This window comes from Centroberyx affinis, unplaced genomic scaffold, assembly GCF_046629955.1.
Source record: "Centroberyx affinis isolate AG114_WGS23_722 - 3 ecotype Tasmania unplaced genomic scaffold, CSIRO-AGI_Caff_v1 ptg001232l_1, whole genome shotgun sequence".
Lineage (NCBI taxonomy): Eukaryota > Metazoa > Chordata > Actinopteri > Beryciformes > Berycidae > Centroberyx > Centroberyx affinis.
Window position 1 is genome coordinate 122226 of NW_027279745.1, and position 127714 is coordinate 249939.

Genomic DNA, 127714 nt, shown 5'->3' on the forward strand with positions numbered 1-127714 from the left:
GATAGCTCTATATAATAATATAATCTCGAGTAATTGAGAAAAAGAAATCACTTAGCAACTCATCCACTAAATCACAAATAAAAGAGTAATATTTTGCCCTCCCAGTACCTGTCACACAGGTTCTAATTAGCTTCAGCTCATCAGTATCTTCCCATGGACTTGTTGATTCCACTGTATAAATCGCCTTGCTCTATCTTTTTCTGTCTGGTCAGCCTATTCTTTTATTCATCAGACAGACTAGTACTGTCTCTGCATGCTGTTGCCTCATCAGTTACAAGCATTTCTAAATACTGAGTTCACTTTTTCAATCAGTTAATGCAGTTAGCACAGCAGAATGGACCAAACTGTGAATGACTGATGTAACAACCGTGACGGCAATTTGCATAGAGATGACGCCACATAAACACACACAGAGAAAAACGACGCAAATGAATGACACAAAAAGGTCAAAGTTTAAACACATCAATCAAACGTTATTCGGACTTGCTAGAATGAAAGAGCTTTCCATTAAAAATTCACGGTGACTAGGTTAGGATTAGGGATCACATTACTCATCTTTTCAATGATGTAGTTAGAATAGCGTGTTGCAAATGGGTGCCTCACTGTTGGGAAAGCATTATTTAGGCTCCCTCATTGTTTTTTCATCGATCAAAGTAGAATACCCTTGCTGCATCTTGGGGTCACTCCATTTTAACCCTGGTGAGAAAGCATTATTTAACCCTCCTATCATGTTTGGGGTCAATTTGACACATTTATCATGCTCTTATCTGACAGATTTGACTTCAACTATGTTTGCAGACAGAATAAGGTGAGAATAAGGTTTGAAGAATAACAGTATTCTTCAAAGTACACAATAACTGGATCATGTTTCTTGTTTTATATAAAAACATTTATTCAAAAAATGTAGAAAAATATGAAAAAACAGTATGAAGTTATAAAGATTTGCAACTGACATATATAGTCTACACACTTTCAGGTTGTTCCCTTCGCAGCTACATTCCCTTAGTATAACAAGTTTAGATTTTGAATAAAATATTTATTCAATTGTTTACTCAACATGGTGAGATTTAATAGTTCTTAAAGTGGAGGAATTGAATGCCAAGAATTTACAGACAGGTAAACCACTGACGAATTTAAATGAGTAAAACTGAAGAGGACAAAATAATAGTCCTAAATAGAAATGTTTCAAATGAAGCATAGGCTAATAATATACAATTTTCATGGGAAACAAGAAAAGAAATATCTGACATAACTGTTTCTCTCGCCAAAAAAACCCTGTCAGTCATATTATTGATCCATGGATGGCTCTGTCTTCTCCATGTATTTCTTCTGAAACTTGTGGAAGAGGCTGGGGGAAATGTTTGGCCGAGGTAGAGGAGAGTACTTCTTCTCAGGATGTGGGGTCCATGCACCTAGAGTGTTGTTCATAGTAATTAGTAAATACCGTCGCTACCCCCCCCTCTCAAAATAACAAAAAAAACAAGAAAAAAAAAATAGAAAAACATAATGCATATACAGTATATACACATACATACATTCATACATACACGCACTCACTAACAAAATAGGCTACAGTAAATACAGTTTTTTTTAGAGGATTTCAAGCACTTTAAGAATGAGTTGTCAGTTTTGTCCAGCAATTTACTTCCAAAAAGAGGGAAAAAAAATTCAAGAACGTCAAAAACCAGTCAGGTACTACTGTCAATCCTTTAGTGTCTTGATAATTGAATTTAATTTGCAATCAACAAACACCTCATTATATCAGTGGTTCCAAAAAAATCAAAGAGCCCAAAAAACAAAAGCTAAAAGTGTATTTTATCCATCAGGGTTGGGTTCAAGTCATGAATGAGCTCATCAATTCCAATTCAACTGAGGAATTGGAATTGGAATTTGAAAAAACAGAAACAGAATTGGAATTTCAGAAAATTGAATTTAATTAAATGAAATTCCATGTTTTTTTAGGTTTTTATCTTACCACATAGTGTTATATTATCAATACTGAATATCATAAAAAGTGGAACCTGCTATAAGCGATTTCAGACCCTATCCTGAAACTAATGTGTGCTATGTGGAGATTTTCTTGAGACGTATGATATAAACCAATATCCACACATGCAGGCCAGCTGTGTTGCTGTTTTCACCTCTTTTCTAAAGCGTGTTGTCAAAACCCGGCCTGACTCAAAGCTCCTCCCGGCCCATTCAGTAGCTTTTCATTTTTTTACTTTTTTTTTTTTTTAAACTGGCTTGTCTCCTCCCTCGCTGTTTAAAAGCGGCACTCACCCCTCCCATTCCTGTAAAATAAATCTCGTAATGGCAGAATCGATGAAGGGAGGGAATAAACTTGTTCAACTAGTAAACTTGCTACCTACCTCTTCACTTGTCATTGTGGGACATGCAACCTTCAGTGGGAGAAAAATCTGGCAAAGCGAGACTAGTAACCAGCAACACTTCTCTGTAGGTGCGGTTAGCTTAACTCTTTGCCTTTATGTGTGGTTTGTCCTTTGGGGCCGCTATAGTTTAGTATGTTTGCTGTGCTTTATTCATGGAAGGGTGTAGCATGGGCCAAGGAAAACCCATTAAATTTTGGAGCGGATCCGGATGCGACTCACAAACAAGCAATAATAGTACGAACCTTGGCGGAGGTCTGCGCTCTCCGAGTGCCTTTCTAGTTTACAAATGTGTTGCGGTTTCTGTTACCCTCTAGTGGTCGGAAAATCGCTTGGCGCAGCTTTAAAAAGGTACCTGTCAGGTGGTATTTGATGCATAACATGTAATCATAATGCATACATTATGATTGAATGTATTTAATTTGGTTAACTGTCTTTTATTTGATTCATGTTTGATTATAATGTTTAGCAAGTCAAAACAACCTCTCCTAGAAGTGGAATTTCATGGAATTTCATGGAATTCAATTATGTTTCCTGTCATTCTCAATTCAATTCATGAATGGCCCCAACACTGGTATCTATAAATGGAAAGATCTCCATTTGTAGTGACTAATTGACCAAAGACATATTTAAAGTGGTATTGTGTTATATTTTATATTTTTCCCAGGAAAAACCTACCCAACACTGGGTGTTATATCAATTGGTGATAGAGAGTAGCAAAACAGACATTTATATGAAAATGTTGGTGATTATTTCTTTAAAAATCAGCTGTAAGGCATCCCTCAGTGCTTTACACTTAATTTTTTGCATTACCAGGTATCATAACCTTCTCTGATGACATGGTTTCAGCTTTACTTTTATCTCACAGACTGAACAATGTAGGTTTCAACAAAACTTTTGAAAGTTAAATGCAGCAGACATCCTACAGAGTTGATACAATCCCATTAGAGAGTTCTATTTGTTACCTCTTGGTGTCTTGACAGTAATCTGTGAATCCTTTACTTCAGCAAGGTCAGTCTTATCTGAAAAAAGGGAGTGTTTTTCATCAATATACCATTTTTTCTGGCAACAAATTCCAAAGGCAAAGTTAAAAGCATAAGTAAATAACTCAACATAATACAGCACCTCATTTACCTGAACCCCTCAAGAATGGAGGTTGTATGGGGGAATACAGTGTCTGAGACACTGAAATATAGGTCTACTGAAATTTAAGCTATTTTCAAATTGTTAAAATTTTTTATTATTGTATTAGTTTGGTTACTGGTCAATAAAGAAGTCTGAGATTTGGATACACATAGCTCCACTATACCTACTATGTTTCCTTTTTTTTTTGAGTGGGCGTAACAAATCAATTTAATTAGTTGGTCTGATAATGATTTACATTCACACACCATTTCATTTCAGTCTGTCATGGACATTGACAGATAAACTAGACATTATGGTATGACTTACCTAGTACAGAATCTGTGGCTTCATTTCCATCTTTGAAGTTGAAGGTATTGGGTAGCACACTGAACTTCAAGACATTGTTCTCCTGAAGAGGCATGACAGCGTGGTCCCCAATTTCAGCTTTACTTTTCATATCATCAGCAGGTTGTTTGGGTGTCACCACATCCTCCTTCGACTTCTGTATTTTAAGTTTGAGTCCATTTACAATGGTCTTCCAATTAAAGGACCGTTTGGTTAGTTTGGTTCCTGCCAATGGCTTTCTTGCAGTGTTGTTGCCAACTGATTTAGGTCTCTTGTAGCAAACATCAGTCACAGAGTCTAAAGCATACTTCGGTATAAAGAATTTGCGTCCGTGTTTCATTTTTGTTGGCACAAAACTCTGCCTCCATTCTTCATAAATGCATTGTTTGGCTGAACGTTCCAGCGCAGGGGCAGTTTCTGGGGGCCTTCTCTGCCAGGAGTTGACATTCACAGTGAGAGTTTCGGGAGGCATTGGTACTTGATTTGACGCATTCTCTGGAGATGTCATATGTTTCATACCGCAGCCAAGTGAAACATACTTTCTCTGTGACGATGAGCCAAACAGGGACAGTTTTACAGACCTAACATTTGTGGCAACAGGTTCAAAATCATTAGGGTCAAAAACAATCTTCATATGTTTTGAGATGTCTTCAAGAGCAGTCTGCAAATCAGCATCCACAGGGCCTTTACATTTCCTTCTCTTTTTCAGGGATGGAGAAATTCTATCAGGACATTTCAGTCTCTTGTGCTTTCTTCCATCAATTTTATGTTTACTCTCAAGGCTGAAAGTTGTTTTCAGGACAGGACTGTGGAGATTCTCTTGTCCCAAGGAGGAGGACACAAAAAACCTAACTTCATCCGTCTTATCAGTTGATGTCTGCTTTGACTCAAAAGACTCTGCTGGGCCTGTAGGTTTCATCTGAGCTTGTCCATAATCCTCTTCAAGGTCTGACGTCCGGATGACGATTTCACTTTCACTGCTGGAAAGATTCTTTTCACTAATCACTGAACTGCTTGACTGACTACTATCAGTTGGTTTTAGTTGAGCTCGTTCACAGTCCTCTTCAAGGCCTGACAACTGGATGGCAATTTCACTTTCACTGCTGGAGAGACTTTGAATTTCCTTTTCACTAATGACCGAACTGCTTGAGTGACTACTATCAGTAGGTTTTAGCTGAGCTCGTTCACAGTCCTCTTCAAGGTCTGACAAGTGGATGGTGATTTCACTTTTACTGCTGGAGAGATTTTCACTTTGTTTTTCACTAATGACTGAGCTATTTGACGGACAACTACCTACACTTGGCAGAGAAATGTTCTTTGGTTCTATATTGGCATATGAGTGAGGTATATTATCATCATCTTCAGTTAAGTCAATGATTTCACTGGTTGTGGTGCATTGCTCAGGCCTCCTAAATGTCAGTATTTGATTGTCCATGGTTTTACCAGCATTTGCCTTTTTCTTGCTTTCCATGGTGGGGTTGCATTCACTATCTGACCTGATCACACACAGTTTCACCTTTTGTAGTGTCTTTTCTGCCTCATCAAGGCTCTTCACAGTAAAATCTTTGGGACTTGGCTCTTGCTTGCACTGGCATTTACTCTGTGAGAGGTTGTCAGATCCACAAATCATTTCCATCCACTTTGTGATACAACAAAACTCTTCTATGGGGGATTCTTCCCTGTTGTCCAATTTCACCTTGCTTGATTTGACATCTATCACCTCTGGTAATTCATCCTCCACAGAGCCAGTCATGAATTTATCCGTCTGAATGTCAGTCTTTTCACTTTTTAACATATCACTTTGCACTTGATCAAAAATGATCTTGGCCTCATCTGGAGGCAAAACCTGGATCTCAAATGAATACGGGTCACTGGAATCAGTTGTTGCTGTGTTTTTGGGAAAGGAGGTTTGTGTAAAGGTGTCTGCAACACCTGAGGCTTGTTTTTCATCATCCGATTCAGATGTTTTAAGCTCAGTTTGAGGCAAGGCTTCATTTTGCATCTCGCTCACAATTTCTGAAGGAATGCCATTGACTGTCCCAATCAGTTTTGGCTGGCTGTCACTCTCAAGTTTGTGTAGACAATACTTCAATGGCCAAGGGAAGCCAAACTCTTTATCAATGTCATCTAGCTGCTCATTGATATTCAACCATGATGACATGTATGGTACTTTGGGATGGACATAATCGTGTTTGAGGACATGGCAACTTTTGAGTTCACAGGATCTGCGCTGAATATGGGAGAGTATGACGGAGTCTGCTTTTGCATGTTTGCTGCAGAATTTTTCAACCTCGGCCATTAAACTATTGTAGCCCTTGCTGAGCAGACACAATTTTTTACCATCATCTTCCCAAAAACTGCTTAATAATTTCTTTGTAATATCAATCACTGGAAAATCTTCAGACTGCATCTGGACTTTGCTGCACTCCTCTACCAACATAGTTAATTTGTCAAGTGTCCATGGGATTATTGGAACTGAGGACAACATTGAAACACTGGCATTTGGATCTTTTGGCGTCTCACATTTGCTCATTTCACTATTTTGGCTTACAGGCACTTTGGTGGTTTGTGATTGTTGAGCAGTTGGTGTGACACATTGTTCACTTTGCATTTTATTAGACCATTGAGATTCTGTGTCATATGAATGATTTTGGGATGAATCTTCAGGCTCAGCTGAATCTGAAGATGTTCCACCACTGGATGGTCCTGAATCCCTGTTCAAAGATGCGTTGGATATTGTTTCATTAGAGACTTCTGGGTGAACCCTATAATCATCTTTTAAAGAGGTAGATCCATCTGTCAAATCTATAGACTTATTGTGTTTTGCAAATTCTTTTGAAATAAAGAACTTCTCAGGGTTACCAACAAATTCATCTCTTGCAGTGCGTTTGCACTGATGGTTGCTCTTTTCAGAAAAGGCTTGCTTGTGGGAAGCTTGGTAGTGTTCCTGGGACAGTGGTTGTACAACAGCAACAGCTTTATGGCCTGCACGACCAGGAGATGTGTGATTGCTGCTGTCATTTCGCTTGACTGAGGAGACTGGCATTTCGGGTAGTTCAGCATTGTTTGCTAGAGATGATTGGGTCTCATTTCTCTGCAGTGAAATTCTCTCAGGTAATTGCTGCAGTTGTGATGCATCATTTGATATAGATGCTTGCAAAGCTGCCTTCAGGACTGTGTTATCCATTTTATCTCCAAGAAAAACTATACTGTCTGCCTTGAATCCATTTCCGCTTCCATCTTCAGTTACTGTGACGTAGAAGCCCTTTGGTACAGAGCAAGGTTGAGGTTGGGCCTCCAAGTTGTGCTGTGTTGATGACACAGCACCATGTGTGGGTTTCGGCAACGCCTGTATTGAGGAATGGGAGGTGTTTGAGTTACAACTTTCAATGACAGATGATGCCACAGGCCGCACGGTTTGACTAGACTCTGCCATCCTGTCCCTGCAGATGAACTGCAAAATTTTCCCAGACTGCGTAGTATTATTATTATTATTATTATTATTATTATTATTCGCTAGATGATGATGATCTGAACCTGCTGTCTGAGACTGACATAGACTGTCTGCATTTCCTGGCATCATTTGCCAGTTGAGAATATGTTGTCCTGTATCCACAGCAGAATTTATGGGGCACCCGTTTGTTTTTTTAGTAAAGTAGAGGCCAGCTTCATATTGGGAGGTATGTGGATTTGATTGAGAGTTACTAGAGAGAGTGGCCTCTCTTCCATTGTTTTCAGTTTTCTGACCCATGTCTGATTGTCCACTTGATGAGTTTGTTGTAATGCCATGGCTGTTGTTCCTGAAAGGTTGAGAGAGAGATATCTGACTTGGCGGGGTGGTGTGCAAAGATAATCCATGTTGAGTGCTATTTAGTCTGCACCCACTGCTACGGTTCTGGTTATGAGCAGTAGTTGTGTTGTAGGTGGTGGCAGACATTGATGTGCTGGTGCAAGGCATCTGCACATGCTGAAGCGAGGAAGCTGTTGAAAGAGGTTGAACCGATTCCCTGTTTGCACTTTGAAATAAGGTTTTCTGAACCCTACCATGTTGGAGACCATCAACCCCAAAGTTAGTATCTTGTCTCACCATTGATTGTTTCCCATACATTGGATTTTGTTGATTCTGATTTGATGGAATGATTTGCCAAAGGAAAGGAGCATTTGCTTGCATCATGTTAGGTGAGCTCTGCTTTGGCGAATTCTGAGAGTTCTGATGAAAAACTTCCTGAGTGGCGACTTGGGGTACATAGTTTACCACCCTAGGCACGGGAGGTTTACCACTTTGTGCATTAATACATGCGGTTTGATTAGTTGCATTTCTAAATTTTACGTTCCACAGAAGATAATTTCTATACGTCCTTCCGGTTGGTGCCTGCTGAGAAGAGACTGCCTGCCGAGGAACTGTTGAGGCCTGCCGATTAGATGTCTGTCCATTAGAGTAAGCTCCATTACAAGAGGTGAAATAAACACTTTGTGGCTGTGGAACACTTGCTCTCACGGGTGTATACTGAGATGAGTTATTTGAACTCGCAGCTTTCTGATTTGTCATTGTGTTGTGGATGAGTTGATAAGTAACTCCTGAGGTTTGTGAAGGTTGTCCAACCTGGGGGTGGTACTGTCCATTCATCCAGGCAGAGGAATGCATTTTTCTTCGACTTTCTTATAGTCTTCCCTTAAGCCTGGTGGTAAGTTGAAGAGGAATCCTTCCTGAAAGAAAGATAAAATAATTGAAAACACTCAATTTCATGTAAATTAATATTTGAAGCTAACCTGTTAAAGAGTCACGTCTGGTGTTTCATGTATTTCATGTACGCATTAAGTGAAAGAAAAACAACAAACAACTGTGCCACATCCATCCCTATCTGTCCCTTTGTTATCCTAACTTACAGACACAGATGGAATGTACAGACACTGCTGTACATGGTCATGGGCAATGCAGGTTAAATGGCGACATTTTGTAATTGTATTGTCTCTCTTTGGTGCATTCATGTCTGACAACTGCCACCTCACTGCAAGTCTCCACTTGGACACCTACATTTCCTTGGGTCCCTCAACCTTTTAATACACTGGCGCTCTTCCACACAGAGCTTGTGCAGAATCTCATTTTGACACAACAGGGTCACAGGAATGGTAGATGAGATTACACAGTAGGGCTGCACGATATTGGGAAAATATATATTGCGATATGGAAAAATACAGGAATTTTCAGCAAATGACTTGAATAGCTCTATCAAGCCATGCCCCTTTAAGAAGGTGGCCTTGTGGGTAACCTGCGTGGGTGACGTAGTAGGAAGTGAGTGTGTTTTTACCGCAGCCAGAGTGAGTTGCAGGATGCTAAGTAAAGTTACCATAGTTAGCGGGAAAAGAGCATAGAACGTCACCGAGAGGCTGTGCATTATGTTCGCTGCTGTAACGAAATAAAGTGCCAGTTCTCCACTGCAGAGTTGGTCCCTGGACTCTTAGTAAAAAGCTTGTTACCAGCTACGAGCCAGGCTAAGCTAAAATAGGCTAGCACAACACCAAAGGCTTCCCAACTACGGTTTGGAGCCGCGAAAGCTGGAAAGGTAACATACGCTACTCTTACAACAAACCGTTAAATCGGAGTAAATTATGTTATATCAGACAGACTTCTCTTGTAGATTAGTCATGGAAAATGAGAACCGTGCGAGTTTTCCCTTTGTATCAAGCAGCAAAAAAGTTGTAGCATGATGTGTTTGAGTTAATTTGCCTTACTTGACATCGTACGTCCTGCGATGTGACTATTGCGCATGCGCACAACGCGACGACGATGCTGAAACGATATATCGTGCAGCCCTATTTGTGACATAGACCAGACTATCTGTATCATAGTACAGAACCCTGTCTTGCAACAGCTCCATAAAACTGTACAGCTTGAGACGCCCGTAGGCGGTGGTGAAAGCCACTATAAATACGTTATTCACCTTGCCTGGGGGCGCGATACAGCGATCACTGTGACACCACTGAAGCAGAGGCATTTGGTCGTTGAGGAAGGAGAAGTACTTGACTTTGTATTTTTCTGAAAACATAAACTTGAAAAATTCTTCAGGCTCAGTGATTAGTTCAGTTTGGGTCAGATTACTTCTCTGCGCAAACTTTCCCCAAAAGCTGTTGAGACATAGTTTACACACTTGTCTTTTGGCAGGGTTTGATGTGATTTTAGAAGCATCTAACAAAATGCCCTGATTTGTATGATAGTCCCTTGTGTATTTTTCTCTGCTTTCTTGATCTACTAATGCTTCAAGGGGGTAGCCTGAAGCTTCTGGCTTTCCCTTGAGAAAAGTGTGAATGTAATTGATAAATATAGATTCGCCTTTTCTGTCAAAGTGCCACACCTCTGCGATCTCAGCGACCCTATAACCCATCTCCAAGGCCTTGTTAAATTCAGGAGTGACCCAGACCCCCGTCAACACTCTGGCCTCATCATTATGTGCACAAGGACCCTCTTGAAAATTCAATTCAGCGCACGTACGACAGAGTAAACACTAGTTTACCTTTTCCTGTTTTGTAAGGTAACTGGGAAAATAATCCTCTGTGAGGGTAGACAACGGCCCTGATCAACCCGTAGTAAGTCTGAGGCTCTTTGAAATCTTCGTAGATTATTTCGGGGTGTCCTAGAGCAGTGGTTCTCAACAGGGGGTCCGGGGACCACCAGGGGTCCTTGAAGGAGTTCCGGGGGGTCCACAGCAAATTGATGAAGCATTAAACTTCACCAGTAATTCATTTACAAGAAGTTAACACAATTAGAGAATGTAGAAGAATGACTGTTTTGAGCATAGTACAATGCAGATAGTCTTGGAATTCTGGACAAAATCATATCTGACAATAAAAATATTCTCAGATTTGGGTCCAAGAGACAAAATCTCATCAAATGGGGGTCTGTGGCCCCAATGTGCACTAAATTAGGGGTCCTTGATATGAAAAAGGTTGAGAATCACTACTAGAGGATACTTACAGTTTACATAGGGATAGAAAGAAGTCACGTCTACGAACTGTATAGTTTCATCAGAAGCGGCTGTGTACCTGAGCTGTACAGCCCACGTCCTACCTCCGTACAAAGCATCTCGGGGTGAGAGAGGCTGAGGAGCGTTGTATTGTTTTAGAAAATCCTGCAATCCCTGATGTGATTTTTTCATCTCTGTCCAGACGTGTTCTCTCATCACTACCACTTTTACACCGTGCACAGATTGTAGCTTTTGTAATTTGTCCTCACATGCCACGTGCAAATCTTCATAGGTATTATTTGTCAGAGGACAGGTGTCACAGGGCTGCCAACTCTCACGCATTGACCGTGAGACTCACGCAATTGACACTGTTCACAAGCTCTCACGCCACAAGTCCATTTTCTCACGCAGTGAAAAACAAATGCATAACTGATAACATTGCGGCACGAAAAGAGACACTGACAGCGCAGCACAGCGCAACAGCAGCGAGTTATTTAGACCATCGGGGGAAAGCGAGAAATATACACAAATCTATTATATTGTAATTTATTCCCATGCATGTTGCTCAGAGTAATCTCACTCAGCGGCTCTTCTGGCAGTAGCACAGTGTCTCTCCCTCTCCTCTCACGCCATGCGCACACAGGCAGGAGTGAGAGTGAGTTGCTACGGTTACGGGGACGCTGTGTCTCTGTCGCTCTGAAACTTTCTCACGATTCCCAATAATAGGTTTTTAGGTTAGTATGCCTATGCAAAATCATGAATGTAAGCACCTCAATGCTGAAATCTAGTAATATAACATCATTTTACATTTTTGGTTAACATTATACAGGGTTGCTGTTTCTTGACTTAATCCAAGAGGTTAGGTGGTGTAGAAATGCAGGAAATTTGATTTAAATTACTATTTTTTTCAGGGGGGTCCAGGGAGGGGGCGGAGAGACGCAGCGTTTGGGTCCTACACAAATACATGACACGTTTCTTAGGAGCGCACCACAACGGCGATTCTTGAAACGTAGTTACAGGTACTTCACAGATGAACCCCGCCATGTTAGCTCTCTTTGCCATTCTTGAACTGATGAGCCTTAAATGCGGTGAGCTGAAACCCAGGGAGAAGGAGAGGGTGGGGGGAGAAGGAGAGGAGAAGGAGAGGGTGGGGGGAGAAGGAGAGCCTTTGACCTAGTTCTCAAGGGGGGAGGGGGTTCCTTTGACCTTTGACCTAGAGCTGTCACATTAATATTCTGATGAAAGGTAGTCTTTATATCTCTCTTCAGTGTTACAAATCATCAACCTCCTTGGGACTTGCCTTTACTGGTAAATGGGAAAAATTATCAGTTATAAAGGCATGGGACTTTGAGTTTTGATATGTCCTGTTTTTGTATTCTTCTGTTCCTGTTTTCCACTTATGTTTTTATTTATTTAGCCTATTTATTTATTTATTTATTTATTTATTTTTTGCCTTGTGTGATGGTTTTATTTATAAAACTGTAATATATAATATTATATTATGTTGTTCTTTATATAATTTTATATGTTTTATTTATATACAAGCCTATATGACTATACCTGCTTTTGTTTATATCAGTTAGACTTTCTCTACCTCCATTCTCTCTAGTTAATATATTTTGTTTTACATTTGTTATGTTTACAGTGTTTTTCTTTGTGTTTTATGTTGTATTGTTATTTTTGTTAAGTAAATAAAAAAAAATAAAAAAAATCATCAACCTCCTCAACAAAGCATATATAACAAAGAAGTGACAAAGAAAGGAGTGGAGACGGTCCACTTATATAGACCTGAGTAAACAACATAAATCTGACATAGTGTCAAAACACATCTGGAAAGTATAAGCATCTCTAGGTACGAGAGTCACCAATCTTCCAGACTCTCTGGCACCTAGCACAGTCATAGATGCACTCATAACAGCTATATGACTTCTTCATGTGATCAGGATTCAGGGCAAAGGACACAGTGTTCTATTTTATTTCTTACAAAATATTTAACACCATTCCTTTCTCTTGAGAAAACACTTGTTAGCCACAAGACAGTTAATGTGCAGCGTTTCCCCTATATGCTTTCAACGCAGCGCCTCTGCTAAATGATGAACGCCACTGCTGAAATTTCACATTACATACATGTACATAATAATCACGACGAATTCAAACCAAACGCACTTTCTCTGGGGTAAAACATGCCCTCTCTGCAGCTCTTTGGGGTTTTCTCTGCCATCGACACTTAAAGATAAACTGGTCAACCTAAATAGGAGACTGATTGCTCAGCAATTCATTGCGGCTAAGGAGAGGCGCAGAAACACGTGCTTCACTTCACTCATGGCCATGAATATTATGCTCAACAAATAAGACGGGCTGTAGACTTAAGTTTGTGTATATGAATAGGCCTATAATACTGTGAGTTATTTGAAATTTGTTGATTTAAGTTTGTGAAAATCGAATGGGAGAGGATCTTTCAATAAATCATTCAATAAAATTAATCTTACTCCTGAACAATCTGTCCCCCTCACTTCTGAAATTATGGCTACGCCCCTGCTCATGAGAAACTGAGATCAAGCTTGTTTGTGATCTTATCTGAAACCAATCAGGCTATATATTTATTAAGCACATTTTCACCACGATTATTTCCTTGTGCAGTGGGGGGAAAACAACACACACCGAGGACAAAACGAGGACACGCCGCCAGCGAGGCACAGTTTTCGGGGATACAACTTTTGGCACAACACCGGTTGATGGGCAGAAACAGAAAGACCCAAACAAACACGGACACGCTGTCTGGATTTGGCCACAGTGCTACTAGCTAGGTAGTTTAGTGTTGTTAGCTCTGCTACGTGCCGACGTTAGTTATGAAGTTTATTTAACATACATAAATTTAGCAAGGATTGACCTTCGTCTGTATCTTAATTCGTGCGGGAACTGTGTGTTAATTTGGGTAACGTGTCATTCCCTTGTATGAATTAACCTTAGTTAAAGAGCAGTAACGTTAGGCTTTTAGAGCAATAAAAGTTTCTAAAAATGTCACCTCACACTATCTTAGCCAACGTGCTAGAGGGCAAAATAACCATCATCAGGGCAATTAAAGTTGATATTGTATTATAATACATGCTGCAAGGTAGACAATGTATGCCCAGTTTACCAGTTGATCTCAAACTATTCGACATGCTGCCTTAGCCTAATTGTCTACGAGTCAAAGTAGTGATATGATGTTACCAGGATAGCGAGATAGGCAAATAACGTGACTAGTTAACGTTACGGTTAGCGTTAAAAACGGTCCACATGTGGACGGGATTCTTGTAAGAAACAAATTAACTGACAAGAATACTCACATCTTTTCCCGACGAGGACTGAAACCACGGTCATATCCAGAGTGCTGTCCTTGTGAAAAGTCTTGAAGCTGTTCTTTCTTATTCTCCCTCTCCTCGACGAGGTTTAAACACAACACGAAGAGCCTCTTCCTCTTGCAGGTGACTAACGATCCGTTGTACTTTCCTCTAAGTTTAAGGAGCATAACGTCATCTGCTGCGGAGTGCGGATCAGTGCGGCAGGTCAGCAAGATTATGCAGGGAAACAAAGACACCAAAAGGACCATACAAATGCTTGCCACGCCCCTAAAGACTTGAATTTGAGGGGATAGAGTGGATAGTCCTAGTGGTTGCAAAGTGACACTTACAGGTGTGAATGGTGTGCATTACTATTTCAATTTTCCGGAGTCAGGGGCTGCCCTTTTTGTCCTGTAGGTGCCCTTTTCAGATGAATAGAATGGCTAGAATATCTATAGGGACCTGATGGGGCCAAAGCTGACTGATTACCTGAGGAACTGTGTGCTGAAAGGGTCATTTCACCTGTCTGAAGTGCATTTATATGCAGATTACTCAACCCTGCCCCCTCCTTGTCACATCAATGCAAATTTAAAGCATAAAGCCTGCCATAATACTTTATCAGTAGGCCTAGTGGACTGCCATTGCAATCTACTTCAGAAAATGCATGTAATATGTATATTTTTAGATTGTATTGTGCATTAAGATGAAACTTTTGTAGGATAATAGCTAGTTGTTGTGTGTGTTGTGGGTGAAAAACCTTCAGTTGGGCCGGATGTCTTCAGGTCCTCAGCCACACTTCTCAATTACCGATATCGAATAATTCAAACAAGTGCAATAGAGTTCAATATGATAAAGGTTTACTGAAAAATCAAACAGAAACAAGTAAACCCGAGCTGGTCCATGGAGCAACTGAAGTGGTTTCTCTTACGCATCCTTTTATATACTTTTACATGCTCCACCTTTTGTGGAGCTTAACGACAGAATTTCCCTAACTTTCTTTCATTCTAATACACCATTGTTTTCACCTGACCACTACTTCTCCTTTTTAGGTAACTAATGGTGTCAGCGCAACCCTGGATGCTGATAAAAACATTTAATAGGAGAGATATGCACACAGTCATTTCAATGAGTAAATATGAACATATGCTTATTTCACTATGAACACTAACGTCCCTATATGCTGGGTATCATACTGATTATACATTCATGCAGGCCCATGCAGGCCTTCAGGTGAGTCAAAATTTCCCACAGTGTCCGGAGACAAATGGCCCCAAGCAGATACATGCTGTAAAGTCATCTGTCCCTAAGGCCTAAACTGGGTCGACCAACACATGTACTGTTGTTACCGTGGATAATTAAAAGCGGCCTAGAAAGAATATATCTATGCTTCACATTTTACCAGTGTGTGAACTCTCATTCGACCATATTTAAACACCCATATCCAATTCCACACAATAATATCTGTGTTTATGGGAATATGGGAGTATGGGAATGTTGGCCTAGCCAGTACTAGCACATGCCTTACTTATCTTTAAGAGCTTACATCAAGGCTGCTTGAATGTTTTCATCCTCTCAATAAAATGAGGACTCACTTACCTCCTTATCTTATCCAGTGTGTGCAGGAAAAAAATGTCAAGCTCCTTCGGATGAAAAAAATCCCCAAATTGTGAGAGATGCCATGCTGCGGCAAGAAGCAACTATTACGGCTGGTATGTACTGTAAACACAGCTCAACTTTTAACCTAGACCTACATCTGTTTCACTTGTCTAATTTTCACACCATAATCTGTATGCAGAGATGGGCATTATTTCTGTTACTTACTTGTATTTGAAATATGTATTTCAATTACTTCTGAGTATTTTGCAATTTATATTTGACAGGGCTGAAAAAATTCAAATTTAATTTGTAACAAGATCATTTAGAGTGGAGTAATTTTGTATTTTCAAAATACTCAAAATACTTTCTCCATGATTCACAAAACATAAAAAAAATCATGTAAATACATCTTAAAATGAAGAACAATACACTTAGACACACTCACACACAGTGATTTTGTAAGCCCACACTACTCACAGTATTTCCATAATCAAGTTCATCTTCTGTGAAGTCCCCCCCCCCCCCCCCCCCAAGCAAGCCAGCACATGCTTCCTGCCTTAACCAGTGCAGTGGACTGTCCGTCAAGGTAAACATTTTATCTGAACTGCAATAACTATATAAAATATATCTTACTTTTTAGAATGTACACATGTTGAACTGATCAAGCTAATTTTTGCTCGATTTAACACAACTGTGAAAGTAAAGTAAGTCAAATATCTAGTTTTATCATTTATTAATTTTGCTCTGATTTAACTCTCAATTATATTGTGAAACAAAGAGACTCTTGTAGAGACATTTAAGTGGAACCAGATGTTGAGGCCCTGTTTTGAAGGTTTCCAATAACATGACTCATTGCTTTGTGCCAGTTGGTTGAAAGTATTTAAGAAAATATGCATTGACCAACCACAGATCATTTCTTGTCTCTTAGAAAACTATATAAGATCAAGTTTTCTGTTTTTGAGATGGGTTCCGAGATTGTACTGATGTAAGCTTTGGGTGTGAGTTTATGTCTCCTTATTACTGATCAATAATAATCTCATCAATCTTCAAATTCGTCAGTGCCTGTGCCTTTATTTTGTGTGTGTCCAGTGTTTTGACAGATTTCCACGACACAACCCTCCCCTCTTCAGCTCCGGTTGAGAGACTGTTCTCATTTGCAGGAATAATATTCCATCCGCACAGGAGGCGGTTAACACCAGAAATATTTGAAAAGTTAGTTGTTCTTAAAGGCAACTAAATAGGCTACTAATTGAAGTGGTTGGGTCTCAACTGCCATGTCTTTGAATTGGACAGAGAGCAAGTTTCTACATATTGTACAAGACATACTATTTTCAGTATTTTCTTTTTTGTTGTTGTTGTTTTTTTTACAGTTTTGCTTAGATACAGGGCCTTGTTATACAGAGGGCAGAGATGTGCTGTGGTTTCTGAGTATTCTCTCTACAGTGTGATTTGTGCCTATCCTTTTTACCCACAGGTTTTACACTGTGCATGTTTGATTGTTAAATGACAGAAGATTAAGTAAACAATGAAGCAGGCAGTTGGCAAAAAAGCTCTGTTGAAGCATTTAATCCAAGTATTCGAACACAGCTTCTTGTTATTTCTAGTGATTTCTTCATTTCAAGTCCAAGAAGAAAGAAGAAAGGTTGAACAGTAAAGTGAAATCTGTCTGGCATTTTGGGGATATACTGTGTGAAAATGGTGTGAGTGTTCTTGTGTGCACGCGTGGATATGTATGCAAGTGTGTTTATGCCTGGGTAAAATATGTACATACACAGTACAGGCATATGCATATACAGTAGCATTCTACTTCCTGTTCTTCCTTCCTGTATGGTTCAAACTCTCACCAGAGCCTTGTGTACATTATAAAAATCTGAATGTTCTGCCATTTTGTACAAATTCTGAATGTCCAATGTTACAAATGTATTTTCCTGTATTTTGAAAATACATAATATATGTATTTTATCTTGATACATTTTCTGGCTCCAGTATTTTGTATTTTATTTCGATACATTCATTTGAGGGGTATTTTGTATTTTGTAACAAGATACATTTTGATGTATCTTTGCCCATCTCTGTCTGTATGATTACTTTTACTCAGAATATCTGCCGTGTGTTTATAATAGCATGCCAAACTATCAATAAAGTGATTCTCTAAATGCCACTTCACTTCCAGCAGCCTTGAGCAGTTTCACTTTGAATTCTTAAGGGCCTCAAAAAGAGTTGTGCATTGACTCTTATTGATGGAACAGTGCAACCATTACATTTTTAGAATTCCACTTACCGATACTAGCTATCTTGTATAAACCAAGTGACATAATCCAGAAATGTTAATATGCCTACTGATTGAGCACATGCTTATCTTGTAGAAATCTGTTTTTTCTTAGTGACTGGAGAATGAAAATTGAAGAGTATAACTGAAATAAAAACTATTTTTCCACCGCTCGATTCAGTGTTCTCTTTAATGATGCACACAGCATGGAGAGAAGGACACAGCAGAAGGAATAGTGCAGTTCTCTGAGAGGGAGACACTAACAAAGCTTATTATGCACAAGGCCAAACACTTACAAGGCTAAACATTTACTAGACAAAGCAGCGTGTCATGATCTCAGGAAATGTAGCCCAGAGCGTCTCTTATCAGCACTTTATTATTACCATGCCTCCTCTCTGTAAGTGGCTTCACGTTATCACCTGAGGACACATGATGGACACACTGAGCAATATTCTACACTTATGCTAAGCCTAAAGCAAAGACAGACAATGGCACTTTTCTCCACAGAAATGGAACCTAGTTTGCTAAACAAAGACACTTTTTTGGTCAGGTCGTATTTGTCGTATTATTTAAACCTGTAAACAAACACTTATGGATTGCATAAAACCATTACATGAAACATGATTAGACAATACAACTGTCACTGTTCAAACTTTGCTGTGAACTGAGTTGTTTTAGCAGAATAGCCTAGACACATACTTTATAATCTTAATATTTAAATCACGAATACGTAAATTTGGTGGTTGATATAGGGAAACAATGAAATATAACATAATTATCGATGTGGGGGCCAAGAATGGGTAAATATAATCAGACCGTAGGTAGCAGTAGCAGGGAATAACTGGGTCCAACTATTGGGAGGATAATTAAAACACTTAAGCCTATATGATTAACCAATTTAGTATATAATTCACACTATTCTAAAAACTCATTGGAGACATTAGGAAATACAAAGTAGAGAAGAGGACTAAATCAAGAATGAAAAGAATTTATGGATTTACGACTTTTATGGCTCTATCCAGAAAGGTTCCTACAGAACTAAAAAGAGAAGGGAGAAAGTAATTCCTGATCCTTTTGGTAACATGATACAAAATGTATTTAATTATCTAATGTGACTAATTGTCCAACATCAGTTCAATAGAACTCAGTCTTCTGGTCCAGATAAAAAGAAATCTTCTTATTTTAATTTGTGTGAGTCTGTGTGTGTGAGGGAGATCCTGGTCTGCAGTCTGATGTGGCTTGTAGATAAAACTTGTAAATTTCAGAAGAGTTGTCTGATTGGTGGAGGAGATCCCCCCTTAGTCTTGGTCAGCGTCAAGGTGACACTTTTGTAGCTTTAAAGGTGAAGGGTCATTTTTGTTCCTGGGAAAGAATGTTACTCAAGGGTCCATTTTGAGCTGTGGAGACCTGGTTCTGCTACAACAAGGCTGCACACACTTAAAAGTCCAACACTCTCCAAACGTAGGTGCATAGATCCCAGGAACCATGCTGGTTGAACTGATCCCATCAGTTCAACCAGCATGGAGAGAATCCGCACGCTAGGCTACTTTAAAAAAGAGGATAAAAGTCCTTCTCACTGAGGCATCCAAAATAATATTATATTTTATTACATGATGCTCATAAGAAAATAAAGTGCTCAAGTGCTGTACAAAGCTGTGTCAAACATTTCAATCACATCTTCCTCAGTGGAAACGTTTATAGATATATACATTTTATATTATATAATAGATATTTTTGGATACCTCAGTGAAAAGGACTTTTTTCCTCTTGTTAAGTAATGTGCGGCTTCTCTTCATGCTGGTTGAAATGACAAGGATAAGACAGCTGCTCTGAGGACTGGTGCGTCAAATAACTTTCTACAGTAATCACAGACCCGGGGTCCTGCTGAGTGGAAAAACATTGTAAAAAACAGTAGAAGATAACCCGGATTATAGCCTACTCAGAATGTAAACAACGGATGTACTCAGACAACTGGTGTTGTATTATTGCCTTTGATATATTTCTTTGTTGTTCAGACGTAATTTCAAAAGGGTGAACAGATGGGTAATTTAGAGTAATAAAAAAAACAAAGTTGGATATAATAAGGAGAGAGAGAGGAGAGTTAGATCAGAGTGCATCCCTAAGTGCGCTGTTCTACTTTGTTCGTTTTTTTCTTAATTTTCTTTCCATCTTTTTAATTTTTACCTTTTTGCCTTGTTTTCTTTTGATTTGTTCTTTTTAATGCACCTCACCTTATATACTGTCAGATGCTCATTAAATTTATGGAAAAGATCATTCTGATCAATGGCCTCACGTCCTTTTTTTTCGGTAAGTGTCCAACCTGTTTTCAGATGCCCTCCTCCTTCTCAACTGAGAGTACGAATTAAGACAAGCATTGACGATTATGTCAAGCTAGGGGTGGTTTGTTTGAGCTTAGGTCTAGTCAAAGCACAAGCAAACTGGTAATAACAAGGACTAGATGCCTGCATTGTTACCCTCAATTCAAAACCACTGTGTCTAGAGACAGGATCCATCTGCAGAGGTGTGATAGTGTGAATGGGTGTGAAGTGGGGCCCTCCCCCAACACTACAACGCCGCTGTTATACTGGGTTTGACGTATTTACACATACGTATTTACCGGCCGTATTGATGTACCAAAATAGTGGCAAAAAGCTTTGGCTCATAGCTTGTGTAGAGATAACATGGATTACCTTGATGCAGAGGCAATGGAGGAGGGAGTCGACAAGGTGAATGCTCTCACTTTCATATCAACAGTAACAAGTTGGAGGTGGATAGCTGCTTCAGGATGATGCATGATGATTTTTTCCTTGCTTAGTTACCACACAGAGAGTGACATAAGCTCTTTGAAGAGAAAGCACCCAAAGCAAGTTGTTATCTGTAGTTGGGTGTTTCTACTTTCCATGTATGTGGTTTGTATTCAGTAAATTAAAAGTTGAACTTTAACCTGTGTCACTGTAATCTTTGTCGTCTATTCATAGTATTCCCATGATGTCACATGCATTTCCTACCAATATCCTTTACACGGTTCATTGGCATTTGATCTTTAGGAGCAGAGCCTTTTGTTAATTCTGGACAGATGTTTATCTTGTTATCACAATGCATTCTATAAAGATTTTGTTATCTAACCATAAACTGTCTTTTATTTTGCAAGACTTTACATGTACGTTGTTTGTGTTTAGTAAAATATGGTTTGATCATTGGCCTGTCTCAGTACTTTTTATAAAACCAGCCTCACAGTAATTTTTTGTAGTATCTTCAGTGTACACTGACCTTTAATTCATCACACAGTATTTCTATGAGGTGCCATATAGGATATAATCCAAACTTTGGCTTGCACATACAACTACTTTACCTCTCACATGCATGTATTGTGAGATACTCTCATTTAACCTGCTGAAACACTCACACACACCATTAAAATGTTTTTAATTTCAACAGATCTATTCTTTCAAACTGCCAATGAAAAACCGCTGCACGAACGTTTCAAACTTTAGCCCCGCCCACAAAGGCACTGATTGGTTCGATTGTTCCTCTGAGCGAGAACAAACCACAAGGGAAACACCAGACTCTCTGAAAAGTGGGTGATAATTCAGGAGTCTGGAACCAGGCTAATGTGACGTGGTTTTCAGCAGCGCATGTGTGTCCAAAGCTTTCTCATACTGACGTTTTACTCTTTTAATAGGTGCCACCCAATTTGAAGGGATTCCTCATCAGTCCTCACTTAAACTAGTCTGTGCATCTGTATTTGGCAAAATATTGATGATTGTGTAAACTGTTTTTTTTACACAGCCACAGTTGCCTTGCTCATCCCTGCAGGCCCACACTGACATGAGGCTGGATGACTTGGCCGGTGTGTTGACAGCATTGCCTTTCATGCCTCTGACGACCGGTTTCTCCAGTGGCCAGTGGCACTGTTTCTTCATTGATGCTTTTTCCTTAGCTGCACTCATGCTCCCCTTCTCCTTCATCATGTCTGCCTCTTTGCAGAAGGCCTCCCTCTTCTTCTGTGTCTCTGCCTGTTCTTTCAAGACCTTTCTCATCTTGGCCATTGTTGAAGGAAACTATGTTATCTTCATAATCAATTCGTAATCTATACTTAATCAATATAATCAAGGAGAATATATTAACACATTCCTTTGATCAGACAGCACACATACTGTACATGTACTCATGCGCTATGCACAGTGAGGAGAGAGTAGAGAGAAAGAGGTCATTGTTACCAGCTCATGCCAGTAAGTTTCTCACAAACAAGCAAGATTAATGGGATTATTGCCAGAAAGAGAGGCTGTAGTCAAACTATTGTACGCAGAGAGCACTCGTATCAGGGAAAGCATGATACAGGAAGGAAGACTCCTACTTTCGACCTTGAGGTACAAAACAACAGGTGCTTTCCTTCAGCAATAGCTGGATTGACGCACTGGCCACATTCCAACAGTTAGACCAATTAGAGAGCTGTAGTAGGTAAAGAACTGAGAATAGACTATCCCTCTAGGTGGAGCATGGTGTGTGTGTGTGTGTGTGTGTGTGCGTGGGTTAGGGTTAGGGTTTTTGATGGATCACATAGTGGGAAATCTGTATGTTGCAACTCATTCATAGATCTCCAATGCCATAATGTGACACAGAGCCAGCATCGTTGGCCAGAGCGACTTTTTGCTTCAGCTTCTTCATCTTTCTTTTCAGTGCCTCCTTTTGCTGGAGCACAGAAAGTGCATCTGTCTTCATCTGGAAGCACAAAAACACAATTACAGCATTAAAGCCATAGACACACTGGGATCAAATTTTAAGAATGGAGAATGCCTATTTATAATTAGGTGGCAGGCGACCTCACTGATAAAAAATGAATTTAATACAGCTTAAGACAGTATCAACTAAAGAAGGGAATGATTTTCTTGTGATATGTCCAGGGTTCGAGTTATGTGGGAGCCAGTGGGAGCTGAGCTCCCATGAGGAGGGGTCTGAGCTCCCATAAAATCATGCATCTGTGGGGGTTGCTAATACATTACCAACAACCATAATTTTAATCACAAATAATGCATTTTTCAATGTAATGAGTATTATTTACGTTAAATAAAGATAAAGATAAATAGGCTGAAAGAAATATGTTTTCCAAAAGAACTACGCACCATATTCTCTCGTGAATGACAGTATGGCTGCACTTCACCACCAAGCGTGCGCCACATGCGATATGATAAAAAAGTGGGCTGCTGTGTGTGTGTCTGTCTGTGTGTGTGTCTGTCTCTCTCTCTCTCTCTCTCTCTCTCTCTCTCTCCCTCCCTCCCTCACAGAAAGCGCACCCGTTAGACTATTATTACCTCCGCCAAGGAGGTTATGTTTTCGGTGCCGTTTGTTTGTCTGTTTGTTAGCAGGATTACAGAAAAACTACTGGCCCGATTTTCATGAAACTTCGTGGAAGGGTGTAGGGCCAAGGAAGAACCCGCTACATTTTGCAGCGGATCCGGATCCAACTGACGAACAAGCAATAATAGCACGAACCTTGGCGGAGGTCTGCGCTCTCCGAGTGCCCTTCTAGTTTATTTATTCATTTATTTATCTCCGCCCCTAACGTTAGTTATTTTAGAGACCCCCACAAAGCTCAGATTATAACTCGAACCCTGGATATGTCTCTCTCAAACCAGCAGATCAGGTTTCAGGAATATGTGACCGAGCCACAAAGTCAACAAGTGCTTTGAGTACTTTGATACTTTACAGAATCAATAATGATGTTTCTTCTGTTCACATTTTCTTCTTTCTTGTCATTACTTTTCACAGTTAAGTGTGAGGTTTGACATAAGGGCTCCAGTGACCTTAATCAGTCAGGGTTAAGGTCAGGGTTCAGTCAACGCCTAAATAAAACTTCTGACATTGTTCTGGTGATGTTACTTGCCATATACTTTACTCTTTGGTGTTTAATCTAGAGTTATGGTTCTTCTTACCCTGGAATCCTCTAATAACAAGACACAATGGCCCTCATTTATGAAACAAACGTACGACAGAAAACTGGGTGTACGGTGATTTCTGACTGGCATCTAAGCATATGCAGCCACATATTCATCACTTAAAAATATGTAGCCTATGGCAAAATATTATATTTTGTAAAGGCCTAGATCGACTGTGTGTCATATAGCCTATCCCTAACATAAATAGGTATTTTCAAATTGTTTGCAATTAACGGGGTTAACAGTTTTCTGGTGTAAGATTAATTTCTCTTTCATTTTGAGATACTACTTGTTTGAGGTCTGACCATTTTTTCTTCACCTAAATGTAAAGAATTGCGATACAAGCTTTATATTAGGCTACTATTATATATATAGGCTATACATATCAAGGATGTATAAATTAAATATTCAAACCTCAGCTGGAATGTCGACAGCAACGCTGTTGACCGCAGCAGTGATTTCTTTCCATACTGCATTTTTCCGACTTCCTCTGATGCCACTTTTCAGGCTGCCAAATAGGTTCAATTGGACTTGGCGACGTTAGAGTTTCTATTTCGAAGTTGGAGAAGTTTCTCTTCTTGGACGTATTACGCCTCTCCATGTCGTAAACTCTGGGGGCGAGGCCTCTAAACCGAGAATATTTAGGGGCGTGATATTTAAATGACGATTGTTTTCAGCCTCCACATTTATCAACGCCCGATCATTCTTACGCTGTGATTGGCGAGATACGAACGTTTCATGAATCACACGTGAACCCTGTCGTAAGATGATTTCTGCGCTCGGATCTGCGCTGGTTTCTACATTAGATTGATAAATGAGGGCCAATATGTTGTTTATGATGTTTATATGAGTGGTTAATAAGGAAGAGGACTGTCTAAACATTAACAGGCAAACTGCTGTACAATATGTGTGATCTTCTGTTTGTTGAATACATTAACTAATTGAATCACTTTTTGAATAGAAAGAAAACACAAAAAGTACTTACCTTTTAAAGATGGGTCGTGCGAAAGTTCCAGCTGAAATATTTCATAGTTATTTTAGTTCATATTTGTTCTTGTTTTACAGATTTTTGCCTGTATATTGCTGCTTATTCGCGCTGTGTGTGGTGGACTGAAGTGGCTCTGCTGTGCACAGGTCTGACATGCTCAGAGTTCTATTCCGCATCACAATGCTAACTAGCAGGTCACTCGGAGAGCGCAGACCTCCGCCAAGGTTTGTGTATTTATTGCTTGTTCGTGAGTCTGATCCCGATCCCCTCCAAAATTTAATGGGTTCTTCCTTGACCCATGCTACACCCTTCCAAGAAGTTTCATGAAAATCGGGCCAGTAGTTTTTCCGTAATCCTGCTAACAGACAAACAAACCGACAAACAAACAAACAAACGGCACCGAAAACATAACCTCCTTGGCGGAGGTAACAATGGCCTTCTAATTCCACAGCTCCTATTGTAAATACACAGACAAACAATATCTGAAATCAACCCAGACTTTGTTAGATTATAAAATTTTACCTCTTACATATACTACTGAAATTTAACCTCACACACTACTGAAAATTAACTTCTTACATACACCACTGAAAACCACCTCACACATATACTACTGAAATTGAATTTAAATTTTTTATTTCAACAAATCTTCTTCTGAAATGCCAATGAAAAACGAACAATTCAAACTTTAGCCACGCCCACAAAGGCACTGATTGGCTCGATTGTTCCTCTGAGCGAGAACAACCCATTGACAAGGGAAACACCAGACTCTCTGAAAAGTAGGTGATAATTCAGGTGTTTGGCTAGTGTGAGGTGGTTTTCAGTAGTGTATGTAAGAGGTTAAATTTCACTAGTATATGTGTGAGGTTACATTTCAGTAGTGTATAAAAGGTTAAATTTCAGTATTGTATATAAGAGGTTAAATTTCAGTATTGTATGTTAGAGGTTTATCTCACTGGTGTATGTGTGAGCATTTCAATAGTGTATATATGAGAATTTTTAAGTAGTATGTATGAGTATATTATATTTCAGTCATGTTTATGAGAATATTTCAGTGGTGAATGTGAAAGGTCTTACTGGTGTGTGTGTGTGAACATTTTCAATTTCAATAGCATATATGAGAGTGGTTTAGCGAATGTGAGAGGTTCTCTGTAAAGTGAATGAGAGTATCTCACAATACATGCATGTGAAAGGTAAAGTAGTCGTATGTGCAAGCCAAAGTTTGGATTATGTCCTATACAGTTGTACCTACAAAGTACTGTGTGGCCTTCCCTAGAAGTCCTCAATCCCTCCAGACCCTGTTCCAATTTCCCCACAGGGATCATTCTAATCTTATCTAAACTCGTTTTATCCAGGTTAATCTTAACGGTGCCTGCGGTGCACTGTGGCCTTCTCTACAAGTCTTTGATCCCTCAACACCTTCTCCACAGTGCCTGAAGGGTACTCAGACCCTCAGGATTTATGGGTCTCTCCATACATGGTCTTTGAAGATCGATTCTTGTCACTTTCAAAAAGCAGCCACCCCAACTTAGATCAATACTTGCTTTGAAGTTTTGGCAGAGAGTTCAACAGATCGTCTGAATACTTTTTATCATGGCAATGAGGAACTGTTTGTTATAATTTGTTTTATAGCGTTAGAGTTTGTGCTGTAACCTGACAGATTGCCAAATTACCATGACAACCAGGTTGGAACATAACTAACTTTTTTTGCCCGGCTGGTGGAAGCGAACAGACAAAGTGACTGATTATGTGACTGTGACCGGACTAACCGGCCAAAATATTTTCTTACTGTTTTCACACTGTATGCATTGTGGCACTCATGCATACATGACACCTATGTATATGTCTTGTCCTGTCTCTGGGGCCGGTGCCACTGTCGTAGATTTGTTGTTCCCCAGAGTGACAGAAGTAGAGTCCTCAGACACGTGAATCAGCCTTTAAAGATCTTTATTAAAGTAATAAGACCTGAGTGGTTCTGCAGAAGAACTGAACTCATGGTCAAAGCATAATACTTTTATACAGTTTTCAGTTTGATTCAACCTTCTGGCATAATCCCTCCTATTCTGGTTCTTCTACCAGTAGAATCTGTCTTTGTGTTGTCACCGATGAATACTCCTACTTTTCCAGAGGTGGGGGCCGAGAGTTAAAACATACTGGTGGAGAGGATTTCTCTCCCATGGCCTCTCTCCCATGACCTACTAGATGCAGGTGAGGCATATCATCTCTCCCATGGCCTCTCTCCCATGGCCTACTAGATGCAGGTGAGGCATATCATCTTCTTGACACATTAATTACTTAGTTTACCAGGCAGGATATCTAACTCCCTTAATTCTGGCATGTTCATCCTGCAACTGCAGCTATTCTCATGAATCTGAAGGCTGTTTAGGGAAATGTTCAGGCAAGTCAAACTAATTACATGTTCAACTATAGGCACAGTATATTTCCACTACACCACTCTTGGCTGAGCCTGGTCTGAGTGGAGGACAGACACTGTTTTCACTTTTCACTGTTTAGCTAAACCCAGTGGGGGGTTTAGCTAAACGGATTTTAAATTATTGCAACATTTAGAAGTAAACATGCTTTATGACCTACTGTCATGATGAAGGATGGATAGTATAGGGACGTGTGATTACTAAACTTGTTATATGCTGTGAAATGTATCTGTGTGTTAGAACAATGGAAAACTATACTGAGAGGAAGACCTCTGGATGAAATGTGTGTCTGTCCCATCTGGGGTGCGATCAACAAGTGCTTATCTCAGCAGAATATAGTGTGCTTACTTCTGATGGAAAGAGGAAGCTCTAACCAACAAAAGAAGAGACATTGTTATAGATCCTGTGCTGATGAGAAAGGTTATCTTGCAACACCCACACATGCCCTTAGAATGAAGAATAAAGATTGATTCATCACATCTGAACAGAGTACAAATTTTCTGAGATTTAGCAACTCTCTTACAAGTGGAAGGATTTCCTTCACAACCCCTTAACTGTCATGCTCCTGCCCGCCCAGCACTACACAGGCAAACTGACCCTTTTGAGACGTACCGTCAATGAGGAACCGCTGCCAAGAGGACACCTAGTTCTCTGTTTTAAGGCACGTGAGGAGGGCTTATCATTTTTCTTTTAGGGCATCGATCCACTGTGCAGGGTTCTTCATGAGCTGGAGTCCTCTGCTGGGAAGACATGGACTCAACTCTTTCTACTTGATGAAGGAGGTGGGGGGACCCAGACATAGAAGTTCTGTGTCGATCGAGAGTTGGTTTACGTTGTTTTTGCAAAGAACGCTCCCAGAAGAATGGCTTATTGAAGGAGTGCCATATTTGCGGTGAGATCTCTGTAGAAGTCTGTGTAAATACGCTAAAACCACTTGGGGACTGAGAGAGGTAGATGGGGCAGATGTTTGAAATTAGTGTGAATCACTCATATGAAGAAAGGGACAGTTTGACTTAACCACACTGTAGGATGTTAGGCTACTGGATACCATTGGAATTGTGGTAGAAAATGAACCGCTGGAACAGGTCTCCTCTAGCGGATACAAAGCTATATTTGAGCATATGCAAGGAAGAAGTAATTCTCTCAGAAAAGAGTGTACAGAGCTTTTATGCTCTACATATGGGATGCCTATGGGGTGATCGTCTTCCATAAAATAAGTACATGACAGTCAGTATGATTGCTAGATGACTAACAAAGAAAACAATGGTGTTCTTTCATAAGTGTATTCTAGCAGTACAAGACTCTGCCTCTTTATGTATCTTCCAAGGACGTACAGAATGTGCTGACATCAAGATAGTACACAAAAGAAGAGTATAAGTTACACATGTTATGTCTTAACTTAGAGTCTCCATGGACAAAACCTCTGGCATAGTAAGTTATGGCACAAGGGTTACAGTGAGGTGACCATACATCATGAAGCCTTACATTCCCTGAAGTGACCCGAGTTCAGCTGTTAGTACATATGTTAAGTTTTCTTCCACAGTTGTTTAGGGTAGGGACTACGGCTGTAAGTAACATGATCCTGATAGACCCTATATGCTTCTCAGATGGTTCTCATGTGATCGATGTCTGAGAGCGCCACACACACACTTACTGCCCTCCATCTGCTGCTGCAGCTCATTGATCAGGCCTCGTCCTCTCACCCCTGAGGGGATTCATTGGTTGACGCTATCATCGGCATCCATATGTACTATTCCTAAACAGCCTGATCTACTGCATGATGCTTATTTGATTAAAACTGAGCTCTTGCTACAGGTGAACCAGTGCCTTGTTGACTGTGGTGGAAGGCTGAAGTCTCTGACAGTGATAGATGAAAACCAAAAATGGAAAGTGGCTGTAGTAAAGGCCAGTTCACTGTCACATCTACAGACAGACACATTAACACTGCTATAGTGAGACAAATGACAAATGACAGGCATTTTGTGAGGCTATTGCTTGGTGTATGTAGCCCAGTTATGTGGTTTGTTACATGCTGTATGTGTAAACTAGTGATGAAACACTCTCCTAAACATGTTTGTGTCACATGTTGTGAAACCGGCACCAAGACTAACTGAGGAAACTGATTTCATGCCCTGTCTAAGATTGAAGTGTGTAGCGTATGTTTATTTTTTATCTTAATTTTATTCACTCTCATATTTTACCCTTTTTTTAATTTACTGTTTTCATTATTATTGTACTTTATTGTATAAGTCATGTTATTCTCTCCCACACCCCCTAACATGATCCCATGGATCGTTTTTGTAATGGAAAAACACAGCAAAAGCATAATTATAATGGAGGAATACAACAAGAAACCTTGTCCCTTTCCTGACCCTGTCTTAGATCCAGTCAGTTCAAAGGGGCTTTAATTGAGTCAAAGGGTCTTTTATCTGATTACTCATTAAATGTACAATAATGACCCAAGATGACCCCATATGTAACAAGCAAACCTTGCTCTGTCTTGATCCTGTCTTTCTGTGATCTATTCCTGCGATAGACCATATTTCATACTTATGTCATATTTAGCTTTATTGCATGTCTGACCGTGTCTTGAACTCTCCATATGAATAGAGTTGTTTGTTTTATGAATAGAGTTGTTTGTTTCTCTGAAGATATAATAGGTGTGGAGATGTATAAAAGGCAACTGAGAGAAGAGGAAGTTGCTCATTCAGCCTGAAACTTTGTTGAAGGTTGTCTGTGCCCGCTTGCATGTGTAACGTACGAATAAACCAGAAAGGAAAGTCTCTTTCTTGTTTCTCAAGTCTCTTTTATTTCAGAAACTTAAACCACAGTTTTACTCATATGAGGGGGGGGTTTCTGGAGGTGTTTATCTTACTAACTTTTTTTTCAGGATAGTGTAGGTAAGCCTATGGATCTTTTACCTCTCCCTAGCTATATTAATGAATTAAGAATCTACTTTTCAGTGGGACCTGGCCTGGAAAACATAAACTTCTCAAAAAGTAAAAGGTCTGAGGACAAAATTAAAACTGGAATAATTCTCAAACAAGTTCAAGAAGAATACCTGTAATATATAACAATGACATATTTTTATGTAACATTTTCATGGACATGTTAGTCAAACTCACAACTTTTTCAGATAGCCTAAGAAAAAACGACAGTAGGCTTTTTGGTCATTTTGCTGATAGGGTTCATGTTGTAGACAATATTCTGCTGTAGGTTTGGATCAAGGAAATCACTCAATAGTTATCAATGACAGGCTGAGTCACAGTTTCTTGTTGTTGAGTAGCGTTTATTGTGTGAGACAATACAGTTCATCATAGCATGAGTGATTTCTCTTTTTGTACAGTGATACAAACAAGTTGATGCAAATGAGCTAAATAGAGAAGTGATTATTTGAATCATGCACTGTCTGGTTCTGACCGATTTCCAAGAACTGCTGACCTTTAGAATATACCTTGTTAGCAGAAAAAATACTAATATAGGGACAGTTACAACTGTGTCAGCAAAAAGGTTTTGGAGCAGTTAAAACAGTGTCAGTAGAAAGGTCACTTATGGAGCAGACAGCCTATTTCATTGAGTGTCATCAAAATATTAGATGTTAGTAAACATCTACAGCAATATATATATGTACAGTATATACAGCGATTTTCTCTAACAGAACAATAAGTAGTTTAATATGCTGTATCACTGTTAATTTAATCATTTTAGACCACATCACCACAACATTTTTGTATTCTTTTACATCAGTTACGTTGTAACAAATACAATCAATTTTAACTGTAATAATAATAATAATATGGATATGTAGCACCTTCTTATCAAAGTGACAAAATGCTGTATAAAAAAAGAAAAACAGGAATAAAAACAGGCAAACCTTAACACCTCACCTTCAAAACAAGGGCAAGTGCTGGACAAATTTGCTGGACAATATATTTTTTTACAGTATAATATAATATTCAAGCATTGAAACTAAGTGCCGCCTGGTTCCCCAATGCACCAGAGTAGGAGAAAGGCTAGAGAGAGGAGAGCCGTCCCTAACAGGTCTCCCAGAGCGGTGAGGTAGGGGATAGCGTAACTGTCAGGATCCTTACCCCTCCGCCACAGGCAGTGGACCAGCCAGTCCGCTATACAGAGCAGGGAAAAGACCTGAGAGAGGGAGAGAGGGGGAGAGAGACAGAGAGAGAGAGAGAGAGAGAGAGAGAGAGAGACAGAGGGAGGGAGAGAGAGAGACAGAGACAGAGGGAGGGAGAGAGAGACAGAGGGAGGGAGAGAGAGAAACAGAGAGAGAGACAGAGGGAGGGAGAGAGAGACAGAGGGAGGGTGGGAGAGAGAAAGAGAGAGAGACAGAGGGAGGGAGAGAGAGCGAGAGAAACAGAGAGACAGAGAGAGATGGCAGTTGTGGAACAGCGATGAAAACTCCAGAGAAAAAACATTACCATAAGCCTGACTTACTTGAATCAGGGCAGCAGACAAGAAGGTGACAGTGAAGAGAGAAGAGGGCAACGTGTGACTTCCTTTCATCAGGTGAATGGTGAGTAAGAAGACGAGCTGACCGGGGATGACCAGCAGGAGCAGAACCTGGGCAGACCGATGGTTTGCTCCTGCCGTGAAAAAAGCTGAACATCAGGGGCAGGAAAGTACACAGCGACAGGCTCCTTCCTCTACATCTGCATATAAATGGAATGCCTCTGTCCTAACCACTGTACTCTGTCTTTACCTGAGCCACAGAAAGTACGGAAAGGGCTGTAGCAGCTTTTACGATCCTCAGGAACCTCCCCCGGTGAGCAGTTCAAATGCAAATCGGTGGCAATACGACTAGACTGGATGGATACAAGGTTTCCTCCAATACCTGTGATTAGGAGAGAGAGATGGGGGAGGGGGGAGGGTGTTAAAACTACAAGAAGAGAGAGGCCAACCTGCTTATATTTAGGTGTGAACTGTGATTCATCATTTTCATATGACTGAAATCACTGACTTGTTCCAAAGATGACAACTCACCATTTATGACCGGAGCATAAATTATGATTCCTGCCAAGTTTGGATCTGACATAGTTTTGTCAAGAATAAGTCCTCCAAGACTAAAAAGAAAGACAACCAAAAACATGTTTTTTAAGAGCTGCATAAATTCTGCATTCATTGTCTAACACCATGTAGCATTTGACTAGACTCAGTAAAAATAATCTTTTGTCTATTTCTGCAATACAAGATTTTGAAAGGAGTTTGATGCCACACGGCAAGACCCTTAAAATGGATCCTTGACATCCTAACTGTATTGTGTGTCACTTCACTAGGTCTTAATGGGATTTAATGGGATTTTAGAGTGGAGGTGTAGGGTGGAGTCAAGCACAGTATGTGAATATGGTTCATTAATGGATGACATTAGAGAGAGTTAGAGTCCAGTTTTTGAGGTTTAAAAGAAAATATAAAGCATCTCCTTCCGATCACTAAAGTCAAAATAGAGAAGATGCAGTTTCAGTGTTTTTTCCAGTCCAGATTTTACGATAGAAGTCTAAAAATTAGACAGAAAAAAATCATATTTCACTACAGCAAAGTGAAATAGGGATTTATTTTTCTTTTAAACCAGGACTCAGAACAGAAATCCTCAATACAGAGATAACTTACTAGCACAACAAAATGTGCAAAAAGTAAAGGAGTCTGAATACTTTCACAAAGACCTAAGGAACAGTCATTTCTGAAGCTGAGTGGAGCACCTGCTGATGACCATTGCTGTAACGATTGGTTCCCATCCTGTGCGGAGGAGGATGCTGCTGGCTGGGTGTTTGGAGGAGATGGCCACCCAAAGAGGGATCAGGGACAAAAATAACAGATCCACCAAGTACAACACATAGGGATACACTTCTGTAAAGAGAGAAGACAATCATTAATACATACATTTTCAACCAGGACTCACTCTGAAACTAGACAACAATGAGTCAAGTCTCAGATCTTCATGAATGGGTCTGATCTTTTTGAAAACTTCATGCAAAGCTGTTTCCTTGCTGCAAAAATGGTCACAAGTGCCATCTGTTGGCCGAAAGTGAAAATGACAAAGCCTGTCCTTCTTTACCTATGAATGTGTAGAACCACTGACTGAAGCAGGCCAGGAAGGCGAGAGTGATGAGGTCCCCGAAGCTGGCCGCCATGGGCGTGGCCACATTGTCGGGGTTGATTCCCATCTTCTTGGAGCCAATGATCACTCCAACCATAATGACACCTAGAGAGGGTAAAAGCCCAAGTAAAAGTTTTTGATCTATGAAGTGAAATGGGACTGGTCCTGAAGGGGTTCATTCTCTGGGGACATGAGAGATGTGTCCCAAAACATTTCGCCCCTTCTTCCCTGGCCTCTCACACTATACTACATGCCTTCTACCAGGATGTAGCTTGTAGCAGACAAAGGGAAGAGAGGAAATGAGAGACAGGGACTGGGACAGCATCATAAATGAGAGTAAATGCTCTGTAAAATAACATATTATTTCAGTATGTATTAAGACATAATTGCCATCAACTTTCAAGTAATTGAATCTTGACGGTTTCTGCTTTTTGTCAGTATTCTAAAAGCAGAGTTTGTCCTCATTGATGATTCAGTCTTCTCACACAACTGGCACAATCATCTCACACTGAAGCACAGGATGCAGTTTTCTGCTGGGTCATGTAATTTATTCCCTGGAGAAGGATAGCTACACTCGGGCATCGTCTGCCAAAGGAGGATTATGTTGATGTTTTAAGAAGCTTTTCTGCTCTCCTCTGCTATTGAGACAAGAGGCAACAGGCAGGCATGAGCGCTGGATTTCAGGACAAGGAGCAAAGCAGGAGGGAGGGAGCAGGGGAAGGGATGAGTTATTTTTGGACTTTTGGGAGGGAGCCCTGATATGGGAGAATCAAAGACATATGGCTACAGGTGACTTGAGATATTGTTGGTTTTGCGTATCTCTCTTAGTCATATCAAATAGAAAGAGGTTCTGGGATTTTGTGGGTTGATCAGCAGAAACTGCATCCAAAAATTATTAACCCAGTGCCTAATTGATTTGAATGTCCTAAATCAGTTGCTGCCTCAGAGCAGTGCCAAGGTCCCACAGACAGAAACAGAAACAAAATGATTTGTACCATGGAGAACAGTTGACCAAAGCAACATTGTTTTAAGAAAGGCTGTCATGTCCATTATTTTCCAGGTATATAGGAGTCTTTGCTCAGAAAATATCCCAAACAATGACCACAGGGGGGCACGGTTCATGGAAAAAGAATAAATGAGCGGCCTCATACAGAGATGGTGGGGGTGGAAATGAACTGGAGCGAAATGAATAGTTGATTTCTCAGAAGTGCGGGGATCAGTTCCAGTAAATGTATAATGTATTACAGCCAATGAAGCCATCTGAGGGTTCACAAGGTCCATGCCAGTGAGAAGGATGCAACTAATTGAGATGAAAGTGGGAGGGAGAAAAGTGGACTGTCAAAAGGTTTGAACAGTTGTAATGGTGATGAGTAGGTGTGTGTGTGTGTGTGTGTGTGTGCTTTTTGAACTCAAGTAAATGTCAAGGACAGGGGGTGGAGGTGAGGACAGTTTGTGTCCTTACCTTGCAGTAATGAGGCCATGAAGGCAGTGGCAACACTGGTGGAACACAGGAGCACTGCGTGATTAAAGAGCATCCCTCCTTCCACCATGCAGCCTAATGCAGCTGCCATCAGCGCAGCCAGCAGGCCCAGCACTGTGGCCTGCAGCTGGAAATGGACAGTTGAATTGAAAATATCCATAATGTTTGGTAGATTACAGTAAAATGTAGTATAGAGAGTTAATAATGCAGGGATGGTTCGTGAGAGGCAGCCGTTCACATAACACACTTCAACTTGATCATAGATTTTCTTGTCACAATTTGACACAGTCTACCTGCTTGAGAGCCAGGTTCCCAGTGATCAAACTCCACTTTTCTCTTGCAGACTCCATTTTGCCGGCATTCACCTGACAACATCAGAGAAACATTTTCCATATCATAAAAACAGGCCAGGTGTCATGTGTATGAGTGTGAGATGAAGTCTTGCCTTTTTGAGTTAAATTGAGTGTTGCCCCATGTTTTCTTGGATTTTTTGAAAAAAAAAAAGTAATCTTTGTAGTGCCACCGATACTTTTCATATATATCTGGTAATAAATCCAGTAAATAAAGTGCTAATTCATGTGACAATAGAGTCTTTATTTTAGCAATCCATTTGATGTTATTCCAAGAGAGAAGGTGTGAAGGTGGCAGTCGCCTGAAAGATCATGGTCAATTACATTCAGAGCAAGAATTCATTCCAATGATGTTTTTGTTATGCAAAACATTACACATGTTTTTGTTGTTATTGCATTACAATTTGCTTCAATAAAAACAACCTGATACATTAACTTTGGGCTATGAAAAACAAGAAGATGGTGACTTGTGGTGACTTGCACTAGGTGTTGTGTGTAATGCTAGTCTATGAAGTGAGTCAATGCAACACAAATTGCTGACAGTAGCCTTTACTGACTATTATTGGAATTGTAGCAGCTTAAATTATTTGACAATCAGTTCAAACAAGTACAAACATGATCACAGACTGACAAAAAAAATCACACACTACCTTGGAGCAAAGAATAAAACATGACATGAAAGGGCAAATCAAACTGACTTAGAAAGTAAGTAAGTAACTAAGGTTTTAACATTAGAGATGTCTATTATCTTTTTACAGGAATAGACACACACTCAGATATTTTACTGCAAGTTGAGCCACTGCTGTGGCCTTCACAGGCCGGTGAGGATTTTCACACCAGGACACAAAACCCATTATGCAAGAAGGAAAAAATATAATACTGAGAATGAGGCCATAGTTATCCAACTGATCCATTGTATTGATTTTATTTGCATTATTCAGACTCTCACTCAAACTCTCTTGCACATCTCACTTAAGTGTCCATGAGAATGACAGAGTCCATCTTTTACATTTTAACGTTTTGAGGCATTTTAACGATTGTGTAACTGTGTAAACAAGTACTGACAAGAAGTCAGTTTTCTTGTACATGATGGTAAGGGTGATTCTGATTCGATTAAATCAATCTATAATTATGTATACATGTCTGCATGTGGTTGTGTCTGTGTGTGTGTGTGTGTATGTGTGTGTGTGTGTGTGTGCGTGTGTGTGTGTGTGTGTGTGTGTGTGTGTGTGCGTGTGTGTGTGTGTGTGTGTGTGTACTCACAGCAGTTGACAGTCTGGAGGCCAGGGTCATTTCCAGGTTCCCCTTCAGGCCTAACACAGCAGGAACCAGAATGAAGATTTCTGTGATCTCCTCGAAGACTTCCCAGTGCTGCCATGGAAACACACACAGGGCAAAACACTTAAACACACAATAAATGATCAGATTTTTTTGAGTTAAGAACTTAAAGATTGACAGGCCTAAACCTGTTTTGAAATTCAAACCTAGATTTGCTTTTTTTTCATTGTATTCTGCCCTTACTTACACCCCCCTTTCTCCCAATATCACTATATTCTTGTCTCGTTTCCCCCTTTTCCTCTTTAACTGAACTCGGTACAGCAGAATTTCCGAACCTTTCTTACATCCATTCTCCCTTTCTCCGTCTGTCCTTTACTCCCTTGTCTCTTGACCCCTGATTTTTTCATTTCATCCTACTCCCTCTGTCTGTTTTTTCAACCCTCTGCACATTGTTTCAGTGTTCCCCTCTTTTTAACCCTTCACTTCTGGGCAAAAACTGATCATGTAATAATCTAATTCACTAGAAAAGACTGGTAATGGAGACATCCCCTGGGAGATGATCTAAATCAAATATATTCCTACATTTTTCCCCCTACTTCTGTGTCGTCCCTTGCTTTTCCCTCTTTGTCTCTTCTCACCTGAACCACATCAAGCAGCATCCCAGCAGAGACTGTCCCAAGCCCAGCCAGCAGAAAGGGCACCAGGATTTGCAGCACCATGGAGCAGACTGACTCAGCGGGAGCGTCCCGGGCGCCGCAGCCATCCGGGTCCTTTGCTGCCGTGGTTCCACTGAACTTTGACCCATTGTAGTGTCCATTGGGGAGCAGAGGGTCTGACTCAGTATACGGACGCAGCTCGTAGGTGAGACTGGCGTTTAATGGTGAGATATTCCCATCAGGGAATATCTCACCAATATGTGGACCTCCAGGGAGTTGAGGTGTGGACTGGTTGGATCTGTGCAGGTGGCTGCTGCCTTTTCCCAAAGAGTCACTTAGGCCGACTTGTTGATCCCGTGACCCGGAGACACCCATGATGCTTTGCACTCCTGCTGCTGCTGCTGCTGCACCTAGACTGGTCACACAGACTGAAACAGCTGGGCTAAAAGAAAATTAGTAAGACCGACAATGATTTCTTTGGACTCTGTAAGTGAACAGAGCATTCACAAGGTGGGCCAGGAGCACTACATGAGATACAATAATGGTACAGACAGCACCAACTGCACAGAAGTGGAAATAAAACAATAAAGGATGGGTAAATGGACAATAAAATCACATTTGCTAATCATTGTGACAGTGGCACAGTAAAAAAAACCTTAGCATGTGGTGATACAATTTTGTAAGAGACATACAGGAACTGTGATAGATGACTAAAGATCTGTGTTTGTCCTTCCAAACACATTTCAGTCCCATGAACAGCCAGGTTTGCAGCGCAGGCTGAAACGTAGCTGTAGCATGACAAGGTTGTGTCACAGTCATCTGATGGCACAAATGGCTCGCATTATCATTCTGCATGCCTACGGTTCCCATAAGCAACTCTGAGGCTACTTTGTTTGACAGAGACAATGCACTTCATTTTAAATTTCAAAAAAAAAAAAAAAAGGGCAAATACTTAACAGTTGAGGTTACCAGTTTGGAAAGGTTGTGAGAGAGTTACTATTGTGCAAAATCAGTTACTTTGGAATTTGCAAATTACACAGCCTGAAGAAGTTGACAACACAATCTGTCGTTCTCAATATTATATGTATAGACACATTAAGTCAATTGATAATCACCTGATAAAGCAGAACTATAATATACCAACACTGGTGTCACTTTTGTTTTCATTTGCTTGTATTGTACATATTCTGAGTAAAATCAAGACTACAGTACGGAAAGAGTGGTAGAGGAGAAGAATATGAAAGTACCTTACCTTTAATGTGAAACCACAGGAGAAAAAGAGGAAAAGATACAGATACTCCACATGTATTCTCCCAGTCCTCTCCTGTCCATAACTCTTCCTCCCGGCCTCTAACTTTCTCCTCCTAACTTTCTCCCCCCCCTTCACCTCCCTCCACTTATCTATCTCTGTCTTTCACTCCCTCTCTCATGCCTAGTTGCTTGCATATTCAAACACAGTGGCAGATACATAGCCTGCACAAGAGATAGGAGGACAGGCGGACAGACAGACACACCTCTTTGACAGTCCGTTGTAAATGAGGGGCCTATTTTATTGGTTTGGCCAGTGAGGGTTGTCCTGTGTCTGTATTATAGCCAGCATGTTGCTTCAGTGGTCAGGAACTCTTAAATTTCAATATCATGAGCTTTATTGGTATGAATATATGAAACAATCAATGTAAATCACGAGTCTCTCTCTGTTTCTCTCTCTCTCTCTCTCTCTCTCTCTCTCTCTCTCTCTCTCTCTCTCTCTCTCTCTCTCTCTCTCTCTCTCTCTCTCTCCTTAACCATAGACCCCTCTAAACTCCATTTCCCATGACCACTAGCGAGTATTCACGAAGTCATGAGGCAAATCATGGGACCGTGTAGCTTCTGTTTTTCCCAGGCGTAACATCATTGTTTGGGCAAACTAGCTGTCAGTATGGCGGTAGAAACCATTGCACCTGACTGGGAATTTGATCGTTTTGACGATGGGTCACAGAGTAAGTACTGCGTCCAATACTTACCCAAAGTTAAAACTAGCTAAAGTTACATGGCAGTGCTAGCTTGCTCGCGTAGCAAGATGTTTTGCTTGTGGACACCGTCTATTTGCTGGAATTAATCAAACCCTAGTGTTATTAGCTACTATTTGGAAGCACACGCTCGTTAAGTTTCCTTTACGACCACTATTATCTCACATAGTAGTTATTTTAATTGCGCATGCACGTTGTCCAGGCCAGTTGACGCAACATTATAACTGGTAAAGCGTGAAATTAACTGGTGGTAACACTACTAGCAATAGTCAGCGCCATCCAACAGCTGAGTTTGACAGCCGTTGCCTCGGCCGCTTTGACAGAGGTTAGCTTGCCCAAGATAACAGCGGCTCAAGGTAAAAGACTGAGCAAATGGTGGTGTGTAGTATCGTTTAGCGATGAAAGTAGAGAACAAACAGAAACATAACGTCAGGTCTCCCACTCCATACTAGTGTCAGCAGTAAACAGAGGTCGCCTGCAGCCTGTCTCATCTTGTCTGGCATTATGTGCTCCCATTCCCTGACTCCTAGCATTAACAAATTCAGGGCCCTATAAACATTCAATTATATAAATAATCATCACTATTTTCATTATGTAAATGCTGGACTTACAGCTCGTTTACTAGCTGTTAAGTTAGCTAACTGCAGGTTACATTATTTTAGCCTAAGACACTTTTCTCTTCCTCATTTTGGATTTTACAAGGGAGACTGTCTATCAACAACCAGAGGACCAGGTTCAAGTCTCTGTGTCAGCAAGCATTCACCCTGCTGAAGTGTCCTTGAGTAAGGCACTGGATCCCTACCACCTGCAGGGCTGTAGCTGACCTCTGACCTCTCTGTAGAGTGGGGGAAAGTGAAGAGAATTTCCCCATAGATCTACTACAACTATCTAGGCCTGTAGAAACTCACAATCTTGAAAAACATACTCTAAACAAAAAACGTTTCCATCCTTCAGAAATACACACAGAGGTTCAGCTGAAGAACTATGATAAGTTTCTGGTGGAGTACACCTCCCAGCTGAAGGGCATCGAGGAGGCTCTGGACGATTCCATAGGAGATGTCTGGGATTTCACTCTAGACCCTATTGCCCTGAAGGTAAACTGCTGGAAAGCAATGACAATACATCCACTTAACAGTGCTGACATTTTCAGAAAGATTAGTGTTTTTCACAGTTCAACATAGTGTAATTTCCTTCCTGATACGTTCTCTTTTCAGCTCCTCCCATATGAGCAGTCTTCCTTATTGGAATTAATTAAAACAGATAACAAGGTAAGTTAGACAAAGGAAAAGGAAACCTCCACCTGAACTGATCGCTTGTTACATTTCCAACTATACTGTGTCTGTTAACTATTTAAGTGCCATGATGTGTTTGCAATCTGATTCTGTTGCTTTCAGGTTGTATTTTATGACAGTCATTATTATTTTGTGGTGTCTGCAGGTTCTGAACAAAGTCATCACAGTATTTGCCGCTCTCTGCAGTGAAGTGAAGAAGCTAAAGTATGAGGTAAGCATGGTCAAACCGGGGTGAATGCTTAGTTACTCTCCAATGTTAAGAGGTTTATTTGTGTCCATTGTTTTACATCATATCTGCCTAATCTTGCTTAATCAATATGCTCTAGAGATCTTGTCCCTAGTCAGTGTTGTGCCATCTTCTGTTGTGCCAAAAGGTCTGAAGAAAATTGAATTGATGTTTAATATTTACCTTCCCTTGTAGGCAGAAACCAAGTTCTACAATGGCTTATTGTACTATGGAGAGGGAGGTAATGTCACAGGAATCATCATTTGCTTTTATCCTGGGTTTGCCTTTAGTGATTCATGTTGCTCCTGGATGAATTGATTCAAATTTAACTCTGCATGTGTGTCCGTGTGTGTGCATGTGCGTGCGTGTGTGTGTGTGTGTGTGTGCATGTGTGTGTGTTACATATCAGTTTCCGACACCAGTGTTGTTGAAGGAGAGTCCCAGATTCAGATGGGAAGATTTATCTCCTTCCTTCAGGTAGGCCATGCATAATGGCTGTCATAATACTGTTTATTGAAGTCCAAACAAGTGTTTTCTAACTTTTCTCTTTGTGCTGTCTCTTGATAGGAGCTGTCCTGTTTTGTGTCCAGATGTTTTGAGGTGGTGGTCAACATGGTTCATCAGCTGGCGGCCCTCTACAACAGCAGCAAGTAAGATTCATGAACAGAAGCGGATAATATTACATTGTGCACATACTGTACATACATACTTTGTGCATTAGCTCATATCTGCATTCTGGAAAGAGCCTGTATGCACCTTACATGCAGACAAAAACGTGGCATACATTTACAATTCAGTACATTTGTTTTGACTAGTTCCTCAGGAAATAAAAGTTATAAAAGCATTTCTCCTTTCATATTCTAGGGGTGCGACAAAAATCATTGAGTCATCAGGAGTCCATTTCCAGGTAAATTATTGTGATCACAACTTAGATGAGTTTTTTTGTGTTGAGTCTCTGTTCTATAAATATTTCTTATCATGTCTATTTTGCGTTCTCTGTGCAGATAGTGTACGAACACCTTGGGGAGTTGTTAGTGGTACTGCTCACGCTGGATGAGATTATGGAGAATCATGGCACACTAAAAGACCACTGGAAGATGTACAAAAGGTAAACGCACACATAAATACTGCAACCAGTGAGAAAAAGGAAAAGCTTAAGGAAAATACTTCCTTAATCCATATTTGTCCGTGGTGGAAATTCAGAATTTCCTTTGGTACACTGATGTAGGTATCCCACATTCTCAAAGTTTTTACAAAAGCAAATTTGTCAGAAAGAAGAAGAAAAACTGGCAAAAATGTAACACCTTGTGATTAATTACTGAAAATCATATGATTAAAAATGGATGTATTTCTCTTGGGAGTCAAATTTTTTTAATATGTACTTCCATTTCACCCAGCTATTACTATCATTAGAACAGTTATTACATAATTATTACATGTTTTCTTTTTGGTTTGTTTTCAACTTTTACCGAAGTACATTCCATACATAAGTGCAATCAAGTAAGAAACTGAATATTTAGTACGATTTACTGACTGCTCTCACACTTTTCAAGCCATACAGTAAAGGGACTTTGTGATCTTATTCAACATACTTAAGTGTGTGGTTAATCATCAATAGTTTTCTATAACTGTATCCTCTTGCTATAGGTTACTGAAATCTGTGCATCATAACCCTGGGAAATTTGCCATTCCCGAAGAGAAGCTGAAACCGTTTGAGAAGCTCCTGCTCAAGCTGGAGGGACAGCTGCTGGACGGCATGATATTGCAGGTAACTTTATTTCTTCCATGACTTCATCATGTTGTAGCTTGTAGAATTTTGGTTGATATATTGATGTTTTTAGTATTTAATATGCAAACAGAGAATTTCCCACGGTTGTAAAATATAGACCAATTTAATATTGAATACTTGAGTAAATACTTTCTGTTTACGTCTTCTGAGCGCTCACCTGATGTCTGTGACTGTGTGACAGGCCTGTGTGGAGCAGCGGTTTGATGATCCTGGGGAGGGAGTAGCTGTTGCCAAAAACAGTGCCTTCGCCGAGGAGTTCGCCTTCAACATACGCACCATATTCGCTAATGTCGAGTCCAAGATAGGTCAGTTTCTCTCCTCAGGATAGATTAATTTTACATGTGGTCGCTCTGTTTTTGCAGCTTCAAAATCGTTCACATCTGTGCGTCTGAATGTGTTTCAGGTGAACCTTCAGAGATTGACCAGAGGGATAAGTATGCTGGTGTGTGTGGTCTCTTTGTGCTTCACTTTCACATCTTCAGGGCTGTCGACAAGAAGCTCTACAAAGCTCTGCTAGACGTCTGTAAAAAGGTAGTTTTGTTTTTCTTGTCCTACCTCCCTTCTTTTCTTGTATGACAACCCTAATCTTTATCTGTAATTGATCTGAAGGCAGTGGAAGCGTCTTGCTCATCTGTGTTTGTTTGTGTCTGTCCGTCCCTCCAGGTTCCAGCTGTGACTCTGACTGCTAACATCATCTGGTTTCCCGACACCTTCCTCACCGCTAAGGTCCCGGCTGCAGCCAAACTAATGGATAAGAAGAGTCTGCAGGGCATCAGAGCACAGAGAGATGCCTACCTGCAGCAAAAAGCACAGACCCTAACCAAGTCAGTTGGTCAACAAATCAGTCACGGTTATTTTATGTAATTCAGAAATGTGAAAAACCACCTGCAGAACCAGAAACAGTTTATTACAAACCAATAAATTATATCCTTAATATTTGTGTTGTCCCTCCTCTTCAGGGATGTCCAGTCCTACTACGTGTTTGTGACTTCCTGGATGATGAAGATGGAGGCCATCTTGTCCAAGGAGCACAGAAGTGACAAGTTGGCAGAAGACCTTAGTAGCCGGTGTAATGTATTTGTACAGGTAAAGACTTTCTTTGATACGTCAAGATGTCAAAAATGTATTGTCAGGATACGGAGTAGAGCTTTCAGCCTTTAAGGACATAAATATTAGGAGAGGAAATGATGTGCGCATCAGTCTATGCTTTATGTGGGAAAGATTTCAATTTTAATGTGTATAGCGTAGGCATACTTCAATGTCAGGTGTAAACGTAATCCAGGTAAATCTTATATAGAATTTCAACAATCTGACTGGTAATATATTCAGTCAAAGTCAGCTGAACGGTAAGGCTTTTGGTAGCAACAGACTCAGCTGCCTTAAATGTTATTAGATATGGTTATGGTCTAATTTGATTATAGTTAGCCCCCTCAAAAAGACAAGTGAAGTGTTACCTTTACTTATTATTGTTCTTTGCAGATCTTGAACGGCTTGATATAAGTGTCAGTTCATGATAAACTCTGTCTTCTGTCCCTCACAGGGAATCCTATATGCCTACAGCATCAGCACCATCATCAAGACCACCATGAACATGTACATGTCGATGCAGCGGCCCATGACCAAGACCTCTGTCAAAGCCCTCTGTCGACTGGTGGAGTTGCTCAAGGTGTGTTGTGTGTTTGTGTGTGTGTCCACGCTTGCTATTAGTGCATTCTTCCCTGTGTTATCCTTTGTGTATATCTTTGTGATTGCTTATAGTGAGGTTGTTTGCAGGATCCAAAGTCCAGTGAACAGCTGTGTATATCAAACTCAAAAAAGCTCAGAGAGTGACATGTGATGCCACTCTCCCCTCAGGCTGTGGAACACACATTCCACCGGCGCTCGATAGTCGTAGCCGACTCGGTTTCTCACATCACGCAGCAGCTCCAGTCGCAGGCCCTCAACGCCATTGGCAACGCCAAGGTAGACACAAACACACTATATAGTATTATATGTACTATATAATTGATATGCTCATAGTTTTCTAATGAGATCTGACTCCATGTCTGACCAGCACTCAAATACATAATCTTGATTGATTTATGATTTATTAGGTCAGTAGTGTCTACGGACATTTTGGCTAATACTAACTGCCCTAATAAATCATTAAGATCATGTATTTGGGTGCTGTTTTTTTTTTTAAACGAGCACCTAATAGCCTAAGTAATTTGCTGTGATTGAGCGCACCATCTTCGCTTTTGTTAATTGACACCATTTTATGTCATGTTATGGTTTTCTTTTTCCCGGCAGAAAAGGGTGATCTCTGACAAGAAGTACAGCGAGCAGCGGCTGGACGTGCTGTCGTCTTTGGTGATGGCAGAAAATGCCCTCAACGGACCCAGCACTAAGGAGCGTCGCCTAGTGGTGTCTCTGGCTCTGAGCGTCGGCACTCAGATGGTACGCTGGGAAAAGTTTTGAATAATACACGATACTAGTGTTTTTGTTTCCTTTCTTTTTTCATTTGCCTTTTAACCTTGACCTTGGAATCAATCTCTTGCTACCTTCTAGAAAACTTTCAAAGATGAGGAGCTTCTGCCACTACAGCTTGTGCTGAAGAAGCTGGACCTGATTAGTGAGCTCAGAGAGAGGTGAGGCCATGTTTTCTCGTGTAACAGAATTTATGTGGCAGGGTGGCTGTAATTAAGGATATGTGTCTGATCCAGTGTCTCAAATTGTACCTGCCAAGGGCTGGTAAAATAAACAAAATTAAAAAAGAAGACCTGCCAAGAACAATTTTTAGCAGCCAAAATAATTAGTATATATTTTTTATTGAAATGAGTCATCGCACACCCGCTTTCAATGCTGTTCACATATAGAATCAGGCAAAACTTGCTCACTCACTTATACAGTGAATCAAGTTTGTAATTCATCATGAAGTGGAGCAGAATTTTAATTAGAATTCAAATTAGAGAGCATTTTGAAGCATACCACCCCCAACACACACACACACACACAGATGTTTTTACACTTTGATATTAATCCTCTAGTAACTAATTAGGCTAATTAACCATCCAGTCAGTGGAAAGTTTAGATGCTGCTGCTTTGTGTAGAGCCAACATAACAGGGCGGATAATTAACAGCCTGTTTAATACAGAGGCATTGTTTTGCAGCAGGGACAAAGTTTAAGAACAGGAAAAGACCAATGACTGTAAATAATCAACGCATACAACGTTATCATCTCAAAAAGCTTCTTTCCAGTGTGATAGATTACCCTTATTGATTTATCCGCCAAAGACAAATTTTAGTCTTTGCATTGTTTTAGATACTTTGAGATTCCTTGTACACATTTTCCCCTTCTCCTCAGGGTCAAGCTTCAGTGTGACTGCAGTTTCCTGTACTGGCACAGAGCCGTGTTTCCCATCTACCTGGATGATGTGTATGACAACGCCGTGGACGCAGCACGACTACATGTAAGCAGACTGGCTCCTGTTGTATCACACACACGCTTTCCTGCTTCCACTTCTCCTGTTTCAAGGCCACAGCCTCCTCGATTTCATCCGAATCTGTTAATCCCAACATTTAGTCCTACACTGTTTGTCGGAGGTTAAGTTGTTTTTCTCCCTAGTGTGTACCATAGTGTTTTTCTAGCTGTGGGGGTGGGGAGAAATTTAAGTTGCAAATCCACTAACTCTTTTACATTTCCAGAAGTAGCTGCAGTTCCAAAACACTCCATATTTACATGCTTATATGAACATGTGAGGGGCTATTTTAAGCATTGAGCTTATAAAGATCTTCTGATTTCTGTAGTTATAATTGTACTTATAACTTATAATATAAGTGTCATCTGTTCATTTTACTTTGGTTCTCACTGGTTCCTGTTCTTTTTCCTGCATGTCTCGATTGGCTGTTCCGGTGCTGTGCCATCCCGGATGATGCCTGTGATTGGCTGGAGCAGTACATGTTCAGTGCGTTGAGAGACAGCGTGCCCACCATGTTGCACGCCAAACACATGGAGTCATGTGACCAGCTACTGGAGAGCTACGACAAAGAGATCATGGATGTGTTCAACGAGGTGAGGAACGGGTGGCCAAGGTCATGAGGAAATCAGAGGATAGAGTAAGGGAGAAAAACAAGGGAGAAAAAATATGGTATACAAGTATGGGGACTCAGTTTTAGAGGTTCCTGTGATGCATGCATACATTTGCAAACCCTGTCTTTCTTTTCTCTTTTGCTCTCTTTCCTTCTGCCGTCTAATTCCTGTAGCACCTGCTGGACAAGCTGTGTAAGGAGATTGAGAAGGACCTGCGCCTTTCTGTTCACACGCACCTGAAGCTGGACGACAGGAACCCCTTCAAGGTCGGCATGAAGGACCTGGCTCACTTCTTCTCCCTCAAACCCATCCGCTTCTTCAACCGCTTCATACATATCAAAGGTATGTCTTTATTGGTCCTCATGAGAGTTTGTGTTCGTTTTGTGTGTGTATGTGTGTGGATCTGCACTTAACTGCGGTATCTCAACACTGTATATGAAATGGGTTAAAGTAGTCTGGTCAGAAATTATGGGAACATCTGAATTCAAACATGATTTTAAATCTGAATTCAAACATGAATTCTACACTCTTCAAAACATGTACTGTGTAATACCGCCACCTGCTGGAAAAAAGACTGAGTGAGATGGTGTTGAGCTTGTCACTAACATTTTGTGTTTTATGTTTTTTGTCTCTTTGCAGCCTACGTGACTCATTACCTGGACAAGACCTTCTACAACCTGACCACCGTGGCGCTGCATGACTGGGCCACCTACAGTGAGATGAGGAACCTCGCCACACAGCGCTACGGACTCACCATGACGGAGGCTCACCTGCCGAGCCAGACCCTGGAGCAGGTGTGTTTGGTTGCACCTTACGTATTACGACAGAGCTGGAGTCTTTCATTAATCAAGTTTCAATGATGAACAGCAGATTAACTGTAGGCCCTGTGTATTCTCATAAGGGTTTGGATGTTTTAGAGATCATGAGGAACATTCACGTCTTTGTCTCACGCTACCTCTACAACCTCAACAACCAGGTAAGACTTCTAGCCTCTTTATTCACCTTTCCTCCCTTGAACCAAGCAGTATTGTTGGGATACCGTATGCCTGCACACTATATGCGATCTACACTGAAATAATTGCTTTGCTGCAGATCTTTATAGAGAAGGCGAGTAACAACAAGCACTTGAACACCATCAACATCCGCCACATCGCCAACTCCATCCGGACCCACGGCACAGGCATTATGAACACCACAGTGAGTTGACAGCAGCGGTGGCGTGTGTCTCTGTGTCTCTGTGTGTGCTCATTCCCTTAGTTGTGGCCATATCAAAACTCTTTGTCTGTCTCACCTGTTCTACATCTCTCATCGTCTCCCCTCTCCCTTCATCAGGTGAATTTCACCTACCAGTTCCTGCGTAAGAAGTTCTACATCTTCAGTCAGTTTATGTACGACGAACACATCAAGTCCAGACTCATCAAAGACATCCGCTTCTTCAGAGAAACAAAAGACCAGTCTGATCAGAAGGTAAGAATAGGCTCTCAGCCTCTCCACATTCATTCATTTTGTCACATCAATAAGTAACACAAAGCAAAACGGGCAGCCTGTGAATACCATCATAAAACGGATAATTATGGTCCTCAGTTCTGATTGGCTGAGTTAAGTTACAAACACACACCTGTGATCGTAAAACAATTAATTTAAATATTAATTTGCTGAACAAAAATGACCACTCATACTAGTAGTAGGACTATATTGCTTGGTGGAAGAATAACAATTAATTTTTATGATTTAATTAACAATATAAGATTTATTGAACATTTGCCTACTTTCTTTTGTAATACAATGGTGTGCCATCCCTGTTTTATAAAGCAATAAGCCATTTGATGTTAGAACAGCCAAGAGCAAGTCGTTGGACTTGATACCTCAGTGATTGAAGTACAACTTCAGGCAGCTTATTGCTCTTATGAAATTAAATGTAATGAAAGAAAAAGCAAATGTTCAATACATTTTTCTTTTGTAATCAATAATTATGAAGTAATAATGATAATTATAATTAATTGCTTCTCTTCTGCCATGCAATATAGCTCTTGAACAGTAGCAGTAGCGTAACATAGTGGTTGCTAAGCGACACATTGTAACTGTTGTTGTTGTTGTTGTCCGGTCACAGGTGTAAGTTTATCTGGTATTTTATAATGGCTTCAAATGTGACTCAGCCAGCGACAGCTGAGGATCAGGACTACTGTTATAAAAAGCTGCTGTCTCATGCCACCAGGCACAGCTGCCTAGCTCCCTGCCTCCTGGTGTTAAGCTGTAGTTGTCCCTGTCTGTGGTGTAGTATCCATTTGAGCGAGCGGAGAAGTTTAACCGTGGCATCAGGAAGCTGGGCATCACTCCTGATGGACAGAGCTACCTGGACCAGTTCAGACAGCTGATTAGCCAGATTGGTGAGTCATGCACATACAGACACACTGTTTTGTTAAGAGTATAGTTCAGTTCTTGTGGAAATACAGTCCACACAGCTGTATGCTCTTAATGTTTGATTTAATATCAGTTTGCAAAGCGTTAATAAAAAAGAATGAGAAAAAAGCATATATTGTAGGTTACCAAGTGTGCGAACTGTACATTTCACTGAAGGAAAATATCTTAATGTATGTTGGATGTTGTCAATCTGTTCTTGTCCTTACTGTAATCTTAGATAATCCTTTGGGTATCCAGCCAAATATGAGCCAACACCTCTCATACTGTTTTCTTCCCAGGTAATGCCATGGGCTATGTGCGTATGATCCGCTCTGGAGGACTGCACTGCTGCAGCAGTGCCATCAGGTAGAGGAAACAGCTATCATAGTGCATTTTCACATAAAATTACTCTAACCATTTCCATGACAAGGGATTATATTTAGATTTGGTATGCTGTGGTATAGGTTTGTGCTCCCTGGCATTGTAATATGAAGGTCTCTGGGCTTTTGGGTGGGCTGAGTCTTTGTGCTCCGAGAAAGCCTCTGAAATGCCAGAAATGCCCCCCCCCCCCCCCCCGATTGTCTAAATTTGTGCGTGACAGTGTAATTGGAGTTAAATCTGATCAAAATCGTGATTGTCCAGCATCCAGTAGGAGAATGTGTGTTAGTTAATGAAGTCCTTACTGTAGAAGGTCTAACCAGTGTGTGTTGCTGTGTGTTGTCTCCAGGTTTGTCCCCGACCTGGAGGATATAGTCAACTTTGAGGAGCTGGTGAAGGAGGAGGGGCTGTCGGAGGAGACGCAGAAAGCTGCCAGGTAGAGCTGATGATATAAGGACAATTGTACTGGAAATGCAATAATAATTGTGTAGTTGTTTTTGAATGGGCTGAGCAATAAGTTGAGGTGATGCATTTTCAGTGCATTACATTTTTCTAGCTGTAGGTAGCTACCACAGCTAGACGAATGTAAAACACTGCCTGTTGTTTACTAAGCAGCGTTTCTCCTGTGTCTCTCCCAGTGTGCTAGACTCAGTGTTGGGGGATCTGACTAGCAACTCTGCTGAGGGGACTGAATACTTCAAGATGCTGGTGGGAGTGTTCGCGCCCGAGTTTCGCAGTGCCAAGAACATGCACTTGAGGAACTTCTATATGATTGTGCCCCCACTGGTCAGTCCCATGCTTTTTCATTTTGTGTCCAAGCTCCTTTACAGCACTCCATGTTCCTTTCTCTTAATGTGTTTGTGTTTACCCATATTGTCTGCAATGTTTCTGTGACTTTTCTCCACCATAAGACTATACAACACTTGACATACGTAACTGTCCCTCAGACGGTGAATTTTGTGGAGCATTCCATCAGCTGTAAAGAGAAACTCAACAAGAAGAACAAAGGTGGAGCAGCTTTCACAGATGATGGCTTCGCTATGGGTGAGAGGGCAGCAGTGACAAATCACACTTAACAGAGTGGCTTTTTAAGTACAGTATGTACACCACCATCCACTCAATCCTCCACACTTTTACTTACCCTTTCCTGCTTGTCTCTTTACTCTCCCCCATCCTCTTTCCTTCTACCACTATTGTATCTCTTCTGACCACACTCTCTCTCTCTCAGGCGTGGCATATATTCTGAAGCTGCTGGACCAGTATCTGGAGTTTGACTCCCTGCACTGGTTCCAGGCCGTCAGAGAAAAGTACATGAAAGAGATGAATGCCGTGGTGAAGGAGCAGAGCGTCCAGTCCACCAGCCAGGATGAAAAGCTGCTGCAAACTATGAACCTCACTCAGAAGAGACTGGACATCTACCTCCAGGTACAGAGTAGTAACGTTTCAGGGTCACGGTACAGAGCAGCCCTGATGTCTGATTCCCCAGCAGCTTCCTCCGGCTCCTTCTGGGGGATCCCCAGGCGCTCCCGGGCATGCTGGGAGATGTAGTCCCTCCAGTGTGTCCTGGGTCTGCCCCAGAGTCTCTCCCAGTAGGTCGTGTCCTCATGAATCACTGTTTATCTGGCTCCTCGCCTGAGACCAGTTTGCTTCAGGTGTCCCTGCCAGGAGAACAAGGTGCCCCACATCAAAGGTCCCAGTGTCACTGCGGCACACAAACCCTTTCACAATAAGGTTGCAATTCCAACCCTCCATTTGGTAACCGGTGTCGTCATGTGGAGCGGTGGTGAACAGCGATATCTGACTCTGAACTCTTCCTTCCACTGCAGGAGTTTGAGCTGCTCCACTTCTCCTTAAGCAGCGCCCGGATCTTCTTCAGAGCGGACAAGACGGCAGCTGAGGAGACTCAGGAGAAGAAAGATAAAGGTACTGTGTTCTGATGATTATGGGAGTCTTTCATCCTGTAAAACCATGGAGCCACCCACCCTGATATAAAGGCTGTTTGTAGATTTTTTATTTTTTTTTTTGCTCCACAAATAACATTTATACCATTTTTCTCCACCAGAAGAAGCTGGCAAAACTGCAGACGGGGCCACCCCCACTGAACCTGCCTCAAAGTGACCTTCACTGTGAGGCCACTGGATCAGTGTTCATGTTAGTGACAACACTGAGAGTAAAAGACAGGGGAACGCACCTGGAAAGACCACTGTGGAAGACAGAAGAGTGAAGAAGAGAGAAATGTTCAAGCAGCAGTCTGCACTGAAACTGTCTAGTCCAGGGATAAAAGACTGGATTTTTGAATAGACAAATCTGGATAAGGAAGGATGTAATTTTTTTGGTAAGGCTATTCCTCAATGTCCTATAACAAGCAATCATCTTGGTTGGAGAGAGAATGTGTACTGAAAGCACTATTGCAAAAAAAAAAAAACGTTTGAAGTTTGAGTGATTTTCTCTCTGCTCCCATTCTAGAGAAACATCAGTGTAACACCCCATGGCTGTCTAACGTCTATCAGCTTCTAATAAAATCAGCTGTGTGAATTTGTAGCATTAAGATAGCAGAACTCCACTGCGTTCAGTTTTAAAATCAGGTGGCATAATGCGTGTAAGGCAAAGTTGAATCCTTTCTTCTGCCACACAGACTGCTAGTGATATAGCCTTTTGAAATACTTTTTACACTCAGTCTGAATAGACTGGATTATTTTTCTACAATAGAGCCGTCGGCTATGTGTACGTTCTCCAATGATCGGGGAAATGAGGTAAATCAATGATTAATTTGTATCTGCTTGCTGTTTTACTCTGATTTTAATGCTGGCTGTTTATTTGTCATTTTTGCAATTCTTTGCTATATCTTTTCCATTCCAGTGTCCAATGTATTGATCATGATAACAGAATGATTGTTCATGACCCTTAATGGCAGCTCTGCTCTTACAGTAATGCCTCTGTAGAAGACAGCAGACTTTTGACATGACTTGTTGAATGTTTTCAAAGTGCATAATCATCTTATGCTTGAGTGCCATATTTGTGTACTTAAAGTTCAGGGTGTGCTTACAATTATTTTGTTTTGTCCATTGCCATTTCGTACCTTCTATGAATTTATCTCAAGGTGTATGTGCCTTTTTCAGCTGTTGATCTTTGTGTGTTCTGTTCTGTGTAACTGGCCTAATGAATTTAAGAGAAATAACCGGTCTCAGCACACACTGAGTGTTGTACAGGACTTCACAAAGGTTTCAATATTTTTCCAGAACATGGGTGTTAGAGGTGTATCATTACATTTTTATTACGTTTCCCATGTGGTATTCGGGACGTAATTCGGTCACGAATTCCATTCTGTCAATTAACTGTTGCCTGAAAAAAAAAGCTCTGTCAAGTCTAATAAAACATGCACTTTCAATATAGAACTGGCTCTCAATTTGTATTTACTTGCTAATGTCAAACCTGTGTCCTTTAGACCTGTTCTGGAAACCAGAAGGAAGGCTAAAGTGATATTGACAAAATCCCTTACAGATTACATCTATGTTCTATTAATGCTTGCTATGGCTTTTAATAACTGACAACCCAATCTCAGATTTAAATTATTTTGTTTCAACATAGTCAGCAATATGGGACATCAATTGGGCTATATACGTATAGGTTTCATTAACAATTTATAAATCTGCAGTATGTGTACATTACCAATGATGCACAAATTTGCAGGTACAGTTTCACAATATTAAATATTTCTGAAATGTGAAATAGAAATATACTTTGTTAGTGATGAAAGGAAAAGGGTGTAACGTCAAAGCGTCCCTGCCTCTGATAAGAGTAACAAACAAGACACACACAGTGATTCAGGAAAGCCTTTTCTGCTTTAATACAAAGAAAAGAAGCTTTTAACTTCAGAAAATACAAGATTGGTCTGGATTCATCTTTTTTTTTTCCTCAAATTATTGTCAGTTTTCCTTTTCCTATGAAATGCTGCTGTTAAAACAGCTTGGGATGAAATGTGTCCATCCTTTTGCTTTGCACTCAAGACTTGTTCGTTTGGGTATGATCTCCATGTTATTTGCTGAGAATCAGGCCTTTCCTTGTTTGACATTTTTAATTTTGTATTATTTTGATGTAAGTGCCCGCAGCGCCATGTGACACCCTGTCCAGCAGATCCAGAAATGTCCCGTTATATCCACATATTGCATCCATGCTCACCTCATAAAAACGAGGTACAAGGCAGGGCAAAAATTCTTCCAAAATAGATGTCATATATATATATATACATACATATATATATATATAGCAATCATATATACACATTCGTACATACATATACTAATTCACGTGATGCCAAGAAACTAAAAAAATGTACACATTTATTACAAAATTGTAACAAAGACTGGAAAGTGTTTTGCTTGCTCTGGAGCAATGACGCTTAGCAGTTAACCTCAGTGAGGACTCGTCCACTTACTGTGGAAACTAAAACAGTCTCTGACTTGTGTCCCATGTTTAACTCACACAGAAACCACAGAGAGACAGACGGAGGGAGAAACAAAGAGAGAGAGATGAAAGAGGGAAAGAGAAAACAAAGAGCTCGGTGGTACAGGTTCAGAAGTTTGAGGAATTAATGTCAGTGGAAAGAAAAGAAATGATGCGGAGATGAAAAGGGATGCGTGTGGATAGGTTGCATGTTTTTCCAAAAAAAAAAAATAATAAAAAAATAAAAGGGAGTGTTTTCACATAAAAAAGCACAAACAAATTTTGTGTTCTTTTATTACTAAATATAGTGCAACAATAAACATTGCATTTCTTTCACCCTTTCACTTGCTTCTGAGGATGGTACTTTGTTAACTTTGACTTCCCCGCCTTTTTCTGTTCTTAACACTTGTTGGAAATACGAGGCATAACCCTTGTTCTGTCACTGTCAAGTGTGCCACACTGTCAGTCCTCCTTCCCGGGACCAAACAGGCTTCAGATTCAGAGACGTAAACATAACACAGACCCTGCTCAAAACAAGAAAAAAAAGAAAAAAAAAAAAAAGAGGAGGAACATAAGGAATAAAAACAGAACAAGTGTTGGTGTTTTGGGCAGCATGTAATTTGGAAAGGCAGGGCAGTTTTGCTCCACCGTGTATGGCGGCAACCCCCCCCCGCCCCCCCACCGCAGTCAAATAGCCAAATCCTCAAGGAATAAAAACCAAGATGTCTGGACCACAGCGCCCTCCCTGGATGAGAGGGTGGTGTGCAGGGACAGCTGTAGCCCTTGGACTGGTCTGGGCCTCAGAAGGCCTGCTGGGCTGGGTTGTAGTTGAATGTTGTCGGCACGTGGGGCCTCTCTTCCAGCTTGTCATACTCCAGGTGAAATTCCTTAGAGAAGCAGACACAAGTTTAACACCACAGGAAAGCTCATGTTTTTTGTGATGAATGCCTTTTTCTAGTAATAGTGGCAGGCCTTACAAAAAAACATACAAGTAACATATAGCCTGAAAAGGTAAATAACATCAACTGTTAAAGTTCACTATTCTATAAGTTTACAGCTGTGGCAGCGGGTCAACCGCCGCTCTAGAGTATCTAGAGGAACTTCAGATCAATCACAAATACACAGTAAAATTTAGTTTAACGCATGTTGGTAAAACTCCTGGAGCCTCATGTATAAACGCACATACAAAAAGGTTGTGTATGGTTTTCACACACACGTCGGGATGTCTAAAAATAAATTTGATGTGAGAATGTGTGTGCCGTCCCGCAAATTTTAGACCAGGCGTACGCATTTGTTTGGCTTTGTCAGTTGGCGACGCCAACCCATGTTTCAAAATCAAGTTTTCACTCAATTCACTGTGCTGTCTATGAAAAAACAGAATTATTTCTGCTGATACAACATAATAGTTACATTATATATATATAGTTATATATGTGGATAATGCTTAACATTAGAAATGCCAAAACCAATCTAGCATTGTTATTTCAAATTTTTAGTTCTTCCAACACTGAAAATGCAATTTTTTCCTCCTTCCATAACTTCTCCTAAATATGAGGGTTTTAAAGAACTGTGTTTTTGTAATTCCAAAAAAGCCACTTAGGAAATAGATACACACACTCTTTGCAATTTGCATAAAAACCCTCTATACCGCATACTGCAACCGCTATGCCGCGTTGGTTTGTGTGAATTCATGTCTCTCTCTCCTCCAGCTCGACAACTGACTTATTGAGACAGACAACCGATGGAAAACCTAGTGAAACTAATTTTCCACAGATGACAGCAGGCCCTACTCACAGTGCCAAAACCAAGATCACCATTAAACTGCACAGGTTTCTTTGTTTATGTGACGTGGACATGTTAACGCACGTCAGGGACTGTACAGTTGCCGAGGCGCACAGAAATCCATCTCTCCTGGGAAGAAAACGCAGTGTCGGGTGGGCAAATGCACTCGGAATAAGTCCTGAAACAACTGTGTGATGTCCAAACGACTTGTATGTAGTACCTGCGTACATACTTTTCAAGTTTTGTGAGTACGCCATCTTTCAGTATGAAATCTACTCAGACTTTTATACAGGAGGCCCCTGGTCACAGGTGCCGTAGTTCACCTCAACATGAGAAGAAGCAGCAGACAAACAGACAAGACCAAACGCTCACCTTGGCTACCTTCCTCCAGTTAAGACAATCAAAAAAGTAGTAGGTTCCCCTCTCATAGGTATTGGTCTTCAGTGTGGGCTCCATGCCAGGCGCTCTTGTGATCCAAACCCGCTCCTCCTTGTGGTACCGCCAGTCCCGGTTAAAGCTGGGAGGCAGAAGGGATAAAAGAGAGACAGAGGAAGAGAAAGGAAAAGTCACTGACCCATGACCTACACACAACGTTCACCCCAAGAAACCCCATCACCTCACCAAATAGAGCAAACTGCACTCCAAAGAGACTTTTTGCAATGTTAACATCAGAGTAAAAATATCCAACATCCCATCCCAGGGGGTTTACACAGTAATCCCAATTAAAAACGATATAGCACCACTCACAGTTCTACTGCTGCCAGAAGCTGTAGCAGGTCTCCGCCATTCATGTAGTACAGGTAGAACAACAGGTCTTCACCGTATCGAGCCAGTTTAATTGCAGCCAACTTAAGGCGGCAGGGCAGCAGAGGAGAGAACGTAGAGAGTTAGTGTTGTACCGATCAATTAAAAACCTCAATAGGTACTACTGGATTACTAAAACCATTTATTGTGGTATTGTTCAGAGGACCAACTTACCTTGTCCCTTATGTGGATATTGGTTAAGTATTCAGAAGGGACATGGAAGTCTGAAAGGCAAGAGGAAGGCAGACATCTGAACAGTTGTGTGTTAGTGAATACACTTAGGGGTCTGAGGTTTTCGTTATGCTGATGCACCAGTGTTTTTATTCCACACACTGACTCGAAACTGACTGAGAAACTGAACACTTGTAACCTAAGTCGATGAAAATGGAGGCAAAACTCTCCTCCAATGACAAGACTTATCTGAATTTCTTGTCTTGCCGTTGGAGCACACTAACCACCATGAAGATCCCAACATGGCCCCCGAAACGTACAATTGTGTTATCAAAAGGCCGTCAGAGGTGAGGAGCTGGTTACGCAATAAAGCCCCAACTAGTTACAGTAATGAAAGCAAGCCTTGTCAGAATAAAGCCCAAATCTGATTACTAGCTGTGCTTCTGCCAACACTAAACTGCTTAGCAATCAATTTGTTTGTGCAGCTATGCACATGCCAATGGAGACGAACAGAATCATAAGGTAGCAGGCTATGTGAGCTAGAATGCCACAGAAGACTAGACAACACGGTTCAATTTGCCATGCATATATTTTTTGCATGCTCAACTCTCGTTGGCTATTGAAGGTGTCTGTTCTTGGAATCTACTGCCAACTATTTCACACTACAAAAGCCCATCCAAATTTATTGTTTAAAGTAATTTGGGAGAGCCTTTGCAAGTGTGCAGCTAGATGAGGAGATTTGAACTGAGTCCTAAACGCTACAGGAACACACACTACACACATCACACTACAGGATAGCTTCTGCCAACTGTTCCTTGCGCCCAAAATGTCTTCAGAATGGCTCTGGCACAGTCTTGAAAGTTGGTCAGGATTGCCAAATGACTGCTAAAATCAGGTTCTTAAAAAACACAAAACATGGAGTATTCCCCTCCCCTACGTACTTGAAGTTAATGTCTTACCAATGTCTTGAGGTCGACAAGGTGCTGAGGCCCAAGGAGAAGCAAACTTGGGGTACAAGTTTCTGTCAGGAGAGAGTTTCATTACAATCTTCCAATATATATTAGCATAATCAGCAAGTGCAAACAATCTAAAAACGCGGGTAAGAAGAAGAGTATATCCTCCCATTCACTACACAGATCATGACTGTTTTGGTCATTGTTTATCCTTAAAGCCTACAATCAGAGTAGTGCAGCTACTGTATCTTACTCTGGCGAGTTTAGGTTGAGTCCCAGTGTTGTGAGGTCACTTCCCAGCGCCAGATGGACCATCCCCGGGTCTGTCTCTGCCGCCCGGATAAACGTCAGCAGTCCGATCATCCCAAATTGGTCTGTCACCATCCCCGAGGGAATGTTCGTCACCCGACCTGCAGCGGCGGGACAATCCAGAGTTCAGCACCGAGTCACAAAAGAACAAAACTTGGGCAAATGGTCTAAATACTTATTGCCAATACATTACCTCCATATTTTTAAACCACATTTTGTGCTCGCATTGGAGTGCAAACCAAACTGATTATAAGTGATGGTCACAAAGATATAAACAGAAAGATGATGGCCTATATCATATGGAATATATTCTTTTAGTTCCCTCACTGTAGCCTATCCAATAATTATGTAAACCCGTAACGCAGGGTATATGAACATTTACGGAGCCTGACTGCCTCACCCAAGTTGTGCGATTAAGAAGGGATGTTTCAGTGGAATTGGAGCGATTGGATACGATTGGCTGAGAGGTCTCACCATCGGGCAACACCTGGATCCCTTTCTTCTGGTTGTTGTTCTGTGCTGAGGCCGTCTTGTCTCCAGGGAACTTGGGCCCATCTGCATTGGACGTGCTCTTGCCTGTCGAGTTCAGGTTCTGTGTAGGGGTCGATAAAGAGAGACAAAACAACCCATTTAAAAACAGAAAGAGATATGTAAAATTAATCACAAATAGTTGTCTTTGACATGTAAACAGGCCAGGATAAGACATCCCACCGGAGCGTGCTGTAGAGCCAACGATGCCTCACACTTACGGTTTTACTGTCATCATTGCTCAACGTGGGGTCCTTGTAGTTGGGGCCGGGCAGTGCAGGGAAGTCCTCGTTATGGATGGAGAAGTCCTGCGTCTGTTCGGTTGATGGCTTAGTCACCATGCCAACTTAGGCAGAAGCGTGGTACATAATAAGCAGTGAGTCACAACAAAAATGGAAACATCTGTATTTCCTGTTCCTATGGACTAAGATGTGCATTTAAACATGGCCTTCCTCTTGTCACAGAAGTATTATGAAAGTTGATAGCCATTTCCTAGGGAGAACCTACTGCCTATAGCTTGGTGTGTAAAAATGATGAATGAGACTTTCTCCAGCCTAACGTCCTACCATAGGGAGCCCTTCCAGCCAGCGGGTTGAGCAGCGGTGTTGGGTTTCCAGTCCCTTCTCTCCGACTCCTGTCCGCTAACGCAGGGAAGTCTGACAGATCCAGTCCTGTTACGTTTTCACTCCCATCTGTGACAAGAGGAAGGTTAAAGCCTTGTAAAACATGACAACATCTTTAATGCTGTTCATCTGTGTAATAATGTGGCAATTACCGATTTAATAACCGTAAGCTTCAAAATGATGACTCTGTCCACAGTTATTACTTAGGTGACGGCAACTGCTTTGTTTACACTGTCAAAGAACAAAGCAATTGCCATCATCTAAGTAATAACTGTGGACAAAACAAAACATCTAACATAGCAGTTGTACAGTAGTTGCTCATTGTCAATTTCACAGCAGCCATATGTAAATTAATATAATGGCGTTAACATTACAGTTGTTACAGTGCTGTTATACAGGAATGAGGATTTTGGTAAAACATATTAACCTGTGCCATTGAAGATGTTGCTCGACATTGAGTTGTTCATCCCAAAAGCCTGATTACGGTTCATTCCAAACCCTGACATGCTGCAGAGATGGAGAAAAACTCCAGTTAAAAAAAAACAGGTAGCCACAGTACAGAGAAATAAATGCTTTCCGTTACTTACAAGTGACCAAATAACAAAAACCCAAAAAACACTGTATGATAGTGTAAAGTCAGGGTATAAAAATATCAACAAACTAGGGAACAGGATGACTTGAGGTTCAATCATGGCTTGCAATTTGAACCACCCCAGCCTAGCTATAAGTACATCACTTGCAGGCTTTGTGCTTTCTTTTGCATTATAAGCCGGTGAAACTTTCATGTAAAGTGAGAAGTCTGCAAGCTGTGTGCTACTTGGTCACAGCAGGTTTGCTGAATCAAAGGAGCCAACTTGGTGAGTGGCAAAACTACTAGCTTTCTTCACTAGCTTGCCAATTAAAAGTCCCATCTCAATCTTCAATGAGGTTTGCGAATACAGTTGTGTCAAAACGATTTTCTGTTTCTACAATGGGAAGGGTTAATTCCTGCTCTGTGTCCTGAAGTAACAAACTAACAGTACCATTAGCTAACCTAGGATCACATGTAAACAGAAATCAGGCTACTGATACGTGCATTAAATCCTGGCATGAACTTTCAGCAATAAAGAAGAAAGAAAGTTACATCACTCTCTGGTGGCTGTATTCAGTGAGAAAAGGTTTAGCATGGTATTTACATATGGTATATACACCTAGTTCATGTCAGAAACAATTCATGTGGAAGGAAAAATTGTACACCATTCAACCTTTCTACTTTTGTTCTACGCTTTACATTCTGTCCGTCCAGCACCTGGTTAAGTTCGAGAAATGTTGATGTGTAGATGTTTTTACTCTCAGTATTTGACAACGGGGAAATGAATAGATATTCTCAGGAATGAACACTACCAGCAGAGGCACTACTTTGCACTTTCCCTTCCTATAGATGATTCAAATCACCTTTTTCTAATTGCCATGCCTTTTCTCCATACTGTACACTATAGGATTTCATACAACTGCCATATAAGTACAAAAATAATAGATAACATGTCAAACACATAAAAAGGCAAAGTTACAGTTGGAAGTGTCACTTTTCCCTGATCTTTTGAAAACGGCCACAAACCACGACTTCTGTGAACCGCTCCACCCTTACAGTAAAAAGAAGTTGCAAACATGAGTTTTCCTAAAAGCGAACAACTAAAGGTGTTGAATTCTATGTCTGAAACTCTAGAGGCTCCAAAGGACTGACAGACCTATAAAAGGACATCACAGGTGTCAGCAGGAACGGATGCATGTATCAGTTGCACTACCTGTTTATGGTGAAGGGCTGACGTGCTGGCTGCTGTTTGGGCATACAGATGATGCTGGGGGAGCTGCGGTTGGGGCTGCCCAGCCCAGAACTGCCCATGCTATTGGTCCTGCCACTCATCCCGATGCCTTGGCCGACCTGGGAGTGGTTCAGCATGTTCCTCGAGTTCATCGGCAAGGTCCCCCTATCGAGACACCGTCAAGTCTGATTTAGTGGATTCAGGTTGTTGCTCATGTCAAGTCAACTGGCATTTCAATCAAGTGTTAAATACAAACAGGGCTGGGCGATATGGTTGAAATACCACAATAATCATAAGAATCTTTTCCATTATTGATATATATCACACTATGGTTCAAAATCACATGTTAAACTAATTAATGTTCATCAACCCATTGAACCAAATGGTAATGTTAGGTGTGATGTCAAACAAAATGAAATTTTCAAATAATATTCCTTAAAATGTTTCATTCCTCATTTTGTCAGAGTTTTTAAATAAAATTTGCTTGTTATCATCAGATTAGAGCAGCAGAATTGTGCGTCATGATATCCCAAAAATCACCATATCATCACCATATGATTCCACTGAAAGACGATAAGCGATAATATTGATAATAATTATCGCCCAGCCCTAAATACAAATATTAACTACTGTCTTAAACCGATACCATACAAGGTGTAACCATACATGATCCATGCATGTGTGTACATACAAAGCACTTACACATGCACACACTCACAAACACGCATACAAATTAGGGCTGAACGATTTTGAAAAAATATCTAATTGCGATCATTTTGACTGATATTGCAATTGGGATATGATTTGCGATATTAGAGGGAATGATCATTTTTACATCATTATTCTCATTTTCATTGAAAGGCGTATTAAAATGATTATGGTGTGATTTTTGCGGGGATCTGTACCAAACAAAGATGTTTTCTTAAGTCTGTAGAATATGATGTATAGGCCAGGACATCTCTGCAGCACGACAATATTTCATTTAAAATGGTATTTTGACACACATTTCGCCTTTAACGAATATTGCACCTCCTGCGATTTGAAAATTGCAGTAGGCCATATTGCAATTTCGATAAAATTTCGATTAATTGTTCAGCCCTAATACAAATCCAAGCACCTGCATACACACCTGCTTGGTGAAGGAGGGGTATGGAGGGACATGGTGGGCACCCCCGTTGTGGGAGTGATATGACTTGGTAGCTGGGTGCCTTGCGTTAAATTTCGATTTAACTGAGGCGTATTGTTGCCCATGCCCCTTATCGAGAAGCCGAGTGCACCTGCAGAGAGAGAGAGAGGAAAAGACGGAGAAGAAGAAGGTTTACTGTCAGGCAAACCAGAGAGGATTCTTCTGCTTTCAGTCCATAAAGACGTGCGTAGGTGTAACTGGAGTTAGGCCAGCTACTAGTCCTATGGTAAGTATGATCTGATTAAAGTCTTTATGATCAAAATGTCACACATTTCAAACTTTGTTAAATAAATCAAGTTTCACTGACAAGAGAATTGTGCTTTTCATCTAAGCTGTTCAGCATCCCTTAACTGAATTGCACACTGAGCATTTGATTTCTTCCCACTCCATGTATGTTACATGAGGAAAACAATATATATTGTGAGCGACTGTGGGGAAAAAACGAGGCTTTGCATGCTTACTTTGTGGACCGTACAAACTTGCACCAAGCTGCGACAGTTGACCTGACGACGATGGTGAAGGAGACGACAGCATCTGAGGGAAAGCAGACGGGACAGAGTCAGATAACTGGATGCTCTCCTGTAGTCTGGTGAAGTATGGGAATAAAGGAATGTGTAGGGATATAGGGACAAAACTCACGTCTTTATCCGACCGATGTGGGAACATCGACGGCTGGCTGTAGTACATGCTTTCATCAGGAAAGTCGTTGTCGACTACCTCAACAAACTCTACAAATTTCTTTCTAGAACCGAACATGCCTTTCGTCACCTGCAGAGAGAGAATAGAGCTGCTGTTAAAGCGGTGTTGTTGCCCAGCTAGTTGTGTTGGGCAGTGAGGGAAAGTCAGACAGGACACGAAGAATTGGACTGTGGCAAATACAATTTCATAGTCTAGTTAGCCATCACATTTCTCATTTAGAAACACCGATTCTCCCGCTTAACCTTCCATGCCAAACTAAAGTAGTGATCTGCTACTCGCAGAAAATACCCTACCAGCCATGTGTTGTCAATTTAAGTCCAGAATACACCAGCTGACAAGAGAATTAACTTAGCTTCTTGTTCAGTTTGTATGACATGAATAGATATGAACTGAAGAAATACGCTAGCCAGATGGCCATCTAATTAGCAATGTTTGGGGGGAATAACAATAGCAATGCCAACAGGCTAACGTTAGTTAGCCAATAGTGTAGCTAACGTTAGCAGGCTAGTTATAATGATTCTGCGTTAGCTTAGCTAACGTCAGTTTGCAAGCGGGCTAACCTAAATGTGAGCTTACAGTTGCTAACCTAGGTTACCCAACGTTTAGTACAAGCATAGCATACCAGCTAATTTCGTCTTTTCAACTCCAAAAGACACTAACTAACAAGTAGCATCCACTACCAACTAGCAGCCTGTTTGGGCCCTCTTTGCCTCCATCTATCCTCAGTCAGCTGTCCGTTTTCTCGTCTCAATTTACGCTCCGCTTGCAGCCAGCAGCAGGCAGAACAGAGGCAAGAAACAGTTGGAATTCAAAGCCATGAATCAGTTCACATTAAAACGGAAGCAAACGGCGAGATCCATTAAGACAAATATTTAATGCTATAGGGTTAAATTTGGACCGAACCGTTTTAATCTGACGTAAAAATAACAGAAAGCCCTCACCGCATTAATTTCCCTTCTCTTCTTTAGATCCAAGATGGCTGTGTGTATTCTCAATCGAAAGAAAAATAGCCTTTACCCTCTGACCTTAGAACCTGCTGACCACTTCCGTACACAAAGTAAACATGTCTGAAAGTATATCCCAGATCATTTCCAACGGGGGTTGAACAAGCAAAAAGAAATAGAGGTGGTGGAAATATCGCTTGAAAATTATGTTAGCAAATATAACAAATGTAAATAAGGACACTATCTGTCAAGCCACTCACTCCCTCCTGTGATCATAATGTGTGTTGCAGTATGGAAATATTGTGCTTTCACCAACATGTAGCTCAGTCATTACAGAAGAGCCCTACTTCTCCCACTAATCATGTCAGAATATTCAAATGACACTTGTTTAACTAATTTCTTCAATAATGCACTGGCATCAGAGTATTTGCAGCTGAAGTGTCAAGGTGTGACCTGAAAATACAGCAGAAATTTGTTAGTCTCACGGAAGAGTTATTTCCACTTACAGCTCCCTAAATTGTCAGTAGGCTTATAAATGAAATGCATGCCCTTTGTTTGTTGTACTTGGACTGGAGAAACCACATTTTCTCTCCCCATTACCTCCCTTGTTAAATTTGAACAAATTACTCGCTACCTACTGAAACTACAGATGTTCCAAGAAAAGGTGATGGTGGCGTTTATTGTGCCAATCATATGGTACTTTTTCTCTGCCCAGCCTGAGCGCTACTGTTGCCTGTCAGAGGCCCCCAGACAATAAGTGGACGAGGAGGACAAGTGCTAAAAACAGTCTGTCAGTGAACAGAAACAGAATGGGGGGAGCCAGTGCCCCCTCTGATAAGGAAAATGAAATTCCTTCCCAGTTTTATCTGGTTAGAAAATAGCCCTAATGAAGGTACATGAGATAGCATGGGCAAATCACACCTCCGACTGACAGGAGCGATATGCCGCTTCTAACAGTTCAGGAATAAAACATTCCGATATGAGATGTAAATGGAAAATGTCATTCCAAATTATGCCTATGAATGGAAATTTTAGAAATGAGCTTTAGGATTTGCTGATTTTTTTACATCAAGAATGGCTTAAACTATAACTTTTGCATGCAAGTGTAGGTCTTGAATCCACAATGCACACAAGTCTATATGCAAGCAGCTGAAGCAGGCATCCACAACGTGGTGCTGACAAAACACAGACCTCCCCTGCCACAAACAACCCCCCGATACGCCTCTTTTCTTTTCTTTTTTTTTTGGGTGGCTGTTACTTCATTTTCCACTCCCTGCAGCAAACATTTCATACCACCCAATGAGTTACTACAATCTCAGTAAAAGCAAAACACCTACAGACCCAAAGCATGGACCGAGTCCCACTGCAAACAGCGAGCAACTCTGCAGATCATTCAGTAGTTAGTGGAGAGGTCCACTTGTTTGGCTCGGAGGCACACAGACCCTGAGCTGTGCCCGGGCTGTTTGTAATGCATGTAAATGACCTTCCCTGCTCTCTCATCACAAAGCACTTCTTATGCTTATCCATGGCACTCTGAAACCCTCAGCCTGCCCCTCCCTGTCTCCCTCTCCCACCTCTGTCATGTCTGAGAAGAAAGGGGGAAAGTCATTAGGCACAAATGGGGAGGAGAGAGCAGCTAGTGGTTGCTATCGCTTGAGAGTCAGGGGCAAAGCTCAGAGCCACTGAGAGATAGTGAGAGGACGGCACAGGGGAACATCTAACGGGGGAATACGATATGTATTCTCCTCATTAAGTTCGATAAACAAATGGCATACTTTGGGAGATCATGGACAACATAGGGAGGCAGTGAAAAGTAGGTCTTTTTAAATTGTAACAATGAAAATCCTTACACTAATTCTATTTCCTATATTCCTTTTGCTCATTGGTGATGCTTATATACTAACCCTCTCTTCTCACTGCAATTAGATGCTTTGAAATGACTCACCAGCATGGCTTTTATCAAATGAAAGGGTGTTGCTGTGATTGCTGTGCCTGCTGTTGCTGTATTACATTGTTACACTTTTTTTTTGCATAGTATTAAGATCAATAACTTCAGAGGGGCAGTGGAAGAGAGTCTATGGGATGCCATGAAATGAATTTAATGACGCCCAGAGTCTCCCTGCATGCAGCCCCTTGTCTGGCACTAAACTGATGTGGAGGTGACCAGCGAGCAAGGCAGCAGGATGGGGAACGCCATGCGGGGGGTCATTGCCTTCATCCCCTCGGAGCACTGTCAGCGCTTCCTAGTGGGCGACCTGAAGGAAATGCCCCCGGATCGAACCCTGGACCTGAGCAGTCGGCAGCTGCGGCGTCTGCCCGCCGCCGCCTGCGCCTTCGATGAGCTGGTGAAGCTCTACCTGAGCGACAACAACCTCAGCAGCTTACCGGCCGAGCTGCAGGGCCTGAGGAAGCTGCAGCTGCTGGCCCTCGACTTCAACTGCTTCGAGGAGCTTCCTGCAGCCGTCTGCAGATTGCCCCAACTCAGTATCCTTTACCTGGGCAACAACAGGCTGTACCGCCTCCCCAAGGAACTGAGACAGCTGAAGGAGCTGAACACTCTGTGGCTGGAGACTAACTGCTTCACTGAGTTCCCCAAGGTGGTTTGCGAGCTCCCCAATCTCAAGACCCTGCACCTCGGTTATAACCAGATTCGGAGTTTGCCTAAGGAGCTCGGGGGGCTGGAGGAGCTGCGGAGTATCTGGCTCGCTGGGAACCAGCTGGCAGAGTTCCCGCCAGTGCTGCTGGAGATGCACTTTCTTGCCGTCATCGACGTGGACCGGAACAAAATACGCCACTTTCCAGGTTTGTCCCACCTGCAGGGGTTGAAACTTGTCATCTATGACCATAACCCCTGTGTTAATGCCCCGGTGGTGGGTGAGGGAGTAAGGAGGGTTGGGCGCTGGGCGGACAGCTCAGATGATGAGCAGGATGATGATGGGTCGAAACCAGCGAGCGAGACTACAGCAGAGGTCAAGGAATTACCGCCTGAGGAGGAATAGAGCGTTCAGGGTCGAGGAACAAACTGACCTTCAGCTGTGGAAAGGCCCACCAGCGCAGGACGCCACTCAACAGGAACACTTAGCAGCCTGATGGTATTTGTTCCATATAAGGTGAACCCAATGATATGGACTTCAACATGAGATACAAAGTAAGAAGCAGCTATGGTTGTTTGTTGGCCACAAAAACTTGGACAGTGTGAAAAGGAAAAGATTAATCATCCAATGATATTAGCACAAATAAAATATGTTTTGACATTGGAAATTGACACTGAATGAAATTACAGTTTCTTTTTTTAAATTTCTAAAACTGTGTTTGGCTCGTCAGATGAGTCTTTGCAGCAACAGTATCATTTTAAACTGTGATTCTTTTTCACAGTCATCGTTAAACAATTCCCCTAAGTCAACTAATAGGCCATTATGGTCTGAGATGGTTTCGATTTTTCTCGTCAATTAGTCAAATTGTTTCGAATTATTTCATCTCATGTTGCATGGCATATTTCTTGGAAATTGTACTAGCACATCTCTGGAATCAAAACAATACTGGCAAGTATGTATTTTATTTGATAAACAGATCTTTTTTTGTAGATTTGTTAATTAAATGGTTAGTTGATACTATGACTGTACTGCAGGTCACCTAAGTATTTCTTTGGCCTGAGACAATCCTGATGTCAGCAGATGCACAACTGAAGCATCAATTCAACAAAAGGGAAGAGATGTCACTAACTCAAAAAGTATGTGTGAGTTCGTACTTCAGAGTAAAAGAACAGAATCCATAATAAGATTTCTTAGTACAGCAGACTCTGAGATAATATCTGTACCTGCTGAGGCTAAATACAGTGAGGTTTTAATACAAATGATGGATGGTTGAAGTCAATTAGTGCACTCCTTATCCAGACCAATGCATAATTCATCCGATAGATTGGGCTTGTGGCTTTGAATAAAGACTGCTAATGGGCTTTAATATCATCGCCAAAAGGTTCTGATTTTAAACAGATTTTAAAATACCATCTCACCAACACAAACAAAATGCAGCGCTCCACTTCTACAGCGCAACAGAGATCCTACTGTAAACAAGATAAACTATCATTCCATAATACATCATTTTGGCATTTTGCATCTCTTTGAGCAAAATGGCAAAAAGTGAGATTTAAATGGGCTGCATACCAGCGCTTGTACATATGTGGAAATGTATGTGTTTCTCATAGCATAAACACAAATTAAATTGTCTCAATTTCATCCAGTTTACTGTAAAAGATGACACCTATTTTGTTGTGTGTTATGACCTTAGATAATTCTACAAGTCCAAAGACTGTTTAGAGACATCTGTCTATTTTATCATTCAAGTATACATGTCATCATTGGGTATACACTGTGGACACCTTCTCAAGTCACACGATTTTCAGCAAACTGTCTTTGATCTGTCTTTAGAGAGTTTTGAGAGCAGTTTTGTGAGGTTTGTAAGGGGGCACAGGCATAATATGTCTACACTGAACAATTCTATTCACAAAACTCTAAATCATATTGAAACTCATGAAGATCTCATGTACAAGCGTTCCATGTTATCACACAAGCCTCAACACATCAACTTGGTTACTATTTGCCAACGCTCTTACAGGGTTGATCAACATGTAGATTGCAAATTGTGTTTACTTATTGCATACATATATGATGTATTTTACCTAAAACTCTGGATTTTATCATATGTTTCTCCTAATTTTATTTTAATTCAATTTTTCAATTCTAATTTTTACTTGTGGCATTACAATCAGCTTTCAGGTGGCAAAATGCAGTGTTGTAAATCTGAAACTGTAACTTTGGCTGGCCTTGCTCTCATCAGCATGCAGCAGACTCACATTTTGAATTACCATTAAACTGATTCTCATCAATGTCTTGTTCTTCTATCTTGTTCACCTACTATTCAACTTTATGTATAGATTTGTCCCAAAATGTCAAAATTTGCTTCTAAATTCTTTCAGTGATTTAACATGTTGCATTATGCTCAAGAATATCAAATTTGAACTTGTGAATTGCAAAACTGTTTTCTTGTGAAATGCAAAATTGTTTTCAGGCCCTAGGCTTCTTCTGATAATTAATCAAATGAAACAACCTGAAAGGGAAAATCATTTTTTGGGTGCACTGTTCCCACTACCTGAGTTGGCATGGCTTCATGTCAATGGGTCAAGCCGAAAACTCTGAAGCACCAAACACTTAACTGTTAGATAAATGTACAGTATACAGTTATTTCTATAATAACAAAATGCTATAAGGTGTACGTAATACAAGCTGAACGAAAGCTAGTTTAAAAATGTGTAAGCACTCATGGGGCATGAAAGAAATATCTTCAGAAATTCTGTTGGTTTTTAAGAGTTGAGTTATTATCTGACAGGTGGGAAATATCGCACTCGCCAAGACTAGAAATTAATATAAAAAAGGAAAGTGAAGTGCACCAATATATGTGTTCATAGCATTTATTAGATTTGTATCAACGCATAAATAACATCGACTTTTGTATTAATTCCAGAGGCATGTACAATGATATTTTGCAGTGCAGAGAACAAGATGACACATCACAGAAGTGCACTGCCTTGTCTTATCTAACAATATCTTTGGTATCAAATCCTATACAACTTGCACAAAGCCTTCCATAAACTTGCTTAAACCCTAATTCCAATGAAGTGTAGGTAAAAACATAGAGCCACATTCCAACATTTTCTACATTACCTTCACTTCATTAGCTCTATTGACCAGCATCATTTTCCAAACAATAACTTCACTTATCCTTCTTATCTATGTATCTCAAAGTTAAATAATTAAAAGTTAAGAAAAGATAACATTCCTATATTGCCTAACATACCTATCTAAAATACCTTCATAGTCCCCTGTGACAACAAAATAATAAAAGAGAACACCATTTTTCACAACATCAAATTGCAGGGTTAAGAACTACATTGTAACAGACATTGGATGCAGATACCAGGGAAGGAAGTACAACTGTGTAACCATGTTGGATCTGTAAATGTGCTATGGCAGTTAAATAACATTAAGGCAGAACTTATTTAATTTCAAGATGAATGTGCACTGAAAATGCACCAAATTGCTTAGGCTGGACCCACAAAACATTTTTTTTCTTGGAACTTACTTAAAACAAGGCTGCTTTCTCAGGCTAAATTTCCAAATCAAATTGCTCTGACTGAGCCTCTGAGAAAAAGTGTCATGAGGCATGTTTACGTCAATCGTCTAAATGGGCGTGGAATGGCTTTGAGGATGCAAAATGCAGTCAAAATCTTGTTTTGCACGTTCACCCTTACAGGGGAACTACATGGAAGAATGTTGTATTGCATCCAACAGTAGGATCAAGAATACTGATGTTTGACCAGGTAAACAGAACAAGCACAATCTGAATCACAATTGCCTTTTTTATGATGGGAGGATAGGCAGGATGTGTGCGTCATACAGCTGAATGTAAGCTGGTCTTAATGTGAGAAAATGCCACCTCACTATCAGACGCAGCAGCACAACATGAGCAGGTTCAGCTGACTCAAAAGGGTGTGTTAACTCGATGACTGACGCCTGATGATAATGCCAAATGCCTACTGGCAATATAGCTTGACTGTTGGACAAGCGAAGGAGTACTGAGAGTAGGAATGTAACACCTCCTGCTGTGGGTATCATAGTAACTCAGATGGCACAATACACTAAGCCAAAAGAAGCGAGTAAACATTTTCAGGTTACAATGAGGTAAACGTGTTATCAAGACAGGACAGTAAGCCTAAACTAAAACAAGACAGGGAATATTTTCACATGCATCTGTATTTGTGCCAACGACTTGCTTGAGACTGCCCAATCACTTTCACACCTGTGAAAGAAACGGGCACATTATTGGCATTATAGGTATCTGTCTGCATGCAGCCCCGGGGTTCACAGGCTCATCCAGGGCCCGGGTCTCTGTCGGAGAGTGGACTCAGCCTGGTGAGGCAGCTGGCATCCCTCCAACACCGTGTCTGAGCCTTCCTTCTCCTCAGGCCCCTCAGAATCACAAGGCCCTTCACCACTCGTATCTGGCTCAGCAGCCTCGGGGGCATCTGGGACTACTGAGGGCCTCTTTGACGACGGCTCCGGTGCTGTGTCATTTCCCTGAAAATCAGACGGATCATCCACAGAGCCAATCACACCAGGCGCTTCAGGTTCCTTCTGTGACGATGCCGTCTCCATGCGCTTGCGAGCCTCCTCTTTCCTCTGCTGGAAGCGGGTGTTGTCCCCCATCAGAACCCTAATTCTGAGTTGCTCTGGAGGCCACAGGCCGCCCCATATGAATTGCAGGTAGCTGAAAAGCACAATGACACTGAGGAAGGCGAAGTTACTGGCCACGCCGATCACTGCAGAGGTCAAGGGGAAGTTGTACAGCACGTATCTTACTCCAGTAAAGTAAGCGTGGATACGAAGCTGGGATGAATAGATCTGCACTCGTTTAGACTGGACCTCGATGACTGCACCGATAGTGGGTTGATAAGCATTCGCCTTGTAGTCTGAGAAGAGCTCTACTTCTAGTAGTTGCTTCTGCTCTGCCATGCCAGTCAGCAGCAGAGGAGAGAACAGTAAAGTGCTCAGGGTCTGCAGAAGGCTGGAGCGGTAATGCAGCATGGCAGAACGTCCCACCGATGATACCGTCTTACCACCCTTGGTGTAGCAAGACATCTTGATCATGAACATGCCCAGCTGTTCGTTCACTGGAGACTCCGGCATCTCTAGCTCCAAAGATATTCGATATGGCTGACCGTAAGCCATCACCTGGTCTTTTTCATTCTTCAGGAGTGAGATGTTGGCCATAGGGAATGAACAAAGTAATGACTCGGAGGCATCACAGTCAGACCTGTAGTAGTAGTGCACAGGGGTAGAGAAGCTGACAGTGGGCATGTAGGAGTAATAGAAGCTTCCATAGAGAAATATAGACACCCAAAGCAGCAGAAGTAGAACACAACAAAGAATGGCAGCCTGAAGTAAAGTCCGACGGGCTTTGAGGAGAGTAACAGCAGCCACATCCTGCAGCCACAGCAGAACCGGTCCCATCACACCCCCCATGGTGTCTTCCAGTCTCCAGTAACGGTATCCAGTCTTGACGCTCGGCAGTTTTGCCTTTGAGCTTTCTCGAGACGTTGGCTGTTGCTCCCGAGGTGGGTCCTATCCTTATATATCAGTGGGTGCCTCCCCTCCGAAGCTTCTTAATTGTTTTTCTTCACCCTCCCATGACTTGTCTGTTGAGCTACCACTCACTCACTGAGAGTCCAACATCATTTACAGCAGATAAACGTGTCAGCACACAAGGCCAGGCTGAGAAACTTTGCAAAAATTAAAACATGTCTGGCTTGTCGGTTGTCCGTTGATATTTTCTCCTGGCTTTTAAACTGCGCTTATTAGCAAATGCTAATGCTGCTAGACAACACAACCGCAGAACACGGAACGCCCTTTGACCCGGAAGTTCATCACTTCTTTTGTGGCAGCTCCGAAGCCCAACGCCTCTAGATCAAACGCCAGCGGACTTTAGTAGGCCCTTGGGCAGGGATGGGAAAGAAAACTCGTCTCACAGGAGGAACAGTTGGTCGGAGAACAATACTACAGCTTTCACCACCTGGGCTCCGCAGTGGGACTGCTGGAGAGAGGGAAGAGGCAGCTTCGGGATCAGAAGGTAAATGTAACGTGCGAAGTGCTTGGTTTGCTAGCAGACAGGCTAATGCTAGTGCTAAAGTGTCGGGGTTGAGAAGAATGGGCCCATCTGTTACAAAAGAAAATAAATTCACCAAACACCATCTGCTTGATTGCATGTAACTGGCGCGGATGTACATTGTCGCCGACATAAATAACGTTATATATAATAACGCTATCTAGCTCACACGATGTTACATTTAACGGATATTTGGGATATCGGCTAGCATACTAAGCTAGCTCGCTAAATGCTTCTGCAGCGTTAACGTTAGGTGTGTTGTTAGTTAAAATAGCTAACAGCTGCTGAACGACTTAATTAGCTAACCTGAAGAAAAACATCAATAACGTTTTTTTTTAGTTTTTTTTTTTTTTTACTAACGTTAGCTTTGTCTGTAAGGGAGAGACACAACGGGATGTATGTGGGCTAAATGGTAGCTATCAAGTCTGTGTTGGCTAATGTTACATTATGAAAAGCTTTGGATGAGTCCTTCCTATATTTACGCTTCGCCATCGCCTAATAGTTAAATGTATGCGTTAGCTTCCTTTAGCCACAATAGAAGCTTAACGACATGATTAACTCTATTTACAGACGAACAGGAAGGGGATGCACACAGATTCTTGAGAGAAAGAAGCACAAACATGAAGGCTCCCACAGTAAAGGCCACAGGTAAGGGGTGTGTGTGTGTGGCGGGGCCGTTTGTATTTCATTGGCTCACATATATGGAGAAATAGTCATATGAATTAACAAAGCACTGTTTTGTCTCAACCTTTAGAGGGCTTGTCCCTCCTTGGAGCCTATGAGGACAGTGACGACGAGGACACTGGAGACTCTCAGCATCCAACTGTGAAGTCTCAACACAACCAGTCAGCCGACATTGACAGTACACTGGCCAACTTCATGGCGGTATGTATCATTTGCTTCCTGCCTTAACCAGCAACGTTGATCTTTAACTGTATTTTTTATTTTTATTTTTAGGCATTTTTATGCTTTATTAGATAGAGACAGTGTGAGAGATAGACAGGAAGGTATGGGAGAGAGAGGGGAGGACATACAGCAAATGACCGCGGGCCGGATTCGAACCCGGGTCACTGCGGGAAGGACTGAGCCTTACATGGTACGCGCTCTACTCGGTGAGATTTTTGTAAAATAGCACCCCTGCAGGCGCAAAGATGAGAAGAATGTAAATCAAAACCTGCCTCCACCCCTCCTTTCCAACCTGTGCTGCCTACACACCCCCTGACTGAGCAAAACAAATGCAGTCAGTGCTCAAATGGTTCAGCACAATGGTTCAGGTAGGAGTATTATTCTGGTAGGACCTGCAGAAATCACTCACGGCCATCTGGTATAAATTTTATAACCTTACTAGAAACATGGTGTAACACAGCCTCCACCATATGTTTTGGCCTACTGAGAAGATCGTAGGCTACATTAAAGTGAAAATCTTTGGAGGAGATAAGTTATGAAGGCAGCACAGTGTGTAGTGGTAAACTAAAAGGTGAAATTGTAACAACATCTGTTGGCCTACCTCAATCTTGGATAGTTATAGGTGACAGGCAAATCCTAAACAGTTTAGTAGACTGCGGTTTTTGTTTTCCAAGTTTTAAAATTGATTTTAGGTGGGTTACTAAATTAGGCCTAGTCTTGCATTAAGAAATTTCATTATGGGCAGGGATTGCTAAGAAAAATGGGGGTCATTCTTGGGAATGAAAAGTAATTTGTTTTGGTAAAAATATTAATCCCCAATGTCCTTCTTCCCTGGTACAGGAAATTGATGCAATTACTACTCAGCCAAGTTCAGATGATCCCACATCTAACCCTTCAGTCCCAGCTACCATCCCACCAAGACCTGAACTTAATGTTCAGCAAACAGCAGCCAATGAGGGACAGGATCAACAAAGCACTGCGGCTGAGTTTGAGTACAATACTCAGTACTCATTAGCTGGAGGTAACTATCTGTGCAGTTTTCAAAATAAAGTGTGCTTGTCCTGCAAGATTTTGTTTGGCAGTGTGCTCTTTTTGCCGTGTCTATTATAATACAACAAAGCATTGACATATTTATTATAGTAGTGTACATAAGAGAAGGAAACAATCATATTTATCCCCCTGGCCACAATTTCTGGTCGAGTTGGAAAAACACCCGGCCACTTAATTTTTAAATATTGGTTAAAAAAAGAATTCTAGATTGGAAAAGAACTTCAGAATACTGCTTGGTTACTTGTCAAAGTGATTGTTTAAGTGGAAAAATTCACCATTTGCCATAACCAATATGGCAGTGTTTGGAAGGTGTTTAGGTTATACCCTCAAAGTTACTACAATTTCAATGGTAACCCCAGGTTATTTATGGTTGAAGTTAAAATATGACATTATATACCCTGAATCTTTGTTCTGCTTAAGTGTCTTACCTATGTCTTCTTATTCCAGTGGGTGTGGAAATGGGAGACTGGCAGGAGGTGTGGGATGATAACTCCGGCTGCTACTACTATTGGAACACGCTGACCAACGAGGTCTCCTGGGAGCTACCTCACTATTTAGCTGATCAGGTGCAAGGCCTGCAGCAGTACGCCAACAGGTAAGAGTGGATTGCTCATATTACATAATAGGCATACAGACAAGCCTGAGTATGTTTCACAAATGTGCATAGCTCTTGCCTTGAAGTCAGAGACATTGAGACCATACCTATAAGGTCCAGGTATACTGGTTTTTGGTTTTCTGGATGCCCTTTCCAGTAAAGGAATCCAACTATAGAGTAAAGTTAATCAAGGGACCTGCATCTGATCTCTTGTTGTGTGTTCCTTTGTAGCTCTGCTGTTAATGGAAATGGTATAACGCAGACAGGTTATCAGGCAGAGCAAAACACTGCATCTGCTACAGCCCCAGCATCAAAGAAGGAGCCAAAAGCAAAGGCAAGTTTCAATACAAATTGAAATAAACTTGATTCTATGAAGCAAAACATTTTATTTAAGAGTTCTAATCTGTCATCGTATGCTTGTCTTAAAGGAGGTTATAGAGAGCGTTGTAGCCCTCACAAGCGAAGAGGAGGAGCGTCGAGGAGTGGCTGCCTCTCTGCTTGGTCCTCTTATCCCCTCTGAAGTGAAAGAGGCAGAGGAGAAATGGAGGAAAAAGTTGCTTGGAGGTTTGGAGGACAAGGAGAACAGTCTGGACTCTGACGGAGAAGGTGGTCGCCTTCCCGGGTCCCCTTCTACCCCTTTGGGTGACACAGACGCACTCCCTACTGTCCAGAAAGAACTCTCTAGCAAGAATCAGTCGGAAGAGAACTCTGATGCTGAGGAGGAGACAGAGGAAGACACTATGGAGCTGGAACTGGCTCTGGAGAGGAAAAAGGTGGGTTTGTGTGCTGCAAGGATGTGTTTTTGTCCTTGTGAAACATTGAGAAGTCTGTCATGAACCCATTTCTTGTGATCTACTGTTGAAACACAGTCAGTGTGATGTAGCTCTAACCAAACCTCTGACTCGTAGGCTGAGCTGCGGGCACTGGAGGAGGGTGATGGGAGTGCAGGGGGCTCCAGTCCTTGTTCTGAGACGAGCCAGGAAGCCTCTGGTTCTCGTGGCCTTCCTCTGAAGAAAGCCCGGTGGAAGACTGCCTTCCTCCGTGCAGCGAGCCCAGATTCCAACAGTAGAGGGTCAGACACACAGGAGAACACAGACACAGGTGAGTCCAAATAATTACAAGTCCTCATGCTGTCTAGGTGCTCGGGGGGTAGGGTGGGGTGGGGGGTATGCATGATTAGAGTGAGTGAAACTACATTGACTTTAAAGTGCTGTGGTAGCACACTGTTGTAACTAAGAGAATCGCTGAACAAAACATTAATTCATGCGTTGACACATCACCAAGCTACTTCCTGGTATTTGCATGTACATTGATCAGCCTGGAACTGGTTGATGCTTGTTTGATTTCTACGGTGCTGTCTTGTGTATGAGCGCACACTGTATGTATATTCTATATGCAGGGCTCTGTGTGGCCTAAACAGTGCATACTGTAATTCTCCTAAGCAGTGCACATAGTGTGTTATAAACACACAGAATCCGGCTCAATACCTGTGAAATTTTGTGTGTGAGATGGAGTAGAATCCTGATTTGATTACAGGATTATTATGTTGGGGAATCTGGAGAGAAAAGTAGAACATATGCACCCACTCCTAAGTATCGATTGAAAAATGTATGAGTTTTCTATACTAGAAACAACCAACCTTTTATACTGCTTAGGTATGGATAATATTCCTGCATACTTAAAATGCTTCTTTTGTGTCTTGTAGCACAATCTAAAGTTTTAGAGAAGGCTGCAGAAGTAGATGAAGATGAAGTGGACAATACTGAGGAGAAAACTGCTTTAAAAGCTGTGGTAAAGGAGGAGGTGGAAACACCGGAGCTCAAGGTAACAACAGCATAATAATAATAATAATAATAGTGATAATGATGGTGATAATAACGGTGACAACTGTAAGACAATTGTTTCATGCTTACATACGTTTTAGTTTCAGATCGGAGAGCTAGCTAACACCTTAACCAGCAAGATGGAGTTCCTGGGGATAAACAAAAAGGCAATCTCAAACTTTCAGTTGCTTCTGCTACAAACGGAGGTGAGAAGATTATGGTTCAGGTTCTAAGCAAAGTTATCCTAGCTTCCAGTTGTAGCCATCCCACTGCGACCTCTAAAATATTTAATACTTAATTTTGTTTCATACCATTTTGCACACAGCCATGTGGTAGTGTTTAATATTTAAAATTCTCATTATGATCCATCACAAGGTGTCATTCTCGAAACCTTACTGTAATTATTCTTCTGTGTTACTCATCCATCTCTTGATTCTTCTGTCCTCTCTTTCTGTCTCCTTCCTATCCTCCCACTTCTACTCTCTGGGCTTTTATCTCACTTTTCTCTCCTGTCCCTCCCCTTTTCTCTCCCATCTCTTGGTGCATCTTTTGCTCCTTTGTGTCTTTCAGACGCGGATCGCTGACTGGAGGGAGGGCGCTCTGAACGGGGTCTATCTTCGCCGCAGGCTGCAAGAAGCTGCCGAACACATAAAACATTACGAACTTAACGCCACCCCTAAAGGCTGGTCCTGCCACTGGGACAGGTACGCGCTCCTTACCTTTCACATCTCTAAACTCCCTCGTCCCCCAAAAACGTTACCGTGTGACTACACCCCCCCTCAGTGCCGGGGTTGCAGACTTTGTAACATGACTTGGGGAGAAGCTTAACCAAGTGGATCAGAATACATACCAGAAACAGACTCTTCAGGTTTCTGTGATGCAATCCTGGCACTCTGCCTTGCCTGTACTGATATCCACATCCACTCTGGGCCAGCCTGGTTCCCGTTAAATAGACCCACCACAGAGAGGACTCCTTGTCCCAATAGCACAGACACTTAAGCCCTTGCTTTTGAGGGCATTTGTAGACTGAACTGTGGTCCAGTCATTGGAAAGGAGGGGGGGTAATGGTAGGAAGGTTGGTTGCGTGGGAGAGCCTTGCACTTTACAGGACTACAGCCCCCCCGAATGCAATGCAGACACAGAGTGACGCCCTGGAAGCGACGAGTGTCACACGCATCAAATAAAAGGTGAAGACGGAGCGATGACGGGGATCCAGCAGGTCAGACCAACTCTATTTCATATGTCTTCCTGTTTTTTATTTTCTTGATTGAGAGAAAACTTATAGACTTTTCTGATGTAAAAAGAGTTCACTGTGTGCTTGTTGTTTTCTGGTCTTTGGTTGTTGATGATGATGCTTTCCCCCTGGCGTCTTCCTGTGTCTGGGAGGGAATGGTTGTCTAAAACATGGAACATTTCTGACAACCGTGGTGTGAGCTGCTGAATGCTACTTTTGAGCAGACTTTCAGGACCTAAAGATGATTTGTTTTTCATTTATTTGTTTTTTGAGAGCAAGGTGGGTTCCCTATCCACGTCCATAATCACTCCAATTCGGCCGGTCTCCTGGATGGCTAAAGTGGCTGTCCAGACCAACATTACTGCCCCCCAATGTGGCCATTCTGTGCACTCCTCGCCCCAGTGTCCCAGGGTATCATGCCACTCAACCAGGTGCAAGGCCAGCTGTTGAGACTCTTGCCTTCTATCTCTGTTGTCCCACTTTTTAGAGAGCACAGGCGGTATTTCTATGTGAACGACCGGACCAGTGCTTCCCAGTGGGATTTCCCAGCAGAGGATGAAAAGGAAGAGGAGATCAAGGACAGCCAAGCATCCCAGACGCAGACATCCAGCGAAGGAGATGCCAAAACCGCATCTGCACCCACTGCTGGGATCACAGGTCAGTCTGGTAGATAGCCTGCCTATTAATTGTGACTTTAAATTGTAAGGACTTGACAGACCTGTATTGAATTACTGTGCCTTTAAATTAATTTCCTATTAAAACCTGTGCAGCTTTGTGGTATTGATGCCGGTGTTCCTTAGTCATGAATTCCCATGCGTTATTAAGCACAAACTAATTTGACAAAATGCTCTCCTTAATAACACCATGCTTTATTGGCTTTTTATTTCAACAGGATCATCTAGTTATGCCGCTGTTGCCCCACCTGCCCCTCCTCAGCCCAGCGCTTCACCATTCTGGTCCGCCTCCCAGCCACCTCTTCCTGAAAACCCGCCTCCACCTTCCGACTACCCCCCGCCTCCGCCTCCTCCCCCAGGCTCGCCACCTCCACCTCCTCCCCCTCCTGACAGTGATGGAGAGATCATGGAGGTGGAGATGGAGATGGATGATGATGACGGGGAGCCCCCAGCCCCTGGAACTGAGGAAGATGGCAGCGGGAGGTCTACTTTACTTCCAGGCACTGCTAGCACCAAGGTATGGAAGGAATCAAGGAAGCTGCTATTAATAGCCTATCTTTTAATGCTACATGTGTGAATTCAAAATATAAGGGACCTGTGCCCAGCAGCATTTATCTTTTATCATGCTCCTTGTCATTCAAACAGATTGTGGAGTCTTCAGCCCCCTTGGGGAAGGGTCAGAAGCGTAAAGCTGGTCAGCTGTCTAAAGCCATCACTATTGGCAGCAGTCCCATTCTCTACACCCAACCTGCTGCCAGTGCAGGTAAAAAAAGTCCTCAAGATGTCACTACACAAGTTACACAACATCTGCAGTTATATGTTGATGATGTATGGGAAAGATAATGTCCAGCTGTGCAAACTTATACCAATACCGTAACATTTAGCATTTTATTAAGTTGTTTTTCTATGGCAGATACTTATCACATGGTGGGGAACAAAAATTTCACTTTTTCACTGCATTTGTCTTCAAACTATCCTAATTGCGACTTGCTGTACATAGTTCGCAACCTTTGTTGAAAACTGTTCTAACAAGCAATTTCTCAGAAATACTAATGCAGTTTTGTTTTTTTTTGCCCACTGAAGTAAAAATATCACTAAAATAAACACGTTGGGGTATATGGCTATAATTAAAGTGTACATAAGGATAAAAGTATTCAGGGCATGAAGTGAAATTGATTTTTGATTTGTACACGATAAATGTATAATTTTAGATCAAAAGGGAAACGTGCAAAAATGCAGACCTTCAGCTATTAATTCCGACTATGCTTTTATCAACATTTTTAAGTGAATACTCAGTAATTATAGTGTTTTTTTCTTCTGTATCTGCAGCCCCTGTAATGTCAACAAATGTGTATTGGGGTATGACGGCGGTCGCTGCCCCTGCACCCCCTCCTGAAGCCCCCGCTCCACCCATTCCAGTTGTCCCCATTCAACCACCACTGCCCACATCCCAGCCGCCCTTCGACCCTCCTGGAGCCAAAACTCTGCCTACAGACAAGACCAAGAAACAGAAAAAAGATAAGGTTAGTATTGGAGTTTACATTTTAGGCTCGGTATGAAACAAGAACAATAGTTACCTGAAACAAAGACTTTTGGAATAATGTAAAGATTGTATAAACAAGACATTCCTGGAGAATCTACACTTTTAAAGATCCACCCACAAAAGAACTTGTAGTAGCAGTTTTCCTCGTTACACACTGCTCTCTCACCACACCCCCGTTTTCCCCTCGCTCCGCAGTCAAAGAAGAGTAAGACCAAAATGCCCTCTCTGGTGAAGAAGTGGCAGAGCATCCAGAAAGAGCTCGACGAAGAGGAGAAGAGCAGCTCCAGTGACGAGGACAGGGATCAGCTCAACAAGAAGAGCATCGAGGAGTGGAAGCAGCAGCAGCTCATGACGTAAGATGCTACAGACGACCGCTTCCATTAAGGGATTGTTCACAATTGCCTTTTTTTTTTAAATGTACAGATTGTCATTTAAATATTACCACACAAGCTTGATTGGCCTCTTGAGAATCGTCTGGTTTTCTTCTGACCTGTGTATTCGAACTAGAAAAATAAGGGAAGGGAAGTTTCAAAGATGCAATGGAACAGTAAATATGTCAGTGTGGTTCCACTGTGTTCTCTCAGAATTTCTTGAGTATTTATCCTCCATGTGAACTCTTTACCCTTCTCCATACCTTTCACCGTTGTATTTTAACTGTCGTATTGTTTTTATCTCTCCTTCAGGGGAAAAGCTGGGAAGAATGCCAACTTTGAGGCGCTCCCTGCAGACTGGCGGGAAAGACTGAAGAAGCGGAAGATGATGAACACCACGTAACATCTAGTCCGCGTCACACACACAGCCCGAGCAGTGTTTCTGAAATCCACCCCAACCCAATGCCATTCAGTCACCCCTCCCTTCCCCAGAGAATGGACAATGATCGGTGGACTTGGTGAACTTTCTTCACCCTTTCTCTGTTCATGATGGAGACTTTCAGAGGCCCTTACATGGCAGGCCATTCAACAGAGGGGTTTTGAATGTCCTTTTCTTGTTTTTACTTGACTGTACGATCCACTCTGGTCTGAGTAGAACCCTGCCAGGCCTTCATCTACCATCCCTTCTTACAGCTTCCTATCTTGTCTCTGTAACTTGATAGCAAAAAGTCAAGTATCTGGCTGCGGAATGAATGCTCGACTTTCTTTGGCTACGTTTGTGATCATCTGTATGTGTATATTTTTTCCATTCATAATTCCAAAACCTATGAAACTATGTAAAAGAATTTAGATTCATACCCATTTGCACCACTGCTGTATGCTCTCTGTATCTGAAGAATTGACTTCAACGTTGTAGTTACTTAACCACGCAAGATGGAGGCTGGATAGGTTATGTGCAAATTTCTTTGAGGCAGAACTGATCTGTAATCACCATGACAATTTCACATACTTTTGATACAGGCCTTTTTTTTTTTCTTTTTTATAAGAGTAGATCTTCATCTGTTTGCGCCCTTATCTGTAGGTTTCTGTGGCATTGGCCATGTGCCACATGTCCATATCTCATATGGGAATTGCATGATGAAGGGTCACTAATGTAAATGTGCCAAATGCCCTTGAGGATATCATAAATATTTCACCATTTTTTTTTATTAATCCTGTGCAGATGACCACCAAAATTGGTTTGGTGGAGGGATTGTCCAGTTTATTTAGCATTTTTACAGCTATGTACATGACATTATGGTAATGGTAAATGGGATATGCCATGTTTTGGGACGGGGAGGGAATGTCACTAAACTTGTATATTTTGTAAAAAGTTGAACCGATTTCTGAAAAGTTATTAAACTGATTTTCTGAAGCCATCTTTTTTCTTCGAGTTCAATTCACAAAATACTTTAATTCCTATGCTGTAAAACTTTTTATGGATGACCATATTAGTCATAATTAAATAAATGTGTCAGTAAAATAATTACATAAATACAGAAATATATAATATCCCCAGTAAATAAATTAATAATTGATTTTATTCTTTGTTTTTTAAAATAATATTTCATAATTATTGTTTTCATAATAACATGACTATAGTTATTTTAATGTTAATGCTTTAGCATACAGTATGTTACGTAATTATAGGCGACTAGCATTATCCTAAAAGTGAGGAAATGATGAACCTGTGTCAGCTCAACACTGGCTAATTTTAATGGCACACATGTAAACTTGCCAGGCTTGTTCAGGAGCTTGGTAAAATAGGCCTACAATTCTATTAATAGAAAACACGTTCAATGGCAGAAGATCTCTCTTCCTGTGAGACTTCAAGCATAACTTGATTTGTTTACATACTGAAGTTAGCAGAACGCTAAAGTGATGAAGATTGAGATTTTGTTTTTCTAAGTTATGAACCTACAGGCCACAGCATAACAAGCCTAAGAGTCTAACAGCCCTGTGACGCTGAATTTTGTGGAAGCGTCTGCTGAGATTTTACTTAAGCAGAAGGAAAATCACTGGTGTAAACACCTACTCAATTAAAAATAAGTAAAAGTTACTTTTTAATTAATCAACAGTGTAATGTGTTAGAGGGAGGAATAAGGGCCATGATACATGGGAAATGTTGTGAAGCAATGTAAAGTATGTAAGTATTTTTTCATTATTCTCCTATAGCCAGTGTGGTTACATTGATTTTGTCCTGCTTGCCAATCCCATCCTTGTTGTAAGCGATACTTCCCTTCTGCACAGCTTCAAAATGTTGCTTGTGCATCTTGGACCTAAAGCTTGTGATACAATAAGCAACATTTTGGAGAAGATGACAAGGCAACGTGTCAGCCAACAGGAATTGAAGTCAGACTTGCAGCATAATACCATAGCATTAGAAGTTGCCATGTAGACAATGTGAGAGGGTTTATCCATCTACTTGGGCTGTGTAATCCTGCAATGTTGACCAAAATGTTGTACAGTGTGTGTATCAAGGATGTAAAAGTGCTGATACACCTGGCAGTTTTTTAGGGCAATGCAGGCTACACTCCCAATACCAACTAACTAACCAAGTCAAAACACAGGATTAACATCTATTCAAGTGTTGCCTTGCAAAAAGACATTCCTGTGTGATTAAATAAAAAATATAAAGGCAACTTATTGATCGCTCTTGATCATCATATTTGCCCAGACATTTATTTTCTTTGTCTGTCTGCCCATCTAATCTCGTTTCGGTGAAACAAGCAAATGCAATTTCATTTACTTCTCTAATAGCTCGCCGGAGAATCCTCCTCCTATGGAAACAACGAACACCACCCTCTAGTGCCTCTCGGTTATGTGATGTAATGTCTTTCCTAGACCTGGAGAAGATCAAGTTCTCACTGCGGGGTTCGACTGCAAAATTCTTTAATCACTGGCAACCTCTACAAGCCCAGCAATCACTTAGAGGGTGAATAGCACTTAAGATCTTGTTTAATATGGTATATCCTTCCCTTTCTTTTTTTTTCTTTTTTTATTGATTAATTTATTTATCTTTATATGTGATGTATTATTATTTTTTGTGACTCTAATTTGTCTGTTGCTGTGCTAATCTTTTACAATAAAATGTGTTTGTAATGTGATCTGTTGTATGGACTAACAAACTTTACCCGATTTGTGGCAGTGAGCAACAGTTAAGATGAACCTTTTGTTTTCTTTCCATTTGAAGATTGTGGAGGTTTGATCTCGAGAGTTTTGATAAAAGTGTCCAGCCTCTCCTCACGCTGGTAAGACCAAGATCATGAAAAGACTTGGGGTAAATTATCACATAACACTAGATTGATCCTGCTGTAAATATATCAAATCTTAATGGTGCATCCCATTTCTTGTTTCAGATGTGGGAGGTGAACATCAGCATGAAAATGATGGTTATTGAGTTTTTAGCCCGAATCGTGCTCAACTCACCTGAAGCCAACAGTCCTTGTTTTCAGTAAGTCACATTTATGAGATAAGATGAAACTTGAATGATTCCCATGGAGAAATTGTGTCTTTTCAGAAAATGTTATTTCAACTCATTTTGAGCGACTCTCATCGTCAGAGACCCTCAGATCATCCGTCTGGCTGACAAAGCCATCAGAAGCCTGATGGAGAAACAGCAGCTCCAGCCTCCTTGGACCCCGGGAAGTGGTGATGCTGGTTGTGCCCAAAGTGCTGCAGGGCTTCTGGATTAATCCGGCGACTCTCTTGTCCGTACCCCCGCTGCAGCTCAGCGACCTGGCCGTCGGACTCACGAAGGCCGTTGAGGATAAGCTCTCCGCCTCTCTGACCTCCACGGACTGTCAGGCCGCCTTCTCCTGCTCCATCCGGGATGAGATGGTCCTTCTTATCCAGAACAAGGTCAGAGAGAAGTATACTCCAGATGTCCTGCTGGAGAAGCTCAAATGCTTTGGGCCAGAGCTGCTGACCAGGATCGTTGACATCACAGTGGGGGAAATCTGTGTCATGTTCGAGCCACAGAAACAAGTGCTGACCACCAAAGAGGTTAGAAGACCTGCACGATGTATGATCGAGTAGCTGGATAAGATACTGTATAGTAAAAAAGAAAAAAAATTTTTTTTCTAAAATTCAAACGGCTTCTCTCCCTCTTTAGGTGGAACTAGATGTTTCCACCCAGCCAGCTGTAGTGGATGGAGCCGTGAACTCCACCCCCCTTGATGGAGATCTGAGCAAAGAGCCCGGCCTGGAAGAGGACACAACACCAAGCCCAGAAATTGACTCTGCTGTTGGTTCAGCTGCTCTGGTTCCTCTGACTCTCCCTACTGAAGCTCCTCTGGTTCCTCTGCGCCTCCCTACTGAAGCTCCTCTGGTTCCTCTGAGCCTCCCTACTGAAGCCCCTGTGGTTCCTCTGACCCTTGCTACTGAAGCTCCTCTGGTTCCTCTGAGCCTCCCTACTGAAGCTCCTCTGGTTCCTCTGAGCCTCCCTACTGAAGCTCCTCTTGTTCCTCTGAGCCTCCCAACTGAAGCTCCTGTGGTTCCTCTGCCCCTCACTACTGAAGCTCCTGTTCCAAACACTGAGGAAAACAGCTGAGCAAACAGAGAGGGACTGAAATCCCACTGCAAAAAATATATTCAGTGTTGCATTGCAATCAGTCCATGTCAGTCAATTTTTTTTTCATTTACTGTGAATTGATGCATCATAAAATTCAGAAATTATCATACAGGAATTGCATGATACATATACAGTACATATAGGCTACATACAGTTAACTCCAGAATTATTGTCACCCTTCACGAAAATGAGCAAAATTTATTGTATAAAATAAATAAAATTCCATTTTTTTTTTATTGATCTCAGAATCCAGAAACTCTATTGCTTTCATCATTTCCTGCTTCACTGGGGTCAAAATATGAGGTTGCACACATGTAAAATTCATTTGTCATCCATCACTTTGTGGGAAATCAAAGAGCTTTCAACTCAGAGGAGAGAGATAGTAAAATACCACTAAGCACAGTCAGGGCAATTATCAAAAAGTTTTAGAAATCTGGAACAGTTGCAAATTCACCAGGAAGAAGACGCATGTGCATATTGTCCCCATGAACAGGGAGGAAGATTGTGAGGGAGGCAAAGAGGAAGCATCACTGGAACTACAATTGAAATTGTGTGTTGTGGTCAGATGAGACCAAAAGATGAGAGAAGATGAGAACTTTTTGGCCATGCACACCATCGGTATGTTTGGCGACAAAAGACGACTGCGTACAAGGAAAAGCACCAGAACCTTGCTTCATAATATGAATCGCCATGCAAATTCGAAGAGTGCTGAAAACTGCGATTCATACGGGCTGGACACCAGGCTAGCAACCCACAGCAACTAGCCTAAACCTAGGTGGTTTCAGCTGAATTTGACAGATGCACAATGTCCCATGATTGGCTTGTACACCAGGTAGTAGGCTAGAAGTCACACACATGGACAGGATCCTTGCTACAGCCAGTGGACATTCACTTACCACGAGATCAGTAATTTTACCTATAGCAGGTAAGTCAATGCATGAATTAAATGCTTTGTTTTTATCGTGATTCCATTGGTTTGAGATGCAAGGTAAAAACAGACAGGCAACTCTCAGTTGACTAATGTGAAACGAAGGCTTAAGCAGGTAGTTTCATCAAGAATAGTCTTGAGAACTTCACAGAGAGGGATGCCATGGTCACATTGAAAAATTGTATTACTATGAAAATCTAGAGTTAGCCTAACAAATCAATGTTGAATTAATTGGTGGAGAAGAACAGGAGCTCCCAGCACTCTGCTCTGCTCAGACTGGGGTTTTATGAAATTATGAAAAGTGACATTATGAAATGAAAAGTGACATTATGAAATAAAAAGAGGAGCAATGAAAAAAGAAAAATGTAAATAAAAAAAAGAACCACTTTGAAAAATGTTATTCTGAATAATATCATAATATTATTCAGAATTAATAATAATATAATAATTGAAAATAAAAGCAATTTGAAAAATAAAAAAGCTTTTATGAAATAAAAATACAATTAAATATATTCATGTTATTATGAAATCAAAAATTATGAAATATTATTTAATCATTTGGAGAAACGAAGGAAAACAATCAATTATTAATTTATTTATGTATTTCTGTATTTATTTATGTAATTATTTATTTCACTGACACATATTTTTATTTATTTAATTGTGACTATTTTGGTCCTCCATAACTTTTCACTCTTAATTGAATAAGCTTTAGTGGCATGAAGCAGTATATAGCGACAAAGCTTTGATTGCAATAACCATAATAAATGATAATGGAAAGTAATAATACATGGTGACAGATGAATAATAATATAAAATGCCAAATTGAACCAGTGGGCCTGCATAATCACCCATTAAGTGCCATCAATTTACCCTTTCATCTTAAAATGACAAATGAGGCATTATTTGGCTAGGTTGCAGTGTATTGCGATCACTCCAAGTCCTGATGCTACCTGACCTGATGTAATATGGCAAAGGTTCTCTTTTTCCAGTGTTTGATCAAATGGGTTCATCATGTTTTGTATGGTTGACAGAATGCTCTGAACATCTTTTTCATCCTGTTCCTTTCTTTTTTCATCCAATTCTGTTCTCTGTCTCGTTGTCATGTTCTGCCCAGCCATGTCCTTGACCTCCATTGTGATGGCTGCTCTCTCGTGCTGTGTCAGTGTCCACCTGTGGACTGCACCTTTGTTCAACGAAAAACCTGTAAGCCCACCTTTGGTCTTTGAGTCCCTGTTTGCTGTCTGCTCTATTACCTGGTCACATGCAGTGCATGTGAAGGCATATGCCTGCTGCCTCTGTGCCACAAAGTCACCCGATTGTACCTGTGTGTAGATTCTCGGATGAGTATCCTTTAGAATGTTCATCTCCAGCCAGTATGCTGATAGGTATCTACTATAGTGGATTCTGTCATAGGAAAAGAACCATGGCAGCATGATCCGGATGCTGGAAAGATGCAGATCCCAATTTGCCTCTCGTGTGGCCCTGATAAAGGATAGGAGATCCTCTACCATTTCAATGTAGGAACTCCAAAATTGGAATGTCTTACTTTCTTGTTGTTTGTTGAATTTTTCATAGCCTTCAAGGATTGTGTTGAACTCCTGTGATTCAATAATGACTTGAAAGTCTTCTTTAGGGAAGGCTCTCTGGAGGTCAGCGGCAACTTTTAAAGCAGCTTCACGGCAGTCTTGAGGTAGGGTCTCAAGGTATGCTTGCCAGCGTAACCTGTGTAGTGCCTCACATATCAACTTGTGGCTACGGATGCTTCTGTTATATTGGTGACCAGTTATAACTCCCCCAACAGACCCAGCGGCAATAACATCAGCCTCAATCAGGATGTCTTGTAAGCCAGCATCCCCAAAACGCTTGCCAATACAGGACAGGAAAGCCATACATGTGTGAAACTCCCCCATTCTAATTGTAAGTCTTTCCTTGTATGTTTCACTCCTCCACCGTATCTCCTGAGCTTTGGCATAGATGGCTTGGTCAAAGACTAGAACTATCTCCTGAAGTTCTAGTTTGTCTGCAATTTCTGTTGACCTCTTAAGGATGGTTTCTACAGTTCCCAGTTCTGTAGGACTTGCATCAATCACTGGAAGGTACCCAATGTTGGTTGGTGGTGGAATTGGACCTCCATGAATAAATGTGTTAAAACCACTCCATCCAGGAAGGACTTTGCCATGGACTGCAGTCTTCATCAGGAAGTAGGCACCGTCTAATGTTTGTGCTGCTTTCCTGGTAAGGATGTGGGTCTCTAGATCTAGTTCAACTTCTTTCCCAAAAGGTTCTGGGCCTGTCCTCTTTCCTCTGATGTATGTCTGAAGGTTAGTAGGGGGCGGATCAAGAGACCTCTTTCTTGTTTTCTGTAAACACTGATTGTCAGGGGTAAGTTCATCACATGGAATCATTTTTTGAATTATTATGCCATTTGTATTGTGTGTAGTCCCCTTACCAGACAATGTTTCCTCTCCAAAATCATTATTGTCCCAAACAAGAGTTGCTTGCAACTGTACTTGTATGTTTTGGGGGATGTAAGTGTCACCTCGTTGTATTTGTAGCTGTGCTAAAGCTGTGTCATGTTCAAGTACCTGTGAGTTAGAGGAACAGTGCCCAAGACCATTCAATAAACCTATCAGCTGAGCTGATCCTGTCATGTGTCTAACAGCCATGGCTAATGCACAATGTTTGGGCATGAGCCATCTCCCTTTCATTGTGAGCTTCATCATATCCTGGCAAGTTGATACAATCTTCTCAGCCTCCTCTTCGCTAACATTCACTCTTTCGTTGTCAGTAGAGGGATCTGTTGTCATGGCTGTAGTCCAGGCGATGAAATTGAAGAGCTTGTTTGGGATCAGATTTGAGGCAGCTGACATTGTAAGTTGCTGTGCTGTTGGTGGCCATGTGAGTTTAGGGGTTGTTTTACACTTGTCCACTATGACATCTTTCAGGGTCATGGCTGCATGGAACAAGAGTCTTGTCTCATTTGTGTCATCTGTTTCAATTGTTCTTGTGTCGTCTTCATCTGATGATGAGGATGATGATGCTGATGACAAAGATGATCCAGCTGTGGCAGTTTCGTCTTGGACCATTTCATGTGGTGTCAAATCCTCAACATAGACAAAGTCATGTCTTGATAACTTCTGAAACTTCAGAAAAGGATAGGACCTTTGTAGTCTCACTTTTAAGGAACAAGATTTGTAAGAGGAGATGTCAATTCCTTCTATTTCATGGACACATTTCTTGAACAGGGTATTTAACTTTGATAGCTTGAGCACCTTCCGTTTCCTCAATAACCTCTCCTCCACCACTGTTGTACAGAAATGATTGTATCCAGTCTGAAACTGGCTGTTTCCTGTGCAGTCATGTTCATCTTTTTTGTACAGAAATACAGTGTAATTTCTGTAGCATCTGAAATGATACATTGCTTCTGAGGCAACAAGATCTATCCCACGTATTTGTAGTAGCAGGTTTTCATCCTTGCGTGCCTCCGCTGCAACAAGCAGCTTACCAGCTGTCAGTGTTTCACATTGCTGAAGCTTCTCCTTGACCCTCTTCCGGTTATGTCTTTGAGTTAAATATTTCTCACTTCTGCATATTATGCACTGGATTGGAAGGAGATGTGGTGCTCTCTTTAGGTGACCCGGAACCTCTGTTGTGGTTGAGCGGAGAACTCTAACCTTTGGTGGTGTAATGTCATTTGTACTTGGACATTGAGCATGTCCTTCCTCATCTAATGCATTGTAATAGGAAACAAAATGGGATGGGATGGGGGGGTTGGATGGAGAGAGAAATATGTGATGACTATGGATTGTAGTAGTAATGCTTCCAAAGTTATAGTTTGTTTACAACTCTCCTAATCTGTTTCCCCAGGTAACCCCAGATGCTCAGCCCTGCTATCAGAGATCTTCTGGACCTGACCTGACCCATCTATGATTGTTGATGCCTTGATATTGTTCATATTTTTTTCCAAAACACATTTGAATAAAATGCTTTTGCTTATAATAATATGCAGAAATTGCTGAAGCCTAATAAAATAGCCTGATGCAGAACTGACCTACCCATCCTAGTCCCTGCTTTTAATGCTGAAACAATGAACGTGCTTTACTTGTTATGATTCATCTTAAAATGGATTCTTAGCATTTATACACACAAATTAGAGATGCACCGATTGCAATTTTCTTGGCCGATTCTGATTTTTTTTAAAAGTCTGACCTGCCAATTCCGATTTTGGCCGATTCCGATTTTCTTTCTTTGTAAGAACTGTAATTGACAGCATACACAAACATTTTTGTAACTTTTCTTTAATGGAAAATTAAAATTCAATTGTATGTTCATAATAAAACATTGACTATTAATAACTTAACATTAACATTTTCTCCAAAACTGCACCAGGTTACAGGACCTTCTCTCACTCAAACAAATCTCAAAATAAAAACGTGCTCCAGGTTACTGGACAGAGCTTTTTTGTACAAATAAAATCCAACTGAAAATTAATTGCAGTATATCCCACTTTATCTAACATGTTTTACTTTCCCAAGAGCAAACAGGTGCAACAGATCTATATAACAACACACCTAATGTCATTTATTTACATCAAAGGGTTATTCACGGAGCCCAGCCCAATGTAATGGAGATTTAAAGAGTCATAGTGCCATCTTGTGGTGAAAAAAAACGACTTTTTGTTTTGACTCAGCTGAGGTAGCTCGTTTCTTCCGCACAGTAAGCAGGCTGACCAATATCATGCATGTGATAAATTGGATCGGGAGAATCGGTGCATCTCTAAAACAAAGTATAAGGTCAAAACAACTACAGGTAACCAGTTTAAAGCTGCTTTACAAACCTTCAACCTCCTGTACTGTCTTTTCTCTCCTCTTACGGGCTTTTTCAATATTTCTTTTGTTGGCATACTGCATGTAGCATTCTCTATGGTAGCCAACATGAGCTGGCACCTCTGGAATGTGACTGTCTCTTAGGTCATACTTTTCTACAGCTCTTTCTGCAATTTGGCTTTCTTTTGTGTTGAGATTCACCCACTCCAGAGAACTTTGTGCAAATTTTGTCCAACTTGCAACTGAAAAGTATATAATATTTGTTGTACAGCTTGTTACATGCATGCAACACTCCATATTTTTCCCATTTGCATCCAGACATGCTAGCTAAGTTATATACATGTTTGTTTGTTAGCTTAGTTTGTTTGTTTAGATTATTGTTACCGCTATGTTTAAATTTTGGGGTCCTATTTAAGCCGTACACGATTGGTTGATATTTTCAATGACGTTAAACACTACAATCTGATTGGATCGTCAACTAGAGCTATCCCGCGATTTGCCTGAGCAGACTGACAATTAAAATATAAGTTTATGAAAATATATGAGCAAACCAGAGCTGCCAACAAATTTTATTAGACTTTAGAGAATTACTTGATATCATACATAAAAAATGGTTTACTCTATCGATGGAGATCGATCAACAACACGAAAAACGCGTTCGGCCCACCGTCTAAAGTCAAGGAACAGACGTCGATATGGCCTCTCAGTCTCCATGGCAACCGCAGTGTTGAGACGATCGGTTGCTGGGCAACGGAGTTTGTGAAAGATTGTTTTGCTAGCAAAGCAAGTTTGCGTCGCGCAATTAATGTTACGTTTAGTTAGAGCGAGGGGCTTTTTGTTAGACTTCAAATATTTAGATTACAATGTAAGTCTCTGTCCTCGTAAGGTGTAAGAAGAATTATACGCGAGAAAACAACTGAGAGGAGCTTGCTAGCATTTAGCCGAGTGAAGAAGCTAACGTAATGGTAACGTTCTTTTGCAACACTGAATAAAGCCTGGCCCAGGGAAGCGTGTATGATTCAATAATGTGGTAGCTAACTCTCACAATACACATTAAAACGTGAATGAAGAAAGCCAAATTATTGCAGATATATCAAGGCAACGATGTCTCCTGCACTGAAGACGGACATTCTGGTCAGTATCATTATCAGCTAACGTTTGTGTACGTTAACGTTATAGTCTATGTTGAATGGCCAATAATGCCTCATTTGTCAATGGCCAGGGTGGGTTGAATTGAATATATGATGTGAAACAGTTTATTTGACATTTCCGTTTCATTTTAAGAGGACAACTGAAGATTCATATGAGCGATTCATCTTGTACCACCTTCAGCACTTCACATGTGAGTTTGGTTAGACCTGACTTAGGCTATATCTTCTCATCCTGTGGACGATTACCAGTTACCAGAATTACCAATTCACACGATGCTTTGTACACTCACACTTCCAAACAATGATCTGAGAGAGCAATGATGTGATTTTTCAAGATTTCAGAGGTTTTGGATTATGTGAACATGATCACAGACCAGGGCTTGAGGGTTGGGGTGGTAGTGCTGCTGTTAGCACTACCCCCCGGTTATTACATTACAAGACGGTTGACATAGTCTAGCCAATACAGTTTTGACTCATTTTTAGTTTAGAAATTAGGATCAAACATTGAATAAGGGGCTATATTGACTCAAGTTTTCCCACTCAGGCAGAGAAAACACCCACCATGGCAGTCTCTCTGCCATCAGGAACTGGAGGAATGTTTACCCAGTGGACCATCCTGACACCAACGACTCCAACACTGAGGAAGAGGAGCAGGATTTGGCAGGCAAAAGACAATGTAAGACATTTTCATATAGGTTGCATTTGATATTTAGTTATGATATTTGATTCATAGTGTTGAAATCAAGTCATGTTTGATGTTGAGTGAGAATCTAAACAAGGATGGCCTGTCATGCACAGCTTTGGCTTGAGTAGCTAATACAGTTGTGAAATGATGGGTTATGGTGGAATGAATAAAAGGGAGAGGTGGTAAACATTGAATGCAAACAACAGTGTGATTCGTCATGCTAGATCATAATACATTAAACAAAAGGTGTTTTGTAATTGAGTTAAAGCGATCAGGTTCAACATAATCCCTTGGTAAATGGGTTGTCAATGGCCTGACTGGGATTAAGTAAATTGACCTGATGAAAAATGTATAGCCATAGTGTACTATTGGAAGGGTCATGAACATTTTTTTTTTTTTTTTTTACAGTTGATTTAAAGTGTTTGTTTTATGTTCCGACTCAGTCTCCACAGACCTGAGCCAGGCTCTGCGGACCAGGCAGCTGGTGATAGACTTTAATGGCAGCCGACCCATCTTCAGCCTCAGGGAGCCTCTGGACCTGTTTACCTTCCCCTCTGTCTCCTGTCCCCGCTGGCCCATAGAGTGTGAGGTCATAGACGACATCATCCATCACATAGGTATTTTTTTTAAATTGTATTTAACCGTTATTTAACCAGGCATGTTATTAATATGCTCAAGGCCATTAAGTCTAGAAATAGCGGCAAGAAAATGTTCCTGGCAAATATTCAGTCTGAAATAAGTGAGCTCATCTAACCCCTCTGTAGTCGTATTGCTAGTATTTATTGCGATGATAACTGAGCTACATGGAACACAATAAATCAAAACACAGTTGCAAAAGTATCCACACCCTTTTGTGGCTAAGTTTCACACCTAGTCACACTGTTAGGTGTTTTGCTGTGTTGTAGAGTGGGACCCACCGGACCCAGAGCCTTTCTACCAGCCCACAGGACATGAGAGGGCACCAATGCCAGTCGGAGAGGAGAGGGGGAATGTGGTATACTGCGTTGACCATGGTACATTTATGACAAAAAAGGCCATGCATATTGGAGTTTTTATGTTGCACCACCATGGTACATAGTATGCACCTGTCTGTCTGTCTGTCTGTCTGTCTCTGTCTGTCTGTCTGTCTGTCCGTCCGTCCGTCCGTCCGTCCGTCCGCCCGCCTGCCTGCCTCCCTCTCACTACTACCCTCTGAGAAACAATACAAGAACTTAATCAATTTTCATTGATTAATTTAGTATTCGATATTCACCCTTTTTCCCGTTGTTCTCTGTCACCTATTAAGCCACTAAGAGACCCTACTTCACCTGCTCCCGTGTCGGAGGAAGCAGGGGGCCCATTAAGAGCGCCGCCCCCTTCGGCATACCGCAGAGGGACCCCACCCTTGACTTTGAGTCACGCTTTGAGAGTGGGAACCTGCAGAAGGCCGTGCAAGTGTGAGTCTCTGGAGCCTAAACTCCTTATTTGTTGTTTCAGATTTTCAACCATCTTATTTTCATCCCCGTTAGATTTTACCGTGGCTCTCGACTAAATGACTCTCTTTCTGTCTCTCTCTCTCTCTCCACCCATTTTCCTGCCTACCCCTACCCAGGGGTGTCCATGACTATGAGCTCACCCTGCGCTCAGACATGTACACCAACAAGCACACGCAGTGGTTTTACTTCAGGGTCAGGAACATGAAGGCTGGAGTGACCTACCGCTTCACCATTATCAACTTGATGAAAGGCCGCAGCCTGTATTCTCTGGGCATGAGGCCGCTCCTCTACTCTGAGAGGGCCTGCGAAGAGAAAGGTGTTGGGTGGCACCGCATCGGTTCCAATATCAGATATTACCGGAACTGCAATCAGGTGGGTGGCTCTTGAAAGTTATGTCCAGTCTCAAGTGGCCTTACGACTGCAGAAGTAAGATCTCTCTCTCAGACCTTCATCTCTGTCTCTAATCCGGCTAAACAGGACAACAACAGCCTCACCGTCACCTTGTACTCGCTCACCTGGACTTGTCAGTTCCCTTACGACTCGGACACCTGCTACCTGGCCCACTGCTACCCCTACACCTACTCCCACCTGCAGCGCTACCTCAGCCGTGTCACCTCCGACCCCGCGGTCGCAGCCTACTGTAAACTGCGAGTGCTGTGCCGCAGCCTAGCCGGGAACAACGTGTACGTGTTGACGGTGTCGTCCCCGGGCGGCGGCCGGGCGGAGGGGAGGACCAGGAAGGCAGTGGTGGTAACGGCCCGGGTGCACCCTGGGGAAACCAATGGCTCCTGGATGATGGAGGGATTCCTGGACTTCCTGCTCGGGGACTCGGACGACGCCCAGCTACTCAGGGACACTTTTGTTTTTAAGGTGATGGGACTCATACAAGCCCATAGTCCTATACATTTCAGTGTTATGATATGATAGTTAGATGGTGAATGCGCTAAATGAAGAGGTCCTGTTGTAAGCTACATCAAGTATTTCTGTCTAACAACAAGTTTTTTCCTGATTGGGACAGACTTTTTAGCATTATACCTCTTTTTGATACTAACCACAACTTTTCTCCCTTGTTTCTGTTGTATTCCCTCTCTGGTCCTGCAGGTGGTGCCGATGCTGAACCCAGACGGTGTGGTGGTGGGGAATTACCGCTGCTCTCTGGCCGGCAGGGACCTCAACAGGAACTACAGGACCATGCTCAGGGATTCCTTTCCCTGTGTCTGGCACACCCGCAACATGGTGAAAAGGTGAACACAGTAAACGTTCATTGCACTTCATTTCAACAAAGACACGTTTTCTTAATATCCTAATCAGTGGTACTCTTGCAGGTCGTGTGAACTCCTTTTTTGAAGTAGTTTTAGTTAGCAAAACTATATTTCTCTCGAACGTAGCTTAACTGTAAATAAACTTAATCCATTGTGAAGTAACTTGTATCCTATAAAACTACGCTTTCAAAGTAGCTTCCCCAACACTGCACACACTTCCACAAACTCTCTCCCTTTCTCCATCAAGTGTTGGTAGTGGAAACGTTGAGAAACTCTGAACCAAAGTCAGCCCTGATTGAAACTCTCTTGCCCTGTTATTCCATATTTCCCCCAGACTGATGGCCGAGAGGGATGTGGTCCTTTACTGTGACTTTCATGGCCACAGCCGTAAAAACAACGTCTTCATGTACGGCTGTAACAACCGTGATGATACTGCACCGCAGCTTCATGAGAGAGTCTTCCCGCTAATGATGAGCAAAAACGCCAATGACAAGGTAGAGTTGCTGTCTTGCACTGTTGTGTTTTTTTTTTTCAAGAATTCTCACAAATCAGGGTGTCTAACCTTTTTGCTGACTTTTGACGAGTACAAGCTCTATTCATTCTCTTTCAGCCTTTATGGACTTAACATATTTTCAAGCAGCAAATGATCAAATGTGTATCATCAGAGCCATACACATAATTAATTGTTGTTGGCCTATGTTCACTCTCACAGTCCTATTTAGTCCTATTTATTTCAGGTTACTGAAATATACTTCAAAAAGTAGCTACCACAAAGATTCTTCAGCATGCAAAGTAGGCCTACACATTATAGTCTGTCACAAACTCTGCCAGGTGGTTTGTGTGTTGGGAAAGGGGAGAGTGTTTGGTGCGCTCCTCAAAAGCAGGTCATGGTCACTAATAGCTCAATACACTGATTAGAAACCTCTGGTGTAATTGATGCCATATTTAGCAATATGTGTTTACTTCATAATCATTATGTATCAGAGCCGGTGTCATCATTGCTTGGTATTCAGTTAAGTATACTCATATAATTTCTGTGAAAATGATTCCTCAGTTCTCCTTCCGGAGCTGTAAGTTCCGGGTGCAGAAGAGCAAAGAGGGAACGGGCCGAATCGTCATGTGGAGACTTGGCATCAGAAACAGCTACACTATGGAGTCCACCTTCGGAGGCTCCACTCTCGGTGAGTTTACTCTTTGTGAATGTGTGTGTGTGTGTGTGTGTGTTTGTCCCTGTCATGAAGATAAATCATCTGTGTGGATTCCAGGTAACAGGAGAGGGACTCACTTTACCACGCGGGACCTGAAGTCCCTGGGCTATTACTTTTGTGACACCCTGCTGGACTACTGTGACCCTGATCCAACTAAGGTGACTGATAAAGCAGTCTGTCTGATTGTGTTGGGTTTGGTTAAAGTTATGTAGAAATCTGAACTGAATGTCAGCATTGATTGATATTAGCTATTTGCTTAGTTTTTACCACAGCTGATGGGAAGAAAAATCACACGCCCCAAAATATACCTTGTTATTGCTTTTGAAGGCTTGATTTTTGAACTCCTGAGTTTACCTGTGATTCAGTGGGTACTGTGCATTTGTGTTGTTGTGATTCTTATATGTTCCTTTGTTTCTTCTGTGTGTCTTTGTGCATTCACATCAGACCGCTTACTGTCTGACTGAGCTGGCAGCATTGCTGAGACAGGAGGTCAGACAGAGGCTGGGCAAAGAGCTGGACACCGACTGCAACATCTCTGTCTCCGACCTGGAAACCAGGTAACAAAGGATTTTTCCTGTTATTTACCATGAAACTCATGCACATACACACACCAAGCTCACTGAGACTGATATGTAATTTTAGGCTCTCATTCAACTCGACTGAATATTTCGTTTCTGCCTTCACAGCACCAGTGGTTCAAACAGTACAGATTCTGACGGACTACCAGCACATTTACTGAACCAACCAGACGCTGTCCATCCACAGGTATATGGATAGAGACCTACTGTCCCATGGCATAGGATTTCAATACATTATCAGTTTATTTTCTATGCAAGATTAATATACCCATTTGGATCAAGTGATAGTATGAAACTCAGTTGTCAATCATGCCTTCCCCTGTGTTTCCCACATGCTACTGCCCTCCTCCACAGCAAACTCCCGTGAAGAAGAAGAAGAAACACCTGCGGAGTCGTAAAGACAGAAACAGGCTGCGACAGGACAGGGGGAAGAACAGCTCAGAGCCCAAGGTTCTGCACAGTAGCATCAAAAATATTGTAAGAGACCCACACATTCTACCAGCACGTACACTTGAATGATTGACTTCTTACGAATTTTGAATGAGACTGATCAGTGAATGGTCTTTGCAGGAGCCCGACCTGCCCCGTGAGAACACGGTTAAAGTGAAGATCCGGGAGCGAACTGTGGTGAGAGATAAGAGGAGAGAGCAGGTATGAAGTCGAGAGAGATAAAAAGACAGAGGGAGCCTGCCAAAAGAGAGAAAAATTAGACAAAGTAGTGCGAAGATGTCATAAGATGTCATCCTGTTAATATTTCCTTTGTTTTGAAGGTGAATAGCCTGGTAAGAAAACCTGTTATCCCTTGTCCAGCCACTCACCTCAGTGGGATCGGTCATGTGACCCTGTGGCAGGGGGGTGAGCCTGTCAAGGTAATGATAACTGCTAAGAGTGTACTGAAAAAGTAATGATCCATCTAATGAGAATCTGAAAATGGCAAATCACTGACAATACCCAAATGGAAACATCTGTAATTCAACCTGTTGGATGTTGATTTTGATTGAAGGTGCTGTCATCTGCCCATGCATGATGCCTGATGTTTTCTGTGTTTTAGAATGAATGCCTGGAAGCTATGAGGGCTGCATACCTGCATCGCAGGGCCAAAGCGTATCCACAACTCAGCACATACGCAACTGTGTCGCCTCATTCAGGTACTATACATTTAGGAGAGTCAGTCTTTCTAGAGAAAAAAAAAATAACATCCCCATACCCTCAGTGTCCCTAGTGCCACAACTATTATCATCTTTATCGTTTTGTAGCTCATGGTTGATCATGTCTCCCTTTAGCTTGCAAATACAGAGGCGGCTTGGTAGGGACTGATAAAATATGCTAAGAGTACTTGATTGTCCATTACATTAGACAGCCTCTCAGGAGTCTATTCAACCACTGAGACATCAGGACGGGTCTGGTCTAGTGCTATACAGTATGTTTGGCTTTGGCCTTCACAGAGGAACCAGAGGAGACAGGACAGCGTAAATGTTCTACGCAGCTGCTGCACTTGAGCGCCCTCCTTCCACCTCAGCCACATGTCATGGAGCCCCCCCAGCAGCAGCAGCCCCTACAGCCCTTTGTCTCCCATAAAGGCTTCAGAGGTGAGTCTGCATGTAGTTCTAGAGGGAAATGACAGAATTCAAAAGTTTCATTATTTTCCAGTAGCTCTCTTGTACTGAAACTTATCTCGCTCTTTCAGGTAGGCTGCCAGCTTCACTTACAGCAACCCACAGGTAAAAAATCACAGTAAATCTTATCCCTATTGATAGACAATACATGGCTCCATGGGAAGAGTGGGGGCTGGGGGCTAACAGTTTAAGAATGGCTCTTATTTGGATATTTGTATCATAATATGTGGACAATTGTGCTGTAATGTTGTAATTGGTATTTTTTGGGAGGAGGCCAGATGATGAAGATGGAAGATTTTCCAGCTGTGTAAATTAATGTAAAAGAAATAGTGTTTCTTATGTGGCAGGTCTCCCTCGGGCATCTACTTCAAGGTGGTTCCAGAGATTGTTCCAACAAAGTGCCTCATATCAAGCGTCTACCCCGGCCAGTTCGACGCCCAGCAGCTTTGCGTAGACAGAAATGCTTTACGGGTCTCGGCACGCTACTTTGTGCCTGAGGACTCATCCTCCACCTCACACACAGACGCTCTCAAAAGCAAACAGCGGCACCAGGAACAGGAAGGAGATGCCATGGAAGGTTGCACACTCATATACAGTACACACCGAAATACTTACATGAGATATCTACTGTAATGATGATCTTTGAGGAATAGAGTTGAGTGAGAGAAATTTTCATATCAATTACAAAGCTTGTTTCCTTTTTGACAAACCAAAAAAAAACATATATTGTGCACCGTTAGCTGACCTCAATTCTTCTTCTTTTTCACCTGATTTTGTCATTTATCTAGTTGGCGTGTCATTGTTGAGAGGTCTGCCTCTCAGTGAGCAGGACCACAGAGATCTCACCCCTGACCACCCACTAAGAAAAACTGAACCAGACGCCAACTCATTCCTGCGTGGACTGAGGGGCATGGACCCTAGAGGAAAAAGGTTTATGTCATTTTTTTTTTATCACAAATTCCTGTTGAGTACTCTGGTTTGTCACTGCCATGCTTTCTCTCGGTCACTGATCAACCCCCCTTCTCTCTCACCCTTTCTCTCTCTCAGTTTGTTGAATGGCCAGGCTGGCATTGCACTCCAAAGGATGGGACAAAAGAGGGTGAAACAGAGGGAGCCAGCATTCAGGCAAGAGCTGGGAGAAGATGCTGTGACAGCTGGGAGTGCAAGCTACAAGCAAAGGTACAAAAAATGTGAGATGCATTTCATTTAGAGCACATTTTGCAAACTTTACACAAAAAGGGCCCAAATAAAAGCAGGAATTATCCTGATTAAGCCATGATCTTTGATTCTGATGACAACAATTAATCAGAGTATTATCTGCATTAGTATTATTATGCAGTATTATGCATTCTATCTATTTTATGGTCTTTTAGCCAATGTTCTTCTATGCCCCCTCCCCTCCTAAATTTCTTCAGAGTGACCAAGGAGACGAAGGAATTGGCCATTTTACCTCCATTGTCCAGGCTCACTCTGGCAAAAGACACCACACACTCTCACCCTGGGAAGGAAAGCCAACGAAGTATGGCTCCAGAGGAGCGAATGGTCAAAAGGCCGTCACAATCTGCCCCACTGTAGGGCACAACCTCTTTAAGCTGACAACTACAAATACATTTTCATTCTCTCATTTTCTCTGGCCAGGAATATGAACCTCTGTGGATGGATGAAGAACATGAGTACACACTGTGCTTCTGCTAGAACGTCAATAGGCATGCTAAACAACAGATGTGGTAGGAAATAAGCAGTGTGACCATGTAACTTAGATAATATACTGTGCAATATCCTCTATCCCTATAGATTCATAAAAAATACAGTCAACTGGCAAACTGTGATATAAACCATGATAAAACTGAGTTTTTCTATAATACATATCATGCCGGTTCATTTTCTGTATAGTGTTGAGACTGGTAGGGACAGGATTTACTGACAAACCCTCAAACTTGAACTCTCAGCGTACACCTACAGAGGGTCTTCATTATTTTAACTGATAGATAGTAATAGATGATACATAGGCAGAATGCTACGTACATTTCATTTATTGACACTATAAAAACTACAAACATGTGGACCAAAATGTCAATAAAATACAAAAATAAATATGTGCAAACTTTTTACCAAGGCTCTTTGATAAGTCATTGTGGAAAAGAAATAGTGTCCCACTTACTGCACTTAATACAAATGTTATGAAACAATGCTTTTGCAGACGGGTGGTGAACAAGGCAGTCAGGGTAAGAGTTTCAGACTTCAGTCAAACTGTCGGAGATGGAATTGGCTTTCTGTGTGTCTGACCATCTCTCGCAACGCCAAAAAACCAGAGAGAGCCTGGGTGATTTGAGGAGAAAGAAACAAGATAGAGATTGAATTAATTAATCAACGAGAATCACCAAACAATAAGATAGAAAGATAATCTCAGTTATGTGTAATGTTCAGACAGGAAACGGTAGAACTACCAGCACTCAACTTTCAGGTGGAACGCAATCTTACCTGTGTGAGTACGAACATGGCGAGAACTATGTGAACCCCCCTCTCCATGGGCAATATGAGAATGGCTTCATTGAAAAGCTGGAAAAGGATCAGCGGAAACTGCAGCAGGATGCTCAGCAGCCAGAAACCAGCCAACTCTGGGACCTTCAACAAATACAGGCAGAAAATAGAGAACAAAAGGTTTATTCTAGTTTTCACGTCCTGTTAGAGAAAGTATTGTTGTCTCTGGGTTTTGTGTGTTATGTTGACCTGTACCACATCAGCTCTATACACCTGATTATAAATGTTTCCTTTTGTGTCCATGGGTGCACACGCTACCTTTTCTTGCAGGTTCCCAGCATAGCCAAGGTAAAGTCTAATGGGCTCAATCAGAGTCATCAGGATGAGAACAGTGACTAGGATGAACTTGTAGTAGTCTGGCAGGGCAGGATACTGGTGGAAATGACAGTCACAACAATAATACATAGAAATGTTATCAGAAAATACATAAAATATACATGCACTCTTGTATTATAAAACTTTTTGTCTCTCTTTGACTCTCCCTCTGCTAGTGAGAATTTAGGATCAGTCAGAATGGTTATATACTCTGCCAATGTGTACTGTCTGTTTATGACCAAATACGTTTCCAATTAATTTTGGGATGTAGTTATTTCCTTCCTAAATCAATAGTTTGTTTTTACTGTAATTTGGTTATGCCACACTGAGGGTTGTCTAGAAGCTTTATGGGGTTCAGTGAACTGAGCTCTGTTCTCTGCCACTCCAAGACTTGATAATGTATGAATGGGGGTTCCTGACACGATTACAAAATGTTTTTTTTATTTGGGAGGATTTAGTATTTGTGGATATTGCCCCAAATCCCCTTCTCTCATACACACACACAGTTTTTCTCCCCCTTTCTCTATTTTACCTTGAGGTCCAGCATCACGACTTCGCTGATCCACCACAAGGGGAAGAACCACATGTTGAAGTACAGAGACATCTGGAGTGTGAGACTGGATACAACCTTTCTGTCTGAAAACAAAGACATGCAAAAAGGGAAATGTGGTTAAAGCATCTGTAAGTTACGGCTACCGTTGTAAAAACAGAAAGCGATAACGAAGATAAACAGATGCTACTGAAGCCTAGCGTTAGCTAGGTTAACTAATGCTAACTTGTACACGTCCACAACAGAATTTTTACTCACCATGTCCCAAAAACGCTGCATGGTCTTCCGGGGTTAGCTGGGTACGACTCTGGTCAATAAATACATTTCGAGAGAAATCTCCTAAACGTTTTCTGATCGGCTGCGGTAAGTCCATCGTTCAAAACGCTCTGTGCCGAACACAAACATCATCAGGACTAGACTCCTCACAGTTTCCTTGGCTACCACAGAAATCTCGCGTTCTGCTCAAATCTCGCATGAAAATGTGTTCCCTCGTTTCAAGTGTGTCTCCTCGTTTCCTATGTTGTCTCCTCGTTTCATCCCCTCTAAATATTTAGATATCATAAAAAGAAACACATTTCTTTATGTTTTATCACACAATACAGTATTATCAGTATCAGTAACAGTATCAATACAAATTAACAATACAAGGGGGTGACAATGCCTCGAGGAGAAGTAAGTTCGACTATAAAGTAAAATATTCAAAACATTGTTAAGCTGGTGTATTTTTGACAAGTTGATTTATTTGTGGAGAAGCCTAAACGTCGCTACTTCTTTATCTGGCATCTATATATTACATTTTATCTGCGGAGAGCTAGTCAGACAACAGACATAACCACTCCCATACTGTCTAACTTTCGTTTTCAGAAAACAAAACGAAAGTTAGAGCGTGTGCCGTGGTCAAGATGGCAGAGGCTATTTCCAAAGACCCAGATCTGTTTTGCTGCTCGATATGCCTGGACCTGCTGAGGAGCCCCGTGACTCTGCAGTGTGGGCACAACTACTGCAAGGCCTGCATCGACGGCTACTGGGATCAGGAGCATCAGAGGAAGGGCCGCAGGGTGTACAGCTGTCCCCAGTGCAGACACACCTTCACCTCGAGGCCTGTCCTGAACAAGAACACGGTACTGGCCGAGCTGGTGGAAAAACTAATTCCAGGGGCCAAAAATGACCGTGGTGTTTTTGCCCAGGGCGAAGCCGGCCCGGGGGACGTGGAGTGTGATTTCTGCACTGTGAGGAAGCTCAAAGCTGTCAAGTATTGCCTGGTGTGTCTGGCCTCTTACTGCGCCTCCCACATGCAGCCCCACTATGAATCTGCTGCGTTCAAGAGGCACACGCTGGTGGAAATCTCAGCTTCGATACAGGAGAAGATCTGCTCTAAACATGACAAACTGCTGGAGGTGTTCTGTCGCACTGACGGGCAGTGCATCTGTCTGCTGTGTGTGATGGATGAGCACAAAGGTCACGACACTGTCTCGGCTGCAGCAGAGAGGACAGACAAACAGGTAGGAGTTATCAGCTTGCTTGTGACTTTGTTGTTACATAATCAGTAATCTTATATCACTCAAAATTCAAATCAAAACCGATGGGTCACAGATTGGTCTTATTTGACTTTAATTATCCACTCTGGTTGTTCTCAGTAATCGCATGAATAAGGAATAATCTAGGTATGTCCAGATATGTTTGTGATTTGGGAGAAACTGAGAATGAGTTTCATTTTATGTTATGTTGTCCGGCATTTGTTGTTCTAAGAAATGTGTTGTAGGCCTATAGCAAAATGACTTCTGTCTATGAATTTCTTCTGGCTAGATGATTATGAAAAACTTGAACTATGTTTTAGAAAGGGTAGTTTCCATATTGCTCGCTTCATATGTAACGCATAGGGGGAAATGGCAGGATATTCTGTTGATATCTGTTGATATTCTGTGTGATATCTGAGTTTGCTGAATCTTTTCATTTTTTGATGATGTAGGCTTACACCCATGTAACTAGTTGGTAGTGTCATGTAAGTCCAAGTGTGTATGACACTTTAATAAACTAATCAACCAGTCAATCTAATATAGATGGACCTGCGTGTTTAGGCTACACTATTGTTTTGGCACTGCACAATTCAAGAGTAAACAGCGGGGTGGACAATGTGATTTGTTTTCAGAAACAATTTGGAAAGAAAAAGCGAAGCTACCTGCAGAGAATTCAGGAGAAAGAGAAGGAGCTGCGACAGCTGAGGCAGACGATGAAAACACTGAAGGTGAATATTATCTCACATGTTCACATGGTCATTTTGTTAGTCCATTTTCTTCATGGACATTAAGAGCCTGCTTTTTTCTTTTTCTGTTTTTTTGCACTGTCAGTGTTCTGCTGATGTGGCAGTCGATGAAAGCGAGAAAACCTTTGCCGAAATGATCCTGTCGACTGAGAAAAGGCGCTCTGCTGTGAAGAAGCTGATCAGAGATCAGGAGGAGGCTGCGATGAGCCGAGCAGAGGCACTGGAGCAGCGTCTGGAGAGGGAGATCGCCGAGCTGAGGGAGAGAGACAAGGAGCTGAAGCAGCTCTCACTCACCGAGGACCACATCCACTTCCTACAGGTGGACATAACATAGATATTTAGGTAGGCTAGTTGGATAGATAGGTAGGTAGGTAGGTAGGTAGGTAGGTAGGTAGATAGATAGATAGATAGATAGATAGATAGATAGATACCTGTGTTGAGTTCTGTGAGGTTCAGAGAGGAAAGTCCAATGATCTTTGACTCTGTGTGTGTGTGTGATTTGATCAAACTGTGTTTATGTTGTATTTATATTATGTTTCTCTTTTTTTAACCTTTCTAGAGTTGCCAGTCTATATTTGCCCGTCCAGAATCTGACGTGACGTCTGACGCCAGCGTCCAGCTGCACATGCCTTTTGAGTTTGTCAAGAAAGCGATTTCTGATGTGAGAGAGAGACTGGAAAGCATGTCCAAGGCTATCGCTGACATATCTGAGAAAAGTGAGAAAATAACTTCATGTTGGTACAATGAAATTATATACAAAATTGCTGATTCTCCCAAATGTCAGTGCTGTTTTCAGGATAACAAAACAATGGTGATGTTTTTTCTTGTTTCAGTGCAAGTTGATCCTGATCCCAAGACAAGACAGGAGTTTTCCATGTGTAAGGTGTTATTTTGACATAAATACCTTAATGAACATGTGTCTCTGTGCCTCTCTCTCTCTGTCTCTGACACACACACTCACACACACACACACACACACGCTATATCACAGCAACTGAATAATAACAGTTTCTAAATTCCAGACTCCTGTCAGCTCAGTCTGGATCCCAACACGGCATTTGAATACCTTTCGCTGTCTGAGGGAAACCGCAAGGTGACATGGAGTAAAAAGGCCCAGAGCTACCCGGCCCACCCAGAGAGATTCACAGAATACGACCAGGTGCTGTGTGCTGAAGGCTTATCTGGCATTTGCTACTGGGAGGCGGAGTGGAAGGGACCGAGGGTGGAGGTCGCCGTCTGCTATAAAGGGACGGCGGTGGAGGAGTGCGGCTTCGGGTACAGCGACCGGTCCTGGTGCTTGTCCCTTTCGGTATCTGGCTGCACGTTCTGGCACGATGAAGTCAAAACAAAAGTACGCGTCCCCTGCTCCTCCAGGGTGGGAGTGTATCTGAATCATAAGGCGGGGATCCTGTCCTTCTACAGTCTGGCGGATTCTGGCGAAATGACGCTCCTGCACAGAGTTCAGGTCGCGTTCTCTCAGCCTCTTCACCCGGGGTTCATGGTTGCCAGAGGATCTTCTGTTAGGATTCTCCTGCCAGAGTAAAGGGCGTCCACTATTAAGATCACAAGAGTGCAGCATCAATAATACATAGTGTTTATTTTCTGTGCACTTTCTTCTATAAATGTTAAACACCGCTGCTAAAAAGATTTTCATTTCAAAAGTTTATCCATTTTGGAAATAAATTGTTTGCTGTTCTTTGTTTTGCTTAATTTAAAAACAGAGATGACTGTTTATCAGAGTAGGTGTCACTTTGTTTTGGAATGAAACTTTTCAACTGTAAACTTAGTGACAATTTATTGACATCAGCCTAGGCCTGTGTTTACTAAAGTGAATTAAGTGTTATAATATTTAATGTCTGTTTCTGGATTAAATACTTCCTTTTTTTCTTCCTGTAGTCTTGATGATATAGTTTCATGTAAACATAGAGGTAGAATGAAAGAATGTAAAATGTTGCTCTCAAACAGGCAGGATGGGTGTATTTTTTTTTTTTTAGATTAACTCCCCTAGACTTTACAGGCATAGATGAATACATACTGTATATAGATACATAATAGATAGAGCACAGGTTGCATCAGATAACACAGCAAGCTTCACATTCTGTTGGAAATCTACCTGATACTACTGCAATATGGAATTTATTTTCATTACATTTATATTTGGGTGATGTTTCTTTTATGTGAATGTTTAATTTACAAAAAAAACAAAAAACTCAAGGGACAGACAGAGAAGTAGAGATGCTTGGTAGTGAAGTTCCACCCTGTTTCTCTTTTTCCTCACTAAAAAAAGTTTAAGCTGAAGTTAATTGTCTTAAGTTCATTGTTTTAGGCAGTTACACTACAACACGTGAACAACATTACATTGTACAAGATGTTTTTTTACTTTACAGTGCAATTATACCAGAGATTTTGACCACAGTGAAGCTTGACCATCTTAGGTCAGCCATGACAACCAGTATTACTGTGTATCATTAGCAATGGCATGCTTGTTTGAACTAAAGAACTAAAGAACTAAAGAGAACTATGCAGAGGGGGGATTCAATGGCAAACACTTCACTTTGACTAATAGCAAATATATGACCAAGATAATCATTAGTTATGGATGTTGAATTTTCAGCACTCATAACTAATCATTATCTTGGTCATGATCAACAGACCGGATAACAAGGATAACACAAGTAGTTTATCATCAGGTATACCTTAGTAAGATATAAACAAAAAAAAAACACAAGGGTTGTTGTACCAAAAATAGCTTCAAATGTGCAATTAGTCTATATGTTACCTCACATGCGTGAGTGATTTTATAAACAGTAATGAAGACAGTACAGAAACTCGTTGGATACAAAACATACTTTCTATGCACTATGTTTAGTAACTACTGGACATAGCCTAAAAAAAGAATACGTTATTAATAGTGGTAGTTATTGTGGTAGTGGAATATTAAGTAGCCCAGTTAAATATTATTTCTCACGTCAAAAAAAGATTAATTTGCAGCAAAGAGCGATGTTTGCTCCTCCAACTGGTCCTATCACTGGAAGTTAAGAGGAATTTGGGAGGTTTGAGAATTAAATTGCACTTTCAAATTTTGTTATATATTACTTTTTCTTTTTTTTCCTTTTTCCTTTCTCCCTCCCCCAATTCACAACGCTCTCAAAGCCTCATGTCACAGAACGTTAAATCCCCATGCGGTGAAAACCAATGTATTTCAAGCATACCAAATATTCAAACCATATCGCACTGACACGGACCAAAACATGCCAATGTGAGCGCGCTCTCAGTCACAGAGAAAAGCCCCTCCTCCCTGATAGAAACTGAAAGTAGCCTAAACTGTTCAGTCGCAAAGTAAAAATGGCAGAACATCAGGAGCTGTTCGACTGCTCCATCTGTTTACATCTGCTAAAGGATCCAGTGACGACGGCCTGCGGACACAGTTACTGTATGGACTGTATCAACAGATTCTGGGACCAGTATGAGAGGCAGAAAGCAGGGTACAGCTGCCCCCAGTGCAGGCAGACCTTCAGACCCAGGCCGAGGCTGAAGAGGAACACGCTGCTGACCGACCTGCTGGACAAACACAAGGCGGCAAGTAAAGACAACACCCACCCAGGTGCTGCTGGCGACCGCTGCGCTTCACCTGGAGATGTGGGGTGCGACGCCTGCACCGACAGTAAGCGGCCGGCCGTCATGTTCTGCCTGGTGTGCATGGCCGCGTACTGCGAGACACACCTGACCCCTCACTTTGAGGTGCCGCCTCTGAAGAAACACAAGCTCGTGCAAGCCTCCGAGAAAGTCCGCGAGAGCATCTGCCGCCGTCACGACAAGCTGCTGGAGATTTACTGCCGCACAGACCAGCAGTGCATTTGCCTGATGTGTACCGTGGACCAACACCGAGGCCATGACACTGTGCCAGCGGCAGCAGAGAGGGCCGAGAGGCAGGTTAGCTGAGCTGTTGGGAAATCATTTGTTTACGGTCCTTTTGCTTTGACCGAGGCTGTGATAAGCTGTTGTATTTGTGTTTGAACAGAGGCACCTGGAGAGGACCAAACAGGAGGTTGAGCACAGAGCGCTGGACTCAGAGAGGGAAATAGAGGAAGTGACACAGACTGCAGACTCCATGAGGGTGAGGGGTCATCCCTGAACTTTAGTGGCTCTCCTCCTTTGGGCCTTTATCAATACATTGTGTTATGAACTGAAAAATAAAATGAATGTTAATATCACGTGAGAATCAAACTCCCTAATTGGAGTTAGCTGTTGTCCCGGTGAACAAAGGCGCCCCTAATAAGAAGAAAAGGTTGTGACAATAAAGTTTGTAAGGCAACATGTTTTTGAGGGATTATTTCCTAGCAGAGACTTCCAGGACTTCCACTTCTTCCTGTAGGTGTCATGTGATTGAGTAAGCAGAGCATAACATAATACACACGATATGAAAACATGTAACTGGAGCACAATGAAATGTCAAAACAGAAACTTTTGCAAAATGGCTTCTTCTGAAGGCAGGAAAACATCCTGATATCTCTAACTCTGCTGCCTGTGTATAGACTCCACCAGGAATGATGTGAAGGAGAGGGGCAGCCTAGACCATTGGCACAAACTTAAAAGAAATTCTCTTTTAAAATTATCCTTTAATTTCAAGCTAGGTTTGACACTGTAAAGGTTGTATTTTAAAATGGAAAACAAGTAAATGTAAAAAAAAAAAAAAAAAAAAAAAAAATCTAATTACATATGTAAATGATTTGGGGGAAATATAAACTAGACTAGTACAGGAGTCAATTGTCTGTAACTCTAAATGTCATTGTTGGAGAGAACAAGACTAATTGAAATGTTTCTCCTACCAGGCTGCCGCGTGGGAGACGCTGGACGACTTTGAGCGAGTGTGTATGGAGCACATCTGCTCATACGTCCGCTCCGTGGAGAGGAGGTGCTCCGAGATGAGACAGAAAGTTGGAGAGACGGAGAAGGCGGCAGTGGATCGCACCAACGCTCTGTTGGGGAAGCTGAGGTGTGAAGTGTCTGAGCTGAGGAGGAGAGAGGCTCAGCTTAACCAGCTGTCGCTAACGGAGGATCCCATCCAGTTTCTTCGGGTGATGACATACTTCGCCACTCTTTCATTTCAGATTTGCCGCCTGATTTTGTGTGTAAATTGAGAAATGTGTTTGTTAGTCCCACCTGTCTTTGTCTGTCTCTTAATATACGTTTTGTTTACCTTATGCAGAGTTTCCAGGCCGTCGCTGACCTCCCTGCATCCACAACTTCACCCAAAAGCCATGAAATGCTGACGCAGTTTGTCACTGCGCAGAAATCTAAACTGGAAAAAATGTGCAAAGAAGAAAAGAATGAAATAATGAGCGTTCTTGAGAAAAACATGCGTATGTATGATCAGTGCAATTTCTAAACTGTATAAGTGGGAAGACAAGAAACAAACCATATGTTGTTTTATAGAGAGAATGATGAGTGTGACATTTGTTTTTTTTCTTGTTCCCATAGTGTCAAAAACTCCTATGCTGCAGGAGAAAACAACTTCCAGGACATATCTTTTGACTAAATATAAAAGTAAGCATTATGTTAATGAACTTTGCACAAATAGCAGCAACACACACACACACACACACACACACACACACCCATACACAGTAGTCGATTTGTACACAAATTTCAAGTGGGATGGTGGGGTCTTATGAAAGACAAACAATTTGATAGTGGCGAAGTCAGCGTGGAGGTTGGGGGACCAGCTGTTTACCCTTTTGTTTATATTGCAACAACACAAAGGTAATTCTATATTCAAAAGACATGCAAGTTAGGGATGTTAAGTATCAGATACTCCTGCCAATGCCCTTAATAAAGGCACTGTTCTCTGGGAGCGGCACTGTGGCTGCCCACTGCTTTTAAGTAGTTAGGATGGGTCAAATACAGATAATACAATCAAGTGTAACTTAACATAACTTAATACTCATGGCACTTTTATCTTATCCAAACTTCAAATTTATAGTTATCAAACCTCTACTCATGCTCACTTTGTCATCCTCTCCTGCTTGTTTTGCCTCTACCGCATCGTCTAAAACATCAACCTGAACCTGGTGTGTGTGTGTGTGTGTGTGTGTGTGTGTGTGTGTGTGTGTGTGTGTGTGTGTGTGTGTGTGTGTGTGTGTGTGTGTGTGTGTTACATTTGTTTCAGCCGTAGCAGTTATCCGTATCCTTGACCACCATAGATTACCACCCAAAGCAGTAAATTATGAGCCACTGTACAAATTCGGCACATACTACAGTAAACGCCTTTGTGCTCTCCTATTTTAAATTTTATTTGGGCTTACGTGGGAACGACACACAAAGGGCTTCCTCTCTTTGATGGTTATTACCTGCCACTTCAACAACAAAATTCAAACTAGGTTAATCTTCACCATTTATTTTGTTTCCTGGCAACATCCCGTTGAGGATGATGTAGCCTAATGGTTTTTTTTTATTATATAATTGTATATAATTTTGGTGTTAAAATGTCAACTAACTATCTAATCTCTGTTTAATCTCTGTTTCTCTTTTGCCCCACTTCAAACAGTGTAGGCTAAATTATAGAAAATAATCATTGTGACTCCTGACGTTTCCCACACCTGTAGTTTTCTTCTTTTTGAAGAAGTCCCGCAGATCTACCTGCCCACCAGCCCATAGCCAAAATAATATCCTCAAGGTGTCATAGCCGCGTTGCAGGTTTTGCTGTGCCATCAACCAATAAAAAGACATGCAATAATAAGTGGCTCACACATTTCTTGATTAAATGATATCTTTGTGCCATAAAGAGGGATGAAAGGGGGATGGCAGTGTTACAAAGGGGATGGTTTTTGACTATTTTTATTTCAAGGGGGATGGCATCCCCTCACATCCCTCCTCAAATCGACTACTGCCCATACACTCACGCACATGAACACAGGCTAAATTAATGTTTTATCTTGCTCCACAGACCTCAAACTGGAGGTGGATCCCAACACAGTGGCTGCATGTCTGTACTTGTCAGACAGAAACAGAGAGATATCATGGAGTGACAGGGACCAGGCTCACCCCAATCACCCCGACAGGTTCACCTACTACCACCAGGCGCTGTGCACAGACGGCCTGACCGGCGACCGCTACTGGGAGGTGGAGTGGGACGGCGGCATCGTCGAAGTGGCCGTTGCATACAAAGGCATCAGCAGGAAAGGCTCAGGGAACGACTGCTGTTTTGGGCACAACGATCTGTCTTGGAGTTTAGTCTGCTCTCCATCCGGCTGCACGTTTTGGCACAACAACATTCACAAAGCCAAAATTCCTCCGCCGCTCTTCCCAAGAGTCGGAGTGTACCTTGACTACTGTGCAGGAATCCTGTGCTTCTACAGTGTCTCTGACAGTGAGTTTACACGCCTGCACCAAGTCCAAACCAGATTCACTGAGCCTCTCTACCCCGGGTTCTGTGTTGATTTGGGTGCAACACTGAAAATATGCAAACTGTAAATCAATGCACAGTAATACATGTTGGTTGCAGAACTCGCCTATGGGGCCATGTGTTTCTATATAGATTTATAATGCAGGGATAAAAAGAAAGGTAAAAGAATGAGAGGAATATGAAGATGGATTTGAAAAGTGCAGTGCTTGTATGCATAGGTAAATGCAATAATTCACAGACATAACTACTGAGGTGCAAGTGTTACTTTTATAAAGCACTTTTTGCTGGTGTAGGTCAAACTTTCTAAGGGCTTCTCTTTTTACTTTTTATTTACTGAATTTCTTATTTTGAATGTAAATGTGAAGCCAAGAGGAATCACTTGCAGTCCATTTGGGCATATTTCTCTTAAATTATGCTACGTACCATATAAAAAGACGTTCAACTGCTACTTACCATTTATGTTACTTATCAGCTTTTCAGGAATCTCTTGTCAAATGATTTGTTGATTAGCACTTTCAAGTTCATATGAGATTATTGGTATTCTTCATGTAATTTCAGTGAAATTATCAGCATTGTTACTTTGCTTGTGCACTCAAATAAAGAACATTACCATAGCAATGTTATGTCTTTATTGTTTATTTGATTTCATTCGATACTGTTTACATTTTTAAAGGTTCTAAATAATTCACTCACACCACAGAAGCAGTGGCCTATGTTCAGGCATTCAAAATTTAAAGTAATGTTTCCTTGAAAGTGCTGGTGACATAAAATAAAAGTTTGGTATTTGTACAAATCAGTTTGTAACATCATATTTGTAAAAGCAAACAAAACCAACAATTTACATCCTACACACTTCATTCATTCAGTTTCGCCCAACATTCCCAAAGTTACAGATATTTACATCGCAGCAGCAACAGGTGTAGCGCCAGCGCCACCAAGTGCAGAGGTCATGATGAGGTCACAGGATGGATTCAATGGAGGCGTGAGTGTAGGAGCGATCCACAGTGTCGTAGAAGCGCAGACAGGCTTTGTACCGCAGCAGCTTCTCAGCCAGAGGGCTGCTGCTCAGGCCTCGGCCCTGCACACTCAGGTCTGTGTACCTGCACAGCATCAGGACGGACAGAAAAGACACTTCAGGCCAATAACAATATGTGTTCATTATACTTTTGTTGTTTGTATGTAATGTTGATTTTGTTTTATTTGCTAATACTTATTCCTGTTGAAAACAGTTTTACTCCTCTGCTTTGCCACCACATGTCAGTGTACCATAGACACAACAGCAATTCACCTACTGCTGAACATACACAAGCAATACCAGTGGACTGTATGCACATGAGTCACACAGTCTAATCCATATAAATACATCATGCTATTCAGTAGTGCAATCAGACAATAGTTGGATCTACTTCTAACCTTAATTTCAATTTATTGTCCATGTAGTTAGAGGTAATTCTGTACCTGTAAGATATCCTCCAACACACAAGGGTATTTATAGCCATCAGCATGGCTAGGAAGAAGAAAAATCTCTCCAGATTCCCATCATGGAGTACATTTGGGTAGAAGTTACCTGTAATCAGGAATGACATCAGGACATCCACATCTCATACTATTAATGATATAAAATAACATTTTATTACACTGAAAATCGTTAAGCTTTTTATCATACTCCACTTCCACGATCATTTATTAATGAAAGGAAAGCATGCAATATTATTTCTAACCTCCAGAGAGCAAGTACACCAGCTGAGTGAAGAAGGCCCCGAGGAAGCAGCCCCCTCCGTAGGACAGAGTGAGGAAGTGCAGGGAGATCCCTCTGATGTGGCTGGGGGTCAGTTGGAAAGAAATGAGAGAACCTGCCAGTTCAGGGGCGATAAGGACAGAAGAGAGCAGTGCAAAGTAAATATCTCTCGTTTCATAATAGCAACTCTTTCCCGCTGCATTTCTGAGGTTCGCCCTCTCTTTCACTCACACGCCGGGGTGACGAGGGCCTCGGCGACACCCAGGAGGATGTACTGAGGCGCCAGCTGGAAGCACGGCATGGACGACACCTGCAGGACCTTCCCGGACAGCGTCTGCTCCACCAGGGGGTGGGCCTTCCTCCACAGCTCCGACAGGCCCGCCACCAGCACTGACAGGGCCGCGAACGCATGTCCCAGGGCTGGAAGGGGGAGGACAGACAAGGAGGGGTGATGAGAGAGAGGGCTGCAGGAGGGGGGGGGGGGTGTGAGGAAGTGTAGTTACAGAAGGGAACGGGGGAGGATGAGAAAGGTAGAGGAGACAAGAGAGATGCATGGAGGTTTAGGTGAAGACGTAAAAAAAAGCTGCGTGCGGGAGTGCGCCATGAGTGCGTACGGAAATACTCACCGATGACTTTGGCGGGCGCCGGAGGGGTTTTGTCCATGGAGAGGCAGCAGGTGGTCGCACACTCTATCAGCGGGGCCAGGAGCAGCAGAGGCAGGATGCTGATCACATTCATGGCACCGATGGGCAGGAGGAAGTCGGTCAGGTGAAGGTTAGAGTTCATCGTCTGAATGTAGTAACCTGAGGGAATCTGTGGGAAACGTCACAAGGTACGGATTTGAGGATAAGCGGCGGAATCTGGAAGTTTGAATAGTGAAAGTGGTTCTTTTTATTTCTTATGTATAACCCTGTTGTTTCCCCATGGACCTGCCTGTGTGATGCAGGCTCTGTACAGCAGCTGCAGCCCGTACAGAGGGAAGAGCCTGGCCAGGACCTTCACGTTCTCCACGTGCGTCTCGCTGTAACGCCCGCCGTTGTTCTCCTTGGCCCGGTCCAGCCAAGACGCCACATCCCCGCTCAAGTGGCGATAGTGGAGGCAGCACATTTTGAGGGAGTTCAGGAAAACTCCCAGCGTGGTCAGTAAGGAACCAGCTGTGACAGAAGGAAGAAGGAAGGAATGGTGTGAGCCTGCAGAATTTGACTTAAGTTATAAGTTATATATATTATATAATAAGTTTGATTGAAAACTGTTTCGGAGTCTCTTTCTCTTTCTGTGTATGTTACCTTTCTTGGGTTTGAAGGTGAGTTTGTTGCGCACCATGTGTATGGCGAGGAGAGCCAGCAGTACAGAGGTGAAGGGGATGAGGAAGCCCAGGTTCTTAGCCACTGACTGCTGGATGTAAGCAATGCCCAGAAACACAATAGTAGAGTTCAGGTTGACCAACCAGTAGAACCTGAGGGGAATGGAAAAATTATTACAGTATTTCTTAACTTTAATGAAAGGTATTTTAGGGCTTTTTAGAATAAAGTGGCAGAGTCCAGGGGTTTGTTTGAGATATAGGGGAATACTTTATATTATACTCTATATTTAATAATAAATATATTTGGACTGACCTGGACTTGTCAGAAACCAAGAGATATCATGAGGGAGAAGGTTCAGCCTCCTCCTCACCATAAAGATATGATTAAGTACTATGTCTGTATTGAGCACAGAGGTGGCGGTCTCATACAGGGGAATTTGAAGGAAAGTGTTGAATCAGGAATGTTGTTGTTGACTACAACAACCCAGACAAGTCTGGGCAGCACATTTTGGCACAGTAACCAGCTAAACTAGCTGTCCTTGTTTTTTCACAATTGGAATTCAGACCAGAGTGCAAGGACCCTTTGTTCCTCCAGTTTCCAATCACCCCTGATTTTGTGTTGATTTTTAAAAATGTAAAATACACAAAGTTTAAAATTTATGGAAGAGGATTAGGACCACATAAAAAATGTATTTGATTTCAGAGGTTAATCTCAGAATTTCACGTGGCCCTAATCCTCTTCTGCACAATTTTAGGACCCAATGGAATTGTTTTTTTAATATATATAATTTTATGTCTGACTGATAGCATGATTGCAGATGTTAGAAAATGATTTACAAATAAATGGGAAATCGTACAGTAATATTTTTTTTCTGGAAACATACCACCAAGCAGAATGATTGAACTGCAAAGCACAGTTGCTAGAAAGACTCTTTCATTATGATGAGGAGACCGGCTGACAGACCTAATTGCCCTGCATGCGGACGCCAACACCACCCACCAGTTGAAGAAGGACAGGAGCTGGTGCTGGTTATAGCCCTGCAGGCTGTAGGCACCCATGGGACACAGGATGGCCCGGATACCGCCGATGCCCAGCGCAGCAGCCAGGAGGCCCGTGTAGAAGAGGATCTGCTGCTCCCGAGGCTCCAGCTGGTGGGTCATGTGATGAGTGTCGATGTAGAAATCCTCGAACGGGAACGCCACCACAGGCAGCATGGCTGTTCCTGGAGAGTAAAGTGACAGGTGAGGGTCGTGGCGTCAGGCTGCAGCTGATTTCAAACACGGGTGTGACTCGGACTGCTCAGTGCAGAGTCATGACTGAGCACTGAAACAGGATTACTGACAGTTTAGGCTTTCTTGGACTGAGCTCACACTAAAGTGGTGAAACGTGAAGCTGTGATGCCAACACCCCATGATTCAGAGTGAATAACCCAACAGATGATTTTGCATCTCTCTTGCTCATCTCTCATCTTCAGATAGCTATCTTTTTTTTTTAAAGTGGCAGATTTGACCCACTCCAAAGTACTAAAATAAACACCAATGAACAGTTCTTTCACGTTAACACTAGAAAGACCAGTGGATTTTTGGGGGTCTTAGAGATGGCCAACAAGTATTTAAGCAAAGGGGGTAAATAAGAACTACTGTTTCCTTGTGTGCTTTTGAAAATATATCAACACTGGATTGTACAGAAATTGGGTCTAGGGAAAGTGATGGAGGGACATTTTGAAAACTTTAAAAATTCAAAACAGATGTCAGTTGACCACAGCTTGACCACAGCTTGGCCTTTCTAGTGTTAATCCTTACTGTAAAAGTAAACAGAAAAAAAAGAAAAATACTGTTTCTGGTATGACATTGTTTTTCAGTCTAGCAATATTGTTCCAACATTTTCACATTAGATAGAAACTGCTATATTACACAGGAAACATGTATGAAATTTGAACCCATTGTGTCTTACCAAAGAAGTGAAGGAAAGCACACAGGTAGAGCACCTTGGTCCTTCCTAAGCAGGTTTCTGCAAACCACCCAACCAGAACAGGAGTGAGGGTGCTGGCTCCTATGAAGCACAGGTTGACGGTAGCAGCCAGGTAATTGTCGTAGCCCAACTTCACAGTGCAGAACAGGATCATGTTACACACGATCCCAAAGAAAGTGAACCTCTCACACAGCTCCACGAGGAGGACGCAGATGATGACTTGGAGCTTCTTGCGGGACTTCCGTGGCCCGTCCTGTGGGGGCCGCCGGTCCGGACGAGGGGTCTTGGAGAGCCGACGCTGTTGGCTCCGGCCCTCAGGCAGTTTCTGGAGGTCTCCTGCCACCATGCCACCTGGCCAGCTGGCTGGCTGCTGGGCTCCTGGGTTGGAGGGATATGGCTGAGAACGGGCCACACAGAGCTCTGAATGGGAACTCCTGTCCTTGTGGGATAGGACCGGCTGAGGCCAGGGCAGGAATCCCACACCCTAGTGTGAGGGCAGCGTAACCGGGCTGGAGACACGGGTGATCAAAGGGTCTGACACACCTATCTGCTTAACTGCACGTGCCAGTTGCTGTTGATCCTGAGGTGGCTTGATAATGTGATGCCTGTGGGTCAGATATGAGATACCTCATAAGGAGCTGACACATGTAAAAGATGCAAACCCTAGTGCATCCGGCATAGGAGTGATGGATGGGAGCTATTTAGAGAGTGTCCCAGAAATATTTACTGAATGACCAACAAGATACAGACAGGTAGTTGTTTTGTCCTAGTTGATTTTTATGGAGTTAACCTAGTTTTGTGCACAGTTAGCATTCAAGTGAAGAAAAAGGCTCTGGCTAGTGTAGTAACATCAAAAATCCTGTTCATCTGAAACTGAGAGACATTGTTTGCAGTGGGCCCAGTCACAGATTAAACTATATAATATATAATAATTTATAAAAACACACATTCTTGCCTAAGCAGTGGGCTATGGTATTTAAAAAAAACACAACAACTATTTTAATTACAGCCAAAGGTTATTACAAACACTCACAAAATGTTGCGCCCCTTTGTGAAAGCAGTCCTCCAATGTGGAAGCTCATTTTGACTCGCCTTGAGGAGGTGCAGCTAATTAGACTGATACTGTGAAGTGTGAGTGAGACAGAGTGCATGAGGCTAACCACAGCTGGTCAGGGATAGGACAAGACCGCCAACAACTGCCTCTTACTCATACAGCCAGTAAACTGACTGTCTGAATACTGAGAAAAATGTCTTAAGGAATTTAGATGACTCAACCGTGATATTACGTTATTGTTTTTTGCGCATATCCCCCTCTCACCGGAGGAATCAGAGCACATGGTCAGCCAGGTGTGGAGCACCTTATCAGTACTGACACCTACTGGCATGTTTGCCAAAGTTGAGAGAGACAGGAAAGATTGGAGAGAGGGGGATTACACGAGGAAGTCTTATTCTTATTTAAGCTGGCGGAACACAGCCGATGACATGCGACAAAGATCCTGGGCCTGATATTCGGACGGGAGGACAGACTCAAGCCCCCCTTATAAATAATATCACCATGGGTTGCAAAGGTGAAAACCTATTTGATTTGGAACATAAATGTTGATAAGACAATGTAAAAATGTGAAAAGCTGGCAGATACAGACTGAAGTACGGGGCGGAAAGCATCGACGATCGCTATGGTTACAGAAACAGCGTCGCTTTAAGCGTGGGGGCGTGGTGTATCATGGGAAAAAGTTGTTTGCAATCACTTCCAGCGTTGGGAACGAAGAGGAGAACACACGGGTAATAAATACTTTTCTTCAAACAACACTTAGTTAACTAAATGTTGATAGTTCTTGTCAAAGTTAGACATTGCGCACATACATTGTGGACTCGACAGTTAGCGTTCAACGTTTGCCAACATAAACACGGTGGATAAGCTTTTCTCTGCTAATGTTAGTTAGCCTCCTAGCTAACATGGAAAACAAGGACTATGTAACGTAGGTTGCAACTGCTGACATTGTTTCCACGGAGATTCAACATTAGCTAGTTAGCTATAACATGACTTACTCACTTGTACAACTTAAAAACACATAACGCGTACAAAAGTTTCACTTATTTCGACTTTGTGTGTTTTGCAGCAAAGTAGTCATGTCTGCAAGGAAGATGCCAAGCTCTCCTGCTTCCGCGTCCAAGGGTTTCAGCTCGACCCCCCTGAAGTACAGCAGCGGGAAAGACCTGCACAGATCCAGGAGTGTGGACGATGAATGCGTCTTATCCGACGACGAAGACGACACATTTTCCCTCCTCTCTCCCATCTACCATGACAGTTTTGATAGTGATGAAGACCTGGATGCTGCAGCTCAGCAGCTGCCCCGGTCAGAAACCTCACCCAGTCAGAGTGATGAGGCCAGACTCAGCATTTCACCTGTCAGGTATTGTGCAGGTTATTGGTCTAATAGTGGGAAGATCAAGGCTCGGTGGTTTAGAGTTTGGGTTGTTGCAAAAGTGACTGTTTAATTTTAGAACCCACTTATAACTTACTTTCCAGAGTCAGGGGGCATTGCAATAGTTCTTGTCAATTTTGATTCAAACAAGTTGAATGTAAATGTAGGCCTAGTAATAAACTGTGAATTGAAAAAGGAGGTATTTGCATAACATCTATAATTTTTCATGTGGTTGTGTTTCAGATGTGAGCTGCCCAAAACACAGCTGGTGCCAGCAGCTGAGGAGCCGGCAGCCTCACCTACGCTCAGCGCATGGGAAATGTGGCTGGTGAACAAAGCCAAAGACGACCGCCTCAAATTGGAAAAGAAAGTAGAGGAGGTAAATCCCATATTTTCTGGCACTATTTCACCACAACAAACAGTCCTTTCCTTTGGGGCCAACATTTGTTTCATTTTTTTTCTCCATGCTTTTAAAATCAACTCATTCTCTGTCAAACCATCCTCATCATTCTTCCTGACTGAATCCAGTCTGAATCTTTGACTAGAACATTTTATATCTTGTGAATTAGGAGCGCCTGCTGAAGGAGAAAAAAGAACAGCAAGAGAGAGCGCAGGAACAGAAGAAGATCGTCATGGAGGAGAAGATCCAAGACTGGCTAAAGATGAAGAGAGAACAGGTGGAAAACAGCTTCTTCTTACATAATGAAATCACAGAAGGCATTGTAGCAGATTCAGTAATTTCATAAGCATCTTAACATAATGCGCATGTATACAGTAATACTACTGGTAGATATCCATTGTTGCCATTTCTATAAAATGTTTTATGTCGTTTTCTTTCCAAACTGCAGGAGAAGCAACAGCAACTGGTAAAGCAGAGCAAAGAACAGCAGGAGATACAGAGGCAGCAAGTGAAACAGAGGGAGACTGAACAGAAAGCACAGGAGAAGTACAAAGAATGGATGCGGAAGAAGAACCAAGAAAAAATGGAGAAGGAACGGAAGGAGAAAGTAACGTGGTTATTTTTGGACAATTATTACAGTTTTTATTGAATGATTCTGAATCTTTATGCCATGTTGATATGTTATTGACGGTAATGAGCCGCCAGTCTGAGCTCCTAACATTCTGTTGTTGTGACAGGAGGCGGCTGTCCGGAGAGAGGAGCAGGAGAAGGAGCGCCGAAAGAGGGCAGAGGAGAAGTTTAAGGAATGGCTGACACATGCCAATGAAAAAAGCAGGGACAGTCCCAAGTCACTTTGCTACCCAAGAAGTAAGATCAGTTTGATATTCTGGGAATTAGTAACTATGCATCATCAATCTTTTGGAAATGTTTTCACCATGCATACATGAAATAGGTTTTTTGGAGAAACAGACACCATACAAATGATAACATCTATGTATGACGCTTAATGATATATTATACTAGGAATGATGGCAGAGTAAAAAACCTTTTCTCAAGCTGCGTTAAATGTGATTGTAGCATATCGGTGTCACTGGCCTTGCTGATATTATTTGTATATGTGAAATATATTGGATTATCTTCCTCCAGGTCCCTACGACAAAGCCTACCCATCACCCAGCTTTTGCAACCCCATCCCATGGAAGCCGATCCACGTCCCTCCTGCGGAAACACCACAGAAGAACACTTCTCGCAGGAAACCGCAGAAACAGACGAAATGCCAACAAAGCCCCAGCGTCGCTTTTAGACTAAGAAACACTGCTTTAAGTGCAGTGCAGTTGCAGCAGAGGAGATGATGCACAGCAGGCAGAGCTCTTTGACTGTGACACTTTAGTTATGGCACCAAGGTGAGGCTCCATCAAGACTCACTTCATCAACGCTTCTCATGAATTTAGACTCTGCCGGATCATAGAGGCATTTCTATTATAACTAGCGGGGCACTCGGAGAGCGCAGGCCTCCGCCAAGGTTCGTGCTATTATTGCTTGTTCATGAGTCGGATCCGGATCCGCTCCAAAATTTAATGGGTTCTTCCTTGGCCCATGCTACACCCTTCCATGAAGTTTCATGAAAATCGGGTCAGTAGTTTTTCCGTAATCCTGCTAACAGTCAAGGACAAGGACATGCTGCCATGTCTAGATTTTCTTTATTGTATTTGGTGACTGTGTTCACTGCAGTGATTTAGTAATGTACTACTTCAAATTTGTGTTTGTATATAAGGATATGTACATGTTAGGGGTTTAGAATTTTTGCATGATTTTGACAAAAATATTTAGAATTTGTTCTTCCATATCATTATAACCTTTAGCCTACATTTTGGCATAGCGATATGTTAATAAGTTTGGCATAGTGATATGTTAATTTTTATCCTGTAAATTGAATCAATTTGTCATGAGGATAAATGGGCTGCAGTCCAAACAGTTTTGTTTTCTCTTTCTTTGCTCTTATCTTATTTGTAACACCAATAAGTGATCAACAAAACCACATTTCACAGCAGTTAAAGGCACTGAATGCACACTCACACACACACACACACACACACACCCACCCACCCACCGGAAGGTGGTGGTTGGTCAAGGCCAGAGATAGGCCAGGCCTGGTGAAGTGCCCCTCACACTCACACATTGTTCTGTGTCCAGCTGTGCCTTGTTCTTCTGTGGGCTGAGATGACGACAGAAACGAGTGTGTGGGTGGAGAGAGAGAGAGAGGGGAGGAGGGGGTCTCTCTGACACTCGGTGCTGTATTCTCATCATTCCACGTTAACATCTCACTGTGATGTCAATGTATGAAGCCTGAGGTAAAACCATTTAAATTACACTGTATATTAGATTAACCCATCTTTAATTAACTACACCCATTGTGTTTTTTGCCTTTTGTTTTTTGTTCTCCTATACTTAGCCCCTATCTTGCGTTATTGACTGCTGTGGAATGTGTTAGTTGACAGCGGTCAGCCAGAGGGCTGATAATGGGGGGCATCGGCCTAAGACTGTGTGATTACCTAGGACATTTTTAACATCACCCGGGGGTCCAAAGGACAGCTGTTAAGACAAAGGAGTCAAGTGTTTACATTCTGTCATGAGCAGTTTAACCGTGCAAGGAGTGGTTTAAGCTGTTTACCCAAGGATATTTGCACACCGAGCCTTGTAAGCAAAAGGAAACCTGTCTTCAGAAAGACCGAGGCTCTGTCCAGTCGACCCCCAGTACTTTGAATTTCTGTGTTCTTGTGTTGATCTGAGACAATATGATGTAAGTCTTTACCCAGCTAACCATAAAGCAAATCAGTTTTCATCTTGTTTACACTCATCCAATCCTCACCTACAAGAGAGAAAACAGGTAGACGGAGCCAGCAGGTAATGAATGATCTTCCTAGTGTGTTTTTTCCCCTGCCTCTTCCAGGAATTGTTTTCTTTTGCCAGAGCCTGAATAGAAATTTCACATCCCAAGATGCAGTGGTGCAGGTGGGCTGGCAGTTGGAAATCACACCTACCAGGACAGGTAGGGGGCGTGTCTTCATTGTCCCAGAATGAAAGTAGGTGGGCGGAGAGGTTGGGAAAAGGAGTAGAGGACAGATAGAGTGACAGTGTAAAGGGCATAAGTACAGACTGCACTTGTTAAGTGGTAAAGGACTCTGCCTAAAGAATGTGGCTGATAAGTGTAATGTGAACGTGGAAACAGGTGCGGGATGAAGAAATGGGGCTTTTGAATGTTGCTTTTGATGGTGTCCAGTGAAATCGGAGTGTGGCTGAATCTTCTTCTGTGGGATAATTGAGTGAACTTTGAAGGGAGATCTGTGGTGATGGCTGGGGAATGCCTGCACACCGGTAATGGGAGTAAAACTCACAGAAGAAGAAACAAGCTCTTGGAATAATTAGTGGATTTAACATTACGGACATGCATTATTCAGCATGACTTACATGGATCACATCTGGTGTTGCTACTCTATTGATTCTCATGTAATAACCGCATATACATTCTGAGTATATTGCTCATCTCTGACTGGAACATCTTTAAGGAGCACACACGCTCAGCTGGAGCCATATGAATTGTTTTGCAGCAACAGATTCACCCTTTTTCTGAAAGGGATCTGACTGCTGTTTCTGTAAACAGTCAAAGTTGTTATTGACACAACTTGGAAAGAACCAGTTCTGTTGCTCCAGGGCACAGAGGGCCTGGACCCGGTGTTTTAGTCTCAGTGTCTCCTTGTGTATTCCTCCCTTCACCATGCAGTCCGCAGGGCCGGAGCATGAGGACTCCTTCGACTTTCTCTTTAAAATCATCCTGGTTGGGGACTCGGACGTGGGGAAGACCTGCGTGGTCCAGAGCTTCAAGTCTGGCATATTTGTGGAGAAGCAGCAAAACACCATCGGGGTGGACTTCACTGTTCGGACCCTGGAAATTGATGGCAAGAAGGTGAAGGTAGGTGACCAGACTCTTGTTCTTTTCATCTACACTGCTATTTTTTGATTTCCCTCAGTTCATTGCATCATTGCATCAGGCATATTCTTCTAGATCACAGCTGGGAATACTTGCTCAATTAAAATCGCCTGGGGGATCATTAAAAATGAATCTTATCTTAACAGGTCCATATGAAGATGTGAAATACGAGGAGACTTTGTGTTCTTACTCTCGTCTTAACGCAAATATAATCCTCTTATCTGACTTCAGTTATCTTCAGTGTTTTTTCGCTCTGAGAAAGAGGAGTGGCTGGCTGACTGCTACTTTCAAATGATATCACTTGTGTGTTTTCTGGGCGTGTGTTGATTTATCAACTGCATGGGTGTCTTGTTATGCTAATAGGGTATGTGTTTTCTGGGCTTACAAGACAGATAACTGTGAGTAATTGAAAAAGTACATTTTGAGGATATTTATTAACCACCCACTTAAACTCCACCAAGGTTAAACACACACTCTCCAACCATTTGCACCATGTTGGATTTTGGCTTTTTGTCCTCTCATGTCTGACTTCTCTTCTGCATGTGATTGCAGATGCAGGTGTGGGACACAGCGGGGCAGGAGCGTTTCCGCACCATAACCCAGAGTTACTACCGCAGCGCCCACGGGGCGATGGTAGCATATGACATCACACGACGCACCACATTTGACTCTGTGCCCCACTGGATCCAAGAGGTGGAGCAGTATGGAGCTGCCAGCGTAGTGCTGATACTCATTGGTGGGTAGAGTGACGTTATGTTGTCCTACGTTCAAGTCAATACACCCAATACCTTATTCCTAGGGTTTAGATTTGGTACGGCACATTTATGTGGGCGAACAAACCAGCATTTTCTCTAAAGAACATTCTCTAATTGATTGACAGGTGACCCAAGATATCTGCTCCATTTCTGTTTTCAACACTTCCCATTCTGTTTTTCACTTCCAGGTAACAAGTCGGACCTGCACACTCAGAGGCAGGTGCTGTTTGAGGATGCATGCACACTGGCAGAAAACAAAGGCGTGCTGGCCGCTCTGGAGACCTCAGCCAAGGAGGCCCAGAACGTGGAGGCTGCCTTCGCCCTCATGGCCCGGGAGCTTTTGGCACGGAACGGCATGACTGTCACAGAGGAGGACACCCAGGAGCTGCCTCAATTCATGCTGGGCAACAACTCCCACCCCATCCACGGCACTGTCTCCTCAGATAAAAAGTGTGGGTGCTGAGGGAACTGAAGCCGCGATTATGTTGCTTAGAGGCCGATAGGTTGGAAGACTCCTTCCCGAAACACGGTGGCAGCCTGCACACTCACTGTCCAAATGTGTGTGTGTGTGTGTGTGTGAGGAGTTTCACCACGGGGGAAGGAGGGTTATGGAGTTGGGCTAAGTTAAAGAGGAAATCTAAATATGTGGCAATGTGTGAGGCTAGACGTTTTGTAGATATTTTCAGATATTTGAGACTATCACTGTGTGAATTTTCCTAATTATATTATCTAAATCTAATAGAATCAGTGTAACACAGGTTTAAAATGTGTAACACAGGTTGAAAATGTTTATCAAACATTTTTGTAATATCCATTCTTCCAAAGATAACTAATGTTTGCAGCTCAACATGTGATAAGAAAATGACTTTAGCGTCACAAAACTCACCCCCGGTCTACTGTAGGACTCTGTAATAAGGCTGTACTACGATATACAGTATATATGTGTTCAACTGACACGCAAAACATTGTCTTGTCTTTCATCCTTTTAATTGTTCGTTCATATGGCTTGTACAGTACATTACCATGGCTCCACAGTTTTAAACCTGACATCTGCAAATCTTGCACTGTTACACCTGTCAATTAAAGACATTCCTGGATTTGAATAGAAGATACCAACAGCATATGAAGTTTTATCCCGTGCCATCATTATAATTAAATATTTTCTCCAACATCTTCTAACACAAATGTATACATTTTGCTTCTGTCGAATTTGTGAAACCTTGCATCATTTAGGGAGAATACCACAGAACATAATTTCACTACTGATGGTTTTTTTTATAATTTAAAAACTTTTCAACAAAGCTAAAATCAAAACTGCTGAGGTAATGAACTGAAGCCCGACCACTTTGTTTATCTCTCCAGCATTCGTGGTAACGCATTCCCTCTGGCTTAAAATGAATCAAGTAGAAACATGGCAGCTAAAAACAAACAGCAGAACAAGGAGGGAAAGATGACCTAGTTAGCCAGACTATTGTGCAAAAACAATTACGTCCAACTTCAGCTGGACTGTGTGTCTTGTTGTCAACATGTCTCTTTGTCGGCAGAAATTCTGCAGCTTCTTCTGGATCAATGTGAATTAGCTTAAAGTGTAACTATGTTTAACCTATGCCTCCACCCGTATACATAAATGTACAGATACATTATAAAAGTTTGAGTGACCTTGTGGTAAAAATACATGCAACCCCTAGACTTGAGTTATTATTCTTTGTTGTGTCTTTTAAAAGAAAGAACGCAAAATGTAGTAGGATGTACAAGGGTCAGAAAGGATAGGGTCCCACATGGTGAACTCAAGTAGGTAGGCAGGTCCATCATAGACAGTGATGTCTATTGGTTGTGAAAAATACTGAATATAATGTAGCAGCCTATGACACACTAGCCATGCATGAATCAGATATCATAAATGTCTTTGTTATCTTCCCATTTCAATGTTAAAATTGCATATTGTTGCTTTTTTGCAGCTGATTCCATGGCACTTTATGCAAATCTAGAAGGCGTAGCCACAGTAACAGCTCCATCTTCCCTGTGACAATCAGGGGCATAAGATGCATAAAATATCTCAGCAATCCTTACAGAACTATAAGCTGCAGCTGCCACCAGTTACGGGGCATTATTGTTCTCTCAGTTGGCATGAAGGGGCGAAGGGACGGATATGGAGACGGAGACGGAGGCCAGCCCGGGCGTCGTCCTACTCCAGCGGACAGCCCTCCTGCTGGAACACCTGCTCCACCGCCTCCCTCACGTCCTGCACCACGAAGGACGGCTGCGTGAGGCTGGGGTCGAAGCGGAAGTCCCTGTGGCCGTGGAAGATGCGTTGCTCGGTGACCGTGTGCCGGGGGTCCGGGGGCAACTCCTGCTGCTCCCTGCTGTACACACCGGTGCACACCAGGATGGAGCTGCAGTGCTCAGGGAGGCGCTCGTCCAGCTTGTACACACCCGACGCCCCGCCCAGCTCGGTCGACGTCAGCTTAGGGGGCTCCTCGACAGTCTCGCCCTGGTACTCGCCGCCTCCTCCGCCTCCCTTGGCCTGCAGCTGGGCCCTGGCACGCCGAGAGGCCTGGAGGTAGCGATTGTAGAGGTTGGCGCCATATATGTCAGCCATGGGGTTATCGCTAGAAAGAGAGATGGAGTGTTGTAAGAACAGGTTTAACTTGAAATCAAAGTTAGCAAACATGTCCCACAAAAGAGTGTGAAGAGAGATGATTCATATGTGTCAAATGTTGGACTGAATTCAAGATTCGTCTAACCCAAGGGATTTGTCCAGAGACTGATCTTAGACAGGATGCACCAGGTCAGTCAGTCACTCACCCGATAGCGTACAGCCTCTTCACAGGCTTGGTCCAGCCCAGGCTCTCAGCCTGCTGTCTGATCAGCAGCTCAGCGTAGTTATAAGTCACCACACTGGGCTTTCCAATCAGAGCCTCGTACTTCAGCTCACAGCCTGTGATCTTCTTGTACAGACTCTCCAAACACACCAGGAACATACCATGACCAAACCTATGAGACAGAGACATTTAGCATAACGACATTTGAGGAACACTTCGTAAGTTTAAATGATTTTTCAGTGTTCTGTGGTCCTACCTATTACATTTATGATAGATGTATGAATGAATGAATGTATAGGATGAAGTGATTGAATAATCTCAAAGATAAAAGTGAT

The 127714-nt window shown here is 41.9% G+C and overlaps 14 protein-coding genes and 1 long non-coding RNA gene across 17 annotated transcripts; 8 read left to right on the forward strand and 7 right to left on the reverse strand.

Annotated features, from left to right (window-relative positions):
• Positions 1-926: 926 nt before the first annotated feature.
• LOC139648608 (uncharacterized) lies at positions 927-6157 on the reverse strand. The gene is made up of 3 exons (XR_011695580.1): positions 3840-6157; positions 3353-3409; positions 927-1412 (listed from the first exon to the last, which is right to left on the reverse strand). It is a non-coding gene; the product is annotated as an uncharacterized lncRNA (long non-coding RNA).
• A 25175-nt stretch (positions 6158-31332) lies between these two features.
• Positions 31333-37611, reverse strand: LOC139648595 (solute carrier family 41 member 2-like). The gene is made up of 10 exons (XM_071524767.1): positions 37219-37611; positions 36566-36673; positions 35246-35317; positions 34935-35079; positions 33431-33577; positions 33075-33222; positions 32362-32441; positions 32081-32212; positions 31816-31964; positions 31333-31509 (listed from the first exon to the last, which is right to left on the reverse strand). Exons 1-10 carry the CDS (start codon positions 37609-37611, stop codon positions 31333-31335), a joined length of 1551 nt encoding a protein of 516 aa, XP_071380868.1.
• Positions 37612-39133: 1522 nt separating this feature from the next.
• Positions 39134-52772, forward strand: washc4 (WASH complex subunit 4). 3 transcript variants are annotated; one of them, XM_071524772.1, is made up of 33 exons: positions 39134-39215; positions 40200-40339; positions 40460-40513; positions 40683-40748; positions 40959-41004; positions 41173-41240; positions 41331-41413; positions 41628-41670; positions 41768-41871; positions 42411-42531; positions 42734-42857; positions 42956-43083; positions 43216-43376; positions 43512-43638; positions 44093-44218; positions 44407-44514; positions 44842-44988; positions 45100-45179; positions 45896-46001; positions 46487-46603; positions 46795-46963; positions 47261-47415; positions 47523-47597; positions 47714-47818; positions 47954-48088; positions 48900-49008; positions 49321-49387; positions 49749-49835; positions 50038-50185; positions 50347-50443; positions 50628-50824; positions 51226-51322; positions 51462-52772. In XM_071524772.1, the coding sequence occupies exons 1-33, from the start codon at positions 39155-39157 to the stop codon at positions 51515-51517; spliced, it is 3507 nt and encodes a 1168-aa protein (XP_071380873.1). In that variant the 5' UTR covers positions 39134-39154; the 3' UTR covers positions 51518-52772. The 3 variants fall into 3 exon arrangements, with proteins under 3 accessions (XP_071380873.1, XP_071380875.1, XP_071380876.1); XM_071524774.1 differs by having other exon boundaries at positions 51465-52772; XM_071524775.1 differs by having other exon boundaries at positions 51468-52772.
• Positions 52773-53229: 457 nt separating this feature from the next.
• Positions 53230-63682, reverse strand: cnot2 (CCR4-NOT transcription complex, subunit 2). Its single transcript, XM_071524771.1, has 15 exons — positions 63641-63682; positions 62640-62768; positions 62462-62534; positions 61944-62091; positions 60797-60979; positions 59440-59519; positions 58956-59081; positions 58611-58735; positions 58336-58453; positions 57806-57962; positions 57559-57620; positions 56603-56652; positions 56372-56472; positions 55997-56141; positions 53230-54729 (listed from the first exon to the last, which is right to left on the reverse strand). Exons 2-15 carry the CDS (start codon positions 62754-62756, stop codon positions 54643-54645), a joined length of 1572 nt encoding a protein of 523 aa, XP_071380872.1. The 5' UTR covers positions 62757-62768; positions 63641-63682; the 3' UTR covers positions 53230-54642.
• A 2144-nt stretch (positions 63683-65826) lies between these two features.
• LOC139648603 (leucine-rich repeat-containing protein 10-like) lies at positions 65827-66642 on the forward strand. The gene has a single exon (XM_071524778.1). It carries the CDS (start codon positions 65827-65829, stop codon positions 66640-66642), a length of 816 nt encoding a protein of 271 aa, XP_071380879.1.
• Positions 66643-69116: 2474 nt separating this feature from the next.
• LOC139648602 (seipin-like) lies at positions 69117-72083 on the reverse strand. Its single transcript, XM_071524777.1, has one exon. It carries the CDS (start codon positions 71719-71721, stop codon positions 70561-70563), a length of 1161 nt encoding a protein of 386 aa, XP_071380878.1. The 5' UTR covers positions 71722-72083; the 3' UTR covers positions 69117-70560.
• Positions 72084-72170: 87 nt separating this feature from the next.
• Positions 72171-81965, forward strand: fnbp4 (formin binding protein 4). The gene is made up of 17 exons (XM_071524776.1): positions 72171-72325; positions 72932-73009; positions 73116-73246; positions 74108-74288; positions 74765-74912; positions 75144-75246; positions 75341-75685; positions 75821-76013; positions 76618-76736; positions 76837-76941; positions 77306-77439; positions 78457-78626; positions 78862-79160; positions 79289-79406; positions 79973-80166; positions 80382-80539; positions 80870-81965. Exons 1-17 carry the CDS (start codon positions 72202-72204, stop codon positions 80958-80960), a joined length of 2691 nt encoding a protein of 896 aa, XP_071380877.1. The 5' UTR covers positions 72171-72201; the 3' UTR covers positions 80961-81965.
• A 2285-nt stretch (positions 81966-84250) lies between these two features.
• Positions 84251-100321, forward strand: agbl2 (AGBL carboxypeptidase 2). Its single transcript, XM_071524768.1, has 21 exons — positions 84251-84601; positions 84711-84846; positions 92622-92753; positions 93206-93379; positions 93668-93775; positions 94048-94198; positions 94354-94609; positions 94715-95107; positions 95339-95481; positions 95834-95993; positions 96554-96680; positions 96765-96865; positions 97152-97264; positions 97394-97472; positions 97640-97762; positions 97856-97936; positions 98337-98433; positions 98731-98874; positions 98973-99006; positions 99249-99478; positions 100317-100321. The coding sequence occupies exons 1-21, from the start codon at positions 84251-84253 to the stop codon at positions 100319-100321; spliced, it is 3138 nt and encodes a 1045-aa protein (XP_071380869.1).
• A 648-nt stretch (positions 100322-100969) lies between these two features.
• On the reverse strand, positions 100970-102723 carry tmem17 (transmembrane protein 17). Its single transcript, XM_071524790.1, has 5 exons — positions 102566-102723; positions 102290-102393; positions 101701-101814; positions 101383-101526; positions 100970-101220 (listed from the first exon to the last, which is right to left on the reverse strand). Exons 1-5 carry the CDS (start codon positions 102678-102680, stop codon positions 101143-101145), a joined length of 555 nt encoding a protein of 184 aa, XP_071380891.1. The 5' UTR covers positions 102681-102723; the 3' UTR covers positions 100970-101142.
• A 486-nt stretch (positions 102724-103209) lies between these two features.
• LOC139648609 (E3 ubiquitin/ISG15 ligase TRIM25-like) lies at positions 103210-106841 on the forward strand. Its single transcript, XM_071524784.1, has 6 exons — positions 103210-103809; positions 104457-104552; positions 104656-104889; positions 105130-105286; positions 105404-105448; positions 105593-106841. The coding sequence occupies exons 1-6, from the start codon at positions 103210-103212 to the stop codon at positions 106111-106113; spliced, it is 1653 nt and encodes a 550-aa protein (XP_071380885.1). The 3' UTR covers positions 106114-106841.
• Positions 106842-107894: 1053 nt separating this feature from the next.
• Positions 107895-112528, forward strand: LOC139648607 (E3 ubiquitin/ISG15 ligase TRIM25-like). The gene is made up of 6 exons (XM_071524783.1): positions 107895-108503; positions 108592-108687; positions 109403-109648; positions 109780-109933; positions 110052-110117; positions 111517-112528. The coding sequence occupies exons 1-6, from the start codon at positions 107916-107918 to the stop codon at positions 112041-112043; spliced, it is 1677 nt and encodes a 558-aa protein (XP_071380884.1). The 5' UTR covers positions 107895-107915; the 3' UTR covers positions 112044-112528.
• Positions 112529-112933: 405 nt separating this feature from the next.
• LOC139648597 (solute carrier family 15 member 5-like) lies at positions 112934-118373 on the reverse strand. The gene is made up of 10 exons (XM_071524769.1): positions 118307-118373; positions 116971-117366; positions 116017-116239; positions 115000-115169; positions 114647-114867; positions 114340-114526; positions 113945-114133; positions 113697-113828; positions 113434-113542; positions 112934-113075 (listed from the first exon to the last, which is right to left on the reverse strand). The coding sequence occupies exons 1-10, from the start codon at positions 118371-118373 to the stop codon at positions 112934-112936; spliced, it is 1836 nt and encodes a 611-aa protein (XP_071380870.1).
• Positions 118374-118736: 363 nt separating this feature from the next.
• LOC139648615 (coiled-coil domain-containing protein 34-like) lies at positions 118737-121618 on the forward strand. Its single transcript, XM_071524791.1, has 7 exons — positions 118737-118770; positions 119109-119402; positions 119658-119793; positions 119984-120091; positions 120263-120421; positions 120552-120681; positions 120961-121618. Exons 2-7 carry the CDS (start codon positions 119119-119121, stop codon positions 121164-121166), a joined length of 1023 nt encoding a protein of 340 aa, XP_071380892.1. The 5' UTR covers positions 118737-118770; positions 119109-119118; the 3' UTR covers positions 121167-121618.
• A 1194-nt stretch (positions 121619-122812) lies between these two features.
• On the forward strand, positions 122813-125031 carry LOC139648594 (ras-related protein Rab-19-like). The gene is made up of 4 exons (XM_071524766.1): positions 122813-122863; positions 123596-123784; positions 124355-124538; positions 124746-125031. Exons 1-4 carry the CDS (start codon positions 122813-122815, stop codon positions 125018-125020), a joined length of 699 nt encoding a protein of 232 aa, XP_071380867.1. The 3' UTR covers positions 125021-125031.
• A 1685-nt stretch (positions 125032-126716) lies between these two features.
• LOC139648598 (haloacid dehalogenase-like hydrolase domain-containing 5) lies at positions 126717-127551 on the reverse strand (the record flags this gene model as incomplete). The annotated part of the gene is made up of 2 exons (XM_071524770.1): positions 126717-127166; positions 127363-127551. Coding segments are annotated over 2 exons (613 nt in total), but the record flags the coding sequence as incomplete, so codon positions are not given.
• Positions 127552-127714: the final 163 nt, after the last annotated feature.

What these genes read in the sequence shown, in the direction of transcription:
- fnbp4 (XM_071524776.1), top strand. Translation starts at nt 72,202, where the DNA reads ATGGGAAAGAAAACTCGTCTCACAGGAGGAACAGTTGGTCGGAGAACA. An exon ending in TCAGTACTCATTAGCTGGAG is followed by an intron (nt 74,289 to 74,764) that starts GTAACTATCTGT and finishes TTCTTATTCCAG; the next exon opens with TGGGTGTGGAAATGGGAGAC. An exon ending in ACCCACTGCTGGGATCACAG is followed by an intron (nt 78,627 to 78,861) that starts GTCAGTCTGGTA and finishes TTATTTCAACAG; the next exon opens with GATCATCTAGTTATGCCGCT.
- LOC139648607 (XM_071524783.1), top strand. Translation starts at nt 107,916, where the DNA reads ATGGCAGAACATCAGGAGCTGTTCGACTGCTCCATCTGTTTACATCTG. An exon ending in CAGAGAGGGCCGAGAGGCAG is followed by an intron (nt 108,504 to 108,591) that starts GTTAGCTGAGCT and finishes GTGTTTGAACAG; the next exon opens with AGGCACCTGGAGAGGACCAA. An exon ending in ATCCCATCCAGTTTCTTCGG is followed by an intron (nt 109,649 to 109,779) that starts GTGATGACATAC and finishes TACCTTATGCAG; the next exon opens with AGTTTCCAGGCCGTCGCTGA.
- cnot2 (XM_071524771.1), bottom strand. Translation starts at nt 62,756, where the DNA reads ATGTTCGGTTCTAGAAAGAAATTTGTAGAGTTTGTTGAGGTAGTCGAC. An exon ending in GCAATGATGACAGTAAAACC is followed by an intron (nt 58,454 to 58,610) that starts GTAAGTGTGAGG and finishes ACCCCTACACAG; the next exon opens with AACCTGAACTCGACAGGCAA. An exon ending in CTCAACCTAAACTCGCCAGA is followed by an intron (nt 57,621 to 57,805) that starts GTAAGATACAGT and finishes CTCTCCTGACAG; the next exon opens with AAACTTGTACCCCAAGTTTG.
- agbl2 (XM_071524768.1), top strand. Translation starts at nt 84,251, where the DNA reads ATGCTGGTTGTGCCCAAAGTGCTGCAGGGCTTCTGGATTAATCCGGCG. An exon ending in GTGACCCTGATCCAACTAAG is followed by an intron (nt 96,866 to 97,151) that starts GTGACTGATAAA and finishes CATTCACATCAG; the next exon opens with ACCGCTTACTGTCTGACTGA. An exon ending in GAGATAAGAGGAGAGAGCAG is followed by an intron (nt 97,937 to 98,336) that starts GTATGAAGTCGA and finishes TCTGTGTTTTAG; the next exon opens with AATGAATGCCTGGAAGCTAT.
- LOC139648609 (XM_071524784.1), top strand. Translation starts at nt 103,210, where the DNA reads ATGGCAGAGGCTATTTCCAAAGACCCAGATCTGTTTTGCTGCTCGATA. An exon ending in AGACGATGAAAACACTGAAG is followed by an intron (nt 104,553 to 104,655) that starts GTGAATATTATC and finishes TTGCACTGTCAG; the next exon opens with TGTTCTGCTGATGTGGCAGT. An exon ending in CGCTGACATATCTGAGAAAA is followed by an intron (nt 105,287 to 105,403) that starts GTGAGAAAATAA and finishes TTCTTGTTTCAG; the next exon opens with TGCAAGTTGATCCTGATCCC.
- washc4 (XM_071524772.1), top strand. Translation starts at nt 39,155, where the DNA reads ATGGCGGTAGAAACCATTGCACCTGACTGGGAATTTGATCGTTTTGAC. An exon ending in TAATTAAAACAGATAACAAG is followed by an intron (nt 40,514 to 40,682) that starts GTAAGTTAGACA and finishes TGGTGTCTGCAG; the next exon opens with GTTCTGAACAAAGTCATCAC. An exon ending in CAGGCATTATGAACACCACA is followed by an intron (nt 47,819 to 47,953) that starts GTGAGTTGACAG and finishes TCCCTTCATCAG; the next exon opens with GTGAATTTCACCTACCAGTT.
- LOC139648615 (XM_071524791.1), top strand. Translation starts at nt 119,119, where the DNA reads ATGTCTGCAAGGAAGATGCCAAGCTCTCCTGCTTCCGCGTCCAAGGGT. An exon ending in CTCAGCATTTCACCTGTCAG is followed by an intron (nt 119,403 to 119,657) that starts GTATTGTGCAGG and finishes GTTGTGTTTCAG; the next exon opens with ATGTGAGCTGCCCAAAACAC. An exon ending in GTCACTTTGCTACCCAAGAA is followed by an intron (nt 120,682 to 120,960) that starts GTAAGATCAGTT and finishes ATCTTCCTCCAG; the next exon opens with GTCCCTACGACAAAGCCTAC.
- LOC139648602 (XM_071524777.1), bottom strand. Translation starts at nt 71,721, where the DNA reads ATGGGGGGTGTGATGGGACCGGTTCTGCTGTGGCTGCAGGATGTGGCT.
- tmem17 (XM_071524790.1), bottom strand. Translation starts at nt 102,680, where the DNA reads ATGGACTTACCGCAGCCGATCAGAAAACGTTTAGGAGATTTCTCTCGA. An exon ending in CTGGGAACCTGCAAGAAAAG is followed by an intron (nt 101,527 to 101,700) that starts GTAGCGTGTGCA and finishes TATTTGTTGAAG; the next exon opens with GTCCCAGAGTTGGCTGGTTT. An exon ending in CCATGTTCGTACTCACACAG is followed by an intron (nt 101,221 to 101,382) that starts GTAAGATTGCGT and finishes CAAATCACCCAG; the next exon opens with GCTCTCTCTGGTTTTTTGGC.
- LOC139648595 (XM_071524767.1), bottom strand. Translation starts at nt 37,611, where the DNA reads ATGGGTGTCTCCGGGTCACGGGATCAACAAGTCGGCCTAAGTGACTCT. An exon ending in CCTCCAGACTGTCAACTGCT is followed by an intron (nt 35,318 to 36,565) that starts GTGAGTACACAC and finishes TGATGTTGTCAG; the next exon opens with GTGAATGCCGGCAAAATGGA. An exon ending in GTGGTTCTACACATTCATAG is followed by an intron (nt 33,223 to 33,430) that starts GTAAAGAAGGAC and finishes CTCTCTTTACAG; the next exon opens with AAGTGTATCCCTATGTGTTG.
- LOC139648597 (XM_071524769.1), bottom strand. Translation starts at nt 118,373, where the DNA reads ATGCCAGTAGGTGTCAGTACTGATAAGGTGCTCCACACCTGGCTGACC. An exon ending in CACCTTCAAACCCAAGAAAG is followed by an intron (nt 114,868 to 114,999) that starts GTAACATACACA and finishes CTTCTGTCACAG; the next exon opens with CTGGTTCCTTACTGACCACG. An exon ending in GGCGCCCGCCAAAGTCATCG is followed by an intron (nt 114,134 to 114,339) that starts GTGAGTATTTCC and finishes TCCCCCTTCCAG; the next exon opens with CCCTGGGACATGCGTTCGCG.
- LOC139648603 (XM_071524778.1), top strand. Translation starts at nt 65,827, where the DNA reads ATGGGGAACGCCATGCGGGGGGTCATTGCCTTCATCCCCTCGGAGCAC.
- LOC139648594 (XM_071524766.1), top strand. Translation starts at nt 122,813, where the DNA reads ATGCAGTGGTGCAGGTGGGCTGGCAGTTGGAAATCACACCTACCAGGA. An exon ending in AATCACACCTACCAGGACAG is followed by an intron (nt 122,864 to 123,595) that starts GTAGGGGGCGTG and finishes TTCACCATGCAG; the next exon opens with TCCGCAGGGCCGGAGCATGA. An exon ending in TTGATGGCAAGAAGGTGAAG is followed by an intron (nt 123,785 to 124,354) that starts GTAGGTGACCAG and finishes ATGTGATTGCAG; the next exon opens with ATGCAGGTGTGGGACACAGC.